General features: G+C 40.4%; 7 protein-coding genes and 1 pseudogene across 12 annotated transcripts in view; 5 read left to right on the top strand and 3 right to left on the bottom strand.

The window, feature by feature from the left end:
* Window positions 1–469: 469 nt before the first annotated feature.
* On the top strand, window positions 470–24,644 carry SUN1 (Sad1 and UNC84 domain containing 1). Of its 5 annotated transcripts, XM_053470969.1 has the most exons (23): window positions 470–645; window positions 3,464–3,559; window positions 6,798–7,013; window positions 7,467–7,663; window positions 8,426–8,449; window positions 8,533–8,748; window positions 9,894–10,016; window positions 10,780–10,863; window positions 11,174–11,284; window positions 11,674–11,772; window positions 12,271–12,364; window positions 12,798–12,856; window positions 13,258–13,403; window positions 19,477–19,707; window positions 20,174–20,251; window positions 20,353–20,387; window positions 20,541–20,685; window positions 20,990–21,235; window positions 21,610–21,694; window positions 21,876–21,991; window positions 22,735–22,902; window positions 23,023–23,115; window positions 23,853–24,642. In XM_053470969.1, the coding sequence occupies exons 2-23, from the start codon at window positions 3,483–3,485 to the stop codon at window positions 23,964–23,966; spliced, it is 2,757 nt and encodes a 918-aa protein (XP_053326944.1). In that variant the 5' UTR covers window positions 470–645; window positions 3,464–3,482; the 3' UTR covers window positions 23,967–24,642. The 5 variants fall into 5 exon arrangements, with proteins under 5 accessions (XP_053326944.1, XP_053326948.1, XP_053326946.1 ...); XM_053470973.1 differs by lacking the exon at window positions 3,464–3,559 and having other exon boundaries at window positions 23,853–24,644; XM_053470971.1 differs by lacking the exon at window positions 10,780–10,863.
* A 7,355-nt stretch (window positions 24,645–31,999) lies between these two features.
* Window positions 32,000–39,504, top strand: GET4 (guided entry of tail-anchored proteins factor 4). The gene is made up of 9 exons (XM_053471499.1): window positions 32,000–32,190; window positions 34,411–34,489; window positions 34,661–34,742; window positions 35,419–35,568; window positions 35,880–36,018; window positions 36,427–36,567; window positions 37,156–37,231; window positions 37,950–38,022; window positions 38,666–39,504. Exons 1-9 carry the CDS (start codon window positions 32,039–32,041, stop codon window positions 38,752–38,754), a joined length of 981 nt encoding a protein of 326 aa, XP_053327474.1. The 5' UTR covers window positions 32,000–32,038; the 3' UTR covers window positions 38,755–39,504.
* A 5,400-nt stretch (window positions 39,505–44,904) lies between these two features.
* On the bottom strand, window positions 44,905–82,011 carry ADAP1 (ArfGAP with dual PH domains 1). The gene is made up of 11 exons (XM_053471764.1): window positions 81,693–82,011; window positions 71,232–71,362; window positions 69,821–69,912; window positions 67,399–67,481; window positions 51,142–51,254; window positions 49,255–49,401; window positions 47,385–47,468; window positions 47,086–47,148; window positions 46,668–46,739; window positions 45,752–45,980; window positions 44,905–44,998 (listed from the first exon to the last, which is right to left on the bottom strand). Exons 1-11 carry the CDS (start codon window positions 81,775–81,777, stop codon window positions 44,970–44,972), a joined length of 1,128 nt encoding a protein of 375 aa, XP_053327739.1. The 5' UTR covers window positions 81,778–82,011; the 3' UTR covers window positions 44,905–44,969.
* Window positions 82,012–84,293: 2,282 nt separating this feature from the next.
* On the bottom strand, window positions 84,294–86,959 carry LOC128501509 (cytochrome c oxidase assembly protein COX19). Its single transcript, XM_053471013.1, has 3 exons — window positions 86,820–86,959; window positions 85,764–85,875; window positions 84,294–84,654 (listed from the first exon to the last, which is right to left on the bottom strand). The coding sequence occupies exons 1-3, from the start codon at window positions 86,956–86,958 to the stop codon at window positions 84,570–84,572; spliced, it is 336 nt and encodes a 111-aa protein (XP_053326988.1). The 5' UTR covers window position 86,959; the 3' UTR covers window positions 84,294–84,569.
* Window positions 86,960–87,421: 462 nt separating this feature from the next.
* LOC128502249 (uncharacterized) lies at window positions 87,422–106,903 on the top strand (annotated as a pseudogene).
* A 9,441-nt stretch (window positions 106,904–116,344) lies between these two features.
* LOC128502250 (cytochrome P450 2W1-like) lies at window positions 116,345–119,823 on the top strand. Its single transcript, XM_053472007.1, has 8 exons — window positions 116,345–116,429; window positions 116,724–116,873; window positions 117,184–117,341; window positions 117,642–117,815; window positions 118,157–118,304; window positions 118,563–118,747; window positions 118,895–119,036; window positions 119,620–119,823. The coding sequence occupies exons 1-8, from the start codon at window positions 116,345–116,347 to the stop codon at window positions 119,805–119,807; spliced, it is 1,230 nt and encodes a 409-aa protein (XP_053327982.1). The 3' UTR covers window positions 119,808–119,823.
* A 3,191-nt stretch (window positions 119,824–123,014) lies between these two features.
* On the top strand, window positions 123,015–131,086 carry LOC128502251 (cytochrome P450 2W1-like). Its single transcript, XM_053472008.1, has 9 exons — window positions 123,015–123,200; window positions 125,007–125,169; window positions 125,395–125,544; window positions 125,865–126,022; window positions 126,379–126,552; window positions 128,622–128,769; window positions 129,026–129,210; window positions 130,170–130,311; window positions 130,899–131,086. The coding sequence occupies exons 1-9, from the start codon at window positions 123,015–123,017 to the stop codon at window positions 131,084–131,086; spliced, it is 1,494 nt and encodes a 497-aa protein (XP_053327983.1).
* A 7,705-nt stretch (window positions 131,087–138,791) lies between these two features.
* The window catches only part of C7H7orf50 (chromosome 7 C7orf50 homolog), a 71,955-nt gene continuing 66,567 nt past the window's right edge, over window positions 138,792–144,179 (bottom strand). For both annotated transcript variants that reach the window (XM_053470628.1, XM_053470629.1), the window contains exons 5-6: window positions 140,342–140,423; window positions 138,792–139,168 (exon numbers count right to left, since the gene is read on the bottom strand). In XM_053470628.1, the coding sequence (XP_053326603.1) occupies window positions 138,986–139,168; window positions 140,342–140,423 (265 nt within the window). In that variant the 3' untranslated portion in view covers window positions 138,792–138,985. The remainder of the gene's footprint in view (window positions 139,169–140,341; window positions 140,424–144,179) is intronic.

The raw sequence follows: 144,179 nt of genomic DNA on the forward strand, positions 1-144,179 counted from the left end.
GATGTCATGTATGTGTAAATATACATATGTGCAGAAGAATGCACATAAAAGCATTCCTCCCCCAAAATGCACGCGTGTTAATTACACCCGATATAGAACATCGCTGCCTGATGCAGGAAGGAAAATAGAACGAGAATCCATTAGTCAATGTACCTTATTGTACATATTGCAGATAAATACACGATGCCAGGTGCGTGGGACGTCACCGATAAGCCCTGTCGGCTTTCGCGTCATTAACACGGCAGTTCTGTGCGCACCGGCGGCTCCGGCTAAAGTGTAACTAAACTGCTATTAATAAAGTAAACGGTTCCAAAACTGTTTGAAGTGCGTGTGTGTTTGAGAAGGTGCCTCGGGGGTTAATGGTCTGGGCCGGCTTGTACTCCCATCGACCAATCGGTTTGAAGTGTGTCTCAGACAGACAGCGGAGGCTGTGGAGGGGGTGGGTCACGTTAGTCTGATCCATCAGGCTTTGTTGAGGCTGGGAAGCCATTTTGGGATTTTGCAACCGTGTGGAATAGGAAATTACTGTCAACTTGCAACTTGTGGGCAGCCTGAGCTGCAGGATGGAAGGGCCTGGGATATAGAGCGACCCCCGCAGCCACTCTGGAGATGCCCCTTAGCGGATACTGCCTTTCGGAGAGCTAGGTTTGCTTGTGTACTTGGTCCTTTCCATTCAGATCTGTTCTTGACAAGCTGCTCGGATTGATGTAGCGAGTTATTAATAGTTCCGTGTTGTCTTGTTGTTGCTATGCTGTTCTCTTAGAATTTACAAGGCTGTTTCTATTTAAAAGCACCAGTGCAGCTCCTATTTATTTTCTTCGCAAGGAATAGATTCAGTGTCTGCCGTGTAGTGGCTGGCGTCTCGCTTGTGACAGCGTCGTGTGTGTGATGTTACTGTGTACGCGTCAAACGTGTTCTCTGCACGATGCTTGTAATTATTGGTCAGGATCATTTCGCACTGTAATGTTATATAGATATTGCGCATGTTGACCGCTGTGAAACTTTTCTTTTTATCTAGAGGCAGGGGGGTGAGCGCACAAGCTACTTTATTTGTTTTTCCTTCAGAATTTGTGATTATGTGATGTGACCAAACTCATCCTATTCCCTCGCTTTGATTGTTTTCCTTTAACCCTTTCAGAGCCTGAGGGGCAGTAAAACATCGGTGCAAAAGTATTGCCCAGGCACTGAAAGAGTTAACATAAACAGATTGGGTTGAGAGCTTTAAAAAGTGCTGCATGTTTACCATTTATAATCGGCCGCTGCTCAGCCCTGGTATACACATGGACATGTATCTCTGCTTTACACGTGCTGGGAGCTGTGGTAGCAACTTCTGACATTCCAGCTGTCAATGGACTGCAACCAGTGCCAGCTGTGCATGATGAGAGTTGTAGTTCGGCAGAAGCTGTCCTTTTTGTATATAGCATTTCTGCACTCAAGGCATTTGGCTGCAGCTCTGGAAGCTTTGGTCACAGGCTCCCTGCCCCGAGGCGTTACTTTTCCTGACTGTCTCCTTGTGGATTTTGCCGCTAAGGTGCAAGTCTTAATGATCTTTCAATTAACCCATTTGTTGCCTGCCTGGCCGCTGTTCTGCCTAGCTGTTACCAGAAACCGCATTAAAGGGAGTTATTGGTAGATACTTTGCCTCACAGTGGAAGTCTGCAGTGGAAAGATTGAATAGCGTCGTCCTGTTGTGGCACTCCCTGTATCGTCATTAAGCCTGCCGCGGTTTGTAGGAATCTCGTGCATTCATACACGGTTATGATGGACGTTTAGTTGTAGGCATGGTTCTTGTGATGTGCTTATTCACGCCTAGTATAATAGTGGCTCTCACTATACACAGTACAGTGTCTAATACCTAGTCAAGCACTACGTGCTAGAGGTGGATTTACATGTTACACATGGGTTGTTTAGTGGGAACACTAATACATAATTATTTAGTGGATAGAGCCTGCTTTCATTCTATTGGCCAGTCTGTATGTCTCTATATAAAGTTTTTGTTAATACATGTTAATTTTTATCTTGTTTTTACAACACAAGAGATATTTATTAGGTGTGCAATCGTACTTTATCACCACCCGCTGATATTGGGCAAGCTGTTAAATTAATTTGAGATGTGTTTCCGATTCAGGGGAATTGTATTGGTCGCAGCTTTTAGCATTGCTGGATTAACTAAAACTGCCTACAGCTTGGGGTGGGGGCTTAGTTTTTAAATGTTAATTACATGGAAGTTCAGATTAGTGGCAAACAGGCATAGAGCCAACATTATTTGAAATTGCTTGTCCTGAAATTCTCACCCTTCAACAGCAACAGTAAGGGAGATAATGTAACCGGTAGGATAAATGTGGATTCACAGAAAATATCTGTTTTGTTATTCTGTAAGTCGAGTTGCGGAGGTTAACCATTGCCATGCCTGCTCTGGTGACTGTTTCCATGCTAAATGGAGCCCCGGTGGTGCAGTCCTCAGGCAATTCGTTATGCTGGTTTCATTGTGTCAGAATCCCAGTTTGAATGGGGAATGGTTTTATATCGAAATAATAGTTTTATTTTGTGATCTTGTCTGAGTTTAGCCGCAGGTAATTTTGTTGGACAAGACGTTCTAACTATATAAACGTCATGTAAAGCACAGCGTATGATACTAGATACATTGCATTTGTATTGTATCTTAATGTTTAGCTGGTTTAAGACAAAACTGTAGCAAATGCACGGAGGATACTAGCTTAAGCCTTACACAGCGGATGGAGTTTATAGTTGAAAGAGACAGTCATGTGACTTTATAGCATAATGTCAGAACTCACCTGGACTATTGGAAGGAAGTGATTGGACTGAATGGTTGTATCATACAAATCCGTGTAACGGCCCCATCAGCTGGAACATTCCATTTGTTGCTATAGTAATGGAACCCTTTTCCCCCTAAATAATTAAGAATGTGTATATAGTAGAACTTTCCACCATATTGAGTCAGGCTTTATACATTGGTGTGTTTGCTATATTTCAGAGAGAGTTGTTTCTTTATTAATAATCACACTTTTCTCTAAACAGTGAGCCCCGAGGTATAAGGGTTTCTCTCAGGCTTTATACTGTCTTGTGGCTGTGTTATGGAAGCCACAAAACTAACCTTTGATGTATTGCTGGGTTACTTCTGGTCACGTTCAGGATTTTTAAGGATACCGCATGCTTGCACGTGTGTTGTAAAAGTTTCCCAGCATGCACCTGATAACCTTTCTTATTGGTTGTTTATGGCGCATGGTTTTAAATCGCTTTCTTGCTGTTACTCCTTGAAAGGCAGTTATTCTAAAGCATATAACTTTTGTGAAAGGTCTTCTTGAGAAGGGCGAGGTCTACTTGGAGCATGCACTGCTGGTTTAAATATTCAGCCTCTGAACGTTAGGACTGTCTCTTTACCCGCCTGTCTCCGGAATGCCTAAGTAACGTGTCTTGTCATTGCACTTTCCACTTGTTCCAGTATGATCTGATCGGTGAGAATGGATTATTCCCATCTCCACACGTATGCTCCCCCTCAGTGTCTGCCAGAGAACACTGGCTACACCTATGCGCTAAGGTGAGAAACAAGGCTTCTGGCTATACCGAATATTCATGAGGTCTGCTCCTAACGCCAGTAACTGAGTGTTGCCTGTTATTGCATGACTGGGGAAGGGATAAGCCAGATGAAGCTAGGATTCGTTAAGTCGGGCAATGCAGATAAACCGGTCTGTTCGCTGCGCTCAGTGAGAAATGATTTTGCTGCTGCTTGAAAAGACTTCAGCTGCCAGTCCTGTGAATAGAAATACTGGAACGGACCGCAGATAAGAACCATTCGGCCCGTCTAGTCTGCCTGTTCTTACTGTACTAAAGACTCAAATCATAATCCACTCTTGGTCTCAGATTCAGGAGCCGTATCCCATGCGTGTTTAAATTCCCTCACTGTATTAACATCTGCTGGGTGGCTGTTCCATTTATCTGCCATCCTCCCAGTGAAGTAAAACCTCGTAATGTTACATCTAAACATCTGATGCTTTAGTTTGACTGTGACATTTCTTCTTCGAAATAAAATTTCCCTCCTGTATTTTGATGGCTGTTCCGCCTACCTACCACCCTCGAAGTAAAACTTAAATGACATCTACGCCTCTGTCTATTTTTATAACTCTTCTCCTTTAAATGACCTGATGTTTGATCCCGACTATCTCTGTTTTCTGTTTGTTTACTTTTTGTCTATGAAGCATCACATCTATTCCCAGCGAGTCCCCACTTCGCCAGCCAGTGCCTCTCCAGCTGATGAGTCAGATGTTCAGAACTTCTGTACCGGAAACGTATCCCCACCCAGTCGTAGTATTTAAAGCATACATTATTTATTTAACGTAAGCAATTGTGTATGTGGGGCTTCGCTTCTGCTCCAGAGGCTGTCACGAGAGGATATATGAAATTCATATGAATTCATATGCATGAATCCATTTAGCATTCAGAGTAACCTGTTTTTGAAGCTCGTCGTGTCTGGGCTTGAAAGTTTTTTTTCCCAGGTACGTTTCTTCAGGGATTCCCTCTGGTTTGCGGAGCATGGGTTCTGACTCCAAGAAGTCCAAATCACCATGGAATATAGAGTAATGCTTATACCCGTACACGTGATACTTATCTCCGGTCCAATCCCCCTCTGGTGATGGCTGTTAGACCCCCCCCCCCCAATGCACCTGTGCAAACTCCTTTGTGATTTTCTATACCTCTTTCCTGCCACTGATTGACAGCTTTAAGCAGCCAATCAGTGGCAAGAAATGTCAGATCATGGAAGAAGAAAGTAGCTCTTGCTTCATCGCTGCAAGTTTTGTGTTGGGTAAATGCGTTTTTTTTTTTTTGTGCGTTTTGGAAGAATGCATATCAAGCACTAATCTTTCCGAGAGACGCAGTTTTTGGTTTATCTTTTTCTTTTAAGCAGACAACTTGAGAAAATTAAACTTTTTAAATGCCGGCAATGCTGTATGAATTAGCGTTGTGCTGCATTGAGTTCTGGTAGGGGGAATGTTTAAGAATGCACAGTCTTGTGTTTAATTAAAATTGTGAACCTGCAATAATTATGTTGGAAGGAAAAAAACAATTGTATTAATGGTTTCTAATGTGTCGACAGGGTTGTACCCTTCAAACATTAAACTCCAAGTCTTTCCTTTGGCCTAAAACCATTTGGAAGCAGCGAATAAAAAATGGCTTTTTGTTGGGAGGTACAGCTGTTGGCCGGTGTTGGCAGCTGCTCTCTTTTTGACGCACTACTTTTTTTTTTTATGGTAAATGGCAGCAGACATGCCTGGATACAGTAGAAGCATTGATCTGCAGCGGGTTTACACCTGGCACTAGACTTAGCGGCTTCATTCTTATGAGACATCTTATGAGTTTTGCAGTGCTGCACATAATGTAATTTAGGGCTGCAACTAAATATTATTTTCATAATCGATTAGTTGGCCGATTTATTTTTTCGATTAATCGGATAAAAAAATGAATATAAATTTTTCATTTATTTAAAATTTAATAAACAAACGATGTTAAATACAAACAGCAGAATAAAAATGCTTTTCTTGTCTTTATTTCCCAACCAGCCCCCTCCCCCAATTTATGCACATTTGAGCCCAGGCTTGCCACGCTGCCTCCCACGTATGCCACGCTGCCTCTGTCCACCCCAGACATGCCACGCTGTATGCCATGTGGCCTGCCATGTATGCCACGTGGCCAGCCTCCCACGTACGCCACGCTGCCTCTGTCCACCCCAGACATGCCACGTCTCTGCCTGCCACGTATGCCACGTGGCTGCCTGCCACGTGGCTGCCTGCCACGTATGCCACGTGGCTGCCTGCCACGTATGCCACGTGGCTGCCTGCCACGTATGCCACGTGGCTGCCTGCCACGTGGCTGCCTGCCACGTACGCCACGTGGCTGCCTGCCACGTACGCCACGTGGCTGCCTGCCACGTACGCCACGTGGCTGCCTGCCACGTACGCCACGTGGCTGCCTGCCACGTACGCCACGTGGCTGCCTGCCACGTACGCCACGTGGCTGCCTGCCACGTACGCCACGTGGCTGCCTGCCACGTACGCCACGTGGCTGCCTGCCACGTACGCCACGTGGCTGCCTGCCACGTACGCCACGTGGCTGCCTGCCACGTACGCCACGTGGCTGCCTGCCACGTGGCCTGCCTCCCACGTGGCCTGCCTCCCACGTGGCCTGCCTCCCACGTGGCCTGCCTCCCACGTATGCCACGTGGCCTGCCTCCCACGTATGCCACGTGGCCTGCCTCCCACGTATGCCACGTGGCCTGCCTCCCACGTATGCCACGTGGCCTGCCTCCCACGTATGCCACGTGGCCTGCCTCCCACGTATGCCACGTGGCCTGCCTCCCACGTATGCCACGTGGCCTGCCTCCCACGTATGCCACGTGGCCTGCCTCCCACGTATGCCACGCTGCCCCTTATACCCCAGATATGTCACTCCGTCGCCCTCAGATATGCCTTATACCCCCCCGATATCTCATATTGGCAACGATTTTCATTATCGATTAGTTGTTGCAGCCCTAATGTATTTAATGTGATTATAAAATTGTGTAGTTTTGTAAGAATTCCAGCTTTAACTCAAATGTTGGACCTCATACAAAAATCCTCACTGGTTACAGCCTGTTGCCTGCACTTATTTAAGGCATCTAATATTTCTTTTGGTTAATGAAGCAGTTCTGTAATTGACTTAACATTACAAATGCTGTTAACTTTGTCAGAGTTGAACTGGTTTGAGTGGTCATGTGAATTTTTTTTTTTTTATTTTTTTTTTAGCTCAAGTTATTCTTCCGAGGCCCTCAACTTTGAAACCTTGCATAAGTTGGATCCCGTTTTTGATTCACCAAGAATGTCGCGGCGGAGTCTGCGTTTGATTACTACAGGGAGCTATGCTGATGATCTGCATAACGACAGCATTATCTCCAGTGCGTCTTATTCCGGAAACGTGTCGTACACCGGCAGCGTGTCCTCAAAGGACAGATCCTTCAACAGGTAAGCTGGCTGCTACACTTGGCAGTTCCAAGTTAAATCATCTGACGGTGGCGATCAGTGAAGTTCAGAAGACAAGTTTAAAAAGTGTACAAAACGCTAAAGGGGCTGGTCTGCCTACTAAATGCAACATTAAAACAATGTTTAATGTGGAAAGCCCAAAGAAATGCCAAGTTCTTGACGTATGACATTAAAGCAGGCTCTGATAGTCTCGTTTTCTAGTCCCAGTAACTAAAGAATGAATACACCGCTTTTGGATGCAGAAAAGTAAACTGGTGTCCATGCAGAAGGAACAGCAACATGCATCAGTTTAGTGGTGTACGTGCTGGACCCTGGAAACTTCCATACGTCACTGTCTTAGACTGTAGATGTCATAGCTACCTTTGGAAATCTACTGGTGGGGAAAAAAATGGCTTTACAAGATTAAGCTAAAAAATTGCATTTCCTTTTGCCCAGATCTCTTCGGCAACAACATAACACTAGCAAGCAATCCTCATCCAGCTCTCATCAGTCTGCCACGAAGAAGTCTCTCATCAACTCGTCCTTCCTCAGCCAGAACAGTTACAGCAGTCATGCCGCCGATGCCTCTGTCTTGTCCTCTGTGCTGGATGAATCCTTGATCCGGGAACAGACTGAAGTGGATCACTTGTGGGGTGAGTGTGGTGCTTTATTCTCTGCTGTTCTGGCCAGAGACTGGGACTGTGTTCTGAATGCGCTGATGGGAGCATAGTGCAAGCTTGGCTTATAAGGTAGATGTTACACCTGTGGATTTGAGTCTCCTATATGTGTTCTATCCAGCAATTGTTCTTGCAAGAAATACGACGCAAGCGAAGGGAATAAAAAACAAGAAATGTGCTGGTACATAAGCACTTTTTCATTTTAGAATCTGTAGGCCGATATACTTCCATTTAGTGGATATACATGGCAAACTTCATAACCTCTTACATAGCAAGCGTCTGTTGAAAGACCCTGTGATCCAGTGGAATGCCCTCCGATGCTCGAGTAACGACAGTGCGCACACTTGAGATGGCATAGAGCTTCCCTTCTACATACTAAGTGCTCGTATTTTGTGGTAATAATTAACTGAAACACTATGCATTTTCTTGGAGAATGAATTAAGTCAACCCTGCCCCCACACACTCTTTATTGACTTGTATTTGGATCTCCAACTTAGAATAATATATTTTAGGTAAACGGAGATACTGTTTTTGGTAGAACAGCAAGGGCTAGAATTCCCTTTCTGTGTAATCACATGTTGCCTGGCAACACATTCACATATTTTAGGACTATAATTTAGTCTTTTGTATAACATTTCAGCACAATTTATGTCGACTTGTGCGCAGCTGGATAAAAAAATGGAATATGTGTTAAGAATGCAAAAAAATATTTAATTTTGTTCTCGCTCTTCATTTTAGGGCTAGATGACGATGACCCAAAAGGTAAGCGTATTTTCCATTTATAAATTGGTACTCCCGTTATTTCAAACACCGGCTTTGACCGTTTTCCTTCTCTTTCTCTCCAGGTGGGGATACAACAGTGATTCAAGCCAATGGAGAATTAAACTCTGCACAGACACAAACTACCATGATAAATGGATACACTTGCAATGACTGTAGTATGCTGTCTGAAAGAAGTGACGTCCTCACTGCATTTTCTGCATCTCGTGCAACACCTGCACACATACACACTGCCTCGACAAAAGTCTACACCAGGGACCGGGCCCAGAAGCACAAGTCAAGTAAGATTCCTCTTATGTGCTCCTGTTAGGGTAAAATCATCGTTTTTTTTTTTGTTGTGTTCAGCTGGATGGCTGCAGGTCGGATTGTTACAGTATCATTTTATAGCTGGCATTTTTAAGCATCTGGACCTTGAGGTATTGGTTAGGGAACCTCTGAGGATATCCTGGAGAGCAGGTGTTAAATAGGTGTGAAATGTGATGGTTCTGTTCATATTTTAGGCTGGTATTAGGTGTTTGGATGTTGGCAGAATCCTTTGGCTGCAGACTATGCAAACTATTTGTATGTCACACAGTTCTGTGATTTGCAATTGGTTAATTCATGTTCCTTAATTTCTGAAGACTTGCAGAATCGTGTCCCAGAAGGTCTCTTGGACACTTAATTTCTTCCACGGGTGCTTTAAGATCCCATGCGTTCCAGCCAGTGACCAAAAGCAGAGCGATGATGGCTTATTGTTAACTTTCATATGGAGCCCTGCAGTTATAAAAGTAAACTGACATATTATATTAAAAATCGAGTACATGGTCAGTTGTACAGTATACGTTGGTACCAAGGATATCGCCAAATAAGCCAATCCTTACTCCAGTCTCCTCCATTTATCAGTGGATGCTGAATAATTTTTTTGCCGGGAAGCAATGTGCGATGCTGAGCTATGCCGCGTTAAACCAACAATTGTGCTCCGTATACGGTTGTGGGAAAATGCAGTTTAAAAGATTGTTGTATATTTCGTTTAGTGTTATCAGTTTACTCAGTGCTATATATATAGTACGAGGTGTGAACATCCCATGTTGACAGTCAAGATAGTGAGCCCCTCGCAGAAATGTATCTGGATTGTTTGTAGCCCAAAACTGCAGCTGTAATTAAGTGTATTATCTCTATTTGCTTGGTTGTATCAAGAGCTAAGCAGTGGGCTATTTTTTTCCCCCATTATATTTTAATGAAACCCAACCTCCCTTAAGTTTGAGCTGCAAAGTACTCGTGTTTTAACCAAGGCTGTACAGTCCTCACCTACAGACTTTAATGCTTTAGTTTTCTTCCAATGCATTATTCTGCCCTGAGCCTGCCCAGAAAGTTTGTGTTTTTTCAGCATCATTTGCTTTGTTTTTCGATGTGGTAATTGAACATTCATTTTTTTTTCTCTTGATAGGAGAAATGCCTTATTACGTGAATAAGGCTTTGCTGCTGGTCAGAACGTCTGCTATGACTATAGCAGCTCTGTTATTGAACCTTTTTCATACGGCCATGTTGAAGCTTGGTTATGAGTTCAAAGGTACAGCTTGCCCAATAAGCCTCCGCACATTGATCCTCGCCCTCCAATCGGTGATACCTTACCTGTTCTTGTTGGGCAAGCGGACTTTCTAGCTTTATCACTTGTTTCAAGGGTGGCAAGCTTATTCTATCTCTAAAACCTAATTTTCTTCACTCTAGAAAATCACATTTTCATTCTATAATCTTTATCTTGCGCTTAACGTGAACCTGCAGTGCCATGTTCATGGGGTTCCTTCTGGCAGAGTGCAATTTTGGTGTAAACATTGCAGTAACCTACCTGCCGCCATGTTTATTGACCATGTTTCAGAGGTTTTCCTTTTATAATATTAGCAATGGTGACTAGGACGTGCGAACCGGTATTGTACACCTTCCCGAAATCCGCTGTTTGATCATATGCTGGACATAGGTGCACAAGCAGCGTTGCATGCAGTTACACATGTATGCAAACAAATGCTAGGGCGCATTAAATGTAATGCAACAGTTTTAGTGATCCCTGAACGTATCGCTGGCTCCTGCTTTTATCCACTTTTGAAATGTGTTTACTCCGTACATCTACTGCACGCGCTTTAACTTTCATAATGCAAAAGGTGCTCACAGTTTCCTCTGACGGCTCCCGTGACCACATATGTATTAAACTGCTTAATGATTACTGCACTGGGAATAAACAAACTGTAATCATAGCCTAGATCCTCGTTTCCCAGGTTTCATGCAAATCCCGACCCAGACACTCTATTTTATTTTTCCCCTGTGTGTGTGTGTTGCAGCTCATTCGAATTACTGTGGAAGTATGAATGTGAGAGACTATCTAAAAGAGGATGGACAGCTCCGTGTAAACGGGGAATCCTTGTGTAAGTATGGTACTCATGCATGCGCTTCATTTATTTTAACCCCTTTAATTTGAACTGTCTAGGTTTTTTCCACCCAATCTCTTGTTTGATATCAAGATAAATTATAAAAAGAATGTCACCTTAGGATTTCCATGTTGAGAAATGTCTGTCCGTTTTACCATTGAGACTTTTTCCTACTATACAGTATACTTTTTTACGATGGTCACTCTTGACTCAACTTTTGCAAAAATGTGGCACTTCTTCTATTTGTTTTTTCCTTCACCTTTGGTGTAAGAGTCGCGCATTAATCGCTTGTTACCGTAACCAACAGGTGATGACTGTAAAGGGACGAAACACCATGAAACTCACACAACTGTCCTCACGCAATCGTCACGGGCTAAGAGGGTGACGGGGTCCATATGGCACATCTTTTCTTATGCAGGTTTATTTGCACCTTTGTTTTTGTGACCTTTTTGATGTCTTAAACGACTTCCCTTCTTTCTGCACTGTCTCTCCCTGCTCATCATCACTTATAGATAAATACGCACAGCGATTAAATAGTCTGAAAATTGCATAAATGTATCCTGAGCAGAAAAAGAAAATGTGGTGCCCATATATTGTTTTCCTACTCGTAACAATTTTTGGTGGGATTACTTTTGGCACCGCTGTACGTGAGAAGTCATCAGGAAAGTGTCTGCTGTTGCGAGCATCCCGTGCTTGCCCTAAGGCTCTTGTCCTGTATCTGCTATGTCGCTAATGCGTTTTTGGCTTCCCGCGAATCGCCGGTCACTTGGTGTCTTTGGTAAACAAACCTTTCCTCTGTGTTTTTAGGCTACTTTTTGCAACAAGCCGTGCGAAGCGTTGCAGCTGCTGGATGGTTTGTATCCAGGAAGGCGTTGTCGTTTCTTTGGTTGGCCATTGTATCACCAGGTTATTATTTTTGATTTTGCACATTGGCATGAAGTCTTGACCTTTTTGAGCGCTGAGATGAGATACTCTCCTTGATGCTCAAACTGGCAAGAGGTTATTGATTCACCTTTCTGTGTTAACATGGATTATGTTGCGTCTGTCATTGTACGTGTTGGATGCATGCCTCTTTGTCTTCTGCCTTTCCACTGTGGATTTAATTCTGCGAAATCTAAAATCACGGTCACCAACCTTTGACTGTCGTAGAAAGGCTTTCTCTGCTCACTGCTGTATTTCTCTGATCTAACAGTCATACTACTAGGTAAAAGGATATCTCCTCACCGCTTGGCGTCGGGGAAATTATCGATATCACGTCACATGCTTTCATTCCTGGCTTCATACATGTTAATCCTCGGTTGTGTGTCGTAACTGTCTACACACGAAATCCATGTGTATTTGGGTCCCGGCCTCTATTTGCACAGCATGAAATCTGTGTCTAATCCGCTCTTTTGTCTCTTGCAGGAAAAGCAGCGTCTGGAATGTTTTGGTGGCTGGGCACGGGATGGTACCAGCTTGCCACGCTGGTCTCTTTGTTAAATGTTTTTTTTCTAACCAGGTCAGTAGCCGGTGGCTTTTGTTTTATTAAAAGCAGTTTCTGCGAGGAAACATTTCTCAAGAAAAGCAGTGTCGCCATAAAAAATGGAAATCTATCTATACAAACCAGCCGAGCAGAAGTGCTTCAAGGAAATGCATACATTGGAAACCTTTTCTCAGCACCTACTGCGTTCATACGAATAATAGCATCCATGTCATTGTTATACGTATTCCGATTTTCAATTTAAACGCTCATTTTGTGAGATTGATTAACCCAGATAATAGGATTTTCCTTATCACAGGATGTATTTTTTTTTTTTCTCGATTCTATTTTTTACTCCCCCCCCTCCCACACACACGCACACACACTAGAACAATGGTTTTGTAAAATGTTAAATGCGGATTTGAAGCTTCACAGTTAATGATGGGTTTGTCTTCCTGTATTTTAACACTAGATGCCTTCCAAAAGTACTCAGATTGCTGCCTCTGCTGATTCCTTTACTACTATTATTGGGTAAGTCTTCACATAAAGTTGATTCCAAAGTAAAGTTAAAATATTGAAAAAAGAAGTACAGTGCCCCTAAAAAAAAAGTCCCAGTCTTGGTTTGCTTCTTATTGCGTTGAGACACAATTCATTTTTTATAGATCAATATTATATTGGAGTTCATTATTTAAAGGGATAGCTAGGGTTTCCCTTTCCTCACTGTTTATTATGAAGGGTAAGCGTCAGCGGGTTCCTCCAGCTAGGGCTGAATTGATTGAACTGTGCACCTATTGGGGATGTGCATTTTGTAATATAGTCAAGTTCCTGAAACACAATTCTCCCTTTAGTGAATAAGTCCCCATTGTGGCTTTTTAAACCAGAGGCTTCAGTCTCCTTAAAGTGTGTGTAAAATATGAGCTTACTTTGCAAAGGTCTGTGGTTCATGGGCTTCGGCGGTTTGTGGTCATTGCTTCCGGCATTTGGTGGGTTAAGAATGGATGCTGTGCAGACTGCAGAAGATACAGTTCCGATCCTCAAGCCCACAGCAGATATCCCTGTGCCCAGCCAGGACACACAGGTAAAATTCCACAAACATGGTTTGATGTGTGTGCTCCAACAAATTAATTTTATTATTGTACTACTTTATTGTTATTATTGTAAGTCAGATTCTAATTTCAATATTCCATTTTGGTGCCTATAGTTTTTTTGGATGTTAATATAGTGTTATAAATATAAAAACGTGTCTGTATTTTATGAATCTTACTATAATTATTGAATAACATTTACTGTATGAATATATATATATTTACGCTGTTATGCTATCAATAACCACTATCGAGTGTAAAGTCAGAGTCCACACTCCTTGTTTTCTGCAATTAACAATATTTATTAAGAGAGGCTAAACAAATTAACAATACATATACAAATTACTATAAGTTAGTATATGCTGTTACCAAACTAACTATTCATTGATTAAATGGAAATAACAAAGAAACAGCAGGATAAGCCTGTAAACACGTGATACAATTACCACTCCCTTGTGATCATCTCCACGCAGACTCAGAGAGAGAGAGAGAGAGAGTTGGCAGGACTTTATAAACACAATAAGTCCTCCTTCTGCTGGACACTCCCCTGGTAACCTATCTTCTCCAGTGACCCTTAGAGACCAAGGTGATAGAAAAGGGAAAGGACATTGCACTGGGGGAGGGAGTGGAAGGTGACCAAATGTCCTAACTGATTTGCCATGTGCTCTGCAGAGAAGAATCTCCATTTTATGTTTGAGACCACCTTAAGGTCTTGTATAGAGAGGCTTTGCCCATTGGATCTCTGCATCATAACACCATTTCACTTCATTGGCATACAGTTGGTTGTCAATCATGCCTTCCTTTTTACATCCCTCCTTTTGACAATGAAGTGGATGAGACCCCTGGACTCTATAAAACCCACTGGAGACAAGAGGGAGAGCGTACCTGGCAGTGTATCTACTATGTATGCATGCCCAGCCCGCTATTCACAGAGTTCTTACCATTTGCATTCCATAATGGAGGTGATATACTCTGGCAATCAATGACTTCAGGTAACAACACATACAAACTTGAATAACAATACATACGACAGAAACACACAATACAATAATAAATGGATGTATGAATAGGTTCCCCAGAGCAGTACCCCATGTTGATTAGAGAAAGTATTAGCTAACTTTTGCCACCAAGTTGTACTAGGAGTGTCAGTTAACAACTGTAGTGCTGCTGTCATACTGGCTATGTCTACTGCATTCACTAACCCAACCCAGTTCCTACACCTCCCAGAACTGTGTCCACAACCCCTCTTCTATATCTACTTTTACCCCTTTCTGCCCACCTTATTGAAGCTCTTTCCATAGTACAGGTAATTCTGGAACAATTTTGAAAAGGTGTAGAAATTTTAAATGTGTAGACACTAACCAGTCAGTTTTACATCCCTACCACATAAAAGTACAGTAGATTTTCCCCAATCTGACCATTTACATTCCCAATCATCTTAATTGCCCTGGTTATCTACCCAAAATCCCAGAATATAATTCTTTCCCCAAAAGTTTCCCCATCAATTTTTAACAACACCCCCACCCCCACTGAGTATTACATATAAACACATATCATATACATTGTCACCACTCCATATTTTAGTCCATTCGTAATTCCCTCTGCGGTCTCGAGAGGGCGGAGTGATGCCTAGGTCAGTCCAAGAGCTGTTTCTAGTATAATTGCCTTCAGGATGTTGGTCAAATGAGTTTGTGTTAAGTTCAAGTATTGGAAGATTCATTTTTGGTATCTGTATAACTTCCATTATGTTGCTGAGTGGATGGAGTTGCATTCAGTTCCAATAGGGAATTATTATCGGATTCACATGTCCTGAATTGTTTAAGGAAATGCAACATGACCGGAAAGATGTTGAGCTTCATTCTTCTTAGAATATTATTTCACGTTGTCATACTTCGGGCACCTAAAAAGATCAAGCAGAAGCATCAATCCTTAGCAGTTAACTCTGTATCTGGAGCACAAGTCCCTTTATATAATTTACACTGATCTACATGCACCCACTTATATCCAGGCTGCCTTCTGGCCTTTTTGGGGTTAGACCTCTGTACATGTAGAACTGTTGTGCCCAGTGTATCTCGAATTACATAGGGCCCTTCCCAATTTGCATCCCAGGGAGAATTTTTCTGAAAATTTTTAATCATTACCAATCCCCCCTTCTCAAACAGAGTTTGAGGTGTGGATAAAATTTTACAATCTGTTGGGGCCATATTGGAGGCAGCAAAGTGAAGCAATGAGTTTAATTGCTCTTGAATTTGGGAGAGATACTGGTCTCTAGTCACAGATTCTCTCAGTGGAGTTGAAAGTTGTGGTTCACCTGGATGGCCTAGTGCCATTTTTCTCCCTGTCATTAATTCATATGGAGAACACCTAGTGGCATTAGAGGGTGTAGCTCTGATAGCCATGAGTACTGCTGGGAGATGGTTAACCCATGATTTGCCATATTGTACCAGCATTTTAGATAACCTGGACAGAGTATGATTCATTCTTTCCACTATACCGGATGACTGGGGATAATAAGGTATATGAAAGCTCTGCTGTATTCCTAATAGAGAACACAGTTTTGCATATCTCTCCACAAAACATTTTGCAAAGGTCTACCAGCATTCCTTCTGTTCGCATTACATCTGCACCCAGTATAGTACCTTCAGTGTTTTTACTTTGCCAGATCAGTATTTTCTTACTCCACTGAGCACTTAAAGTCAAGGTCACTTGTGGAATAAGAAATGCCTGAGACTGGGAGCCACCAAGTCCTACAAGAAATGTCCTTTTAGCCTCAGAAGGAGGACTTAATGGTAGATCGGTTAATGTCACTGAAGCTCCTGTATCAATCAGAATCTTAGTGTAATGTCCTGCCATAATACCATGCACATATGGACGTCCAGAATGGTCCCTAAATGTTTTACAAATAGGAACTATATCATCCAGTGCTAGTCAATCTGAAAATAAAATTAGAGGAGCTTCATCCCCTGGTTTCAGTTTGTGGTCGTTAGTAACCGCTCCCTGTACTGTCATCATTCTCAGAGCCTCCCGCGCCGGACCATACAGATTGGTCCTAGGCAGAGGGTTAGAATGATGTTCCTGACCTGCCTTTTCAGGACTGTTATTTCTTTTCATCTTTACAGATCCTCTTTGATCACTTTCTTTGACAGACCAAGAGGGGGATGGACTAACATGCCATCCCTCAGTCACCCTTTGGTCTCTATTGGCCTTCCTACATTTCTTCTGTCTATGACCATGTTTATTGCAATAATAACAAATCCCTCTAAAGGGAATCTCAGGTAGAGATTGCTTCCCTTCATTGGTAGTTACAATCGCAACCTTGCTCTGTCCTATGACTCCTTTCCTCATTAAATTCTGCCTGGCCTTCCCTATGATGGTCAATACCCCTTCCAAAGTATCTTTTTCCTCTGCCATCATCTGCACTCCAGGGTCTAAGTAAGTGAATTTTTTTACTAGGTATTGTAGTAGATCAGGAGGAGTTTGATCTGGTGGAATGCGGTGGGTTAGCCGATAGACTTGCTCAAATTTGGAAGCAAAAACCCACGGATCATCTTGTAAATGCACCTTCATCTCAGCAAGTGAATGACTATCTAAATCTCTGTCTCCTGTTACAAATTTGGAGACAGCTCTAAGTCTGTCTCCCTCTGTAGCCCATTTATCATCTTTAAACCAATCTCGGTCTCGATTAATAGGGCCATTTATGGGTGGATTAAATCTACATGCAATGCTGCTTGGGGCCCACATTTTAAGCATCATACATGCCTCTTTCGGAGAGAGCATATATTGTTTAACTGCTGATTCGAAATAAGACATGTTTGAAAGGACATCTGTTTTACAGTCATATGGGGGAAAGAGGGGCTTTAACTTCATCAGCTGTTTCATCACCTTCTCTCTATCCTGCTGCTGTAGAATTTTAGCAGTTTGTAGGGTGGCAGATGTCCTGCTTTTAACACTAGGTGAAACAGATAAAGGGTCCATAAACTGTGGTATTGCTGGCTTTGTTACAAGAGGGGTTAATACAGGAATACCACCATTATCTAGCTCATCCAGTATACGGTTTCCTATGTTTGTTCCTGGGTTCTCATTCTCTACAATACTTTGTGCCTCTACTTCTTCTGCACATGTTTCCCCCTGGCTGCATACAGCAACTGGGGTTTGCGTGGCCAAACATGTCCTAAGGGATGATATCAACTCTCCTCTTGCTTCGTAATTGTCCTCTAATGTGCTTACATAATCTCCATTTAATCCACAAGTTGGACAATCACTATATTTACTTGTGTTGTTTATTATGGAGGCCACAGGAGTGTGCCCCACAAGTATACGGTTCAACTGATTCCTCAATAACTTCAGCAACTTCATACAGTTCTGGATTTTCAGTCTATCTTTATTCAGGCACCACTTCTTATTGTCTACTCTGCAATTCTCTTTCTCACATTGCAACCACAAGCTATGCATTTGTTTAAATTCATTTTCATTTTCCATCATTAATGGGTCAAAAGTGCTAGCTTCTGCATACTGTGCTACAATTTCCATTCTTATATATCAAAAAATAAATTATAATTTACTCACACGACTTGTGTCTTCAGACTGCAGGCAATCAAATGGTGTGCACCCCACTTTGAATCCTCGGTCTGGATAAAACGCGATCCTCCAGAAATGATGTCTGGCTTACTAATTGCGTCTCACTCTGGTTGCCTCTTAGGATCTCTCACGTCTTGGCCCGAGACGTATTGCAGAAAACGCTTCCAGCAAATAAAACAAAATCGGTTCAGTTATTTTGTCCCTTTTAGCTCACTTGTATCTGGAGAAAACTGGATTGTCCCCCCTTGCAAGTGAGCAAAAAGTGGTAAAAAATAATTACCTGGCTCGCCAAATGTAAGAAATTATGCACTTAGAAATATACTCACACTAAATCGCTAAATCACTAAATCACTCCTACCTGGCTCGCCAAATGTTATAAATATAAAAAACGTGTCTGTATTTTATGAATCTTACTATAATTATTGAATAACATTTACTGTATGAATATATATATATTTACGCTGTTATGCTATCAATAACCACTATCGAGTGTAAAGTCAGAGTCCACACTCCTTGTTTTCTGCAATTAACAATATTTATTAAGAGAGGCTAAACAAATTAACAATACATATACAAATTACTATAAGTTAGTATATGCTGTTACCAAACTAACTATTCATTGATTAAATGGAAATAACAAAGAAACAGCAGGATAAGCCTGTAAACACGTGATACAATTACCACTCCCTTGTGATCATCTCCACGCAGACTCAGAGAGAGAGAGAGAGAGAGAGTTGGCAGGACTTTATAAACACAATAAGTCCTCCTTCTGCTGGACACTCCCCTGGTAACCTATCTTCTCCAGTGACCCTTAGAGACCAAGGTGATAGAAAAGGGAAAGGACATTGCACTGGGGGAGGGAGTGGAAGGTGACCAAATGTCCTAACTGATTTGCCATGTGCTCTGCAGAGAAGAATCTCCATTTTATGTTTGAGACCACCTTAAGGTCTTGTATAGAGAGGCTTTGCCCATTGGATCTCTGCATCATAACACCATTTCACTTCATTGGCATACAGTTGGTTGTCAATCATGCCTTCCTTTTTACATATAGTATAGACGCATGAATAGGTTAATCCAAGACAGGAATGCCCAGAAACCAAGTAGCCTTGAAAAATAATTAACTAAATCAAAGTCCCTATCAATTCTTCCTATATCATAAGCAGGGTCCTCTTGTAAGTAAAGATTTGTTATGCACCACTTATGCCCTGGTTCGCCATTGAGCACTGGTTGCTATATAAAACAAATATATCAGTTCGACTTGGTTTTGTGGTGCCATTCAAATATTTGTATTGGATGAAGTGCTGTGTAAATAGTGGGCACTGTATAAAATATAGCTTATACTAGACAAGTGTATCCTACCCCAAATTCACTAAATAGAGAATGTTGTAGCAACGCCTGTTAAAGTGCCACTTTTTTCCCCCTTGCCCCAGAACTATAGGTCACACGCTGAACACTGAAAGGGTTTTTTTGTTTTGTTATTTTATAAAGGAGACAGATCTTCACATGGCCGGTACAATCAAAGAGCTGGAATATAAGCTGAGGCTTATGGCCATGAATCACAGCCATCATGTAAAGGACCACGACAAACTGGCACTCTTGGTGCAGAACATTCAAGAACGGGTTGGGCAGATGAGCGACCAGGACCTGATATCCGGACTAATCACCAAGATGCTAAATGAGCGTTTTGCAACACTAACGGATAAAAAGGAACACGCCACGGTAAATATTGTTACGGGGATGAGGTAGACCATTGACAAAGATGTATGACTAAGTTGCTGATATTCACTATAGGATTTCATTTCAACTTTTTGTAAGCAGAGATGCATCTTGCCTAATTTTACACACTAGATATAGATGCTCTGCCGATCTTATTAAATTACCAAAAGGAACAATCCATGGTAAATATTATTAAATTATCAGTGCATGTGGTGCTCAAAATAATCAGAATAAGAGATGGACCAATAGTTTTACCAAACATAGCTATATATATATATATATATATAATATATTATATTTCAGAAATGGGGCTACATGAGGTTTGCAGGCCAGGGAAAGCCAACTGCATGGGTTACTCGTAACACTGCTGCTTGTGCCATGATTAACAGGACCTTGTTTGGAGGAAATATTCTTGTGAAGATGAAATGGCAAACGTCTGACTACAAACTCTGGTTTCCTCTTATTTTAGGATGGATTCCACTCCACTAGCTCAGATCATGAAGCTCGTATCTTGCGTTTGGAGACACTCCTGGGAAAACTTTCAGAGGTATGACTGCTGCTGTTAGTCTTGCAGGAATGTAGGATGTGCTTGCAGCGAGTTTTTTGTTCATAGACTTTTCTCCCTCCTAACACAAATATGTCTTGCAGGCAATAGAAGAAGACCGGAAACTGTTAAGGACAGGGTAATTTCTTTTTTTAATTTTATTTAAGTCACTTAAGAAAGTTTTCTATAAATAATAGCGTTGCCATTCAGACACTATATATAAAGGTTTGAAATGTAGTACTGATTAGCATTATATCCTAAATCTTGTTTAATGTGTGTCCTTTATTTTAAGAAGTGGAGCAGACACTGAAGATCAGGGCTTTCTTAGGCAAAAGATTCAAAACCTGGAGCAAGAGTTTGCTGCGTATAAAGCTGAATTTGTAAAAGAGAAGGCGGCAAAGACCAGCTGTGCCCTACCAGATTGTGTTCTTCAGAAGGTGAGACCAACTGATTAACCCAAGAGGGGCACAAGTGACTGCTGAACAATATTTTCAGCAGTTTTCTAGGTTTTTTGTTTTTATAGCTGATAAGATTTGTTCATATTGCAACCTTCTACAATCTGTTTTTGTATGGATTTGTAGATTTGCCTTTCCAGGACTTGCCTTTGGTCCATGGGTGTGCTAGAAAAATGCCCTTAATGTAACTTCAAACACCATTGTCTTTGTGTCTTGTAAATAATGGTTGCTGCTATTGCGTCTAACTTTGATATTGCTTAATTGGGCATGTTTTGGGTTTTATCAGGTGGATGCAAGAGTCAGAGAGTCCGTTGAAATGATGTTTAGTAGCCAGGAGAACCTGCCAGAATCTTTCCTGCATTGGCTATCTGCAAACTACTTAAGCAAGGCTGACTTTAATACCAGACTCCAGGAACTTGAGCTCCAAATCCTTAAGAACATTTCACACCATGTATCGATCACCAAACAAGTGCCGTCTGCAGTAGTGATGGAGAGAGCAGTGTCTGGAGGCATATCAGGCATAACGGAAGAGGTACGTTTTAGACGTGTGAGAGGACTCTCTTACTGAGTTTAAAAGCATTTGGTAAGTCTAAAGTTTAAAGCTACTGGTACATAGTTGCCATAGCCCCTTAAACCTGTAAGCAGATATGTATTAGAGTAGGGGTGACTTAATATTTTATTTCCTTCTGACATTTAAATGGATCTCTGAAGACAGGTTGTTGACAGTCTGCCTTTTTCTCTCTGCCTCTCACTAAACAAAAAAACAACCATTTAAACCCAGTAAAGATAATTTTAAAGGTAACTATAAGATGAAATATGGCTTGCATGTTGTCGTCTCCCCTTTCTGTGGTGTCTTTCTGCTTAACACTTAAACTCCATTCTAACGCTTTTTTTGTATATTAATAGGAAGCCCATGTGATTGTCAAAAATGCTTTGAAACTATACTCTCAAGACCGAACTGGCATGGTCGATTTTGCATTGGAGTCAGGAGGTAGGTGACACGATATGGTATCCAGGTTTGGTGCTTGGCTGTTTTTCCGTTTACTTGCATATATTTTAATTTTGAGAACTAAAACTGGTTTACTATAAAACAGTGAGGGGGTATGTATAATATAATAACATTTACTACTCTATCACATAAACACTTTCCATATTCCACTGCCTTTTTACAGGAGGAAGCGTCCTGGGCACTCGTTGTTCTGAGACCTATGAAACGAAAACGGCACTTATGAGTCTGTTTGGGGTTCCGTTATGGTATTTCACACAGTCCCCCAGAGTGGTAATACAGGCAAGTATTCATGTAGTAGCCCATGGCTCCTCTGCCGTTAGTCCTTGTCTTCTGGTCCGCCTTACGTGAGGACAGGTAACTCTTTCTTTAGCCCAAGACAGAAATGCACTGGCCCACCTGTGCTCCTCAGAACTCTGAAAACCCAAACTGTTGGGGGTTCTTGGACAGATACTTAAAAAAATATTTGCAAAACATTTAGAAACTCTCTGACCTTTACAACTATGCTGAAATCCACTGCAATAACACTTCATAGTTATAAAGGTCAGTGCAAAGATTCTAAATGTTTGAATGTTTTGCAGATTTGTAGGCTTTTATATAACTGCAGAGATCTGGACAGGAGCTGGATGTGTCAGAAAGCTAAGAGTGCGACTAAATGACTAGGTTTCATTTCAATTTGGTCAAACGCTGTATGCTTGCTGATACATTAATGCTCAGTTGCTGGCTAATTTTGCACATTAGATATAGGCTGTATGGCGATACTATTAAAATGTGACACTGCTCAATTAAAAATGATTGGCTAATTTTAGCTGTTCATGTCCTCTACATTTTGGAATACAATGTAGAACAAGCACTTCTTACATGTTTGTATGTTTTCCCTATGTGAGAGCCTGAAAAGCATGCGCAGACTAAAAAATGTATCGGCTTGTCACTTGACAGCCCAAAACTGCCAGAGGTTTGCAACCTTTAATTCCCTTTAATACTCCACAACGAAAATGATTGGTACTCTTGTATTCCTGTTTCAGCCGGATATGTATCCTGGAAATTGCTGGGCATTTAGAGGCGCTCAAGGTTACCTTGTTGTTAGACTTTCAATGATGATTTACCCAACATCTTTCTCATTGGAGCACATACCAAAGTCCCTCTCCCCAACGGGCAACATCACAAGTGCACCTAAAGACTTCGCTGTATTCGTAAGTGCCCCACAAACGTAACATCATTAACTGTGTCTGAGACGTGCAATACTGTAGAATCTACATGACTTTGTTTACAGTAGTGGCTGGGATTTGATCTTAATTTTTTTTATATTGTAGGGACTTGAAGACGAGTATCAAGAAAACGGCACTCTGCTGGTTCACTCACTATATGACCATGAAGGAGAACCACTGCAGATATTCCCGGCGATGGTAAATATTTAGTTTGTGTTTAATAACTTGTGCTTGTTAAAGAGCCAACGTAAGGGCACGTGATGCTAGGGCTGTGCTCGCCACACTTAAGAGCTATACGTCTATACTGCTTACCCACTTCTGGTTAAGTAAGATAATAGAGTGCTAATGAACAAGCAACATTTCATATCCTCAGCCCGTCATAAGTCTGAGCAGCTACAAAAAATGTCGCTAAAATTCTGACTCAGCTTGAACAAAAACGTGTGCGTTTTGTACCAAATTCGCAAGTATTTGCAAAGAAGAAGAATTTCTCCAGGTTAAGTATGTGCTTCTCGGGGTATGCACTGGGGCATCTGACTTTTATGATGTGGGGGTTGTTAGTAGATATTTTATTTTGTAGTAGCTTTAGTCTTTATTTCAAAGACAAATATAATTGGGTTTAGAAAAAAATTCAAAATATACTAGTGTCTTTTTGGAATTCTCCCACATAATATGAAATGTGGACGGACGTAAGTATTCAGAAAACGGATTGTCTGATGGGACAAAGTCTGGGCAGTTACTGTGTAACTTGATGCTGATGGTCCTGAGTGTCCTCTCCAGAGAGGTTGAGGTGAGGTTCAGTTTAGGTATCGGGAAGAATAGCTCTTATTTTATTCAAATGTAACTTCTTTTAAGCAAAGTTGAAGTAAATCTTTCTTTAGTGGAAGCATAATAAACTTGAAATGGATCAAGACATTTCTGTGTTTTTGCTCTTTCAGGAAGGGAATGAGAAGCCTTTCCAGATTGTGGAACTTCGCATCTACTCCAATTGGGGCCATACAGATTATACATGTCTTTATCGCTTCAGGGCTCATGGAACGCCTGTCCAATAAATACAGGTGTTGCTCGGATGTATGTATCTATGTAAATACAAACCTGGAACACTGGAATAAATCTGGAATTTGGATCAGAGGTATATGCTGTAATAAAGTTTCCAGCTAAAAAAAAATGCCCAGTAAAGGGATTAATAGAGCAAAAACGGATTACTAAACCAATTTGATTTGCACTTATCTGTTGCCAGCTCATTTTAGTTTGTCTCCACGTTCGGTTAAATGCTGCATGTAATCCACTAAGGATGGAAAGGCCAGTTAGTGGGAGATCTTTAAAAGACCCCTGTGCTGTAGTGAGCTCTTTAAGGTGCATCTTGTCTTGCTCATTGGAGCTGTAGTTTGGGGGTTCTTCCCAGTGCAGGGTTTATTGTTGAAATCGGTATTTTAGATGTACCTTTTCATTCTCTAGGGCTGCGCTTCGGTGTCTAGACATTTGTATTCGCCATGGGAAAAGTGTAAGAAATGGTGGCCTATATAACGCTGTACATGGCATTCGTTCTGTAATTGAGAATATGCAGCTTCCATTGCTTGGAGGGCCCCATAAGATATTAATAAAGATATTAATGTCCATATGTAATGATATTCCCTACTTCCCTAAAAACATTTTTAAACGGAAGCAGGTGAATTCTGACAAGTTAATCCTTCATATGCAGTTAATATCCTTATTTATCCAGTGGCGGTACCATAACTTTAATTACTAAAGGATACTCGAAGGACTGAAATAATATACCCATAAAACTGTAGAAAAATAACCAAAGTGTCATAATTTTCAGTCTTTACTGTCGAGGCATTTTTCGTTGTATAATAAAGCACTTGCCGTGTCGTCCCTGGGCAAGGAAATCTAGCGGGCATAAAATATTTTGCAAATGAAATGCTGCCAATGCAAGCCACGTATCGGGTTTCCTGATGTCTGCTCTGACTGATCTGAACACGTAATTCTCTTATGGTACTTTGCGGTACTAGCGCAGGAATGAGCATTACTTGTATTAACCTGATACCCCTAATATGTTTGTTTTTTTCCTTTCGATTCCATTAAAATAGTTGTGTGTTCTATAGTTTGTTTTTTACATGTAACAAGATATTTTAAATTATTTTGAAAGCTAGCCAAAAAATGTCATTTTTATGTATATAGTAAACTCTATCCATGTGCGCCCCCCCCCCCCCTATTGAACTCCCAGATACTGATCTAGGGTAAATTATTTAAATATTCTGGGTTTTTGTTCCATTTGCGGATGGTGTAAATCGCACGAGACATGATGGGCCAGGCATAGGAAACCGGATGTACAGAAACTGCACAAGTCGTATACATGCAAATGTAAATTTAAAGTGGGGATGGGATAGAAAGGGATTATTCCAAAATACTAATTTATTTTTTAAAATGCAAAAAAAAATAGGACAATGCAATGTATTTTTGTAAAGGCTTTTTCAAGTGACTTTTGTTCAAGTTTTGGGGGTTTATTTTTTTTCTGCTTGCTCTATATTGGGGAAAAGATATTGATATGTTTTAAATAAAGTTTAAATTGAGTGCATGTAATATTTAAAAATGGTAATAAACATATTTCTTTTCTGTATGCGGTCTGCAGTGTTTTATGTATCCATTGAGGAGTGCCCTGGTAAAATGTCTGACTCCACAGATTCCGCAGCGCTGTACAATTTAATAGGGGCAGTTTACACACACATCAGAAATATACACTAATACATAGATGCATCAGGAAAAGAGAACCCGGCCCGTGAGCCGCCATCTAGCCTGATGGTACCAAATAAAGTTCCTGGCAGGAATGGTGGGAGTTTCAGGGCTCCGCTCGATAAAAATGTATAGTATGGGTAATTGTAAGAAGAGGTAGTAGTAACTAGGGCCAGAGGGGGAGCGAATCAGGACAAACTAATGTGCAAAAAGGTAAAAGCCAACATTTGGCTGAAAAAGAAACAATCTCCCCAAAATACATGTTTGGCGCATATGCAGGAAAACATGCCTATTTATACAAAATATGAATTAAGAAACTTGCAGAGCTCATAGTGGTCCAAATGAATTTGAATACCTTTTCTATCTCGTAAGAGCTTGGCTCGATTGTAGTTATGATGCAGGAAAGCCACATCTATTCACTGAAGGGAGAGAGCTGATGAGCGCTGGCAGGAGTTGTATTTCAGTTTCTATTCATTATGAAGTTCCAGCCCCCATTAAGCTTCTGCTTGCAGGCTTTCAACGCGTTATGTCGGTAAGACTTCTTCAGTCTCCTCAAACTTTGAATTCTATATTATACGTTATAAATTATTTAATGACAAATCTCATGATTTATGTTTTAATTTCCTCCCCTGGTTGGAGACAATTGACTTAATGAAGCCTCGACAGAGCTGTTTTGGCTCCTTGATCTCACAATACATTAAGAAGGTCCAAACCCAGCGACCTTCTCCTGCAGGAAAAGCTTGCCTGGCCCTGTATAATGTATAGTTAAACTGGCAAGTTCATCACACGTTGAAATTATACGTTATACAGGTAGCCAGCGCCACTCCAGCCTGAGAAAGCTGCTGATGCGGTGCCGACTGTCTCTTTAGAGAATGGCACACACCGAGCGTTAACGAAAGGAATTGTATGGGTAAAAAGAATCGTGCCTTAAACTAGAAATACCGCTAGAGGGGCCTTTTTGTGTCGTCATCCCCCCCCCCGGGAAAACTTTGTAGAAAGCTGGGGCTGCAGCTGTTTGACGTCCTTGATTCACAATCTACAGCTTGGCCTTGAAAATATAGCTTTTTCCATACTTGCTGACTGGCTGTCATACATATGGCTTGTACCAGCTTCTGTCCGTCCTCCGATCTGCGACACATGGAGTGATCCGAAGCCAATGTCTGCGATTACTCTGCAGAGAAAATAAGTAAAAAACAAACTTCACTTTTTATAGCTAAAGCTGCAAAGGCTTTTTTAAAAACTTTGCCTTATTCTATTTTAACCCCTTCAGCACCGGGACGTACCTGGTACTTCCTGGTTACTGGTCACCGGTAGACCGGGACGTACCAGGTACGTCTCCTCCAAAAAACGCCCCCACATCACCACGATCGCGGTGATCGTGGAGGCGCTGCTGCTACTGTCTGCCCAGGACTCCTGGGCAGACAGCACAGACTGTCTAAGCCCGCCCCCATGCCTACGATCACTCCCACGGAGTGATTTTGTAGGCAGAAACAGCGATTGCAGAAAGATCTGCAATCGCGGTTTCAGCTGCCACAGGCAGCTTCAGGGAAGGGGTGGGGGTGTTGAATGGGTCCCCACACAAGTGTGGGGACCTGACCCAACACCCCCCTGCTGCCTGATCGCTCCATGAGAGCGTCAGTGCAGCGTTAACCCCTTCAATGCCGCAATCGCGGCATTGAAGGGGTTAATTCCCGTTTTGTAGGGGGCTCTGCTGCTGGTGGTCTGCCTGGAAACCCAGGCAGACCAGCAACAGCAAAAACGAGCCCCCAGAAGTCCTCTGATCAGTCCTGTAGGACTGATCAGAGAGACTCCTCCCCTACAATCTCCAGTCTGTTGGAGATTGTGTCCCAGCTGCCAGAGGCAGCTTCAGGGACAGGGAGACAGGGTTCTTTGGTCTCCACATGAGTGTGGAGACCAGCCCCCCCACCCTCACCCTTCCTCAGTTAACCCCTACCCTCCTCTTCCTCAATTAACCCCTTCAATGCTGCGATTGTGTATGACCCCCATCGCAGCATTGCAAGGGTTAATATTAGTCCCCACAAGCTTGTGGGGACTAAATACCAGTCAATGCTGTGCTTCAATGGAGCATCAGCATTGAAAGAGTTAAAAAAAAATATAAAAAATAATAATAAAAAAATTTTAAAAAATAAATTAATTTAAAAAAAATAATAAAATAATAATAATAATAAAAAAAATAACAGCACTGACCTGAAAGTCCAGGGTGCTTCCAGGTCAAATGCTGGGCTGATCAGATCGCTCCTGGCCAATAGGAGTGATCGGATCATTATGGCAGCCCACGGATGACCCTGCTCTACAAAGAGAGAGGGGTCATCTAGGGTAATTATGAAAAAACAAATTATTAATAAATGAAAAAATCATAATTATTACCTGATCACTTGTCGGTGACATTTTAAGTCGCTGATTATTGATCGGTCTCCCTGATTGATGTCAGCGGCCTAAACCTGTCACTTACAAGTAATCTGATAAAAAAAAATATTTTAAAAAATGTAAATGCACATGTTCCAGTTTTGCCCTCATAGCTTCCTCAAATAATGCATGAACCATGCATGTGAGGCCTTGTTGGACTCATGGGATGTTGGTGAACAAAATGTGGTGCTTTCTTCCACTGTTGCACTTATGGTGTGCAAGAAATTCAGTGCAACATTGAAATGTATGCGTTAAAAACGCAATAAAATAATTTCCCTGTGAAGTTTGGCAGACATCAGTGAAGAAATGGCTAACTGAAAACTGTCAAAACTACCCTAGTTGAACACCTTGACTTGTCTACTGTTCATAAATGTATACTTTTATGGGGTAATTTACATTGGGGGGCTTCCAAAATCTCCCAAATGGGATATGGGCCCAGGAAACCAATTTCTGAAAAATCCAAATGTGAAAACGAAAATGCGCATGTTCCAGTTTTGCCCTCATAGCTTCCTCAAAAATTGCATGAACCATGCATGTGAGGCCTTGTTGGAACCGGGGGATGTTGGTGAACACAATTTGGTGTTTTTTTTCTGCAGTTGCACATATTCTATACAAAATATAATATAAAATCTAAAGCAACATTGCAACATATGCAAAAAAAAAAAAAAATATATAAAAATACCTCAAAATTTGGCAGCAATTGGCGATAAAATCCCTGTTTGAAAAGTGTCAAAATGACCCTAGTTGTACACCTTGATTTATCTACTGTTCATAAACATATAATTTTGGGGGGATAATCAGTATCTGTGACAACTATTGCAGTTATTAGACTACCATGCCAAATTTGAAAAAAATTACATTTCAAAAACGTAATGCATGCCTTGCAATATTTTCCCCTATACTGGTCAAAATAGATAAAAATCCTGGCCATGTTGGGTGGTTTCCAAATCAGGACAACTTAATGAATATATTTGGGATAATTTTTTCCCATTGGTTCAATGTGTGTACAATTTGTATGTATACAAAACTGTAAAAAAATGCATTTTTTTCATTTTTTCCCCACTTTTTCCAGTTTATTTCAAATAAAACAATGTACTACCCAGCTTAATATGGTTTCAAATGAAAGCCCTACTTGTGCTGAAAAAAACAATATATGATTTGTGTGGGTGCACCACTTGATAAGAGAAAAATTACAGTTGAAGAAAGACATTGCAAAAACACAAAAACGGCTCCGGTCCTTTAGCGACACCCTAGCTTAAAAATCCCGGTCCTGAAGGGGTTAAGGAACGTAGAGAGATTTTCCTCTCGCTACAGTTGTCCTTTTGAGACTTGTTTCCTTAGCATACAGGGTGAAGGGAGAGTAACGTTTTGTCTGAGTGGAACAGCACCTTTAGACTGACATTCACACTCGTTCTATATGTCAAGATTTGCTAATCTAACAATTTCATGATAAAACGTAAAGTGGTAAAAGCTGGTTTGTTTGCAGCGGTCGTTTCCCTCATCACGTTAGCGAAGGGATTGAGAGACGTGTGACGGCGGAGCTCCGTGTGAGATAATGAACCTGCGCAGATCGTTGTGACTGTGTATCCTAAACGCAGCCGGGGACTCCGGAGACGTCACATAACTGTTTGGGAAGCTGTTACCCGTTAACAAGTGTAATACTGAGGAAGGTGGGGCTTAATTGTAGCCACACCCATCTTTCCCATTTTCACCCTCCTCTACACCTTCGCTGTTACTTTCAGCCCATTTTTTCCCCTCGTACTCCCTTGTGATTTGTCGGCAGATAAGACCAATTCAACTGCTCCAGTCTGCCCATTTATCCTGCTTTGAAGACCTTAATCAGTCCTCCGTCTTCTTATTTGTTGATGCGGTTCTATTTATCAGCCACCCTCTAGTTCTAGATTGGGACCTCCTTGTTCTAACATTTCTCCTCCTGTACTTTATTAGGCGCCTTTTAAGCTTTCTGTATTTACTTCGTAGAAAGGCTCCATGGTTTTTTGTGGAAGCACGGTGTGTGTTGGGTGGGTAGTGGTTACCCGCTGAAGATTGGGGGTTGCTGGGCAGCCAATGTCTCTGGACAGTGGGTGAATCCAGCGGTAACATCATTTTTACCTTTACAATCTCGGGCAAGGGACTAATGATGTACCGGCCCGATCACGCAAAAGGCCACCTTTGGTCACAGGAGAATTTCTTGGTCTAAATTTATCACTGTAAATAGGTGGTAAGCTGGCACAACCGAACTGGAAACAAAGACACCCAAAACCGTGCAGCTTCTTCTGTATTATCATCAATCGGTGTAACGGTGAGCGGCTGCTGTATACCTGCCGGGGAGAGAAAAATACAGCTTTACATTAACATACCGTATATTCCGGCGTATAAGACGACTTTTTAACCCCAAAAAATCTTCTTAAAAGTGGGGGGTCGTCTTATACGCCGGGTACTTACCAAGCCGGAGGTTCCCACGAAGCCACCAATCTCTCTAATCACTACGCGCCGGATATTGATGCCGAGCGCAGGGATGCCGTCATGTCCCGGCGCCCGGCATCAATTGCCGGCGCGTAGTGATGAGGGAGCAGGGAAGCCCGAGGTCTGGCACTTCAGACCTCGGCTTCCCTGCTCTCTAATCACTACGCGCCGGCTATTGATGCCGAGCGCAGGGATGACGTCATGTCCCGGCGCCCGGCATCAATAGCCGGCGCGTAGTGATTAGAGAGCAGGGAAGCCGAGGTCTGAAGTGCCAGACCTCGGGCTCCCACAACTGGATGGAAGAAAGAAGACAGAAGATAAGGTAAGAGATGGGGAGAAAGGGACAAAGGGGGGAGAAATATATATATATATATATATATATATATATACACACACACACACTGGTGTGTATGTATATATATATATATATATATACTGGTGTGTGTATATATATATATATACACACACACACACACACACACACACACACACACACACACACGTGTGTGTGTGTATATATATATATATATACATACGTGTGTGTGTGTGTATATATACATATACATGTGTGTGTAAAGGCAGGGGTGTGTGGTGAGGGCAGTGTATAAATGTGTATGTATGGACAGGCATATGTGTAGATATATATATAGATATATATATTATATATGTGTGTGTGTGTGTGTGTAAGGGCAGTGCATGTATGTATATGTCAGCAAATCAACCAGCAAATCACCGGTAAGGTACATCGCTTGCCGTGATTGGCTGGTTGTTGTTTGCTGGGTAGAGGGGTAGTCTTATACGGCGAGTATAGTCCAAACTCTATATTTGGACTGTAAAAGTTGGGGGTCGTCTTATACGCCCAGTCGTCTTATACGCGGGAATATACGGTAACTCCCAACGCCCCCTCTTTAGGAGGCACAGTCCCTATTTTAGTTTCAACTCCCCCTTTCCTGCCCCTCTTTTCTAGAAGCTCTGAATAATTGCTGGGTATTAGGGTATCACAGAGTTCGGCAGCCCCAAAAATGTGTATAAAACTGCAGGAAATCGTATAAATAAAATATAATCATTTTCTCAGTGACTGATCTGATTACATGAACGTCCCGTTAAAGCCTCGTCATTTAGCCACACCCCCTAAAAGTGTCCCTCTGGCCATTTGAAATGAAGGGGGGGTATGCATGAAGAGGACTAATACTCTATGGCAATTAAAGGGTTACGGAGAGCAATACGCTTCATGTAACGCATGATGTGCTCATTTATCATCAAATGTCTATTTAGTTTCCGTTGTGGCTCTAAAAGACGAGCATAAGAATACGTTATACACCCGTAGAACGGCCGAGGGGCTTAGCATGACAGCTCTGAGGAAGCCAACCATTTACTAGAATTCACGTCACGTGACATGTCTACGCATTCGCCTTCTTGACCCTATGCAGCTTCCGTACGCACAGCAGAGGACGCGTATTGAGCTGCGTAGCAAAGCTGACGTCTCTGCGCCCTCCCCATGATGGCTGCTACAATGGCGGAGCAGGAGAGCTCCAAAGGCAGCGCCCGGAACCGGGGTGGGGTACAGCGGGTGGAAGGAAAGCTGCGGGCCAGCGTTGAAAAGGGAGACTATTACGAGGCCCACCAGATGTACCGGACCCTGTTTTTCAGGTACTGGAAAGGCTCCCCGCTACCCCTCACTACTAACCACCCGTTCAGTTAGACGTTCCAGAGCTTTCCGAGGCCCTTAGCCGAAACTCCTCTGCTGCTGATTGGCTGTTGGCTTTGCTGGTTGCTATGGAAGGGCGGGGCTTGTATTTTCCCTTGGTTTCATTTGCTTTGGTAAGCGTCAATCTGTCGTGTGCCTGCTGTTAACCCTTTCGCTGCCAGAAATAGGGACCCTGCTGTGCCACTGATTGGCTCACAGGGCCTGGTTGCCTTTGGGCAGAGCTTGTTGAGTGCTGTGTGGCTTGGCTGATGCCCGGCTCACCATGTCTTGACTTAAGTACTAAGCCTCACGATTTAAAGGTTATTGGGACTGGAAGCAGGGCTACCTGGCTGCAATTACATGCGATCAGTTAAATGACTCCAACTCTCATCACTTCTGACTGGTGGAGCGGGGGGTTGTATTCTGAGAACAGCTGGAGGAGCAGTGATGCCCGGGGCAAGTTCTATAGGTGTCATCTCCTGGCAGCTGTTAGGGAATGCTGTTATATATAGTGTGCTGTTATATATAGTGTGTGTGTGTATATATATATGTGCCGTACAGTGATTTATATTACACGTTGGCTCTCTTGTCTCCAGCAGCCAAGTGACAGAAATCACCTTTTGATCACATTAATTCTCTCGTGTAATGAGGATATAAAAGCTGCAGCGGAGTGAAGCTCCTTATGGTAGGAAAGGAGTTAAAGGGCTTGTGTATCAGTATACCTGGGAACGCTCTAGTTTCTGCCCCAAACTCCAGGTGACACTGCACCGATCATATCTAACGCTACCAATTGGTGCTATGTTATGGCTGGTGTCGCTGCTTGAATACAGGTGACTCCTTTGAGTGTATCTTTAAATAATGGAAAGTCAAGGTTTCCATGAGAACCGGTATTCGAGTCGCTGCATAGAATCTTCATGATGGGCTGTTAAGGGGTTAATATAGCTAGAGTATGTTCATTTAGAGGGTCCCCAGGTATGCTTATATTAACTCCTTATCTGGCCCTGCTGTGTTAACCTGATTTACACAGAGTGGCGTTATGCACTTAAAGTAACATAAAATTCATCTTTGTTTTGTTTGGCCATATTTACTTAAAGTTCAGTAATTCACAACGTTCATCGTGGATCTGAAATACATTATAAATAAATAAAAAAACGCAACAGTGACAATTCCAGGTCTGGAATTATCCTTGGCGGAATTACAAGTCTCATTACTCTCAGGATAGTAAAGCTATAATCCTGACATAGAAAAGTATGTTTTACGGATGTCTGGGAAACTGAACATTTATGTGTAACGATCCACAAATAGTTCTGTTAACAGCTTTGGGGTTAGGTAAAAGTTTATCGCGACCCGCTTCGTCTTTCCCAAGCACAAGCAAGCAGGCTGAGTCAAGCTTTCCATCAGCAACAGAACCACCGTGGTCTGCGGCCAAGCATTTGAGAATCACTGCTGAAATGGATACAAAATGCTGATTATTTCTCATCAGGAATATCTTTACTACATTTGGTAGGGAGGTGGGATCCAGCTGCCAGCCCACAGAAAAAAATGTGGCCCTCAAAGGGTCTTTGTATGCTCTCTAAGAACCTGAAACTCCCAAAGGTTCTTTTGTAGAACTCCCGCTATATCCTGCTGAGTCGGACAACTGAGAAGTCCTTTTCTGTCACAGCAGGAACTTACGCTGGTGGGTTTCTTGATCATTCGGCAGCCATCAATGATCAACCCCACTTCTGATAGCAGGAGTCAAGGCCAACAGGGCCAGATTAATTCAATGACTGCTTATGATAAAAAGCAACTAAGAGTCACGGTGCTCAAACTGTAGTCAGTTGACCACCAGTGGTGACCCTGTTTATCCTTCTGATTGTAGACAGGTTTGTAATTATGGTTCTATACAATCCTCATAATTATACAATATTCGGAATGTGTATGTATAAATACCGTATCCACCCAATGTTGGATCAATTCTGGATTCTCTAGCTCAAGGCTTAACGAAGCCACCGATCCCTGACTCCTAAATGCTCTCTGCTGGCTCCTGACTTCTCCTGCTCTTTTATGCGGATCTCGCGCTGGGATCTCCCCCAGGTCATAAAATTGTCTATCAACTAATTTCTATGTCAACACACATCCTCTAGTATTTTCCAGTACCTTGAGGTGATCGTATGTCATGCCATCAACTTGTTTGTTTGTAGGTACATGTCACAGAGCAAACACGCAGAAGCACAAGAATTAATGTATTCCGGGGCCCTTCTGTTCTTCAGCCATGGTCAGGTGAGAACTTGTTCCAGTTTCTGGGGTTGATTTGGCTTTTTTTTCTTTAACCCAAAAAATAAAATTTAACAATGGTTTCTTGTGAAGTTTGTACTTTGTTTCAATGCAAAACTGGGTATTATGACTTCTTTAAACATTCATGTATCCGCTCATTCCTGTTTTTTCTTTTAGCAAAACAGTGCAGCTGATTTATCTATGCTTGTTTTGGAGTCTCTAGAAAAGTCAGAGGCTAAAGTAACCGATGAGTTATTAGGTAAGTGTCCCCAGGTGTGGCCTTCTGGCCAGGGTGAGACTTGACACAAAATGAATATTGTCTTATTTAAGCCAGACAACATGTCTTAAGTTGGAATCCGTTTTCACTTGGAAAACCAAATGTTTCCCCCCAAGGTGGGTCAGGCACGGTCTAGCGGATCAGTTTGGTTCAGAGTTGAGACTTTGACCCGTTCTCCCTCTTTCTGAGAAGCGGAGTTGATATTGTTGACTGCTTGACTCAACTGTTTGTCAATGTCCGATTCCCACAGGAGTTGAGGCAGCTCGAAATGTCTAGTTGGTAGCTATATTCACTTTAGTGAGTACAGAATGTTCCTGTTGAGTGGAACCTCCGCAACTCAATTCAACCATCACCTTGATGCACCAAAAAATTATTGAATAGACCTCGATGTCATTGGAAGTTTGTGATGCATTTAAGAGGGTCAGCGTACACGTTAGGACATATACAAAGACGTGTCATCTACGTTTAGTGTTCTGAAATGTTGCAGACTTCCAGAGATGCCCGAGGCCAATTCGTCTCTTTAATCCTGGACCCTGAAGCACGTTCTGCTTGGTACTGTTGACTGGCGTTGAATGCTTGTGACACGGCCGTATGTAGAATTGTTACTTTCTATGTTACCTGACAATTGTCTTTTTTGTTGTTTTTTTTTTTCCTTTAGAAAACCTGGCCAAATTATTTAGCTTGATGGATCAAAATTCCCCTGAAAGAGTGGCTTTTGTATCCAGGGCACTTAAGTGGTCGACTGGTGGTTCTGGCAAATTAGGTCATCCAAAATTGCACCAGTTATTGGCTATAACACTATGGAAAGGTAAACGGACATGTCTGTTTCTGGTTATGATGGTGTTTTGAATGGGTAACTGTATTAGGTATTGTGAAAGCGTTTCCCCCCTGTTTACCCCTGTTTTGGATCGCCTCTGCGTTTTGGATAATGTGTATATAGCCATGAAATAAACGTGGCTTAAGGCTGTACGTGGCACGCTCCAGCTCTCTTACTATGGCTAGAATGGTGAAAAGTGGAAAGCCAAGGTTGCCTTCTGTTGACCGTAAGGATAGCCCGTTATGGCTTGCAGATCTTTGTCACCCTGGGATGTAACTTTACAGATTGCCTTTCTCTTCCAGAGCAAAACTACTATGAATCGCGTTACCACTTCCTGCACTCCTCAGACGGAGAAGGCTGTGCGAATATGTTGGTAGAATATTCGTCCACCAGGGGATACTGCGGCGAGGTGGACATGTTTGTGGCTCAGGCAGTCTTACAGTAAGTCCAGTGGCAAATAACCATGAATTGCACCTACGCCGTACTGCTAACCTGTTTAATTATCCACAGGATCTGCCACCAAAGAACTAACGGTATTTAGAATTCTATGTGATAAGTTTCAGCCGGCTGGGATTGTTCATTTCTTGTAGACCACCCTTTGCTCTTAAAGCGAATGGCTGACATTTTCAGCTTTGGCTGTTCATACAAAGCGGTCAAACCAACTCTCTATAGGATACGTCTCCTTTGTATACAGTGTTTCCGTTGTTCTCGCTTGAGTATCTTTGTGACCGAGTGGAATCTGAACCATGTTTAAACGGCGTATTTATTTATTGTGATCTGCTTTTTATTCTATAAATAAAATATTTTCTTGTGCTATTAATATAATTTTTTTTTTTTTTTTGCTTCCAGATTTCTATGTTTAAAAAACAAAATTAGCGCTTCCGTGGTTTTTACAACCTACACCGAGAAGCATCCTTCGATAGAAAGGGGACCTCCGTTTGTACAGCCCCTCTTGAACTTCATCTGGTTCCTCCTGCTGGCTGTAGAGGGGTATGATCACACTGTTAAAATCTCACGCTCCTCTTTTTACTATTTGAAAAGAAAAAGTCTTCCCCGTCCTTTGGTTCACGTTATAGCCTCAGGGGCTGCATTGACCTGTTGTTTACGTGCATAGAATATACAGTAAACGGGGCAGAAAGCCCCGACTCTGTAATTCATGACATGTCAGGGCTAAATGTGATGGGGCTGAACCAATTTTTCCACATCCAAGTTACTATTAAAAGTCGGTTTACAGTCATTAAAGCCACAAGAGGCTGCTTTACAATTATCTTCGTGAACCATCGAAGGTTTATTAGATACTCACAACGCGCCTTAACGCAGCGTGCAAACCACCACCAAACACTTAAGAAGATCAAAGCATCTCTAAGCATTAAACAGTAACTGTTCGCATGCGTTATTAACCTGTTGAATGCCAGAGTCCTGAACACGGCATCACACGCTCTAAACGTGTTCTCTGCCATCTCAGATGTTTTTATGCAATCTGATTCCTGGCCTGTCTGAGGATCATGAGTGTTGCTTTATAGTAACAACTACTAAGTTATCTGATGTTTTTTTTTTGTTTTTTTATGTTCTTTCTAGTGGGAAATTAACCGTATTTACAGTATTGTGTGAACAGTATCAGCCCTCTCTAAGGAGAGATCCCATGTATAATGAGGTAGGTTACAAGATGCTTGTTTTTCTTAAAATAGTCTGTAAAGTGGGGGAGATGTTATCACGTGAATCATCGTAAAACTATCCAAGCTGTAAATGCCACCGCTCCACAAAACACAGGCATTTAGGACTTTGACATCTTACAGAATCCAATCTAACCGAAGCCGAGTCATGGACAGTGTTACGATGGCTGGTTGGAGGTCCACCTGGCTCTGGCACGTTTCTCTTGCTAGAAGGTAGACACTCAGGATTTAGTTTACAGACCCCATTGTGATAGACGTGACTCGCCTCCAGTTAACTTTGGCTGTAAACATTTTAATGAAGCGTGCATCTTAGAGCATGTATTTACCTTACGCGCTTTTACGTTGGCTTTAACACGTGAAACTCCATCATTGAGGTCTACAAACCCAACCAGCGTTTTCATAAGAAAAAGATGGGTATAACCATATTAGCCCAAGAGAATCTAAAGTCTTTAGTTGAAGTTGATGCCTTTTATTAAGCCAACGTGGGAAAAGATGTAGAGTCACATGGTTTTCCAGGACCTCAGAGACTTCTGATGGAATTATTCAAATGTTACATCTTTTCTATATTGGCCCAACACATGGTATCAACTTTATCCTTCTGATAAATGTAATTATCAGCCTGGGAACACTTTCGACTCTGGATCTTAAGTGTTTAATTTGTTGTTTTTTTTTGTTTTTTTGTGCTTTCTTGTCTTCCAGTACCTGGACAGAATAGGACAGCTTTTCTTTGGTGTCCCACCTAAGCAGTCCTCTTCATACGGAGGTTTACTGGGTAAGAGCACACAAAATGCTTGTAACCACATGCCGTTCCTTTCCTTCCTTCTATATATTTAGGGAAAACACAAGAAAAGAAAACACACACCACTAGTGTAAATGAATAAATAATACTTTCCCTAATTAGGCAGCAGCACCCAAATAAGCGTTCCTCCAACACTTAATAATCTATACAATTCTTCCAAATGGGGCGCACATCCACATAGGGGAAAAGATTTTTGAAAAAAATAGTGTGACTCTGTATGCAAATGAGTCTCATTTGCATACAGTCACACTATTTTTTTCAAAAATCTTTTTTCCCCTATGTGGATGTGCGCCCCATTTGGAAGAATTGTAAATATTTAGTGAGACTGTTACCCCCCCCCCCATTATGCTGATACTGTGATTGGCTGTTCATACTTTGTTTCCAGACCTGGCAGTTTAGTTAAAATAACCTGTGTGACTCTGCGCATACTCCTAATCCTTAGGTAGCTTGTTGTATGGTTGTAGAGTCTCAATTGAAGTTCCTTCAGGTCACATTTGGAAAATAGGTTTGATTTGTGGTTAAAGACACGTATTCATGGTGACTCCAAAGAGGTAGGAGGCAGGTTAAATTATTCTCTACACTGATGCCCTTTTTAATGGTGACTTTCCTCTTCAAGGCAACCTACTGAACAGCCTCATGGGAGCCGGCGAAGATGAGGACCTAGAGGACGGCCAAGATGATAGCAGTCCCATCGAGCTAGACTGAAAAGTGGCACCCAATACTTTATAACTCGGAGCTGCATGATTCTGAATTAAAAGCGGGACTGGAGCAACAAATTCCTGATTCCAACCTTCAAGGGGTTATTTGTAAACGGCTATAAAGAGCTGTCTGCGTCCCTTCGAATGTTTGGTCTATACAAATTAAAACACATGGGTAGCAGGAGGAAATAGTTTGAGTGAATATTGACATTTGTCCGCATTTTTTTTTTCTTTTGTTAATTCTGATCATGAATTGAAAATACATTTTGCAATGAAGTGCATAGATCCCTACGCGTTTTGCAAGAATGCAGGCGGCTTCTTTGTCAAAGCCAAACCGATCAATATTGACAAATTCCCTCAATATTATTCATTTTGAATTTTATTAAATCCTTCTTCTTTTTCAACATTAACCCATAGCTTGATTTAAAAAGTGAATTTTCCTTGCCTCATCCTTTGACCACAGCTGCAAGAATTCGCAGTCGAACCTAAGGTCCAGTATGCGTGATAGTCTTGTTTGTGAAATGCACAGCCAATATAAACCACACGTGTTAAGGTTATTTAAATACAAATGGACTTTCTTTTAATATGCAATATTTATTACAGATAACGGATTTGTACATTTACCCCTTCAGTTTCCGGTACCATGCCAGACGGTCACACTGGTAGTGAAATTTTATGTAATCAAGAGCAGTAGTACTGGTACCAGCGAGGCCGACCAACTGCCAGTGCTACAAAATAAACCATGCAATTTATCTTATATACTGTGGGGTGTCCTCTTTTATTCTGCTTGAGTTATCGTAGCAGGGCTGGGGGTGGGAAGCTATCCTTCCTTTTGGTGTAAAATAAGAATAAATTATCTTTTATTTATATAGCGCCAACAATTTACGCAGCGCTATAGGCTTTAGTACGGTCTGAATAAATGGACAGGCTTTTTATTTGTAACGCCAATAACTGAATAATATCTGCACGTGCAAAATGGAATCCCTTATGCATTGATACAAAGTGGGGGCTAGACTGTTCACAAAAAACGGTAATGATGATGATGTTTTTAACACATTTACCATATACAAAATAAAACATGTTTATTGACTGGACAAGATTAGGTGTAGTTGTTAGGAATAGCAGTGCTGTAACTGCAAGATGCCGTGAGGATCTATAACCTCGCAAACTACTGTCCCTAAAATTAACTAGTTAGGTACAAAGGAGAAGTGAGGTCAATGTGAATGGGGTATTTTATTGTTGTGGGGGTGTAGGGTACATATCTGTCTACACAAGCATGCTGCCACCTAGTGGAACATGAGAGCACTACAGCCTTACTAATACTCCTATTTGAGCTTTAATGGAACGGTGTTGGGCTAAAGATGTTTTAACTTAAAGGGACAGTGTTGGCTAAAATGAAGCACTCTGTTCATTTAAATACCGTTCAAGAACTATTGGTGATTGTGCATCGCTACGGAATATGACGGTCCTATATAAAACAATAATAATGGCGTGATTTCTGCGTTTATCGTACAGTTTGGAATTGTAGTGTAATATAAAAAGTGTGTCAGCTCCCGTTTAAGGCACAAATGGCAGATTATAAATCTTGAAACATACGGTAGAATGTTTGTGATCCAGAATACGAACAACGGGGGTTATATATATACAGACTTTGTACCAGAGTATGCAATGAACAAAACGAACCATTTTCTTAAATTCATGTAATAATTTATTGATCCAAATTACATTAAGTACCATGGTTATTGGTGACAATCCAAATGTTTACAACCATTTTTAATTGTAATTTACAAACACAGACCCATAATGTACATATTGTATAGCGGAGTGTTATTCTGAACGCTACCCCCGAGATAAAACATGCGGCATAGAACACAGAGGTGTAACGAGACGAAACGCGTCACTCACAGAAAAAAATAAGTTTAATAACCCCTTACTGACAAACAGTGTACAGGATCAGGTTTTAGGTAATTTTAGCTAAGAAAGGGTTAAGAAAGCGAAGCTGAGCTACCTTTTAATATCCTACCTTTCCACAGCGATCATTTCTTTTGTACAGCGCAGTGACTAATGTCGGCTTTGTTCTAAAAGTCAAGCATATAATTCTCCGAATAGCCATCAAAGTAAAGTGCCTTTCATCCTTGGCTCATGAGGTTCAGCAGAGGGACGGACGTGCCTCGTTCGGCTAGGATGCCAGTAAAACAAAAAAAATTGGACTGTTAAAGGTGCTGTTCCACTTCATCTTCTGAATGTCACACTTTATTACTCGATTCAGCATTAGAAATTGATTTCTAGCACATCTGCATGCACACATTCTTCGCAGAATCGATTCTTTAATGGTTCATTCATTTTTTTGTTGCTGGGAATGCTTAATGGTCATGTGACACAAAAGCAGGCACTGATAGGTTGTTGCCATAGAAGCTGCAAGGGCTTCTACTAAGTTCTTGTGTGTTTTTTATGGGATTAAACAATAAACTAATAATAAAATGACAGATCTGCTAAAGTTAACGTTCTAAGCATGCTACATAGCACGAGTAATGGAACAGCACCTTTAATCACCGACGATAATCTTGGGCGACCTACAATTGGGGGGGAGTTAACTATTACTTCCCCAGCTGCTTTAGAAGCAGGCCTGACCTGGCCAAAGGGCACACAGAGCTACTACATGATGGGCCTATTTTTATATATAAGTGCTTAAAATGCCCAGGACTGTTTTTCATCCCAGTATAGTCCTGTTTGAACTATAACTCCCATGATACTCAGCCAGCTACCGCTCAGTCAGATGCTCCCTGAGGGTTGACGTTATTCTGAGCATACAGTAGCTCCCTATTGGATATCCCTGTTTTTAAACATTCTGTATAAGAACGTGAAAATCTGGGTAAATTAACAAAAAAAAAACGTATCACAAAAATATATACAAAATAGAATCTGAGGTACTTCGTATCAAATTAACGGCAACAAAATGAGCTACAAAGGAATATTGTACATTATATCATTCCGCGAGGTGGCAACAGAACCATAACTGAGTCGCTTTCCCCATAAACTCGCGTACTTGCACCATAGCCATAAAAATCACCATTTCTCACAATTATTTCAATGATTAAACATTTTCTTCACCCAAAATGTATTTGTTAGATTTTATATTATCAGAATGACTTGTTTCATTAAATTTAATAATATCCAATAATATCGAATAAAAAATGAAAAAAAAAAAATGACAAACCTCTCCCAATGTGTCTTAGCAGAATTAACCATTTCCGTTCGCTGCAGAAACGTCTCATCCGGCATTTTTAGGAATCAGTCACCAAAAATAAGCACCATCTGTGTGAGATGAGCGTCTAGTTCTGTGTCCCGCAGCGTTCTAAATTCAGGAAACTCAATTGCATCTGGGCTTCCAAAAGTCTTACTTCACTGAGAGGGTGGTGGATAAGTGGAACAGCCCCCCAGCTGAAGTAGTAGAGAGTAATAAAGTGAGGGAATTTAAATATACATGAGGTCGGTATAAAGCTATGTTTCTATGGCGATATCATTCAATGCGCAAATCTGTGCTGCACAACAGCGCCACCACATGGCAGCTTCAATCGGTGTTACATATATTAGAATATTTTTTTTTAATTAAATATTATAATTTATTGACATAACACATATAATTTCACCCCAATCTCATCCCATCCGCGCCAGAAAGAATTCGTATTACATTTTAATATTTGTTGATTTTCTTATTCCACGCATTCTCTGTTACGGGTTTAGCATTTTTTTTACACCACACCAAACAAAATTAACAAGAGAAGTTAATGCCCTTTATGCAAAACCCACAGTTTTTGATTTCACAAATTTCCTAATCCCACCTTAAAATGTAGGCCCCTTCAAGCACTAGAATTACAAATATTTTTTAGCACTAAATATGTTTATTTTGCATTCTATCTCAGCTTTTAAAGTAACCCCCCCTTACTGTTTCTACAGCAATGTATGTTTGACTTGTTTTAAAGGGCCAGTCATGCCCATTGTTTAACGGATCATAATGCCAACTATATTCACTCGATTCCAGTCTCCTTGCCATTTAACACTTTAGGGTTTATGTGGACACAACATTGTATGGCATTTAACCCTTCTGGGATCTTTTGGGGTTCACCCCTGCTGTAAAGGTGAGTCCAGAAATGGACCTCCTTGCTCTCTTGTGCCTAGAGGGATACCGACTGTACCCCATCTGGGGTCGTTGGTTTTGCCTCTCATTCCGGTTCTGGACTGCCCTTTTGGGTGGGATCAGACAGATAGGGGATTTTTCTTCCAAGCGGGACGCACTGTAGGGTAGGCTAAGAAGTGGCCGTCTGTTTTTTGGTGAGAATCTCATATTCTTTTTGTATGGCAAGGAAATATACAGAAAATAACGCCTGTTTCCCCCAAGCTTGTTCTTTTGCTCTCGGTTGATCATTGGCATGGATTTGTATTTACTCAGTAATACCCAACTGGGCCGATTGCACAGAAATAATGGAGAAATAGTTAATTTCCGCTGTTACCCACAGACTAAAAGAGGCAACGAGCTACACAAAGGTGGGCAACATATACGGCCCATCCATGCATAGCTAGATCTCTCAGTGGGTTTTTGTGTGTATGGTATCCCACCGCTGCCACCAAAGGTGAGGTTTCTATGTCTCTGGTGGGTATTTTGAGGGTTGTAGGCCCTGGCACAGACCTCTTTAAGCAGGTTGGAATACATAGTTACATAGTTATATAGGCTGAAAAAAGACATGCGTCCATCAAGTTCAGCCTTTCCTATATCTGTTAATTTGTTGCTGTTGATCCAAAAGAAGGCAAAAAAATGCTTCTCTGATTAACTGATTCCAGGTGTACCTTGTTGCCTCTCTCAGTCTGTCTAACAAAGTGAGGATGAATGATTTCTCCACTATTTCTATGCAATCATGCGCTATATTAGAGGTAATAGAGACTATGATAAGCCTTGAGCTTCCCACCCAGGAACAAAGTGAGCCTGTGAAGCGTATTAGGCTGCTATGGCGGAGGTAATGAATCCAGCTGTATACGCTTTTGAATAATCCAGATTATATTCTTAATTTTATGTTTACAGGACAAGCTGAGATTGCATTTCATCAATTAGTTAATAGATTAATTAAGAAATGTCTTAAAAATCTGGATAGGTTCTACTCTTTCACATACGCAATTTGAATGTAAAGAACGGTCATATGAAAAGAAAAAAAAACAGCAATTTGAGTATTTGTTGGTTTTCCAAATATTCATTCCAGTGGTGATTTACGTGGGGACCAGACTACGCAGGGCCGGCCCAAGGCAAAATGCCGCCTGGGGCGAATTTTAAAATGCTGCCCCCCCATCTACCCTTCCTCTCCCTCCGTCCCTGCCGTGCCCCCCCCCCATTATCTACCCTTCCTCCCCCTTGTACTTACCTTTCAGCAGTCCTGCGGCGAGTCTCCTTGTTCGGTCTCGGTGCCGGCTTGTAATGCTGAGCGCCGGAAATCTTCTGGCACTCAGCATTACAAGCCGGCACCGAGACCGAACAGGGAGACTCGCCGCAGAGGAGAGAGAGAGGGGCGCCGAGCGGGTACTGACATCTTGGTAAGCGAAAACCACTCGGCGCCCCTTTCTCTCTCTTTCGCTTTAAAAAAAAAAAAAAAAAAAAAAGCGGTTGTCCCACTTGGCTCCATTGTCGGGCCGGCCCTAAGACTACGATCCACATCCTGGGACCCATCATTGAAAGGGCCGTTGAGATCAAGCTTGGGACTCCGAAAGGGGCTCCTTACACTTTGTGTGGTCAAAAAAATAACTTAATTTCATATCGGAAACATATCGTCCATACAGGAGGTTCTTGGTAAAGGAGAACCATTGAGTTCCGAAGCAGACAAAACTCAGTTTATAATTTAAACATGTAGATATTAATGACAATGTGCAGCTTAGCTGCGTGAATTGGATCAAAGTCTTCTAGAGGTCACCCCGTAACGTCTGCTGTCAACACAAATGTCCATAGAATGTCTGGAGATGGAAAAAAATACATGCCCAGTCTTTCTTCTCGAGCAAAGTGTAGTGAAAATTGGAGATCTGGTAGCCAGAGCCTTTCCCAGCTCTGTTATTTGCAGCGGCCAACAGGATCGCACGTCCGATTAATCTTAATAATTTCCCCTTCCTTAGAAGTTTCTTTTTTTTTTAGGATTGTCCCTTGTTCTCCTGTCATTTGTAAAATGTTGTGTTGTACGATCCCTTCTATGGTTTATGTTTGAAGTAAGCTTCCACTAAAATAAAGCAGAGAGATCAATAGTTGGATGGTATTTGAAGTGGAATTGAAAGGACAAAGTTAGTTAATTCAACCCGGCGGAAATTAAATGACCTTTAGAAGCAGTAGAATATTTCCGGAGGTATGTTATTTTTTGTGCTGCTTCAATACACATATATATTTATATCAAAAGTTATGGTGGGTAAAGGTGATGGAAAACCCTTCCACTAAAATTAAGGGGTAGTAGAAGTATTATTAAACACTCATCTACAGACACCAGACAAGCCAGAAGGCCTGTTGTTCCCTCAGAAATCTCATGGCGCTGCCACAACCACAAGGGATTCTGGGTAGGCGCATGCAAATAAGGTTAACAATGATCACCTTTTGCCTCTATATCCACTTTATACATGGATCCATTGAAAAGGTGACCATTGTATATATATATATAAGGTTTATGTATTATGTGTTTATGGTCAGCATCTCACTGGCAGTATCTATTCATTATTTGCTCTAAGGGGCCAACACCACGTCTAAAATATATGTCCATCTAATATTTTTTGAGCTATTTTTATGGAAAGTTTTTGTATGCAGTTGCTTTTTTTTTTTTTTTTTTGCTTTATTTAAGTTCTTTTTTCACTTAGATTTAGTCCCTACAGCTATAGATCCAACTACGTGAGTGGTGGAAGTGATCTGTGGCTTCAGAAGAAACCGAGGCCGATATATTGATATTCATAGGTTATATGACTACTAAAAAAAAGTAGGTCAATCTCACCTGCATATTCCTGAGGAAGCATGGGTTTGCTGAGAACTTTCCGGAAGGCTGAAATCCACTCCGAACGATCCACGTCATTCTCACACGCGAAGAGGAACTTTCGGTCTGGAGTAACAATGGTGATCCCGTGTTGCCAGTGGTTCCCTTGAGTTGAGGGCGGAAGTCCTTCTAGCACCTCATACTTATTCTCTTTGCTTCCGATAAAAACCTCCCCTCTGGCAAAGGCATCCTGAAGAGCGAAAGCAAACCCATCATCATCATATATATTCGCACCATATAAACCGAGGCCTTATTACTTCTCAGCCCAGAAGTAGAACGATGTGGAATCACCCACATGATTCAGATGGGTCAAAGTGATTTAGTGGTCAAAACATCAATGAGTTCTTTTACAAAGTAACAGCAAAGTCACGTCTCCTGTATCTAATCTTTCTGAGACAGGCAGGCTCCGGAAATTGCCGAAACATAGATATAGATTTCATTCTTGCCCAAAATCGGCAGAGTTTGTAGAAAGCTAATTCCCAAAGAAAATAGACGCAGGATAAGGCAAGCGTTACAATGAGGACATCACCCACAATACATAAATGACTAAAGAATGTCTGCGTTTTTAGGCATTTTGAGATGTTTTGACGTTAACATTCTGAAGGCATCTGCAGAAGATCTCATGAGAGAACCATACGAGATTCCAAGGACATTAAATTTAATCATTGTGATTTGAAAAATATTTTTATATAATAAAATATGGGAGAAAAAGGGGTTTATCTTTTATTACAAATTATTTCAAAGGTCTACTAAGCCAGGATAAAAACTAAATTAAAATAAAATGAAAGGCCTTGCAGATCTTAATAATTATAGCTTATGAACGATGTAGACACTACATTATTTTAGTTTTTATTCTTTGTAGATAACGAATTCTCACCAAAGGATCTTTGAAGTACATTAACCTTCTGTCATCCAGAGTGAACCATCGTTTTTTAAAGCCTTCTGTGTGCTAAAAAATATTAAAACAAAAAAAGACGGAGAAAGTTTTATAAACATGTCCTAGAAATAAACATATTAAAATAAAAAAAATAAAAAATCACCTTCAAATATTTGACTTTTTTGGGAAGGAAGCCTTTAAATATAAGTCTATCGAGTACCAACAAAGTTTGGACTAAGAACTTCAAAAGAAAAAACATTTAAAAAGAAAAATTTAAATAAACGTCGGACCTCCTGGAGGGGAAATGCTTGGGAGATATATAATCACTGGCATTTGCTGTTTCAGTAGCGTTTGAATACATTAAAACATTTCCTTAAATTACACGAATTACATTAATTTAGAGGCATTGACACTTTACCTTTGGTCCTGTTTTTTCCATAAATCCTTCTTTGAGAAAGTTTCTGGTCAACTTTGGAACTAGCTGTAGGAATGAAGAAAAAAGTAACGGATTGTTAAACAAATTTGACCTGAAGAAGCCGTGGAAACATCTTTACCCTTCACGTCTGCCGTACTACTTAAGATGTTCATAAATCTATTTAAGTTTTGGCCCTATAGGTTCGGCCATATAGGACTGGCATAAATAACGAGGATGCAAACTGCCTCTTAAGTTCTAGATTTTTTTTTAGATAATGTAATATCATCCCCTAATTCACTCACTTCGATGTTTCCGGCTACAGGATAGGCCACCTGTAAGTAGTGAAACCGTGCGGCGCGGATGGCATTGAACCAGTCAACAATTTCCTGGATCAAAAATAAAGAAAACATTTTCAATTGACTTTTATTTATTATTTTTCACTCTTCAATGCACAATTTCCTGAATTATTAAAGGTTGTAATTTTTTTTATGTTTCTGTAGCATACCTACATTGCCTTGAAATGATACCGGTTTCTTAACCATTAAAGGAGACCTGCAGGATTATTTTCCTGTTGAATGAATATTGGAGTCCGTGTTGTATGGATTCCAGCGCATTTTACTGCATGAATTATCAACCTGTATTCAAGACCTTGACAAATCTGGGGACCTCAAAACATTGAATTGGAAAACACTTCCCTAAAATATAAGTTAAGACGTAACTCCTGTTCTGACTGTATGCGTTAATGTATATTTTTTATATGTGTGTTAACCACCCTATTTAACTTGTACAGCGCCGCGTAGTATTTTGGCGTTTAATTAATAAAGGGTAATAATAAGAACATAAAAATGTAATTCTTCCAGAGTCCAGAAGGTGGCGATCCGCTATACATATTACTGTTCTTCACCTGCCTTGTGCCAATGACATATAACCTTTGTTATTTATGCAGTTGCTATAGCAATAAGCCGACTCCCCACGGCTACACCTTAAAGCAGGTGTCAGGTGTCTTTGATTTATGGTTATAATATAACCCGATCCGAACGCGTGACCTGTACTGGAACCCAGCAAACACTTCTGCTTTCCCCGACACCGACTACATTCATTCCGCTTCCTCCATGTAGGTTACAAATTAAAAGCTCACGTCTGCGATAACGTCTCAGGATAACGATTAACCCTTTCTATAGATGCCAGAAGTTTTCCATTGTGAAAGCAGATAAGGGCAATCTCACCCTAATTTCCCTATTTCGGCGTTGATTTACATTTTTGTATTATTTATTATTTTATTTATTGATGTTATGCCCATAACAGTAACTATACAGCCAAGAATAGCAATGTTCTAACAGATTTGACAGCAATGCAAACTCTCATTCCAAAATCCTTTGTTTTCTACGGCTTTGTGTATGAGGATGGTCGGTATCCGGTCTGTCTGGGCGCTGTTTATCTCTAGTTGGGTATGAGGCAGCCCAAAAGCTCACGATAACTAAGAAAAAAAACCTTTAAATGGGGATGTTTCAAACAGGGCCGGCCAAAGACAAAATGCCGCCTGGGGCGAAGTTTAAAATGCCCCCCCCCATTACCTACCCTTCCTCTCCCTGCCGCCCCCCCATTACCTACCCTTCCTCTCCCCCATTACCTACCCTTCCTCTCCCTGCCGCCCCCTTTATCTACACTTCCTCTTCCCCCTCCGTACGTACCTTTCAGCAGTCCCGCGGTGAGTCTCCCTGCTCGCTCTCGGTGCTGGCTTGTAATGCTGAGCACCGGAAATGACGTCATCTTCTGGCGCTCAACATTACAAGCCGGCGCCGAGACCGAGCTAGAGGGCTCGCAGAGGAGAGAGAGAGGCGCCAAGCGGGTACTGACAACTTGGTAAGATAAAACCACTCGGCGCCCTCTCTCTCTCTCTCTCTTCTCGGCTTTAAAAAAAAAAAAGGGCTTGGGACGGCAAAGTGCCGCCTGGTGCGGTTGCCCCACATCAGTGGGCAGTCCTGGCCGCGTCCGGCATGGGTAGGCTCCTGGTAGCCGGAGGCCACAAGTTCCCAGGTATGCCTATGATACGCTCCTGATATTTCATTTACGAGGCTCACATTATAGGCTACAAGAAAAACATTGTTAACATACAGTGGCGATATATTCAGTATAATATCGAAGAGAAACGCTGGTCCCCGGGGCCCTTACCTTTCCATCATCATGATATACAAAGATATTCCTAGTGCTGTTATCCTTCAAATACGTGATCTGCAAACCATTTGGGTTTCCGATTTTGGCAGGCTGGAAAGTGGCATTTAAATGTTCAATTTTCATAATTGCTTTGGGTTCTCTTGCCTGAAAAAAAATAAAAAGATAAAATCTGAGCAAGACAATAACTTTGTGATCAAACTATCGCGGAAAGCAGAGAAAAAAATTACTTCTGTGATCACTGAACTTAATGAGGCGTATAATATGCCACAATTACAATGAATGCTTCAAAAGTGGGGGGGGGGAGTCAAATACTACTTGTCAATCGATGAGAATAATGAATATTTTTGTTATTTTGCAATTTTCATGAGAAGTATTTTGAGAATGATGGAAAGAATGAGGAAAGAAGAGAGAGGGGATACAATAGAAACACTTAAATGCATAAGGGGATTATGTACAGGAATGAAGGAGGAGCGATGTTAGAATGAGAGGTTTGTGTCACGTGACGATCGAGTGATCCCAGTAAAAGTGATGAATAAATATGATTTAACAATTATTTCTGGAACAGCACGTTTAAGTAGAATAAATGTGAAAAGTGCGTAGGAATGTAAGAACAGTTTGTATAGCAGTTGACTTGAGACAATATGGAAATCACTAAATTCTGTTATTTCTACAAAAAGAGAATTAACCCCAAGCTGCCTACCCACTGTCGGATAAATCAGCGGATCACTTTAATTGAATTAAGCCGAATTTTAAAATGTCATCCTGCTTACTCCGGCCATCACTTGTTTTTCAGATATTCCAATTTTTTATTTTATTGCAATCAATTAATTTACATAAATCAGGTTTTTTTTTAGACGAAATGTCATTATTTTACGGACTTTTACTGCTTCATAATGTGTTATTGTTGCTGAGAACTCCCGCCGCCCTAGAATCCCTTTAGAATAATCCGTCCTTCACAGAAAATCAAAACTGTCACAGCGGGGTTATTTGATGCTTTCATCTTTTATTGATTACAGTTTAATCTGTAAACTGCTGCTCCATAATATTACACCGGCATAGGTGCCAATGGTCCCAAATTTAACAAGGCAGTCCCAAACACCATACACACACCGCCACTTTACACATTACAGATTCCGTATTATGATGTCATCTGCACTGTACCGCACCTCATTCCAATCGAGACAAAAAGACAATCTGGAAATTGTAAAATATCATACATTTTCTAAAATTTCAAATACATCCAAACAGCTGGCAAATCATTCTTCTTCCATATTTGTGTTTAAAAGTCTAGTGAGCCTTACAGCCTGGAAAACAGGGTATTTATCAGCTGTGAGCTAACTTGTCTCCTAAGTACCGCAGCCATGTGGATCAGCGTGATCAGTGTGATCAGCGTGATCAGTGTGATCAGCGTGATCAGTGTGATCAGCGTGATCAGTGTGATCAGCGTGGGGCTGCCATCTTGCCTCAGAAGTGTGTGCATGAGCATGAATGCCTCCGTGGCTGGTGCGCAGATTTGGGTTGCAAAGTGCATCAGCCTTTTAATGCGTTTAAAGGGGAAGTCCAATGGGAAAAAAAAAACATATTTCCCTCCTTAAGCATAAACCCAAGTGCTGTATACGGTAATGAGAAAGTGTCAGCGAGGGAGCGTGATTGCTGCACCTCGAGGGACCCGACGCAGGACAGGTGAGAAGTATCAACCTATCTATATAATATGCATCATCATCTAACAATAACCATAAGGGAAAATCTGCCAATAGTAAAAAAGAAATGCAGAATCACAAAGAGGAGGAAATGGAAGATATATATATATATATATATATATATATATATATATATATATATATATATATATATATATATATGCGCGATTTTTGTATTACTCACATCATTTTTGTTGAAATATTTCAAAACCCCTTCTCGTTCTGAAAGTACAAATTTGCGGCTTAAAAACTGCCCGTTGTCGCGGCCTCTCTTCCACAGGAGTCCTTCCCTGTAACCTGCAGGAGAAAGGGTCGCCATTAGTGTTTTCGGGATTTCAGGACGGCGTGGGTAAAAGCAACAGAACCGGATTTTTTTCTGGCATCTAACGGGTTAACATATAATACATGTTGCAGAATCCTGGAACCCCGGGCATCTGTGGGATTTGGCAGAGATACGGTTACTCTCCGCATGAACCGGATCGAATGGAGTCATTCCCAGCACCATTTGCCTCGGACAAATGTTGCCAAATTCTCCCAGTTTACGGCATTCAGCCAGGAGCCAGCGGCGCAGAATGGACCCGCAGAACATCGCGGCACAATTACTGTTACAGTGCTAGCCGGCGGCTTTAGTGCAAAGTAATGACATATAATGTGATGACAATTTACCAGTTAGTTCGTTTTTTTATTTGAATTTCCTTTGAACTGGGAAATTCATTTGGAAAGGTAAAGATTTTTTGGGGGAAAAAAATCAATTATTATAAACGCACCCCAAAAAAGTAGCAGATTAGTCAAATTACTATTCTTAAAGAGACACTCCAGCCATCATATGATAGCTGCGCGGCCCCTTTAAATATTTGTGTTTTGCAAATGCATGGTATTCTGAAGAATCCCCCCATATGCGTTTACCCCTTTCCTTGCCCCCCGAGCTATTCGTCGGACACATTACCTGCACGCCGTAGGCAGGGGTTTCTGCAGACCCTGTGCGAAGCCGCAGAAAGCTCGCCCAATGATAAGCAGCCAATCAGTGGCAAGAATCATCAGATCATTGATTTTTGTTTTGGAAGAATGCATATTAAAGTACTCACAGAGGTTTGGGATTACTCACTGGGGGGTGCCCCATGCCTCCCCCCTCGGTAACTAACATACACACTCGCACACATTAACACACACACTAACACACATGTAAACACTCAAACACACACGTACTTACACTAACATACACTAATACACACTCTTACATTCATACACTTTCTGAAAAACCACATACACACTCATTCTAACACATACACACTCATGCTAACACATACACACTCATGCTAACACATACACACTCATGCTAACACATACAGACTCACGCACTCCATCCCTCCCTTTCGGAAAAAAACTGGAGGATTCGAGTGTCGACCCGGAGAAGTGGAGCAACTTGGAGAGTTCCCAGGAATGACTGTGATAACTTGCGTATGGCCTGCAATATATGAATATGCAGCTAGAATTTCAGGAAAGAGACCTTAACATTAGAAATCCTAACATTCATGTGAAAACTGCTTACCATGACATAACGGGTGAAGAGAACGCGATTAATATTCATTCATGTTAATTAAAGCAAGTACATGATTTATGCTGCATTGTAAATGGTACAAGAAGCCTCGGCCTTAAAGAGCTTTAAATCCCAGAGGTGTTAAGAGGAACAACGGGATTAGATGTAGGTGTAGCCAGCGGAGCAAAGTAATTAGACCCAGTGAAGCCAAGAGTGACTGCGCTAGAGCAATTAAAGGCAGGGAAGGAATGACAAGTGGGGGAGAAATACGTTACAACGATCACTATGGTTATTTCCGAGCCGGGCAACCAATTTCTTCCAGCTGCTGTGAAACTACAACTCCAATCAAGCTCAGCCAATGTGATTACATTTCCTCTAATGCTCAGACATGGATGAATTACACTAATTCCAAATCTCAAAATGGAGATTGCAAGGCGAGTGTCCCTCTTTAGGACCCAAGTCCCTTTTTCCTCCCCTGATGTCTGCAGGGTATCACAGGGCTCTACAGACCTGTGAAGGTCCCCTTATGCTCAGAGCACTCCACAAAACAAATTATCAATGGCTTTGGGTCATGGGCATCAAAGACGGCAGATAATGGGTTGGGAGGGACTGAGCAATATCAGTTTGGCTATAGGCTTTAATTTTTATTAAACTGTTACGGACAGTCTCAGCCAACGTCCTGAAAGTGACTGACTGGTCTGGGGTGGAAGTCAGTGAAATGTAATGTGGGAATGACATCACAGCACTTGACATCATTCATCATCACTGCTACTTTAGGTGTCATCATCACAGGTGGAAATGTTGGAACTAAGTGAACAAGGGATAAACCAGGCCTATCCCCCCCCCCCCAAATACAGACTTCCCATCGGACACATTATCCGACAGCCCTAATTATGAAGAGCTCATTAGGAACTGGTTATTTTCCTGAAGTGTTTGTGAACCGTGTCCTTTTTATTTTAATGCTTCATTCCCTCGCCTCGCTTACTGTGAATTAAGGAGAAATGGGTACGTTGTTTGTGACACCGCATGAACTCACAGCAAACAAACTGCTATCATTAACACCATCATTAATTTTATCACCGAAGCCTTTCTTACATTGCAGCTGTGTCTCCGGCTTACTGGTCTCTGCATACAGTCTATTTAATGATTTCTCAGATGGGTCATATAGAAAAAGACATATATTACAGCAATTTTATGTCAAAGAGAGAATCCAGGGGTTGTTTATCAGACCTGTCGCCGAAGCCATATTTCTGAAAGGGAAGCTGGAGCGATTTTCAAGCAACGTGATATTTATGGAGCTATTGGTTTCTTTGGACTGCATCGTCCTACATCTTTGTGAAGATACAAAAACCCAATAATGGGTCCCATTTCAGAGACTGAGGTCTTAGATGATGACTTGAGCCGGTTGGATAACGGGTCATGTCTCAGTACGGCTGTCTGAATCTACGGGACATATCTAAGTGATGACGGATCACACGAGTCCTCGATCTGTGGATAACACGTGAGACGGGACATCCAGACCATGGGTCCTACAGGAGGCCTGGGTCAAACCCAAGGAAGGACACCTCAACCATGAAAATTGAGTATGATGTGTAGCTCATGGATCATAATTGAGACAGAACACCTTGATCATGGTCATGCTTCATCACAAATGCTTAGTTAGCTCATCCTCCATCAAACACGTATATTCTGGCCTTTAGTGGGGTTACAGAGGCTGAAGGAGATACCAACCTTCTGACTGCTGTGAGATCCAATAAATTAGCAAACTAAAGTAACAAACTCCAACAAAAGCCAACAAATACATAAAATATACATTTTGGAGTGAGGGGGAATAAAGAGCTCCTTTCATCTCGCTTGAGCGCTTTGTTTTGTTGTCGGTGGAACCGAGAGATTAATTGAGAGACGGCCTGTTGGCTAATCGCTGCCAATGATTAATGCCGGTTTTAAAAGCAATGACTCAGCCTAGCGACTTTCAGGAGTGATTTACAGTATCAGACGCAGGAGTATAAATAATGAATAATTCATAAACAGATGACCTCACTGATCGATACCCCAGACAAGGAATTAAACGATCAATTCAACCCAAACAGCAAATACACCATAGCAACTAAATCTGCTCTAACCGCCGCATTCATACAATAATTAACCCTGTTATATTTTATATATAGGACTCCGTCCGTCTGTCTGTCTGACCGGGAAAAGCACCAAAAGAAAAGTCCTTTTAAACCAAAAAGGTAGCAAAACCAGAGGTCTACACGATGAGGGTGAAGGAAACCCTGATGAGAAATGCAAAGTAATTAATGAGCCTAAAGAATTCCATGACATAAAATATAGAATAAATAATTAAATTTTCTCTTCATGGTTAAGTTAATTGGCTCTCTTGATACGTCCCCAAACAATAAAACATTAAATCTGAACCACTCGGCCCGTCTAGTCTGCCCGTTTTTTCCTGATGTAAAGACTCGAAACGTAATCAGTCGTTGGTCTCGTGTTAGATTTGAAAGTTAAATTTCCTGGATACATAGGAATAACCTGAGATCATCACTCCGAGTACCCTCAGGCAAACCCTCACTTGCACAAGCAGAGCTGTATACACCAGGTCTGATTGCGTAGGCTGCGCATGGGGATCCATCACTGAATGGTCTGCGGTGATTTAAGTAATGGCCCATTTTGCGTCCCCTGCCGTTCCACATACCCCAGATATACCCCGGTTTACACGCACCATCCCCCAATACAGTCCCTTCCTCTGCTCTCTGTAGGGTTTCTATAGAATACTTCAGTAAGCCAGAACGGGTGCTTTTGGGCTACTAGCTCCGGCCTTCAAGTTGCCAGCTTCCCCCAAACATTATATGCAAGAAGATATTTTACCGTACAGCCTTAGAGATGTTCTCCGGTGCATTTGAATTATTAAAGCCCGATACTTAGAATAGCCGTGGGGGATGGGGATTGCGAAGCGTAATTCAGGACTCTCCTTCTTTAACTCCTTTCCTGCCTTCTACAGCTGGAGTCCGTGGGAACGAAATGCCTATTCAATTCATAAAAACAATACCTTGGGGTCATTCCAGATCTGCCCCCCCCCCACTGTCCTCATTAGCCCCCTGCATTGTTCGGCTGGAAGGCCAACTCCGTTTTACGCCCTGAAACATCAATATTTTAAAGTTCTAAGCCCAAGCTCCTCGTTCATGTCTGACATCCCCTTTACTTTTATTTGCCGACACAGATGACAACTGACCTACTTTATGCGGAGTTCCGTTAACCCATCAAACCCGTCTAACACACAATGCTAAAGTGATCAACGTGAAACTAATATTCTAAAAGAGGGGAAAAAAGGTCAACAAAAAATGTCCACTATTTCAAATACAGATGGGATTTTTATCATTGTGCTGTAGCATCTTCATACCGGGGGTACCTGATTTATATATATAGCTGGATTTAAGAATGTTCATTTTTTGGCTTGATATTAATGCTTAATTTTGATAACTGATAATGGGTACGCTGGGTACTTTCCATCAGTAAAGTTGGTTGACAAACTGTGAGAACGTTTCTTCTTGACCCCAAAGGCAATCAATAGTTTTACTTCAATCAATATTGCCTTTTATAGAGTTAAGTAATAAACATGCACTTAACCAAGGCATCAAACCGCAAAAAAACGTATTCCACATGTTAACTGCCCTGACTTTTACTTTGCTTAACGTGAAGTCTCTTTTCCCGTAACCTAAGAGGATGTCCCTCTGTTGTCTATTATTTTCTACAAATGGAGAGTATTATAGATTGTAAGCTCCATTGAGCAGGGTCCCCCTGACCTCTTTGACATACAGAAACAATTGTTATGTTATGCACTACTTGTTGAGAGGGTAAAAAGACGTAACAAGATCTTTTAAAGAATAAAACGGTATTGGGTAATCGGTGGGGGTCTATGAAACACTGGATACTCCATACTTCTCTACTATATGGTGTTGAGGGGCTCAGATCTTAGGGACACTCCAACCATCATAAGCACTTTAATGTATATGATGAGAGTATATTTACGGGGAGCCCAGAAAATCCTCCATATTGATTTGCGCCCCCCTCCCCAGCCCAACGCTGGTTGCCGCACTTTCACGCGATATGCTTACCGCCAGTCAGCTCCAGTGGTGGCTTGGCAAACGTTGCTGGGAGGGACCCCCATTGTACGCAAGCACGGAAAGCACTTCCATTGATTTCAACAGGAGTGTTTCATCGGCACCGATTGGCTGCTTGAACTGCCGCGAGAATCGTCAAACCCAGCAGAAGGAGGGGAGCTGCAGTTTCTACTGGAAGGTGTTTTTATTTTAAATAATGTGTATTAAGGTACTCACAAAGTACCTTGCCTAGGACGTTAAACTGCCTTTGTAGAGATGAAAGGAATTGGTTACCCAGAAACATTGTAACCGAATCACCCACTTAGTGCACTTGGAGGAAAACATAAATGACACCACAGCTTTATCTATCGGCGGCCTGAGTTTTGTTCTTTTGTTTTGGCAAATAAACAGAAAGTGTGAAGCCTTAGAGGACGTCGGGGGAGATCGTATCGGCGGCAAGTAAATTCTCTGCAAATCTCCCAGATGAATGCCTCTCTTTGAGTCCTGATTGACACGGCGTCTTTCTTGGCGGTAATTAGAGTGCACTAAAGGGGTCCGACATCTAATAAGTGATTGGGAACGTCTGTCTCCACTTGACTTGTGGCACAAATAACTTCAGAAAACTAACCGCAGGTTAGACTTACTCTCCGATCAGGCCTGCGGTAAATGAGACAATTATTTAGCAGGTTTAGAGATGGAGCGAGGTCTCCGGGGGGGGGGGCTGACCAACCAAATCCTCCATGAGTCAAGCCGAAGAGATCATTTAGTCCTATCGACAGAGCGCTAAGCATCTTTTTTAGTACAAGGTGCACTTTTAGCCACTTTTTTTGTACATACTAGCAATAAGAGCTTCTATGAGTACAAATGCCCAAATTATAGCTGCCAATAGTTCCAAAATCATTAAGACAGTCTCAACGTGCGAGCCAAAATAGCGGGAGTATCCTTTTACCCATACCCCTGACATTTCAGGTGTCCAAACAGATCATGAAGGAGCTGGAAGCAGGGCCATGGTGGATCTCCTCCGCCGGCTCATGATCACTTAGCTCTGTGGGACAGCAAGACAGTGCCTGACAACCAGGACTGTCCTGTGGAAGCTGGGATGGTTGGGAGGTATGCTTTAACATATTATTTTATGCCGGTTTGCTCTCAAGGTCACCCGTATGAGCGAATATGAACACAGAGGAATGCGGGGAAACCACATTTTACTAGGAATAAATCTGTAGCCATTTGATCAGATTACAATGTATCATTTGCCGCTGGCACAGATCTGAGTTTTGGTTTATTTTTCCTATGTGAGCAACGGGGCTGGCAGCCGGCAATGAAGCATAAACAATACGGCGATAATGGATGACTCTGTGCAGCATTTACTTTGGATGAAAGGGCTGCAGTTAAATACATGTTGCAGTTGGCACTACTTTACAGCAATCCATCATCCATTTGTAGTCTTTTGTCTCTTAGGACGTGCCGGGGAGAAAGCAACACATAGTGTGTTTATATGTGAAATTGTCTAAGAAAAATACATTATTCTTAGAAACGTCTTCAAATGATAAGTCACAACGGCAAAAATGTGCCTATTTGGCTTTTTAAAATGTTAAGAGGTATGGGAAGGGTTAACTGTCCAGGAACTAGGTGGAGGGCATGGGGACCAGGGAGGAGGTGGTAATTATGGCTGCATTTACTTTCCAGGTTCTTCAAAGTACAAACACAGCTTCCAATCTGCAGGGCTTCAGAGAAATGGAAGGAGAGTTGGTGAATCCCAGTCAAAACCGATGAAACACAAAAGAGGATAGTAGCGATACATTGAAGCCATGTCTATTTTGGCTCTCATGGTGCTCCTAGAAAATTGTCCTGCCCCATGGAAAATCCACCCCTGGGGGTTTTGGAAAAACTGACTAGGACAGGTGGACAATGTCATGGACAAGTGCTCAAGGAGGAACCTGACGCATCATGGAGAGGGAACCTTTCATGGCGAGTGAGGGTAAAATGAAAGAAAAAAGGGGAGTTTAAGGGTATAGAATCAGCAGTAAGTTTGATTTAGGCATGTATTAATTTATTTTTCAAAATTTAAAATAAAAAAAGGGTCACGGATCTTTTGGGTTGTGGATCCTGGTTGACGTCAGTCTGCCCCTTCTCTAGGTGCTTTATAAATAAATCATAATTATAATACACGATGACTTGTACTCGCTAGTAACTCTGCTCGGAAATGTACTCCAGGATGCCTTGTTATTCAGTGTTAGAGGGGAAAGAGCTCAGATGAGTCATCTGCTTATGACAACATAATGATGTAATTTACTAAAAAAAAGCATGAGCATAGTCTTCAGTGACACACATGGAGGAAATATCATTAATTATTATTATTATTATTAAGTTTTATTTATATATTGCCAACAATTTACCCAGTTTTAACTTAAAATCTTTCATTACATATGTAGAAGTACAACAATCATCCGTTGCTGCGGTGTGAGCTAAGCCATGATACAAGCATAAAGGAAAGGGTAAAAATAAGGCTCCAACGCATACTCCACCACTGATCAGCTGTGTCAAGCCAGGCAACGGGCTGGAGCTTAATTATCCTACATCGATCTACTCAACAATAAAATATTCCGATAAATAAACCTCCCACAAAATTATGAATTAACCTCAAATGGGAAATGTATATTTGTATTTATTTATTATTTATTAAAAAAAAGTCCTAAATTTGATGGTACCCTGGGACTCAATTTTGTTTACTTCTTTTTATTCAACTCAGTCTTTGATGGCTGACACCTGTCAGAGACAAATTATACACAACAGAATCATACTCCGTAGCTAAATGTCTGAAGACCAGGGGGATTTAACAGTTTTGTTTTTGTCCCGACGGTCTCCGGAGGAAAGGTCATTTCTGACACAACCTCACTGCAGTTTTCACACATTTAGTCTTCGGATGTTGAAAGACGAGGCGTGAAAGGTCCGTAGTTCGCAACCATTTTCAAACAGCGTCTTCGGAATAAGACAAAACACCCAGAGCGATCAACCTTTGTCAGATCTTGAAACCAGCCTCTGAAGTCCACGTGTTGGACAAGGCATCAAGAACAGTTACAGCGAAGGAATAACACCCATTAGCGATTCACAGCGTGTAGACTTGTTTCTAGAAGATGCCAAGTATGCGTTTGAGGACAAAAAACCCAAATTCTTTTTCCTTCAAACCTCCCTCCATCAAACGGTCTAAATTTCGCAGCAAGAGGCTTTCAAATCCCCTGCATTTTAAAGCCGCCATTTTGAATAATTGTGTCCTTGGCCAAAGACTTGCTTACTGTTATTTACGCTACATTTTCCTACCTGGTAATGAAGGCAGCGTCTCTGCCCTTACAATAAAAGTGGAGAATTTTAAAGCACAGCAGGAATAAAATCGCTGGGATTCCAGCTACTTCAAACCCATTACAGTTGGCGTTCTTCATAGGCCAGCGGCTCATCGCCCCAATTAATGTTCTGTGAAGAGTCTTGCCGGGAGTTCCAGCACAGAGACGCGTATGAGTATGTGAGTGCTTACACTTAAAGTATTTTAAATTGCAGATCCGTTACTGAATTTATTCATGACTTCCATCAGCTAAATAAAAAATAAGATTTACAGCCCTGATGACAAGAGATCAAACTGTCTCATGTTCATCCTCTTTCAACGTCTAATCCACTCTTCCCTGTCTAGCTTGTCTTTGCGTCTATATTTTTCCACTTGACTTCATACAGCTCTCCCTCTCCATTCTAAATATATATTTTTGCTCAGTGTCATTACATGGGCTTTTTAGAACAGATTTACAGAAATAAACATGTGCTACCGTATGGATATAGCAGCCATGCCAGCATGATCTGGGTTCCAAGGGCTACTCATTATCAATACAGAGTGACATAAAACAGCAAATGTAATCTAAGGACAGTCAATGATCCCCAACAGACTAGTAGACCTTTTATTTAACATAAGGATGGGGCTGCTGAATGACTTTGATCATTATCAACTTCCCTCTAGAAACCTCGTATTCCTGATTGTGTCCATATAATAACCATTTCTTAATAAAATATATATTTTTTATATGTTGCTACAAACAAAAAAAAAAGTGGTTCTGGGAAGAAATGTCCCCTTTCTGAATAATGAACTATTACATCTCCAGACTGTGCCGTCAGTACATCAGCAAGTTCTGCTTATCAAGACATTTCGTAATTAACACATTCTCACTGTGACGACCACATAGTCGGCTCGGAAAAAAAAATACATTTTCGTTCGGTCTGACTTCCTTTGTGGCAAACGCACTTTTCTGTAGACTGGTAACACTGTAAATCTTAAATACACGTATATTCGGTTTCCCGAAAACCAGTTTCAACTGGTAGTAAAAGCCATTATGGTGACTGATATATCATACATATACACACATGTTCCCTAGATCTATTAAACCCCCCCCCGCCATTGAAAACTCTCATTCACTTTTCCAACTCTCATTCACTTGACTCTGCTGCAGGCGAGTGCATGAGAGGTGTGACTTTTCTCTGGTGAGTGCTTTAGTGAATTAGCGAGTTGGACTTTTATCAAACTCAAATTTTTGGGGAGGAACAATGTTTAGGGAAACAGAAGGGAAGTACAAGGTTTCGTCTACAAACCTTCCAGATTGTATCTGCCGGCATTCGTGTTGACTGCCGGTTACTATGACAACATCCAATCAATCAGAATTTTTTGGTTCATGGCAGCATCAAAAATACGTAACTGATACCCTTTTGTATTCGTTACCAGGTTGAAAAAAAGGTGATTAACACTGTCTTTGGGTGGTAATGGCCAATCCTTGACACTGTAGATATTGTGGACTACCGTTTGAGTATCATGGGAGTCACAACAGTTGAACAAGAAAACAAAACTTAAGAATAGCTTATTTAACTTTAAGCTGAACAATGAGCTTAAAATACCATTTCCAAAGCAGAACATGATAATGATATGCCGGTTAGCTGAAGGTCAGGTAACGCTATCTCAGCACATAATAGCTCAGTTACAATAATTACCAAAAAACAGAAGAGCAAATCTTCTTATCCTATCGAGCCTTATTACCGACGCACGGCCGCGCCTGACGGATTTACCTACATAAATATTTAGCATAAACAGTGAAACCAAGGGGTTGTCTCGATCTCCCACTGAAACAGACGATACGAGTGACAATAAGAATGAGCTCCTTGAGCTGTTCTTGCAGGGCTTGTGTCAGCGCACAGAGATTTCCTTTGTGACTTTGGAACAAGATGTCACTGTTTACCAAGACAATACCGTCCTTGCAAATATTAGTCATGTGAGTGCAAGGGAAAAAAAGATAGCTATTCTTCGTCCCTAAATGGAATTTTTACATCCAAGAAGGTTGGATCGTTAACCTCTTGGGGATCAGGGCTGTGCGTACAATGCATTATGTCCTTCCCACTGATTTTGTCCTATTCTAGTACATTAGAACTGAAAAGCTTCCTATGAAGGTTTGATCACATAGACCTTTTCAGTTTATATGCCCGCTTTGGTGTCAGAAGCATATTAACGAGAGGGGACAAAATGTTATATGATTAAATAATTATTATTCGGTAGAGTAGGTGGAACAGCACCTTTAATAAGCATGGAAATTAGGGTAAAATGGCATTATTGATTTCCAAAATGAATATAAATCTTCAATGACGATTGGCGATCTAGGGTCTGGTGCTGGCAGCGAGCATCCAGCGCATGTACATTGCTATATATACATATACATATATATTACAAAGGCCATTATAAGCATTATTTGCACACGATGGCTGAAGCGTCCCTTTAAATTTCCGATTGGGATCCAGATTGATGGTAAGTCTTTCTCTTTTATAACACTTGGTAGTTTTAACCAGCAGGAAAGCTGGATTCTTCGTGACAAATGAAAGCCCAGAGCCGTTCGGATGAAAAGAACGGATGCATTATCGTATTACGCTAAATGAAATGTGTTACATTGTGGCAGCTAAACTTTTGACTCAATGACATTTATACAGGATAGAAAGGTTCACGCACCAAAATGTGGGATTTACACTTTCTAAGAAGACAAAAAAAAAAGAAGAAATTTAGCATTTCTGGAAGATGCACAAAAATAGAGCTTTAAGAGCCAGTAAAAAAGGAAAGTTTGCACAATTGTTAACGGGTTCATTCTTCTACCTTCTCCCGCGTGTCTACTCACGGACAATGAGATGACACCTGAAGTGTTGATGACCATCTCGGCTGACTGGGAAGTGAGAAGACAGGCAGAAGAAGGTAAGATAAGGTAATGGGGAGGAAAAACCTTGCAGAAACTTAGAAAAGGACACTAAGATGGAAGCTCTCATGTTATAGGCAGTTATGGCATATTGAGGACATGGAGCGCGGGGTAACTTCCACACACGGAGCAGTGGCCCCCAGTTTTGTGGGAGACTCGCTGCTGCCCCCCTAACTGTCAACTAACTAACAGAATATGCCACTGTGAATAAGGAGAGATCATAATACATATATTCCTTTTTGTAATCCATGAACAGCATTACAGCCGTTTACGTACAGAACTGTGCAATGTTCTATTTGGGAGAAGTGGCAGATTTATTTTAACACGCCATACGGAGTCCTAAATATATTTGTAATTAAAATATTTCCATTTTAATTTTCCCTGCATTCCAAGCTAAAGCCGTATAATACAGCAGTGTTAAAACACATATCATGTATTAACACATAGGCAATGTCCGATTAGATTGCTTTAAGAAAAGATTCTTTTAGGAGCTTATTATACATCATATATATATTGCTATTAAAATATATGACATACCCGAAGTAAAAGGTTTTTATATATATGTTTGTGTATAAATATGTATATATATATATATATATATATATATATATAATGGGGACTGGTCTGTATTTATTGAAATGTAACCTTAATGCAATGAAACCTAACCATTTTTTTGCATAATTAAATGTAATTATTGTCATTGTATCTGAAATAAATGCTGGAGATATTTAAGGGGATTCTTTTACAGGGATCTGATTTCTGGGGTAAAAGCCCCGCTGTCAGGCGCTCTGCCGATGCCTTTTACCCAATGCTCTTCTGAATTCAATTGTTCAACTCTCCCCTGAGTCTTGGCCATTGCCATCAATGAGCAGATCTGGGCTTACAATAAGAATTTTGAGCATTGTAATGCAAAGAATGCACAATTCCTTCAAAACCTTAGGGTAACAACATCACAAATTTAGAAAAAAAACACTTAAAGGATAGTTGGCTGGGTGCGTAAGCATAAAACATGAAAGACAAATAATAAGATAACAGAGATTATAATAAAGTATGACATGGTAAAAAATTTTTTGCTTCACTAGCCTTAAAAGGTAATCTCCAAAAATACGAATTAAGTCTGGCTGGAGAGACAGAATTCCCTAAACTCCATAACTTTTAAATAAAATCAATAAAATACGACATTTTATGAATATTATAAAAAAAAGGTACTTTGGGAAAACTACATAACTAACAAACTATCAAACTATACTAAAAATAACCTAATTTTTCTGGAATGTCTGTAATAACTACGACTTCTAATGGCTAACCGTCCCCAAGGTCACGCACTACAACTATAATAATTGAAAAAGAAATGTACGCTGTGTCAGCACTGTGGAACAAAAATGCGGTTTTTAATAAAAAAAAGGGCTTTCATATTGCCATCCTATGAGCACTTAAATTAATTATCGTGCAGGAGACGAGTACGTAATTATTAAATATAAAATAAAACAAATAGAGGTCTAAGTGATGTTAAAGAGCACCTGCCAAGTGCCAAAGATAATTATTATTTTTTTTAAATATATTATTAATATATCAGCCAAGGGGATTTGAAACGTGTTTTGTTACGGGTAGACGGCACATAAGACCCATCTCGTGCCCCATTTTTCTTGGTGTATAGACTCAGACCTTAACCAGTCCTTGGTCTTGTCTTAGATTCAGGATAACCATATGCCACGAGCTCCCTCACTGTATTAACATAGAAAATATAAACGCTCAGCAGCAAGCACAGTGAGCGCGTCTTTTATTGCAATCTCTAAAAAAATATGCCATATGGTGCGCTAAAATATTTTAACAGAACGTATAAGCAGCTTATTGTTGACTAAGGAGAAGTTTATTTTTGGCGACAGGTCTACTATTCAATGTCCTTATACGTAGATAGAAGTAAGTAAGTAGTTATGGAGAGAGACAGACAGAGGGACATTAACACACCTTGCAATGGTTGGCCTTTAAGGTGAAGGCTCAACGTGTTAGGCGTTTAAGAGTGTAAGCAGACAATGGGCATATCCACTACACAAAGCCCCACCTCTTCTGGGGTGTGGTTTAATTCAGGGGTGGGGCTAGCCCCAGATGGACTTCACTAGACTGGCTGTGGATGAGAAGTAGGTGGGGAATGGGTTGAACCTAGGTGAGGAGTGGGCGTGGCCCAGCGCTGCTCTCCTGCCGAAGATTAAAGAAACTGGCCCGGGGTGTCCCAGAAGCAACATTTCACCGGAGACTCCAGGTCAATTCCATTAAGTTTCCAGGTAGGTTAATGAGTTACCAAAAGTCTGGCTTGGCTCTGGCTTGGCTCCTGGGGCTGCAGTGGGCGAGTCGCATGGCTCTTGGTTGGCCAAAGGATAGACTACGATCTACTGCATGTATCAATGAATTTACATGCTCGTTCTTCAAAACCAGTCCAAAGAGTGCGAGCCGCGGAACTCTACAATTGTCTCTTTTATTCATTGGTAAAAGAGTTTATCACAGGTGCTGGCTCTATACTGTTTACAGAAGTTACGATAAAACAATTTTCATGTAACTTTGACAGGATAATTGAACTCCTTTACAACACAGCTCTTCTGAGCAAAAAAATGAATTTTAAAATGTTTTCCGTGAGACGTTCCAGTGCCAAATCAGCAAAGTCAGCTTTTTTAAGATTTCCTTTTTCGTGTTTTAACCTTGAGCCCTGCGATCGCCCGATACGATGCGCTTCACCGGCTTTATATGTCAAGGTGAACAATCTCTCTTTGCATCATTGAACTGTTAAAGCAGCGTCCAAAGATCACATTGTCCTATAATAATTTTATTTTTTTAATTTAAATACTGTGCTTATAATGAGACAATTTTTGACACACGCATTTTACAGCTGTAAATATAACTTAAATTCTAAATGCATTCTTGATGAAAACAAAAATCAATAACGGTTCTCTAGAGACAACACTTTTCTTTCGGCACTATGTACGGGTCAAATTGCTTGTAAATGTATAGATCAATTTGAATGATGGGCACAAATGCAGCCAACAGTGAAAGAAGAAATATAGATTACTGCATTGTAGAAACAATTTTTTAATATATATTTTTAGATTAGATTATACATTTCTAGATTTTATATTCTAAAATATGTCCAATCAATCCTTATTTCATGAACAGTAAAGGGCTGATTTGCTAACAGCCGGGGGAGTTATTTCATGGACTGGTTTAGCTTCTAGGTAGGAAACAGTAATAAAGTACTTAGAAATTGTTTAACAGTTTATGTCAACCACAGGATTATGCAATTATGTTACACAAAAAAAGCCGGTATCGCGCATGTATAGTGTTTCTGAATTTTAAAGGAAACAGTCATTGTTACAACTTTAAAAATGACGCAATTCATTTTGAGATCCATATCTAGTGTTTCTAAAATTGCTTGGTATCTCCATGGATTTATTTGAAAACGCTCTTTTCTTATGAAATATAATTCCGAGAGGCCTGGCGTAGGCAGTAGGCAAGCACAATGCTGTATTGCGAATTTAGGGTTTCTATGGCAACAAGTAACATTTGGTTACCAAAGCTGGTGCGTTTCTACATAGAACCTTTGTTATGGGCTGTAACATGTAAATATTTTTGAAAGGTCTCCGGGTCAGCTCATTAAGCAGGGAACTCTGTAGTTAGCATCTTATCTGGTTTCCCGGCACTACGCCAAATGCATGCTGTGCCAGAATAGAGAAATATAAATAAACAGAAAAAACCTAATAAACATGAATTATTAAATTCCCCAAATTTCTGCAAATTCAGGAATTGATTGTGCATGGCATGCATACATAAAGTGCTCTGTAACACTGATTTACAGGCTGCATACAACAAATAATAAAAGTCAGATCAATTAGCATTTTACATTTTAAAATCACATAGTAAAATTCTAAAAAGTCTATGGATCCTTACTGCTCGCCATTCTATCATTCTAATGGGTTTCACAGCCCGGAATTTAATGAATTTAATTTAACAAATTCAGTAGCTAGTCCTATTAATTCAGTCCGTTGTCTTCCTCCTGATGTAAGGCCACATGGTACATCACCTGGCCACACTGCCATGGTGAAATAAACAGTGATTTGTTTCATGATGCATAACCTTACATTTTTCAATGTTGAACTACGCCTTTTATTTTGCTCCCCAACTAAGCCCTCTTTCTTCCTAAACCCGTGCAGAGAAAAACAAGGTAGCCAAATCCACTCCCAAGACATCAACAGCTATATTTTCTCAGAAAACGCAGACACACAGCAAATTAGCATAGCCGTATTGTCTTTTTAGTGCAGCTAAAACAATGAATAATTAACACAGTACATGGTGATGTAAAAGGGAAATAATAGTGGTAGAATTTATTGTTCAAAGAAATGCAATTCTCTCTCTTAGTAATAATATATGAGACGCATGATCCTAGAATATCTGTTTTAGGTTTCAGTGATTTACTGAAAATCAATACTAGCTATTTTCTTTTACCCTGAATATCTACGAGTTACGAAAAGCGGTTCGGTTGAAACACAATTCCCTACCTGCTGAATAAGGTTCCTGCTTTTCAATGTAAATAAACTCCTTCCTTTCGTACTTGGCTCTGATCCACTGCTCGCGGAGAACTCTGAAAATGAACACATAGGACACACAATTCAGCAAACCGCATGCTCCCAACGACACAAACAATTAAAGAGCAGTTGTATACCAGAGTCATTAAACTGCAAGTCCCATCGTGGTCAGCAAGCGTTTCAGGAAAACAGAAATTCTATATACAAGATACCGTTAGAATTCTAGTTGTTGTGGACTAGAACTCCCATCATGCCTTTTTGATGTATTTTTAAGGTGGCTCATCCAAGATTAGCTAAACCAGGCTAAGTGTATTAGAATTTAATCAGTGCGTTGATTTTCAAAAGTGAAGTAAGATGTGCGAATTCATCCAAAAACAAGATGCCAAAAATGATTATTTCGAAGTCAAGTATATAAGAAATATAACAAGGTTTTTAGGTTAAGTTTCTCAAGCTAATAAAAATATATCTAATATGTGCTTGATAGGGATCAAAATTTTTAATTTGTTATCCAAGCCTATTCTACCAGAAATAATAAGCATTTTGCACAACTAACTCTATTCATATGTTACAGAAAGGCATGGGAATCCTTACAAATAGTAATATAGTAATTCAGATTGAAAAAAAGACACCTCAAGGTCAAAGAAGTCCATCAAGGTCAACCTTACTATTAATGTTTTGAAGTCACCTGTAAAATTAAAACAATCATACTGTGAGGGCATTATAATAACTACACTCTATTTTACTATAATCATAGTTATACATTAATATAATAATTACAATAATATAATAAATGCCATTACTGTACTTATTCGCTCCATCTAGTGTGTCTGTTTTTCCTGATGTAAAGACTCAGACCTATCCCATGCATGGTAATATTCCCTTACTGTATTAACCTCTACCACTTCTGCAGGAAGGCTGCTCCACTTATATACCATGATGGTTATATCAGCTATACACAGCAGCAAAAAGGGAATATCTTCTCTAGGTTGTCTTAAGTTCATGGGAACTTCAGCTGGAGAATTACAGGTTGCTTAAGCCAGTTCCCTTAAAAGCTTTAAACTAAAGAACCATTTCAGGATAATCATGTCTATAAAAAATAATTTGTCTACAAACCAATACCCGTTTTAACACATATTTCTCATTGTTTGTACTTCCTCATTTACTTATAGAATTGCTGAATAATCTCGGTGTTACAACACTCAGTAATAACGTCACAATACAGTCCAATATACCGGGACGAGAACCGGTTATGTTGTGAATAATTCTGCGTATCAAGGTGACGGCTGCTGACCCGAGGCACCGTGTGAAACCCAAGCCACCCGAATACGTGTCGTGACACGAGACAGCTTCGCACGAGTGCGCTCTATGGCATTAACTACTCTATACAGAATACATTATGACACCTCGCCTGCTTCACGATACAAATGTGTTACCAAAACCACACGCTGGAGACATTTCCACCAGAACATTTCCAACTTAACACAAAATCCTCTCTGTCGTATTCACTACATTCTTATAAACCTATTTTATTAGAGCTGCTTATTCGATGGAAGCCTTTATAATAACTTATTGCGGTGTATTACCTGCTAAGTAAACCTAGCAATGCTTTATCTTACTGCAGTTATGCACATAATAAATTACGGCTTGATGAATGTCAAATAACTAAACAAATATTGACATAAAAAGACACAATGCTGTTTGTGGCCGTAATGGGGCATGTACAAGTAACCTTTAATTGCTAAACTTCATACAACATATTCAATACAGATTTGGGGCCTTGTTACGTCTAGTAAGCATTCCTGATAGTTCACTGCTACAGTTTAGCAGGTAAAACCCCTGCGGTGCGGCTACTTCCTGCATCCACAAAAAACGCTAAGATTTAGCATAAAAAACACATAAAAAAGGTATAAAATTCACATTATACCTCTGGTTATTCTCTCGTGTGTTTTGGGGCCACAAGGACGTTAAGTGCTTCATGTATCTGCTATATTGTATATATTTTTGTATCTGCTATATTGTATATATCTTTGTATCTGCTATATTGTATCATGAATTCAGGGTAAACACACAACGGCACCCCCTGTAATTTGCATGAAACCATGGGGTGCTCTGGGAAGGAGTCCCCATAACTCGTATTAAACTTAAATAACCTAGATATGAAGAGGGCACCCGACTAATAATTATATTGCTTAACCTAATAGCGTGAGAATCCAGCGATGACAATGTCATCTAAGTTGTGATTCATTGTGGCAACACCCAATGGAGAATATTTAAAATGTTGGGCCGCACTCCAGAAAATCCTGTGCATCCCAATTAAACAATTATTAAAACAAAATTGACATAAAACTGCATTATATATAGTTTGTTCAAGATAAGGTTTTCTCGGACAACTTACTGGCAATCCGATGCAGTAGGCTTATAATAAAATGCTGGCACTTTAGATTCAAACTTTTGTTGCGCTACCTTATTTCCCAGGCAGGACATATACTACAAAAAAAAGAACAGGCATTTAGTATTAGTTTTCAATCCATTATGAAAATGTTAGGACGTTGAGAAATAACACGTTTTGGTTTTCAATATGGCGGGGGAGGACATTTTTATTTACACTCTTTGCTTCTTCCCCGACAGGAAGTTCCCATGAAAGTAAGCGTAACGGAAAATTTCCTCCTCCTGTCATATGAAAACAATGCAGTGCGTGCAATTTTAAATGCATATCAGTAAAGCTATGATAACATTTATAAATAAATAAGGGAAAGCACGCGGGGCCGTGTGTCCTGTAACTGGTTGAGCTGACATTTTCTTTGTTCACCTGTGGCATGGAAACCAGACAAACTGGTTTTCCTGTTTTATAATGGTGGTAACCTCATCTTCAAACACTTACATGAATCGCAGTAGCTGAGACGCTTTTAGCGAGACCGGTTTTCAGTAACCAAACAAATCATTCTCGGATTTACAAGACATGTTTTGGTGTTTTCGTTACAGAAGAGAAGATGGTTGTTTATTATTAATTATTGTTGATTAATTAAAAAATAGGATAAATCTGTCCTAAATTGAACAGGCAAGGGTGGTCTTTTAGAAATCATGAAAACTCACGACTGCCCAACAGGAACACTTCTAAAATACCACCATTTCAGGGGTTCTCTTCCATCTATAATAAAGACTTATTCTTGGGAATTAAATTAGGCCAAAACCGTTTAAGATTTAAGACTAAGGCTTATATTTAATGCATAGTTAATTTCAACATCTACCCCAAATCAAAAAAATGTACAATAGCACATGGTAAAATTCACATACAGTACACTCGGCCCTCAATACATTAAAGTTTTATGTAAAACTGAGGAAAACGGGAAAACATTTTGATAATTGTGATTTTTGTTTTACTTGAAAAAATAGAAATTTATACATTTAATTTGTGCTTAGCGATTATGTTCACCTTTGTATCTTTAAATAAATGTTTCTACTTTATGTAACATTGTCTTACAAAATTAGCAGTAAAAATAAGACAACTTTTTTGGTTAACTCTTTTTTGCATATGTTGACTTAAAAGGAAAGCCTACGCCAAGTTTTCCTGCAGGATGGCATAACTTACAAAAAACGCGTATAATTTCTTTATAATCACATATATCATATTCCTGTTGTACAGGAACTCAGTAGAATTCTACTTTTGCCAGGATAATGATGGCAGACTCTGTGTGACTCCGATACAACACTTTTGTACATCACACATCAAGGTCTATCCCACCACGGGAGCTGACAGCGCAAACACAAGGTTATAATCATCAGATAAAAGATAATTACTTCCATACCTCAATCTGCACATCATCCCAAGGGTCTAAACGAACAGACTTCACCCGGCTGATCTGTGGGATGTTGCGATGAATTCCTGAACAGTTTAGGCAAATGAACACCCCTAGTGTGTATGAAGCCCAGTCGGGATCTGCAAGGCAAGTATTGAGAGAAACAGTTAATTGCCCTGGCTGGATCAATACGAATGTGTTACAGCGTATAGCGAGACCCCCGGGATACAGACAGGGGCAAGCTGGGAATCCATACGGACCTGGGTCTGCTTATATACCCAACAGGACAGTAAGTCGTCCTATACATATACTGGTGTGGACTACATGGGACACCTGGATGTCCTTAAATGCCAAACAGCGTAGGGTGATTAAGACTTCTGTCCCCAGTTACTATTTTGTCCCCCAAATTCTCAACCAAAAAGTTAAGGTAAAAAAGGTTATTTTGCTTTAAATGCAAACAAAATTGTATAAACCATGCTCAACTATAAAAAATCCTATCCAACAAACATTTTAATGACTACTATCCTTCAATAATACAGCAAAGATGTTGAAATTACAAATAATTTGTTATTTATTGATATTTATTGATTAAATAAACAACTTCTGTACAGTTATATAATTGTTTAATTGTTTTTTATTACACAGAAAAGTATACATTTCCTCTACATATGAACTTATCATAGATATTGTTGTTGGAATCATAGATAAAGAAAATGTTTTTTAACTTTTACCAGTTTACCATTTCCATTTTCCTTCTTTCTAATGGACGCCCCTTCTTTTTATTTCTAAAGAGCCCCAGAATATAATTTATGAATAGTTATGGTACAGGTAAAGCGTTGCTATTGCTCACCCTGCCCCCAATGCCATCTTTCCGCTGACACAAAGAAGAAGTATCAGTTGTGGTTCAGTCTAACCCTAAAGGGCCTGCTTTGTCAACCTCGTGAAAATAGACAAATTCAGGCTGGCAACTTTAAGTCTTAAGCCGTAATAGCTTTGAAACGCAGTGAAAACGCATTTAGAACACACAGATTTCCTGCAATCCTCAGCCTTTACTGGAACATGCTAAACGGACTGTATATAAAACCTGTAGAAGGAACACAACCCATGTTCTGGTCTCCAGACACGGAGAGGTCACAATACAAGGACATTTCAAATAAATGGCGGATACGCCCTGGTAACAATGTACAAATTATATAATCCAAAGTAAAAGTTAAATCTAATAAATCCAGGAAAAGACCCGGCTGGCAGCGAGCTGACGTTATATATGACCACTGCCAATTCTGTGCCAATTCTTATATAAACCAACCAAAAAAAGAAGCAGGAAAATCCTGCAAGCAGGACGTTGCTGTACAATCAATGAGAAGATCGATGTGCCACGATCTGTCACAATCAATACCTAGGATTGCCAGAAGAGGGATGATGGATTTTTGGACATTACGACTATAAAATACAGCCATTCATCGCCAGTAAACACATGGAATTGCGGTGCGGACATAAAAGTCAATAATGTTTGGGAAATAAAACGGATACAGCGATATTCTGAACTTGGGAGCAATTTGCTTGCACTCGCATTGCAATACAACAGTTGGCAGGCACTGGGATGATTAGTGCCTTAGACAGAGAAATTACCGTATTAGACAAGCAACTGGCTGCACTCTGAGAATAAACCAACTGCAAAGGTGGAGAGATAAATGGAGATCAGTACAAGCTACGCATTCAGCGATCCAATATGTTGTGACGAACTGTGGCGTCCAGCCACATAATATACAATATCATGAAGTCATCACCTTGCAATGCACATATGCAAAGCGGTACTGGTGTGTGTAAAACCTTCTGTTGTCTTCACCTGTAAATAGGTGCCTTCTTATCTTTTTGTACCTGCCGGTTCTTCAGAACTCCCAATATGACCCAGCTATGCCTTTTCCTTGCTGTGTTTGACACCAGGAGGGCAGTTTTTGCTGCTGCACACACTCACTCCTCACCTACGCCTGGTGTCTACCCATCCCCATACTGTATACATGCATCCTTTGCCACCACGTATGTAATGATTTATCTCTACAATCAGTGTGTTACTTATTTCCATGTACAGTATTTGCCATGAAAGTGGACTTTTCTTTGCAGTATGAGTATTTTTTAGAAAAAAAGCTGTTGGGGTCTATTGTTCACCCATCTTACAAGTTGGGAAACTTGTAGCTCATGGAATTTATTGCCAATAACGGTTAACAGAAGAACAATAACAGCTGGTCCCTAGCCACTTGTGTCGTTTTGACATATGAGATTCTATGTAAAGCAACCGTTGGAATGGTAGGTCCATGTGCTATGCTGAATGAAGTAAAAAAAACAAAGTGTTTTCACTACTGGGAAAACATCCACAAAGAGAGAAAGAGATAAGAACGGTCACGAGGGAATGTGAGAATCAGATGAACTCAACCTCTGATAAATGATAATTGCAAAGTGTGACTTAAGAGGTTGGATGATGATGCGATAGTAGGATGGATGTCACATTTAGTAAAACAGGAGGATTTGACTGCCGGGGAGTGTTCATAATAAAACAAGTTCTGGTTTTCATTGTGAATAAAAAAGTGTGATTACTCTAGCACAACGCCCATCTCATCATGAGAAAATTAGAAAGGAGGACAGGAGATTGTTGCATTCCATCCATCATATAGCCACGTGACCTGGTCACCACTTATTGGATGACCAGTGTTCTATTTTAGAATGGTTAAGACTGGATAGAGGCAGCGATACATGACTAGCTTAACTACACAATGTAGGTAATGGATAATAGTTTTGAAGCTGCAAACGATTCAGTTTATGATTGCAGGTTTTGGGAACATTTTCCAGTTAGTGTTCAATTCTCTTGATGAGCACTTCCGGTAGCTCTGCATTGCATTGATAGGGCCCAAGGGAACGTGGAAAAGCAGCTGTGATACAACTGGCGCATCCCCCACTCATGTGAACGGACACATGAAAATTAAAGTGAGATACATCAGGTGGAATAGTGGCTACATCTTTGTTAACGACCCCCTCAGAAACAGTAACAGTCAAATGGGAGACAGGGGGAACAAGACTTTAATGGCTACAATAAAGACATATGATGGCCAATAACCTGTATTTCAAAGAGGCAGTGAACATTGTTTCTATGAGTAAGCCACGAGAATGGACCACAAGTTCTTCTTACAAACCAACAACAGACTTCTGAATTTATTATGCATAACCTCACAAACGCAACAGCTTTCTTATTTTTACAAAGCAAAATAAATGGTCAAGGTCACATTTCTGGAAAGCAAAAATGATCATCCTGTCCATTTTATTAACCACAACAACTGGTTACGGTTTCAAATCCTGAGACATTAAATACAAGCAACCCCGATACATTTTTCTCACAGACCGTACAATGCAACCATCTCCATCATGGAATTACCGTTCCACCACTCTCTACATCAAGGAACCACTTGCACTGTCAACTTTCTCCATCAGGTATCCACTCATAGAGTGGCCATCACCAAAGAAACACTCACAGGTCTATCCATTCCTTCACAAAACCATGCATAATACCTCAACATACCAAAGCCACCCAAACGGCCAAAGTCTCCATCATGGAACCAACCATATGGTTACCCTCTACTTTATGGAACTCCAAATAAGCCAGGTGGTCAATCAAAATGAATTCAGTGACCTGTGGAACTTTAAAGCACAATCGGTGACAGTTTTTAGAACTTTCTACCCAAAAACCTCATACTTCCTCTGCTGTAACATTATCATGTTGGGTTTCTTGCCCTCCTCCTTAGACTTCACACAATCCGTGCATACAAATGACTTACAAGTTCACACCTCTGTGTTCCTGGAAGGTTAAACCAAAGACAAATGAAAATTGCTTTTTAATTAACCGATCCCAATGTGCCAAGATTAAAAGGCAAACAGTTTTTAAGACATTTATATTATTTAAGAAACAAATATGTAGCAAAAATCGATTTAGGTGTTCTACTAACACATATAGAAGTGTGAAATTACTCTTCATTTGTCTATGGAAGGATCTTCATATGATTGTCACTTTATATGGCTCAATGTTTCTAATAATTTGTCCTAAACTAGCACTGTAAATTATTTGTGACAAATAAAAGCGTTTACATTAATTCACCCTAGAGCTAAACAAAATTGATTCAGACACCCCCAATGGCGGGTCCATTTCTTCTCTTGCATTGGTAATCATAAATCACTTTATAGCCATAAACCTCTTTTATTCAGTTTATTGAGTGTTTGATGTTGTTTACCACCATGTACTACCCATCCAATGCACTTCCTGTTTACTGCCTAAGCCCCGCCCAGCTTACTTCCTGTATAAACCACTTCGCGTATTCCAGTTCCCTCGTCTCATTCTACTTTAAATGAACAGAGATGCCGTATCGTATCCCATAGGGAGATATCACGCTAAATCTGTAGAGCGGATGCGTTCAGGGGAACTCCTACGATAGATTATTGCGAGTCTCACTTTCAGACTTGCTTTTAAAAATGTTCAGTAGTTTTCCGATTTTTTTTTAAAAAAACCATAGTTTTCACATAGAAAAACATAGTATATCTTCATCACTCCTTCTTGTGGCATATAATAAGAATGTATCATTTCTAATAATACAGAGGATGGATTTGGGGTCCAAGTAGGCTGTCCCTCCTAAGGAAGGGGGCTGAGAGGTATAAGAATAGGTACCATTCCACAATAGATCCAATGCATGCGTCCCAACTTCTACCAGGACACCGGGGGCAAAGCTTGGGGGGGTAGAGTGTCACTCAAATCCCACATACTGCTGTCTTGTGAGCTCTACCTCTGTCCCAAAAAAAGAGAGTTGGGAGGCATGAGAGTGGGTCACCGACATTCACCATACGCTGTACAGGTCAGGACAAAGGACTGGGAATGGATAATTAGGAATGTGGATGTAATCAGACACTGGACGCCCACCGTTTAAGAAGCTTAATTCTCCATGTCATGTAATAAACGTGACCAGTCAGGGTATAATTCTGTTATAGCTGGCTCTGCTTAGTCCCAGTGGTTTGGAACCCGAAAGGCAGCCATTTCACTGATAATTAAATCCTTTTGTCTTGAAATTGCATTGCTCTGACCTCTGCTACAGAGCAGCAGCCGGGCCCCACTTTAATTACGCTACCGGCTGTAACACAATTCAGTTAGCGGCCCACACACACTGCGCTGTATACATGAGGGTCTTTGGGCCACTTGGAGGTCAATACCGAGCTGATGTGTATGAATGATGAATCAGAGCTGGAGGCATAATTTATAGAAGGCCAATAAAGACTCAATATTTGGATTTCCCTGAGACACCGTCGCCTTTCCTCTCTCTCTCCCTATCCAAATGTTAAAGGTGCTGTTCCACTTAGAAAAAAAACACCATTTTCATTCTCTAGTATGCTAGGCAACAACATATCAGTGCCTTGTTTTGTGTCAAATAGGGATTAAAGTGTTCCCAGTGAAAAAATAATAGGAAAAAGGCAAAATCAGCCATGATTAAAGAATTGTTCCTAGAAAAGGGGATTTAAGAGTACTAGGACATGTCTAATTTTGCATTTGACGTAAAAATTATTAAAACAGCACATTTACAGACAAGAAATGTTCGTCATAACAAAGACATCTGCATGAACTGTACAGGTTCAAGCTCTAGAACATTGGTTCTAATGGTGTGGTTAATGCATAGTTCTAGGTATCGTTCTAGAGCCTCGTTCTGTACACTATTTTTTGCCTACATTGTTTTAGCCCAGATTCCATAAAACTGTTTTAGTGAAATAATGTTTCAATTAACATCCCCCCCCCCGTGCCTTCACCCTTCCATGTCTTCCTCTGTTGGTCCTCAGCAGAAATCACTAAATGATGCATGTAAAAGCAGGGACCTGAACGCAGTAGGACGACGGGGTGGACGTTGTCTAAATGCAGGTCCGTATTAAAGGCGCCTTTAAATAAAGGTCATGTTATAACACATTTAAACAGGAAACTGCGATCAAAGATAATGAGGGAAGTCCCAGTGAACTATGAGTGAACTACATATCCTCAATAAACATAATATATCAGATATCCTTTCCTATACTATGATAACAAGCAGTACATTGCTTTCCGATTCTGGGAAATAAACTCCCCTTTTAAGCATAAGATGTTGCAGTGGGACCACAGCGATCACAAACGTGTACTTAATGTATTGCATAATAATGCAGAGGTTCAGCATCTACGGCCCTTAATGTCCCCATTACACCATCTACAAGACTCGTGTTCACCTCACGGAAGCTGAGATCAGTGGCAGCCTGTGGCAGAGCCAGTATTATCTGATCAGTTTATTGTTCTGAGGTTTTCTCTATTCTCCTCCTCTGTCCTTACAAAGGCTGCCTGAACCAACCAACATTAATCAACAGCTTAACAGGAAGAATAATGATACAGATATCGAGGACACGGCTGCTCCCTTGGTATACGCATCATGTGGGTTACAGGCATAGGCAGTGACATGGTTCATGGCAGACATTTTTAAAGTTACTGGACAGAATGGATAGAATTGATGCACACCTACCCATACACACCGATCCCCCCACACACACACACATTCACACTTCCCCTTACACACAAACACCCTAGCAGGCATCTCTTCATTCTCTTCCTTCCCCAAATTCATCCTCTTCCTTTTCTTTTTCATTCTCTTCTTTTTCCCTCCATTTTCTTGCTTTTTTCCTTTTGTCCATTGTTCAATGTATGTTACGCTGTTAATTTTGTAAGTCTTTTACCTTTCACTCTCTCTGTTCCTCTTCTCTCTCTCTCTCTCTTTATTTTATCTTGCTGTTTAATGTCTTACCCTGTTCCTTTTCTCTGTCACACTCTTCCTTCTCTCTTTCTATCTCTGTCTCTTCTTTTTCTATCTCATGCCCTCCCTTTTTTCCCATTATGTTCCTTTCTATCTCTCTGTTCATTTATTGTCACTCTGTCCCCTTTCTACCATTTCTTACCTTTTGACTCTCTATATTCCCCTTCTTTTTTACCCTCTTACCATTTTTCTCTCTCACTCTTTCCCTTTTCTCTATCTTTTCATTTTCTCTTTCTTTCCATCATTCTGTTTCTTCCATCTGACTCTGTTCCTTTTCCCCTCATATTCTTTCTTTAACCACTTAGTTATAACGTTCATTAGCTATCTGAGAAGTCACAGCCACCAAACATATTATCCATGCATTCGATTTACTGCAAGTTACGTACAAATTGATTTAAAATCAGAGGCTACATTCGTTATAATCTACTTAATCCTAGTAAACATAAATTAAAATGAACGCACAGTCTTATTTAAGGGGATGATTTTTTTTACCTTGAAGATTTGCCTTTATTTCTGGTCATTCTTTTTTCACTAAATGGGTAAACTAATGAACCCTTGAGAACTAAAGGTTATTGTACAATTTTAATCTGTTGCAATAAAATATAGGGAATGTTGAATCTGACTTAATTAATATTAATTTTGGGCCGGGAAAACTTAATTGTCAAGTGACACAAAAGCAGGCACTGATAGGATGTTGATCCAACAAACATCCACAGAGTTATATTCAATAAACTGAGAGTTTCTAGGAAAACGGAACATTTTGATTCTTTGATATCACTGCGCTATGATGGGCCAACCTGTCACTGTGTACATTTAAACTGGGAAGCATAAATTCCAAATTATCTTGGAAACTCCAGAATTAGTGAATACAGCCCATATTACAGTGCTGGGGGACTGATGTTTATATTCTGCACACCCCACCGCACGTAGCCATTTATAAGGTGAGGTAGCCCAATCACAGATGGACAGAGAGCGTCTGTTTTTCTTTACTGCTCTCATTTCAAATGCAGGAGGGAATAAAGTCCAAACAGTACAGATAAAGGTCACCTTATTTAGAGGAAGTTATACAGCCGGATCATGAAAAGACTGCCGGGTCACAAGAGGAGAACTAATGAATCCAGCGCTCATCAACACCCTTAACAGATCCTCAATGTCACCAAGTCCAACCCAGAAAGTTATCATGGGGCAATTAAGGGAGAGCGTATGGTTAATACAGGGACACTCTATCCGTCACAGGCACTTTAATGCATGTGATAGCTGATTGATTTGCATCTGCCCCCCACCCAGCTCCAAAGCTTGCCTCTTATTACCCACAACATTAACATCCATTTACACATACTAACACTGAAGGCAAAGGGCATCCTACTCTTGTGAGCTTACAATCTATTAGAAAGTTGAGCAGGAATGAGACAGAAAGAAACAAGATCAATAATAATAATAAAGCTTGTTTTATTGTGTTTAGTCTTTAATCCGGATCAATAACATCTAGTGCAGCCTCATGTCTTTAAGGTTATGTGAATGGAGTAATTATGATGAAAATGAATGTATATTCTGTGTTTATAGCATGACAGACACTAAATAATCCATATAACTCAGGGGCCGAGATAATTGATATTTACACAACACTAAGTTATGGCCAACCTGCAACTATATGACTGGACAACAACTTCCAAGATCCTCCGAGAATTGTGGGAATTGCAGTCCTATAGATTTCAACACATGAACGCGGAGAAGAGAATCCCCCGTGGCTTTTTATTCCCTTGAAAGCCTCTCTTATCTCATGGGCAGGTAGAGCTTTCACAATAATATCTGCTATCAGAGGACAAAGGTTGGGAAATTAAGGATAAGTCCCAGCGGGAAGAACGATGTCTTAATGGCTTCCAAAGCTTCCTGGCACAAGCAGTTTTTTCGCTCCCCCTCCCTGCGCATGAATCAGCACCAAGCATTCACCGTATTCTTCATCAGAATATGAAAGAAGTCTGTGCTGATGGAAACATAGAATTCGACAGCAGATAAGAACCATTCGGCCCATCTAGTCTACCCATATTTCCCCTTTGCAGAAGCCTCAAACTTTATATGACCCTTGGTCTTCTATTCATAGCCTTACGCCTACCCCGTGCATGTTTTAATCCCATCACAACATTGACATCTACCACATCTACTGGAAGACCGTTCCACTTATTTACTACGCTCACAGTGGCATGAAATAATAAGGTTGTCATGATACCGGCCACGTGTTTAGAATTCTAAAGCACTCAATAGTAAGACTTTCTCTTCCTTATTTATACAAGCTCACATGCAAGGTGCATTGTGTGACTGCTTTAGACCTGGATTTCCTCTTTCATTCAAACCAGACAGGGCTGAGCGTACCTTAAAAAAATGTATAGAGGAATGAATTAACCTCTTGCATGCCATTTTGATGAAGCGTATTGACTTAGTACATTAAGACTTTTAACTGTCAAGAAAGATAAATCCCCATCGTCAGCAGGTGCAACAGCAGACGAAAATTCGCATTCCCCAGGTAGAGCAAATGTGGCTTAACTGGTTTCTACGTACACGACAAACATGGATTTCCAGGATACTTCAAATGTTTGTGAAGCGCCAACATAATAGGGAGGGTATTAAAATAACCATACGTGAATTCATATATATATATATATAGCACCACATCCAACATACTATCATAGACCACAGCAGGACGGCAGCTGCCCTCACCCAATCCAAATACAACAACCGGCACAAAGGCAATTAGGGGAAATTTCCATGGGTTTTAATAAAATCCTAGCACTGATTGCGATTTCCACATCTGGCTTCTAAAGGGTTAATAACCATTTAGCTGCACAGTTTCAGTGTAACAAATAGTGTCAGAATCTACAAAAGAACCATTTGAACTGCCCCATGAAGTTACCCCCCAGATCAAAAATCACTGTGACAATAAGGAGGCTGATTTATAGGGAAGTCTCAGATCACAACTTTAGAGCTGTTAGGGCTAGAAAACCACTGGATGGGCGGACCTGGGCACATATAGAAAAACATACGTACACTAAGACATGTATAGAGCTCTGCCAGGCACTGTATCTCTGTCTGTACACCATTCTGGAATGTGTTGGTGCTTTTTAAATATGCAATGCTAGTATTTAAATATATATATATATATATATATACACACACACACAATTTAATATTTAAGCAAGATTTATAACTTGCTAATGCACACACACACACATTATATATATATATATATATACACACATATACATATATATATATATATATATATCTACACACACAGAAATATATATATATATATATATACATATTTATATACACACATATACATAAACCAGCAAAGACACCAACCAGGAACTGTGCCAAAAACAAGCCAATGTCATGACAGCGAGTCCAAGTTGTTAAGGTGGACACTCCCTAGATATTATTTACTAAATAAAATAATAAAAACAACAATAATAATAATAATAGATTTCTCCAGTAACTAAAATTTCAGCTGCATGATAGTAATACCAGTGAAAGCACATGTCCACCCAAAGCACTGTCCCCACATCCATCTCTGCTGGGTGGCAGATCTGACAGTCCCCAAATCCCTGACCCAATCTCTGCTCACCAGGGGCTCCACAGTCAGAGCAAGAAGTGTTGCCAGGTCTCTGTGCTTGTTCAAGAATGCTCCTTCTGTTCCTCTCTTCCGCCATGGTGCCCAGCCAGACCAGATATCCCTTTATCCTTCTGCTGTCTGTATTCTCTTCTTCCCCTCCCTATCACCCCCAGTGAGACACAGACAAGGGCTAGAGCAGGGAGGGATTCATGTGGCCCTCATTGCTGCAGGCAGACTCCAGCCCTGTCTGGTGCTAGCAGTGTGTGTCTGGCCATCACACCTCTCCTCCCATCTCCATTCAAACTGGACTCTGGTTTCCAGCAGACTCTGACTTCTTCTGGTTCCGCATTCCTCAAAATCTCACAAAAACTCATGATTTCAGCTGCTGCTCGGAGCTGCCCCCTGCTGGACACGAGCAGGCATCACAACAATAGTTTCTCATCGGATTTGCAATTGATATACTTGAAATGTTTTATTTAATTGATCATATACAAAGGGGGCTACATAGAATAGGGATCACATAGAAGGAGCATGGAGAGGATCCAGACATGATGTAAATGCTGCATGAAAGCAACATGAAAGCATGTTAAGCTACAAGGAAAATACAAAAACAAGGATTCTTGTAGTAGAACAGAGTTTTCAAATGACAGCGGCCCAGGAGTAAGGGGTAAGCCTTAGGTTAGTGGCATCTGGGTGCAGCATGACACCCCCTCTAATTAAAGCACACACATACTAAACATGCAAACTCTCTCTAACACTCACTATCTATCACCATGCATACACACACACAATCTCCTTTCCATCACTTACCCTCGGCTCATCCCCAACACTCTATCACCAAATGCTGACACACAATCCATTCACTAAGCACACACACACACTGACATTAAATACCAACACACACACACACTCACTCATGCTAACACCTTTGCCAGCCTGATTAAAAGACTGAAGCAAACTGAGCTTACAAGGGCAGTACTTAAAATTTTATTATCTGAGAAATTCTAAACCATATGAAGAAAATGAAGCACAATGTTTGATTTCTGGGTCTAATTTGAATGTACCTATAGTGTAAAGATTAGCCCGCATTAACTGTTGCCATTCTGAACTCCTCCTTTCACTCATGGCCTACAGTGGTCATTCCTGAACTACATTTGAATAATTCTGGATCACATAAGCCTCTCCTTGCATCCCAGATACAATTCTCCTCCACAATACCTTGATTTATATATATATATTATATGCAGAGTGAGAGAGTGAGTGAGAGTGCGAGCCATTGTTACCTAGTTATGAGAAGAAGAGGCGATTAGCGCAATAAGATACAACCCTGGTGTCCAATTCTTCACAAGCTCCACAGGATCTCCATATTTCTATATTATTGTGTGCATGGACCACCAAAAGCAAACAAGGGCACTTTACATTACTTTGGTATGACAATGTTTACTTCTACGACTAACATGTATGTTTAAATATTGTTAACATGTGTACTTAACACTTTACAGTTTATATTTTATAACAGAGGGAAGGTAGAAGAAGTACAGGAGTCATACAGACATTATGACTTGTGTATGCACATATTATGAAGGAATGCCCCTGCCCTATAGAGCTTACTATCTACTATACCTATTTGCAAATTAACTGGCGTTGTAAGTCACGCTAATGTATCAACATATATGCCTTGTTGCTTATTGTAGATTACTTTGTTGCAATGTATTTAAGATAAAAAAAAACAGTTCAAAGGGGTACAAAAAATGCAGAAGAAAAATTCCGTTACATTATTCAAGACATTTCCATGAATTTAAAAATGAATGTTTATAGAACGTTCTCAGGCTTTTCCCATCGGTAAATGCAGCCGCATAGATGGTCAGTCATTTATTATAAATACTTCACCAAACGTATTTCTGAAAATTGAAAATCCAATGTTGATAGTATACAAGATAAAAAAAACAGAAAGGTTTACAAAACTTGGAACTGCTCCTTTAAATAATCTTCACAAACAGATTGCCCAAACAAGTTTACCCAAGAGTCTCGAAAGCTTGCAATCTATTAAACATTCTTTTTTTTTTTTAAATCAAAAATATTCTGAAGCTAAAGAAGCAATTATTGCTCAGGGAAAACTCTACATACAAACTTCTTCCTGACTTGTTTGTTCAAATACCTGCCATGTTTAAACTAGCAGGGTCCCTACTAACATCAGATCTTCTCCTTACCATGACTTACCTGGACGCAAACTATAATACTAGAAACTATACTAGCTTTATTTTTCTTCTTATTGGACATCTTATTACGTTTCAGGCTTTCCGCACTTCTTAGGGTTACCGCATAGCGGCTGACATTCAGGGCCGAACATGTCCTTGAGTGGTTTCTTCACTGGCACAAGTTCAGATATGTGGAGTCAATGGGGGACACGTGCGCCACATGTGCGCTGAACCGATAAATTCCGCACATGTCATCTAACAGCAAGCCAAGAATTTTTGGGATCCTGTTAATTCTGTCGGTCCAGCATCCATTCTCTTCAGATTTGCATATAGAATTGATCAAACATTGGCCGGATTTTTGCAACAGTTACTTGGATTTGTTTCACTAAGCTGGCAATAAATACACTTAAAAGGGTTTATGATTTTTTTTTTTTGTTTGTACTGAAAAATAATAAATAGCTTGCTTAATCACATACATCTCTGAACATTTCAACAACTTCACCAAAACAATGCTTTTTTGTGGCGTTGTTTTAGTGCAACCAGCTGTTACATACAAAGTACATTTTATAAACTGTATGATAAAAACATATAATCTTATTATATTTGCATTTAACGACGCTGGGCAAAGTCCATACTTATGTATTAAGTATTCCAAAAAAAAAAGAGAGTCCAAGGTAGAGTATGAACAGTATCATATCTTTTGTTCTTCGGCTGTCTGATCTTTGGTGAGGTCCTTAAAACCCAACTTTTTTAGAGGCTCCTTGGCCATTAGCTGTCTAAAAGAAAAAAGAAACCCATGTAGTATGAAAAAAATATATATATGAAAAAAACAAACTATAGTACAAGCACAACCAAGGATACAATATACCATACACTTACACATACAAACCTAAAAACACACACACTCAGACACCATACACATACATGCACACACTCTAACACCACTCCAACGCCTTACATATAAATATATACACGTTGATGGACACTGGGGGAACCTGCCTTGATGTTTTATTTAATGGAACAACAAACTTCAAAGTATAGAATGAAATCTCTTCAAATGAATCACTTAATATAATTCATTTATATTTGTATTATATTCAAACACAGCAATACAGTTTTATTAGCCAGAGAAAGACTGAGCCAAAAATTCCAGGTTTAAATTCCCGCAAGCATTCATCGCACACATACTTTTGTAAAAGGAAATAAGTAGAGGACACGTAGCTCCTGTGTGCCAAATGGCTGAGGTGGGGGGGAAATGCATATAGTGGATTCTGCAGAATCTATTGTGGCTGCCACAACCACAAGGGATTCTGGGTAGGCGCATGCAAATAAGGTCGACATTAAGGACGAAACAGCTGTCCATGAGCGGTGATCTGGCTATTGCACCTCTTCCCGAGTTTTGTCCAAAGGCTGCCTTGTACAGCGGGCAATTACTTTCAAGGGATCCATGTATAAAGTGGATATAGAGGCAAAAGGTGATTATTGTTGACCTTATTTGCATGCACCTACCCAGAATCCCTTGTGGTTGTGGCAGCACCATGAGACTTCTGAGGGGAAAACAGCCTTCTGGCTTGTCTGGTGTCTGTAGATGAGTGTTTAATAATGCTTCTACAACCCCCTTAATTTCAAGTGGAAGGGTTTACCATCACCTTTACCCACCATAACTTATGTAATGTTACAGGAGAAATGTGAAATCCTCTCCTTTTATACTATAATACAAATGGCTAAAAAAAAGCATGAAGGTCGCCAATTGTTTGAAGCCATGTTTATGAGATACATCCTATAACGGTGAATGAAGGTGGGAGGATGCCGCTGTACTGAATAGTTATTATATTCTTCCTCAATTTAAGAAAGATCTGAATTGAGGATACCATTATGTACTAACCTGTCCATCCTACATTCCAAATACTCCTTTGATGCCTCCCGGCACAGACCGGCTTGAAATGTGTTCTCTCTCAAACACTTCATGAACTTTTCCTTGAACGGTTTGCATTCTCCTGGAAAAAAGGGGAATAAAACAATGTTATGCATCTACTTACTAAAGTTGTCTTAAACCTCAGGGATCTACAGAGTTTGGCAGCACGTGGCTCTGTTCTAAATATTTAAAAAAGTTACACTGGTAGGTTTGGCCACTTTTTTTAGAAACTGCAGACCTGCTGCTGCAACTGCCCTCCTCCTGGTCTGGGTGCAGCTTATCAGCGGCACCTATTGAAATCAGTGCAATCACGTGTATGTATATGCGCACAGGTGTCTGGACAGACCTCCGCTCGCAGCATTCACTGACCCGGCTGACTGGGGGTAAGTATATCACATGCAAGAATCCCCCCCGTACATATGAGAAAGGGATTCCGCAAAAAGGGGCCACACAGATTAAAGTATGACGGCTGGAGCGTCTCTTTAAACACCAGTCACATGTTTGAAAAGTGGGAAAGAACACGCAAAAGTGACCGTGCCAACGGTTACACAGTCTTGCTCTAAAATTGTACAAAATGTGTCGGCCACACCAAAATGTTTATTTGTGAATAATATGTCATTCTATAAAGTGCGGTGCTTCTAAGTATAACTATTTGTCTGCCACAAGTGCCATATTAAGCATAACGTATCGCTTTATATTATATTCTGACTCATAATCATTGGATCTCTGCTTTACTGGAGTATCTAATAAATAGGTTTATAAAGCTTCTGTCAAAACCATTTAAAACCAGAATTACAAAATACTTCAGGAGCATAGAGTGAGTGAGTGAGTGAGTGTGTGAGTGAGTACAGGTACAGAGAGTTATCTCAGGCTTTGTAAGCAAAGATTGACTTCCTTGCTGAGCATGATAGGAGTCACAACCCAGAGCAGCTGACATGCCAGCGCGACTCAATTAACCCATCATGCTTGTGGCCCTCGATGACATTTTAGGACGTTTTCCCCCATATGCTTTATATATACATTTACCATAATGATCCAGGGGGAAAGAACCCTTCTCGGGAGGACGAGGCTTAAAAGTTTTGCTCCCGAAGTTCATTGCAGTCGACATGTTTGTATCGAGCTTCCTGTAACCTCGTCCTCGGCAAGATTCTACTCTTTCGCGCATGCGCTGCGGACCGATGGCCTCAAAACATCACCTGCGCATGTACAGTACACTACACTCACCGCTCAGTGGCTAGCGCTGCCGAGCTTATGTGCGCATGCGCGTGCATGTTCCTATTAAACTTACAGAAGATGAAATAAAATGACAGATCTGCTAATGTGTAACTTTCTAGAGCGTGCAAGTAATGTTTATTTCAATGGAAGAGCGCCTTGCAGTTCTAATCCTGGCCCAATTACTAAACATCATAAGAAATCCCACAATTCTTCACTGCCTCACAGTCTCAATTTTAAATTTCAATGAAATAATAAGCAGACAAAATGAATGAGCTGATGTTCTTATGTGCTGGCAAATTCTAGATCTCTATGTTTCTATTTTTCTTTTGTCTTCTCCATGTTAATCACTCAGCAGCCTTTACTGACAACATTTTTTCACCCAAGAACATATTTTTGGAAATATATTTTTCAAGATGTGTTTTGATTCATATAGGGTTTTGATCTACTGGTACAATGGATCCAGGAGGTCCTCCTGAGCCGCCACCTCACTGGAAATCTACACATTATAGACCTACCAGTCTCTGATGGAGGTAGGGTTACACTCTATTCTATATAGTAATTTGCCAAATGTGTTAACCAAATGGCACACCTTGACTATTATGTAAAGATACATTTAATGGAGTCACCTGCATTCAAGCAGGGATAGCAACCATAACATACTGACAGCAAAAGCACCAACTGAGAGTCTTATATGTGACCACATCAGTTTAGAATAGGAAGGAGTCAATTCTCTAAAATCCATGGAGTTCACGCGTAGTCCACTCGCCCTCTGTTCTTCAGGTGTAGCCTTATATTATGTCGTCTGTGACTCCCACCTACTAATGGGCTTACATTTGTAGACCTGATTAGGTCTTTCACCTAAAAGCAAATTCTCGTTTAGGTTATTTGGTTAGCCTCCTCTGTTACGCAGTTCTTTTGATCTCCTCACATTGTCCTCGTACTACCTGACGTTGGATAAACCGCCTGGACTTTGCTACTTTGTTTTCCGTTGATCACTGCCTGTGCTTGATTTATAATTTCTGCCAGAACTCTGTCTATGTCAACTGCAGTGTTTTTTTCCTTCTTATTGGGACTATTTGCATTAGACTATGGTCTAGAGTTGGTTATCAGTAATGACCAGAGAGCCACAACTTATGGCTCAAATCTCTCCTTTTATTTCTGGTCTATGGTGGCAGAGTCAGGGTGAAGGCACAACATGGGGAGGGGGTTTGAGACTTAACAGCAAAGTGAGAGTGGTTCTTTTAAAGTATTGATCTCACAGTTTCATTAAGGAAATGCCATAGGAGATAGAAAGAATCAGACCTGAGAATAAATGCAAGGGCAAACATCTTTAAATTTTAAGTCTATGTCTTACATTTTCCTCTTTGTAAAAAACAGCTAGTTTGAGTCATCTTTCAATATAAATGTTGTAGGTAGCTCTTGAATTCCGGGGTCACAAAGTGAAAAGATGAAGGATGGAGAGACGCATCTAACACTAGTGGTTAATTGATGTTTCACAAGGAAATGATTTCATATTCTATTAAGTCATAATCCTTGAGGTATTTAGCCTTATACGTGTTTGCTGCTGCCTTTTAGAAAAAGTTCAGGACGTGATTTAAAAGTTCATTAAGCCAGGACAGTTGCCCAATGTGGATGAGCATGCCATTCACCAATACATTTAATACAGAGGTTTTCTAATAATGTTCCACTGAATGTGTCCCGTGCAACATTAATGGGGGTTTATTTCTGTGGATTCTGCATCCCACAGGTGAGTTTTCACATGATATAAATGCGTGTTCTGCTATATTGGTTGGGATGTTTTACTGTTTTGAAGTTCAAATGACCCGACATAAGATTTAGCCTCCAAAAAACTGCATTATACACAAATAATTCCATTGCAAATTGTTACTCAGAGTTAAAATCATACTTGTGGGTCAGTTCATGTCAAGACTGGCCCCTCCTTGGCAGCAGAAATGAATGACTGATAAGAGAGACTCTCCCGCAGGATTAATCTTTATTCAAGAGGTTCAATGTATTTGTAACCTTTAATCAACAATGCAAATCCTTTCAAAATTCTTGCCAATTTGCTCTCACAACACCATGTTGTTTAATTCGCCAACAAGGAATGAGTTTACCTGCGAATAAACATAGGGCGATAGCATTAGGTAGAAACAGTATTTTTAATGATATGCAAAAAGGTGAACCGACTTGGAGAACTTCAGCAACTTTGGTAAATTAGGCGGTGTTGTGAAAATCATGAATTCACCTAGAACTCAATGCCAGTTTTTCTATAAATTACCCGACTCCTCTCCACACATTCTGTACGTCCGACCTGCAAGAAAATGGCACTTATAGCAACTCTAGGATCCTGTAAGGTTGTGCTTCCTGTTGGATCTGTACGTGGATCCATCACCAAAGGAAATATCTACACCATATCAGTTCCTACACGTTCATGAGACAGAAAGACCTGTAGTACAGCTCTCAAAATGCTTTAGAATGCGTGCAAAACAAAAATCTGTTATTGATGTTGTTTTGTCATAGGCCACTGAAGCCATTCCAATGCTCACCTCTGTTGAGCATTGACAAGGATTTCCTTGTCATTGATTACGATAGCTGCATTTTTATACAAAAAAATAACATACACGCTGGCCCGTCCCCAGCAGGTACCGTGCGGTCTGCTCCTCTGCAACGCTGTTGGGCCCTCGCTCCTCTTCTGCTCCTGATCAGATTCCTTCCAACCACAGCAGCCTCACACACAGCAGCCGCCACACACAAGATGGCCGCAGCTGAATGTCCTCAACGGAGCTTGGGGCTTTTTCCCCTCCTGTGCCCTATAAAAGCCTATAAAAACCCTATAAAAGCCTCAGAGACTCACAACGCCTTGGCTTCTGATGGTAATACCTACGCTTGTCATCCTAGTGTGTCCTTTATCATTGATCCTGTGTTTGACGAGTCTGTTCTCTGGCTTCCTGACCTTGGCTTTCTTACAAAACTAACCTGAACTCTGGCTACCTGACCACGGCTCTGATACTGATTACACTGAACTCTGGCCTATGACTATAGCTTGTCTCGGATGTCCTACGCGCGCGCCCTGTCTTGGAGGATCATCAGAAGGTCCCACAGCCGCTTGCACCCTAAAGGTTGGAGGGCCAAGAACTCTTTAATGGCCGACAGGCTTTCTCTTGTGGGGACGCAGTGTCCTGCACCAGTGTCTCCTCTGATACGCGGAGCGTGACATTAGGGTTACCTTTTCTTTAGTTGCTACTGGATGGATTTGTTGCCATGTTTTAAAATAAATATTAACTATGAGCATGTTCTCAAACGATGTGCGGTTCTCTTCAGTTCAAAAGATTATGCAACAATTTGTAAATAAAAGGAATGCCACAACTTTTAATGCAAACCACATTTCATCTGATATCAATTAATTTCTACGGTATTGAGTTACACTTTGGCAAAAAAATAGACACATGGACTGTTGTGTAACAGTACGCATGCCAAAAGCTTTGAGTCTTTAATTGAAGCATGTTGTACTATTTGATATTGCATAACACATTATGGAGCGCCTTTAACCCTTTGTGTAACCATTAGCCAGCAAACAACTCATATAATGATACATAAATTCAAGACCTGTAAGAAAATCAACATACTTGTTTACGAAGGGCTGAAAAGCATGGCTGTGATTCCAGGAGGATCCAAACAGACCCTTGCCCAACCTGTATACATTCACAGAATGTGCTCTAATTCACAGAATGTGTTCTCATCTAATTAGTGGCATTAAAACAGGACCACAATGGTTTGGTTGGTGCGCTGTAGCTCCAGAGCTGCAGCTTCTCCTAAAGGTGATTGTATTTTATTTGCTCACAGGCTCAAGATAAACCCCTCCAAATGTGGTTCTGCTTTGCTGATAACAGGAATCATTAGACCTGAAGGATTAGAATTTTAAAATAATTTAGAATAATTAGATATATTATATGAGGCCCCCCCCAGTTTAATGTTTCTGATCTGATCACATAATCTTTTTTCAAAATAGTATGGCCTAAGTCTCTTCTACCACATGGAGATTCCAGGAAATGAATGACCCCTGTAGATAATCAGTATGCGGTGCTGCATATGATACTTTCTTCTCATGTATTGGCCAAAAAAATGTCTGTGTTCATTTTGTGAGAGTGGGACTAATATTACATTACATTAAATATAATCCCTAGATTTCATGAATCAGATTTGACGAGGTGAGTCAGCCACTAATCCAGACGTTACGGTACTTTACAGAGAGTAAAGACCAATAAATTCTGTAAATACATCAGGGGCTTTCGAAAAATCAAAAATCAAAGTTAAATATTGCTCAATCAGGTCTTTTAAATCTCGACCGTCCTTAAGTACCTCCCAACGTTTCCTCATCGTATATACTTTATGATGTTGCATAAAATGTTTTATTTTATTTCAATTTTCATTTAATGCGGCTTTATCTGTATGAACCTTCACGGTTGCATTCCTTTCCAGAGTTCTTGCTGCATTCCGAGCATTTTAGACAAGCAATACGAAGATCACTAGCCTGTGTCTCAAATGCATTGATCTCCACAATATCTCCTAAATTGTCCAAATGGAATGGGTTTTTTTTTTTAACTAAATTTGATTATATGATTATTGAAGGGGAAATAGCTGTTACAGTCCATAGTCTTTTTTTTACGTTTTAGTTAATTTGGTTATCCTAACTCTATACTTCCGAATCTAAAAATGCTGTTTTTGAAAACTTGCTCCATAACTGATGCAAACAGGCGATATCCAGGGGCAGACTGGCCTGGGGGACAAAAACTGGGCTGGTCAAAAATCCCCCCCAAAAAAGGCCATGTCCAACTTGGACTGACCCACCTGTGGAAATGGAAACACAACTGGGTTGCTGTGACCATGTGCTACTCTCCCCTCAGTAGTAAAACATTCTAATCTATACCTTATGCTCTCCTATAGGCACAAATGGCTAAATGGCATTTGTAGGAAATAATTAGTGGGAATCGTTTTAATTATGCACCACTCCTAAACTTGTTGGCAAGACTTAGTAGGTGCAATAGTGATAAATCATATTCCTCTCAGGCTTCAGAGAAACCTTCCTGCCAGCTCATTTCTCGCTTAGTCATTATTCTCCAAATTTCAGTAGAAACATTAACGTATTTTGCTTGTAGTTATATATAGTGGTTAATCATCATGTGTGGCTCTTGTAAAAATGTGCAGGCCTCATGAAAACATAACAAATGTTGATTAAGTAATTCATTCTTTTAGGAGTTTGCTTATTTATGCGTATAACTTGGGTGATTATTTATCTAGCGTTCTATCTATCCACGGGTGTCCTAAGGCCGATGCACAGTACCCAGGCTCCCCTTAGTTAAGGTGCTCAGTAATAGTAGAGCAGCTGCTCTGAAGACATGACTCTACATAATACAAGAGTGTGAGTGAATGTGTTAGTGTCTGTGTTAGTGTATGTGGTTAGCAAGTCTGTTTCTCGGTGTATTGTCTTAGAGTATGTTTGTGTGTTAGTGTATGGTGTTAGTGTGTGTTTCTTGGTATATAGTGTTAGAGAGACTGCGTGTTAGTGTATGATGTCAGTGTGCATGTGTGTTATCATATGGTGTAGAGAGGGTGTGTTTGTTGTTACTGTATCTTTGCATGTGTGTTAATTAATTAAATTCTTGATTTCCATGATAGACAATCATTAACAAGGAAGCCTAACTACATCTGAATATTTTAAGGGGTGAAAGCTTAGGATCTATAACACCACCAGCAGATCGGTGATTGGAAATCAAAAACCACTCATAAGTATCTCTCCAGAACTTGCAAGACTTATCAATAGACTCTGCTGTAGAACTTCTCGTTGATCATACCTAGGGTTGCCACCTGTCCAGGTTTCAGATGGAGATGCAATCTCTAAAAGAGTGTCCAGGGAACAGCTTGGCAAAAGGTGGCAACCTTTTTATTCCTTTTTATTATTGTTTATGAATTTCATAAGAAAATGTAATAAAAGAATATTATTTATTTTGTATTTACTGTGAGTCTTGCCCAACTGAAAAATGCCGAAACACCCTAACCTACGGTGAGTGTTCACTCAAGAAAGTCTCAGACTGAGGTGCTGATATCTCCAGCATCTCAGTCCAATCAGAGCCAAAGGGGTGCTCTAGAATTCTGCATAAGAGAACCGATTCCAGACATATGTTTTAGCCATTTGAGGGACAATTGGCGTACATCTAGGTGCTGTGAGCAAGGATGTCCCCATTTGGACTCACCTCTTTCTTTCTCTTAGAGGTAGTTCCTCACTGAAAACTACACCTCACGTCTTGTTTGGTGGCTCCCACTTGGGGAGATTTGTCTTGAATTTCCGTTTTGGACTGTCTGTACGGGAGAGATATGCTGTTTTCGAATTTTCTTCTGTAATGAGACAAGGGAGGTAAAATTAAACCAGGTATTCACTGCAGACAGTGGTGCAATTGGGGATTGTACTCTGCCCCGGTTGATTCCAATCTATTTCTCAACAACAAGCTTGGTAAGCAGTTTTTAGTTATCACCTTAATGTTTGTTCAATAAATCCTCTTAAGAGAGAATTCCCTATGTATTATAGGAGGAGTCTTCTGTTTCTCTTGGATAGTTACACCCACACCGGCTATAAATTGGGTTCACTTCGTCCAAATTCCCCCAAATACTTGGCTGCCACAGAGCGGATTAAACATGGCTTTCTATTCCGAAACAGTGACTCTCTTCCTTTTGTTCACCCTGATTACGATTTTTCTGAAGTTTTTGTCTAGTCTCCCTAAAAAGATTTTTTACAAGTTCCCCCCGGGACCAACACCGCTTCCTCTGATTGGAAATTTACACATTTTGGATATAAAAAGGCAAGATTACACCTTCATGGAGGTAACGCTTTAAATGTTAGACTTTTACTGAATATGTCTCCTGGGGGTATTTATAAACAGATGGATTTAAGCTTTCTCCAGAAAGATTTTGGGAACTAAAGCAATTTATTTATGTGCACCAAATTACACACATTGTTGGCAGTATACACACGTGATTTTGCTGTGCTGCACTTGTACAGAAAAACTAAATACATCTTAGATCAAAAAGAAAGAGGGACAACCAGAGGTATCCAGGTCCAACAGAGCGGAGACGAGAGGTACTTGAGAGCATTTGATTCTCAGTATGCACCACTAGATCTTTTAAGATTTAAAGATGGCAGTATCTAGAATTAGAAGTTAATATCTAACTTACATTTGCCTTAAACCTACCCTGGTGTATCTGTTTGTGTTCCATAGCAGAGCGAAACTATTACAGAACTACATGTTCGTGTACACAATATAGATCAAAATAAAGTAGTTTCCTTCGGTTCCAAATGATTTAATTTACGCAAATGGCTTGAAGTTGTTCACAAGAGCCACTTCAGAATGGTGAGTAAGACTCTCAATCCACAGCGCTCCCTGAAATGACCTTATTTTCTCAACTGAAATGGTGGATAGGTAAATGTCTGAAGGTGTTTTTTGTAGAATGGAAATCCCAAAATCATTAAAACCACTCAATATAACGGGAAACCATGTTGGTCTTGAATAAAATATGAGTTACCTTTTTCTTCTAGCTTGCAAAGACATACGGCTCATTCTTCACATTCCACTTCGGTAGGACGAAAGTTGTGGTTCTCGTTGGATATGATGCCGTCAAAGAAGCCCTCGTGAACTCAAGCTATGAATTTGGGAACAGGGGTGCAATACCAGTTGCTGACAATTTCCAGCATGGACAAGGTAATGTGAGAATGAATAGTGTGGAACAAATTTAGAAAATTTGGAGTGGACAAAGGGTCGGTAGGAACAAGCTTCACTGCGTCACATACTTGCTGATGAGGCTGGGGTATAAACTCAGCAACAGGGGTCTTCCTAGCGTTCTTTTCAGAGGTCAGTGACAAGGGGTGGCAAATAATTCTGGCAACATTTAGAAAAGTCAGAGCACATAAAGACGGAACAGGTATGAATATAGTCATCATGTGGCAGCAAGTAAAGTCATAAGATCTTATATCAAGTCCCGATTTCTGGCCAGTGACCAACACTCCACCCTAAAAACCAAGAATGAAATCTCAAATAGTAAACTTCTGGAGCAGCTTAGGAAAGTTGCACTCGACATTTTTCTTTCACCTAACTGTGATGAAGTACACAAATCACTAACATGGCACCAAAGGGTGGAAGCCTCCAAACAGGGGCAGGGAGGCAGCTCCTAAAAATTCTACCTGTAGTGCCGAGGCAGCAGCTGCACAGGAGGATCGGAGGAACTAATCAGTTGGGTTTAAAATTGCTTTGGTTTTGAACCTAAGCCAGAGGCCAATGTGAGAAGAAGAGAGAGATCCTTACAGAGTTGTACACCCCCTATGCGTGAATTGTTTTCCTTTTCTCTGTAGAGTAAAGGGATTTTATTTTGAAACTTCAGTGTCTTGTCCTGAAGAGCCACGCGCTAACACTTTGGTTAGAGATATTTTTTTATTACAATTTGTTCATAAATGACATATTATAAACCTTGATTTCTGGCACAGGTGTAATCTTTTCCAACGGGGAAACCTGGAAGGTGACGCGAAGATTCACTCTGTCTATTCTGCGGGACCTCGGAATGGGAAAGAGATCCATTGAGGGAAAGATTATCGAGGAACTTCAACATCTAAATAATCTGATCCAGTCTTTTCAGGGTGAGTAACAAACCTGCATTTAAAGTTTAAAAGATTATGTAAAATAGGATTATGATCAAAAGTTCTTAAAATGTAACTTAACATGACTTTAAACTCATCACTATCTGCTTCAAGGTAAACCTTTTGAAAAACGAGTATTTACTAACGCTCCTCCCAATATCACCTTCGGAATGTTATTTGGAAGACGCTTTGAATACAGTAACCCGACATTCAAGACGATGTTAGATCTGCTGAACGATCTGGTTATCCTCACCGCTTCTCCTCCCGCACAGGTAAAAAACATTTAAAACCTGACATGGTCCAGATGTGGAGAGTTTGGAACCACTGACAGGTAGACCTCAACTCGCATAGTGATGTGAAGTACAGCAACCACTTGCAGGATGCAGAGCAGGGGGCAGATATCACTGGGGAGCAGCAAGGCCGTGGCGGGCAACAAGAGCAAACAGACATGGAGGCAAACACACAGGAGATGGGTAAAGGCAAACATTATATAAAGGCAAATATGATATTGCTTGCCGCACTGCTTGCCGGACAGGTGTTGTTTTATCCCTGTTTCTTCTGCTATGTTTTTTGTAGGTTGGCAACATACAGTCATCAAATTACGGTTTAATGAATTATCTCCTCTTCTGACAAATGTTATCTTTCTTTGTCTCTAGTTCACTAACGCCTACCCGATACTGAAGCACGTCCTGAAAACACCAAAAATCATTGTACAGAAAGTCGACGAGTTGAATGTAATTTTGAAGGAACTGTTCATAGAAGCTAAAAGCAATATAAACGAAAGCAGCTGGACAACATACACAGAGGCCTTCCTTCAGAAAGACATGGAGGTAATGGGTCATCTTGCTCTTGAGGACAATGCTTCTTACGTTGCAAAGGCTTGAAATGGCACTAATACGAGTTTTATCCAAATGGGGAGACATGTTAATAAGTGAGATAAATGAGTATGACTTTCAAAATTCTGATGTCATATGTCACTTCTCCATATGTGAAAATCGTTCAATGAATTTTGTGTGTCATTTAAGGAGATGGTCATGGAAAATGGAAAAGTGGGAGATGGAAATGGAAAAATCTTTCATGAGAAGAATATGTTGGCGTCTATGTTCGATCTCATGCTTGGTGGCACAGAGACAACATCATCGACACTACAATGGGCCATCCTTCTCATGATGAAATATCCTGATATACAAAGTAAGAGATAACTGTGTGGTTGCCGTCCTATCTTGAGCAAATTTTTCAGTGTCTGTACGTTTTGGTTAAATTGTAGGAGAAAATACCCGGTAGGCAAAAAAGCTACAAGGAACATGAGGTAGATCGGTGAGGCTTGGTGAAAACGTCAGGGCACAGACGCGAGACACTGATTGATTGAGTGAATGTTGACTTGTTAGTCACCTCCATCCAGTTTTTATTCTGGGGTTTTTTTACAGAAAAGGTTCATGAAGAAATTGAAACGGTTATTGGACTTGAGCGCCACCCAACGTGGGATGACCAGAAGTACTTACCATACTGTCTGGCAGTGGTACATGAAATACAACGGTTTGGCAACATCCTTCAGTACTTACCCCATTCTACTCTAACAGACACCCACTTCAGGGGTTATTTTATCCCTAAGGTATGTAATGGAATTATTCTCAATTCTGATTTCAACCAGGGGTTTTCACACTCAAATATTTTTTTTTTGCGCGGACTTCAATATAATCTACTGCACTCATTATTTTTCAGAGCTAGAATGTGAGACTCTGCTCATACTCTTGTCTTTCTCTATTAAAAGCAGGAAGCATAATTAAGTACACCTTGCGTTGGTGGATCCAGGGTGGACAATGGCGCAATTGCCCCCCACCCATAGATAGATGCTCCGAAAGTAGGGGTAAAGAGGTATGTCCCAACAACTGGACTTACCTCTTTACCCCCCTAACTTCTAGATGGAGGAGGGGTCATGTTATGTTGTTTTGCGTAACCCCTTGGGGGTAGCACGGCAGCTTGCGGGGCGAGCTGCATCAAAGACAGCCTGAGGCTTCGCGTGGTAAGTGAGGTGTGCATATGTGTGTATCTTTCTAGGTGTGTTAGTGTCTGCCTGAGTACGCATGTTAGTGTCTGCCTGAGTATGCATGTTAGTGTCTGCCTGGGTGTGTTAATGTGTGCGTCTGCGTGAGTTTGTTAATGTTTGTGTCTGTCTGGGTATGTTAGGCTCTGGATCTGCCCCTGGTCCCTTGCACATCTGTCCTAAAAGCAGAGCCCTAGGGGATCCAATCAATAAAACAATTGAAAAAAAAATGCTCTGTATTCTGAAAATATACTTTAATTGGACTCAATAATTTTTTCAGGGAACACAAGTATTCCCTTTATTTACGTCGGTCCTTTATGATGAGACCCAGTGGGAGACTCCGTACAGATTTAACCCCAATCATTTCCTGGATGCTGACGGGAAGTTTCTGAAGAAAGATGCATTCTTCCCATTTTCTAAAGGTAATGGATGAGTGACTCTATGTTTTAATGAAAGGGACACTCTTGTGAGAAGCAGACGTAAAGGCCGCCATTGATATTTTGAGTGACTTTTCCTACACTGAGCTGATTCTTTATGGCAACGCTAATGACGTCCTCATAGTGCTAGGCTGGGTGGTTAAAACTGAACACACAATCTCACCAGATAGGCTTCCTTCTGGAAACCCTGACAGGAACATTCCAAGAGTATCCAAAAAAAGTGTCACAGAAACGCGCTGAGTGATATTTTTGGTTTTGGTTGAAACTGAACCATCTATCACTTATCACAAGGCAGTATAATAAGGATTTGCGGTTATTGCCTATTGGATTAGGCTCAGATAACAACAATATCTGAGATACAACAATATAAATGGTTAACAGCCAGCTGCCTGAAAACATTATGTAATCACTAGAGCAATATTTTTGAAAGCTGATTTCAATCTTATAATAGGAATAAAAATTGATAAGACTTTCTCCCTTCCTTGGGTAGGACTCAAAATTTTATATAAGCTCAAAATCAGTGGTCTTCAAGACCCCCTACCAATCACGTTCTTTGAGCCCCCTGGAAAGACCCAGGTCACTCTTTAATTAGCACAGATAGATCTGTTAAAAGAATCGAGTCTGAACTGTGAGATGATAGAGCCGAGTACGTTATGTGACTGGTCTTCCTATGAATGTAACCTCTTTCTATCATTTATCTATCAGGACGCAGGGTTTGTGCCGGAGAAACCCTGGCCAGAATGGAACTCTTCCTCTTCTTCACGGGGATGCTCCAGAAGTTCACATTCTCTCCCCCACCGGGCGTAGACAAGGCAGACCTGGATCTCACCGCAGATCCATTTTTTATTATGAGGCCAAAGCCTTACAAAGTTTGTGCCACTCCACGGCAATAGAGGGGACATCTCAGGGAATTGTCTCAAGCATATCTCCTAATTTTGGGTGTTTATACGCGCAGAGCATCCTGCTTTACTTGTAAAACTCTTTGTGAAACCCTTCTATAAGAAGCACCATCATAGAGAGATCCTGACAAGAAGCTGCATGTTCCTGAGCCGTATATCCAGAAATGTAACATTTGCTCGCTGTTTGTTAATACCCAGAAAATCTCTCATTAGAAAGAACTGTATGAATAAATACAAGGTTTCAAATCACTCTGTAAATGTAGGCCGCCAGATCTTTTTCATCAGAACTTTTGAGCACAGTGTTTCCTATAAAGGATGGAATTCTGTGGGGTCAAACATAAAATCAGCAATTCATCTTGGCCTTTCCCACAGTAGACCCTGGAGTATTTTACGTTTTTACCAACTAGTCCAAATTTGCTTAAGCAACTACAATATTCTGAAAATAATTTGGACACAGAGCTTAATTATTTCATATATATTTTCATATATGAAGAAAATGGACATGTAATTTAACATTGATAAATGTATAGTAATGCATTTGGAAAAGCAAAACATTACTTTACATCAACAGCTAAGCCCTGACCCTCTCGTTTTTGATGACAACTTCTTATTCTACCATTTCTCCTTTACAGACATAGACATTGTATCGATCGTAGGCTATTCTTTGTCAATTTATGTAGCTAAAACATGTGTAGGGAGGTGTTCAGCTGTCAACTAGACTTTATTATAAGATAAATGTATATACCATCCTAGTGATTGCTGCACCACCAAAAATAGCATGATTATGTTTTTATTATATTTTTTTAAAACGATATCATATTGTGCTAAAGTAAAGTGTGAAAGAGAAAAATATCCCATGCAACTATTTGTTTTTTGTAAGAACAATGTCATTTGTAAATTGGTAACAAATGCAATAAAATATATCACAGAATGATAATTGCTTCAATAAATTATATCCGACATTTAATCCGTTTAAACTATCAAATTCTGTGTGATTTCTTGTAAATAGCTTTCTATACTTGTGTATAATATTAGATCAAATCATCTCCTAGAGAACATAACAAGGAACATTTATTGTATCCATAAATTATTATGCTTCCAATCACTTAATAATTACTTTTATCTAGAATGTAACTCTGTCCTCAAACCTTTTACAAAAAAAACAAAACAAAAAATCATATTTGCCTTAAACAGTGTTAATCACCATTTCTTCACCACGTGTCCCATAAATATTATTTTTATTATTATTTATTATTTTCTGATCACCAGAACAAGACTATTCTACTCATCTTAAATAGCTGTGATTTATGAAGTAGAAACATTCCTGTATTTAACAAACTAAACTTTAGATGTATCTAACATTTAAACCTTGAGACCCACTATCATATTCTGTGATATAAACAAACAGTTTGCTGTACTGTATGATATGACATTATCTCTTAAAAATAGTTTGGTACATTTATTGTATCCAATCCAGAGAAGATACATACAGTCCCAAAATATTTTTTTCTTAAATAGAATATAGCTCTATCCCCAAACTAACCCTCTTACCATGAAAAAGGGGGCACTCCTTCACTTTCCACCCCCACCATATGAACTACTTCTGAATATTATATATTCCTGATAATCTGGGATTAATACTTTTTATTAAGACATTCAGTTGCTTTCTGTGGGGAATCAAACACTACTTTGGGACCAATAATGTTTGTAAGAAGACTTTCAGGACAAGCAACAACTGGATGGACCCAATATTGTGAAAGAAACCCAAAATATCACATGACTGACAGAAATGGCAGCCTCCAGGTTCACTGTAACAAAATAAGATAAAACCAGGTTTGGTCAATGCTAACCTAATGTATAAAGCACTGGGGTTTATGCTCAAGGCTCAAATCCATGGGACTTTCCCTTTAAATATGAAGAATTTATTTGTGTAAAGTTGGAGTGCACTAGTAGGATGCATGGGCATCCGAAAGCGGGGCGAGAGGGGTCACTTGCATCCCCTGGGAAAATAGGCCCACTGGAGCAGCAGCAGGGCAAGAAGAAACATTAGGCTGTTTAGAGTAGATAACTAGACATAGCGGCAGAAAAAAAACACCTGGCACCCTGCAAAAATAGCAATAGAGTGGTTTGGTCTGCTCTCTTCCTGTCCCCCCAGGCTGCTCTCCTCCCCTTCACTCTAGCAGTTGCTCCTTACAGGCACAGAGTTCCCACCTGGGCAGAGAGTTTACAGACATAAGGTAGTTTTTTTCAAACATGTATTGCAGCTAGGGTTAGTTCACTACCCTATTTTTTGTAATACATTTCATTACACATCATCACTTTTATTGACTGCAATTTCCATGATGATAAGTCTTCAGTACAAATGATATATTTTGTTGGCTGTATCTACACTAATATTCAGCAGCCATATCGCTGGCTGAACTTCACTGGAATTGTAGTTATAGACTGGGGTTGTGGTGGCCCACACTACACAACTTTTCAAAAACTAATAATACAAAAACATGTACATTCAAAGGAAAATGTTTTGTTTTTGTCATTGGTAAAAAAAAATAAAAAAATAAATAGCTATGACGGCAGAAAGTATGAGTAAAATGACAGGAGTACGGAGCTTCTGTGAAGACCAAGTATCCCTTAAAATAAACCTTGTCTGCCGTATGAGAGTCATAATATGAAATCATTCTAAAGCAGTATTTGTGCCAAAACACGTTTCTTTTGTTGGAAGTCCTGCAAAAATTTAATCTGTAATCCAAATAACATAATCTCAGCAATCCATATCACTTTCACCCCACAAACACTTGCCTCAAATAACTTTGAGATACCCAGATTTTCTGGAACAAAATGTTATGTGACCATGTGGAGCACAAACATACTATACCTATATGTGTACATTAAAACAACGATTGCGCAATCAAAACAATTCAGTCCGGTACAAGACAATCAGTGTATTAGTGAATAAGCAGCTTACTGTTCTAATGAAGATTGACGTGGCTGGGAACAATTAAATCCACATGTATATAACAAAAAGCATGACTAATAAAGTCAGAACCGCTTTCTTGCTTTTCACATAAAATTATGGCCATCGTCCCACAGTTTTTGGGTGCAGACCTGCTACTGTATCTCACAACCTTTATTGCGTTTTTGATCTACTGGTTCAATGGATCCAAGAAGACTACGGCGAAAATGCCTCCTGGACCGCCACCACTGCCTCTCATTGGAAATCTGCACCTTATAGACCTAAAAAAGCCCTACCAGTCTCTGATGGAGGTAGGGTAACACCCTGATAAGTTAAGTATTATTTGTGCATGCACAGCTTGTTAGGCGTATTCCAAAAGTTTTTGGGGGGCAGACATTTGGGATCCACTCTGAGAATCTTTCCTTCAGCCTAACATTCTGAGATTGGGGCAGAAATCCTGAGACTCAGGGTCAAACCTTTAGAGATCCCAGGTATGGTCAGGCATCATTCACTCGCCCTCTGTTCTTTAGGTGTATCCTCATTCTTGCACTATCCAATCTGTCGTCCATGACTCCCACTTGCTAATGGGCTTACATTTGAGACCTAATTAGGTCCTTCACCTAAATGCAAGTTCAGGTTTAGGTTATTTGGTTAGCCTCCTCTGTTACGCAGTTCTTTTGAAATCCTCACATTGTCCTCGTACTACCTGACGTTGGATAAACCGCTTGGACTTTGCTACTTTGTTTCCCTTTGATCACTGCCTGTGCTTGATTCATAATGTGTGCCAGAACTCCATCTATATAAACACCGGTGTCTGATTAACCTTTTTTCCTTCTTTGGGAACTATTTGCATTAGACTATATTGTGATAATATACCTCTGTCCACTAACTACCTAATCCACTGATCCTGGGTTCCAGTTCTAAACCTCAATAACATGGATATACAATTAGCCAGACATTTTAGTGACCAGGAGGTACAAAGAGCCCTTGACTGGTCATGGGACACCTACAGTTACCGGGGTGGCTCTGGGTGTATGAGTGGCAATTAGATAAAGGGTGCCACTGTTAGTTGAACCTCACATAGCAGATCGAAAATGAGTGCAAAGAGTTCCTTCTCAAATCTCCTTGGAGTCCTTTGAATAAAGCCTAACCTGTTACCCCAAGGGAGTGGGATGGGTAGATATTTGGGAAACTAGGCTTAATGATCAAAACACTGCCCCCATTTTGGCCAACATTAGAAGTCAACCTTCCTGACCAGTCTCCCATGCAAATATATGAGTTTAATCTGCAAAGCATAACAAAAACATTTTACATTTCTTTTAAAAGCATAAAATTTTTTCATACTTGAAACGGAGCCATAATTTTTTTTAATATGAATATCGAACAGATCCTTCTTGCTTGATTAAGCCTGTTATATGTTCCAGCTGTCAGAGAAGTATGGAGACGTATTTACGGTGCATTTTGGGCCAAAGAAGATGGTGGTGCTTGCTGGATATAACGCGGTGAAAGACGCTCTTGTTTCCCAAGCGGATGACTTTGGAGAAAGGGCAGATATGCCAATATTTACAAAAATGACCAAAGGAAATGGTAAATTAAAGCGTCACGTTGGGATGAGCCTTATATGATTGTCATGTCACACAGGTGATCTTGCGATAGGATTTCATAGGCAATCTGAAGCAGATTAGGATTCCATAGCAGAAACCTCCATATTGTTGGTTGGACCAGGTGTTATGCATCTGATATATTAATGGTTGCTATAGAATAAACAATATAATTATTAAATAGTCTGTAGAAAACAGAGGACGTGAAAGATAACAGGAATCAATATTTCAGGTATCGTGTTCAGCCACGGGGAGTCCTGGAAAGTCATGAGAAGGTTTACGTTGTCAACTCTAAGAGACTTTGGAATGGGGAAGAAGACAGTGGAGGGCAGAATTCAAGATGAATTATATCCTCTTCTAAAATATTTCCAATCTCAAAACAGTAAGTTTTCCACACAGGGCCAGTGAGGGGGCCACAGCTACGCAGGAACATATGGGGCAGGGTGAAAAGAGGAAGAATTAATTGGGGTTCGCATGGTACTTAAAGCCAATCCCTGATTTGGAGGCCAAGTGATCAGTTGTGATGCCAAACTCTAGGGCAAACGATGAGGGTTCCTGAGTGTGTTTTAGACATTAACCTTCTACGTGCTTCTACGTGATCTTTGGTGATGAGAGAAAATTCTAAGAATCGCAGAGTGGTATCACAGATAAAGACTTCATGTTCATCTCTATGGTCCTTTAGGAGACATGAAAATAGGGACATCGAGCAGGAAGAAGAAGAAGCCGGTTGCAAGCTGTGTAACTTACTTTTACTTTTCTTCACAGCTAAACCATTTAATGTGAAGGTTATTCTGAACAGCGCTGTGTCCAATGTCATCTGCTCCATTATTTTTGGAAAAAGGTTTGAATATGACGACCCCACATTTCTAACCCTTATCCAAGTGCTCAGTGAAAATGCCAGACTGGTTGGCACCCCTCCTCTCCTGGTAGGTATTACCCTCTGAGCGTCCCTTCATAGCAAATCCTGAATGAGTGCATTTAATAAATGTATAATAATAATTACACCAAATTATATTCATTAGAAAGTAAATTTACATGTAGCATCCCCTTTTGCAGGATCTGTAGTTATTTTGTTACTACTTGATTTGGGTGAAGGCTAAAAGTTACGGTGCTTAATAAAAGTTATTTTTGTAATTACTATAGGAAATATGGCAATAAATAAAATATCTCTCTACTAGCATTATAAATATTACAGTCAAGATTCTAAATTATAATTCTTTTTTTTAAAAACAGCTGTATAATTTCTACCCTATCCTTGGAACCGTTCTTGGCGCGCATAGAGGAGTAATCCGGAACATCACGCTGCTAAACCATTTCCTTTCAAAGTACATCACCCAACATCGAGCAGAATTCAATGCAAATAATATATGCGGGTTTATCGACGCCTTTCTCATGAAGCAGGAACAGGTAAAATATTTTTTCATATTTTTTTTGCCTTAAGTTTACATTTGAATGTGTGTGTTTAACATTTCCTTAAATATCAAAAATAATTTCCCCTATTTATATGAGACTTTTAAAAAAAATGTAATTAAGAACATGACATTAAGTAGAAAACAAATCCATTTAAAGTGAATCTGATCTCCTTGGATACGATCTAGCTTATTATCCAGGTCCGATTCAGGCTTTTGGTTAAAACTTCCCGTTTCTGTCTTTTTTTTTTTTTTTGAGGAATCTGAAAACCAAGACACCTTCTTTCACAATGAAAATTTGATATATTCCGTATTGGACCTTTTTGCAGCTGGGACAGAAACAACATCTACCACCCTACGCTGGGGATTATTACTGATGATCAAATATCCTGAAATACAAAGTAATTATTATTATTATACAAAGTTATTATGCTGCTCAATTTTTTCCCATTTTCTCATATTCCCTTTTCCATACATATTATGCAAGTGAAGGGACGTCCCATGAATGTCACTTGGTTATCAGTAAGGACTCTCGTATGACCCAAATCTCAGTTCTTTTATATTTGGTCTATGGTGGTCTATGGTGGCAGAGTCGGGGAGAAGCCATGGGGAGGCGTCTCTCAGTATCTAAAAAGAGCTAGTTTGAGTAATCTTTCTATATAAATGTTGTAGGTAGCTCCTGAATTCCAGGGTCACAATGTGAAAAGATGTAGGTTGGAGAGACACATCTAACACTAGTGGTTGATTGGCTTTACACAAGGAAATGTTTCCTATTCTATTAAGTCATAATCCTTGAGGTATTTAGCCTTGTTTGCTTCTGTCTTTTAGAGAAAGTTCAGGAGGAGATTCGAAAGTTCATTAAGCCAGGACAGTTGCCCAATGTGGAGGACCGGAAGAACATGCCATTCACCGATGCCGTTATACATGAAATACAGAGGTTTTCTAATATCATTCCCCTTAATGTGTCCCGAGCAACATTAAAGGATGTATATTTCCGTGGGTTCTGCATCCCACAGGTGAGTTTTTATAGGATATGAATAAGTGTTCTGCTATATGAGGTTCTAGGCCTCCTGTATTGGTTGGGATGTGTTACTGTTTTGAAGTTCATATGAGCCAACTCAAGATTCCGCCTCTAAAAAGCTCGGTTATGTACATATAATTCCATGCCAGATTGTTTACTTGGAATTAAAATCATACTTATGGCTCAGTTCATGTCAAGACTTGCCCTTCCTTGGCAGCAAAAATGAATACCGCCACGTTACGCTAGGATCCTGTCAGGTTGTGCTTCCTGATGGATCCGTACTTAGCTCAATACAAAAGGAATCATCTACACCATATCAGTTCCGTATGTTCATGAGACAGTAAACCCTGTGTAGTACAGCTCTCGAAATGCTTTCGAATGCCACATATCTGTTATCGATGTTGTTTTGTCACAGGGCACTGAAGTCATTCCAATGCTCACCTCTGTTCTTTATGACAAGACACAGTGGGACACCCCATACGAGTTTAACCCAAGTCACTTCCTGGACAAACATGGGAAATTTCTTCGAAAAGACGCATTCATGCCTTTCTCTGCAGGTATGTGATTTCCGCTAAATTACAGTGTCACGTTCTGTACACGTCCTTTCCTTTTTTCTTCTGGAATCCATGTAGTCTTACTTGACTGATAGCATTTTTTTTGCAGGGAGAAGAGCTTGTGTTGGTGAAAGCTTGGCCAAGATGGAGCTCTTTCTGTTTTTCACGGGTCTTCTCCAAAGGTTTACCTTCCATCCACCAACAGGCGTTTCTCCAGCAGATCTAGATCTCAAGCCAGAAGTTGGCTTCACGTTAACGCCAAAGCCATATTTGATATGCGCAGTTCCCAATTACTAAATTAGAACCATCAACCACGAGGTGGCCACAGTCTTAGAATATGAGTCTCTTCTGACTTTCCTATTTATCGTGCTGCAAATATCGTGATGCACATGACCTCACGGGTGATGGAAACTCTGGGCAGAAATACCTGTTTTTAGAGAAAGATTCCACATTTTCCTCCATGTGTAAAATGTGGGGACAACCTTGCTACAGCCCCTGCTCTGGTTTTCTAACCTTTAATTAATGAGAACGACACATATATTAATCGTGATTCTGATCGGGAAGCTGCAGTGGATCTATAGGACACAGTGACGTAGCACCAAAGGCAATTTTGCAGTTGTGTTTATTCAGTCATTCATGCTTTGTTCTTAACCATGGCTGGATATGTGCCCTGGGGCTCTTGGTGATGGGGGACTTAAGCATTTTATTTTAATGTTGATTTTAAAAATGCTTCTTCTACAAATAAAATTTGAAAAACTGTTATAGGGATTTTTGTTTTTTACTCTTTTTGTAGGTTTTGTGTTGTGGGACGAATAGCTATTGATTTATGAGCTAGAGGCGTGAAAGCAAATAGTGATGGTACTGGTCTGATTTACCAAACTGTCAAACATTTGGCTGCATTTGGAACACAGTAGCGATAAATGCCAGGGAGAAGTGGACAAAGAAAGAAGAATGAGTGAGCCTGTGAGAGAGTGAGACTGAGTGAGCATGAGTAAGAGTGAGTGAGAGTGTGAGAGAGGGTAAGTAAGAGTGAGTGTTATACTATTATTCAAGGTTCACATAATTTTCATTCATTTTCTCCTATGTCTGTTGTAACGCTTGTACTGTGGGGGTTCCCTCCCTGTTCTGGATGCACTTCTTCCATTATTGCTTTCTATTCCGAAACAGTGACTCTCTTCCTTTTGTTCACCCTGATTATGATTTTTCTGAAGTTTTTGTCTAGTCTCCCTAAAAAGATCTCTTACAAGTTCCCCCCGGGACCAACACCGCTTCCTCTGTATAAAGCAAGTAACAAAACTCACTGAGCGTGATCACAGTAAGAGCTTGCATTTCTCCCAGCCACTGGCTTTTTAGTAAGTGACCACTTTGTGTATAATATTGAGGCCTCTTGCAACCACGAAGCGCACATCAGGGACCGCCTCTTCCTCATACCTCCAATCAGGAGAGACGGTGTGGACAGAGGCTGATACCAGGGATAGAAGAGGACAAAGAAAGAAGAACAAGAAGAGGAAAGAGAAGAAGCAAAGCAAAAGAGAGTGAATGAGAGGGTGAGAGAGCATGAGCATGTGAGACAGTATGAGAGAACAAGACTCTCTAGGCTTAGTATGCTGTGCGGTAATGCCAGAGATCTGCTGTCTGAATAAAAGATGACCTCGATTATAAGACAAAGTCGCTTTTTCAGATGATTTTTTTCTGGGGGAAAAAATCTTGTTTTCTAATCAAACAAATACAGTAGCTGCTTCTGTGCCACAAGGATGCCAGAACCGGCTGAAGTGACAGATTCACCATACATCACTTTAATAATTAAAGGGATGGTTTACGGCCCATGATGCCCACTCTACGTATTAATATACTATGTGAGTACCTTAATACTAATAAATCATCCAAAACAAAATAAAAAAAAACATTTTAAAAAACAATTAACAAAAATCAATGGCAGAAAAGCCCTCCTATTGAAATCAATGCAATCATTTGTATGGACAGACCTCCGCTCGCAGCATTCACCGACCCGGCTGACTGGGGGAAAATATATCACATGCCGGGAGAGATGTTCTCAAAAATATTAAAGCAACAAAAAATTGTAAAAAATGTGACAGTCACACCAAAATGTTTACCCGTGAACAAAAAGTCATTCTATTCTGTTCTAGTGCAGCGCTTCTCATGCGCCTTTAGTTAGCACTGCTGCGGCTTCCCTCTGGTGGCTACACACATACTAACACAAAAGTGGGTTGCGCACTTAATAAAATAGGCCTAATGCTTAATGCACCTTAGGTGTATTCAAAATTCAAAAGGAGCATTTAGTAATAAGATCCTTTCTTACAATAAGATCCAAAGTTCGGGGGCCATTACATAATCAGGGTACGAGAACGCTTACTGGAGAAAAAGATTCTAGTTACATTCGGTGGCACAGTCTGGCCTAGGTCAACTACAAACTACAATAGTATTCAGCAGCCATATCGCTGGTGGAACTTCATGGGAATTGTGGTTCTAGACTGGGGTTGTGGTGGCTGACACTTCACACTAACTCGTTTGTTGTTGACTGCAAGTCTCATGGTATACAGTCAGCCATTACTGGCGGAACACCCTAGGAAATATAGAATGGGGTAGTTGTGGCTAATCTTTACCACTCCAGCAAAAGTTCTCATGTGGCACAGGTCTCATAGCTACAACTACCATGGTGGAATATTTTTTTTCTATTAATGGGTATGAAATATTTGCGTCCCACCAGGAAACCCCTATCCTGAGCCAACAATGGGGAGGAGGTAAGGAGGTATTGGGGTGGGAGAAGGGAAAGGTGGGGAGGACAGAAATCACTGCCCCACCCCGTAAACAAGTTTACTTCTATAATGTGTGGCTGGGTCCCAGCATACATCGCTGATTGAAAATCTTATTAGATATCGTCTAGAGATGGTCCGCTATCTTCTGTCTACCAAAACATTGGTTTGCTTTGTTGTTTTTTTTTTATTTGATCCGGAACTTACACTAAATGTTACCCGTACCACCGCAGTGTTCATCCAAGGGTGGCAAATACTTTTTTATTGTATGATGTAATATGTTTGGCTTGCCTATCCTGTGAATTGCTATTGATTTATGAGCTAGAGGCGTGAAGGCAAATAAATAGTGATTGCACATAGTGGTGTAGTTTAACATAGAAAGTGACAGCAGATAAGAACCCTTCTGCAGCCTCAGAATACTGTGTTTTATACCTGGCCTTATATTAAATCTAGCTCAGCCAAATGCCTATCCCATGCTTGCTTAAATGCCCTCACTGTATCGATCGCTACCACTTCTACTGGAAAGATATTACATACATACACTACCCTTTCAGTAAAGTAATATTTCCTGATACTACTTTTAATCCTTTTGCCCTCTTGTTGTGGGTGGTAGCATTTCGTTTTTTTAAATAAGCTTTTTATATACTGATTATTTGCCATGGTGCAGTACTGTTGGAAGATCACATCTGGGCCCTTTTGAGACAAATTATATGGAAATTCCTGCTCTGTAGAGCTTACAATCAAACCCGCCTGCAAGAACATAGACGCCCAACGCGTGCTTCTAAATTTCCTGTTGGGTTCTGTAGGATCACCATGAATTCTCTCGCCACTTCTAGTGACAGATGCTTGTTTCGTCACACCACTGACCACTACATACACCCACACTAGCACCATACACTAACACACACTCTGACACCATACACTAACATGTACACACTCTACCTCCATATACTAAAACACACACTTTAACCCATATGCTAATAAACACTCACGCTAACACCACACACTCACATGCTAGCACCATATGCTAACACATACACACACTCTAACACCATGTGCTAAGACTATACCCTAACACATAGACTGACTCTAACACCATGCCCTAACACATACTGTAATACTATACAGTACACTAACACATAGACACTGGAATACAATACACTAACATGCACACACTGACTCTAACACCATACATTAACACACATGAACACTCTCTCACATGCACCTTAAATGGAGCAACAAGGTCCTTCCTAACTCATGCATTCTCATTCTTTTTTATTTTTTTATGAATAGTCAAATTTGCATGACAATTTTTCTTTTCTTTTTTAAATGTATTAAAATAGTTTTATTTTCTCATTGTCTAGTCTTAGGGTTACTTTTTATTGTCTGATAGAACACGTGCGATGTGAAGTTCTCACGTTAGGTTTAACTGGATGGATTTTCCGCTGTGTTCTAGAATAAATAATAACTATGAGCATGTTCTGAACCGATGTGAAGTTCTCTTTAGTTCAAAAAATTATGCAACAATTTGTAAATAAAAGGAGTGCCACAACTTTTAATACAAACCACATTTCATCTGATATCAATTAATTTCTCCAGTGTTGAGTTAGCATCAAAGATTACACATTCAAAAAAATAGACAAATGTACTGTTGTGTAACTGTACCCGACCAAAAACTCCTCGATTAAATCCAAAAGGAGAAACAGTGTTTTAGCCTTTGATTTTTTTTCTGGGAGTCAACTAACAGTTACTCAAACATCTTATATGATAAGAAAATCAATATACTTGTTTACGTAGGGCTGGAAAGAATCAAGAAAGAGAACAAAAGTATAAAGCTAAGCAGAAATAAAAATGAAAGAGCATTAAAAAATATAACTGTGTGGTCCCTGTTGCAAATGGATGGGGGGGGTTCGCCTACTCTACTTTGTGAAGTGGTTGTCTTTTACTGTGTGCGTTCTAACACTCCTGCGTCCTGGACTCCAACATCCAATAAGGGTTGAGATCTGATGAGCCTGACAGTGAGTGAACGCGTGTTTTAGTGTATGGCGTTAGAGATAGAGCGTGTGTTGAAGTGTGTAGTTTTAGTGTATAGTGTTAACTTGTGTGTGCCTTAGTGTATTATCTTAGAATGTGCTTGTGTGTTAGTGTACGCCATTAGTGTGTGTCTGTTAGTGTTAGAGAGTATGATGTTAGCATGCATGTGAGTTATCATATGGTGTTAGAGCTGGAGTGTTTGTGTGTGAATTTAAACGAGCGTTTGATGTCAGTGTGTGTTAACAAATGGCATTAGAGAGTGTGTTTGAGTGTATGGTGTTAGAATGTATGTGTGCGTGTGAGTGTATGGTGTTAGAATGTATGAGTGCGTGTGAGTGTATGGTGTTAGAATGTATGAGTGCGTGTGAGTGTATGGTGTTAGAATGTATGAGTGCGTGTGAGTGTATGGTGTTAGAATGTATGTGTGCGTGTGTTAGTGGGTGTGTATTATCATATGATGTGGGTTAGTATAAGCGTGTGTGAATGTAAGGCGTTAGAATGTGTTGGTGTTATGAGTTTGTGTGTTAGTGTGTGTATATGTGTTAGGGCATGGGGGCAGAAGCCAGGTGGCACCAATTAAATCTTGCCCCCATCCAGTAACTTTGGGGATGTTGCAAATTGCAATTTTGCTTAGTGCTTATGGCAAGGCTCATCACCAGAAACAGAATACTGCGCAAGCCGTAACTGAACTACAGAATAAGATTCAGTGCCAAAATACGCCGCTGCTAGATAAGACATATTTCAGGGCGTAGCAAGCAAACAAACGGGGGCCCCGTGCCAGAAGTAGGTGGGACAAGAAGCTGCAGTAGCAGGGTGGGCCGGGGTATACCCCACGTCAATTTAGAAACTTATTGAAAACCCAATTCACACAGAATTAAATTTAAGGGATGAATATGATTGCCGGGAGCAAAACATCTTTCTATTCCATCATTTCTCTATTCCTTCTCTCTCGCATTTTTCCTCTCCCTTTCTTCTCTATCCTTTCTCTGCTCCCCTCCCTCTCCTTTTCCTTTTTATTTCTATACTGTACTATCTTCTTTTGGATCTTCTCTCCTTTCTCTGGTTTCTCTCCACTCTATTACTTACCTTTTCTTTCCCCTCTTTTCCCTTACACCTTCCCCTTCCTCTCATTTCTCTTCCCTCCTTTTTTCTTTCCCCTCCTCTGTAACTCTCTCATCTCCCATCTCTCCTCACATTTTAGCCCAGCCGCACCCTAGCCCCACAGAAAAACCGCACCTCGTGTCTGGGTTTCCAAACATAGAGGACATTTGTCCCGCATTTCGGTTTTGGGCAGCCTGCTTCCCCAAGCAGGGGTTCAGTGTTGGGTAGAATAATCATCTTGTCACAATGTTATCATTCCCTGACATACGTCACCGAGCTTTGTCGTATCAATGGGAGAAGTCAATGTCTCCGCAGGGATCAGTCAGGACAGATGTAAACCAAGGGTTAATAAAGGTGAAACGGGGAGTAAATGTTATGTTTCATTCTGTTATTTAAGTTTTACATCACTTTCATTACAAGATGTCTCCTATGCCGGTTGTAACGTTTGTTCTAGTGGGGGTAACCTCCCTGGTTTGGATGCCCCCCCCTTACTGTTATGTATAGAAGTCAGGTGATTCTGATTTATTTCTCAAAAACAAGTTGGTAAATGCATCGCTTTAATGTTTGCTCAATATATTCTGTTACGCGAGAATTCCTAATGTATTATAGGAGGAGTCTTCTGTTTCTCTTGGATAGTTACACCCACACCGGCTATAAATTGGGTTTACTTCGTCCAAATTCCCCGAAACACTTGGCTGCCACAGAGCGGATTAAACATGGCTTTCTATTCCGAAACAGTGACTCTCTTCCTTTTGTTCACCCTGATTACGATTCTTCTGAAGTTTTTGTCTAGTCTCCCTAAAAAGATTTCTTACAAGTTCCCCCCGGGACCAACACCGCTTCCTCTGATTGGAAATTTACTCATTTTGGATTTAAAAAGACCAGATTCCACCTTCATGGAGGTAACGCTTTAGATTTTAGACATTAACTTCTTTGTAAATGTACTAAATATGCAGATCTGGTAACAAATTGGACGCTTTGAGTCCCCTGGATAAAGCCCAGTAGACGGGTGACCATGACTTCTAACTTGATTAATCTAACTTGTTGATTGACTCAGATCTCTGTGTATCAGTTCATGGCCAGAGAATATTTTCCTCTGGCCTCGAATCCTAGACTTTTGGCAGTCCACACGCGTTATTTCGCTGTGATGTACTTTTACACAAAATAAACCTTTAGGTCAAAGAAAAGAGGGACACCAAAGCACCAGGGGCATCCAGGTCCACCAGAGTAAAAATGTGATATAGGCAAACTTGTTTCATTTATTATCTCTCACACGCGTTTATTTCTCAATAAAATTTATTATAGATATGTTTTTCAGTCCGTGAATTTATAATTTCTGCTCCTTTGTGCTTTAGCTTGCATGAATCATACAACAAATAAAAAGCATGAGGGCTTCATTTTAAAAATCAGATCAGATTACTCAAAAACAATACTTTCCAAAAACAATTTTATAAATAAAATAAAAGCGATAGCCCCATTTTTTTTTTTTTAAGTATAAATATTTTTTGCGGAGATAAATATTCCGGGGATGCGCTGGCACCGTGTGGCCACTTTTGGCACTTCTGTAAATTAAAGTAAATTCTAAACGCAGCACAATGTAAGAGTGGTTGAGAAATAGAAGTCTCAATTCAGATTTCATGTGTGGAAGCACATAAAAATATCACGCTGTTTATTTTATTACACGGGGATCTTTCCAAGCCGTAAAGAAATTGAAACAGTGCAGTTTTACAGGCAAATCCATGAACACACGGAATAATAATAAAGGAGCTAGACCAGCTCCAAATTGCAGGATTCCATTTAAAGTAATCTTACCAATTTTAAAGAGATACCATGATATTCACAAAAATAATAATCAATACATAAAAATTAATCATCTATTCACAATTAAATACAAAATCTGAATTGATTCTGAATAATAAATGTACCACATGTGTATATAATTTATATATATATATATATATATATATATATCTATGCATCTTCAGTATCCATCAATCTCAAAGTGATTTGATACCCCGGTATGATAGGAGCTCTGCGCATGCTTTGAGCATAGAGGCTGCAGTTACTGATTGTAGATATTCTGTAAAAGAGGAGAACTGAGAAAAAATTAATGATCCACCAGAGTTCATGCTTTTTTAGCATTTTCTCCCGTCGCCCCCCCCCAAAGTTTCTAACTCAACGTATGTCCATGTTCTATAAAATGTTGGGTCACGGGATCTACTTAAGATCTGCTTAATATTATAGCACATTGTAAAAGATGCATTTTTTTTTATTTGTTTTCATTTATTTTTCTATGTATTATTTGTGAATTTCATGATATCACTTTAAGATTTTCAATATTATTTTAAATGGAATTCTGCGATTTGGCGATGGTCTCGCCCTTTATTATCATGTGTGCAAATGTATTTGCCAAGAAAACTTCTTGATCCTCGTGATGTGTCGAAACTTGGCAAAAAAAAGGAAAAGAGATTTTTTTTGTTATGCAACCTTTCAGCAGCATATAGAGCTTTTTCAGTAGATATGTAAAAAAATAAATAATTAAAAAAAACAAGGAAAAGAGGGGAGAAAAAAAGACCAGTACAATATTGTAGTAATCTTATAAATCTTGGTTTAGTAATTTATTATACTACATGCACTTATATTTTTAAATCGTTCGGTAGCGCTTCAAATTAGATTACTGGACCATTTCAACATTTCAACTCTCAAAAAAATGGAGAAATGTGGATGTCAACAAGCAGTAATGCAGATACAAATTTTAATTAATAAATTTACATTAGGTATATAAAGGGTTAAGTCCCGGACTTCAGGAGGAACATTCACAGTAATAAAACCAGCAGAAAGATTTTTTTAAACGGAAAAAAAATAAAAACAAAATAAAGTAAGTTGGGATCGTCTCCACGCTACGCATGAGCTTCTAAAGGTTGCGATATTTTCCCATGCGGATTTCTTTGGCCTCACCGTCTTCCACGGGAACCTCACGTCATTCCCTCATGGCGTTGCAGAGCAGTCTATACAAAGTCAATGCAAAATGTGTTTAATGATATACATTTTTATTACTTATATTTATTAATTAAGAGGATTATTATATCAATTTTTATTAGTTATATTAACTAATTAAAAGGGTTAATATAACCCTCTATTTTTACTTTTTCAATAGCATAACAAATGATCTCTTTGGGTTCGATAAACGTTACGATAATGGGTGTTGAGTTACTCCTTTTATTATATTTCTTACATGTTCCGCCACCCTTTTTTTTTTTTTTTTTTTTAGCATAAGAGTAGTTTTTCCCACATACCGGAGGCTACAATGGCACTCAATAACATATACCCCATTGGGGGAGGAACATGTGAGTCATTTCTTTATTTTATAACTTTTCTTTTATGTCAAAGAGGCGAATTCGGTGACAGAATTAAAGAATGTTAAAAACAAAATTGCACCCTCTACAACTTCTGCACCCATTTTACTTTACTATACTGAGTGCTGAGGGGCTCTCCATCCACAGCGCTCCCTAAAATAACCTTATTTCCTCAACTGAAATGATGGATAGGTAAACATCTGAAGGGTTTTTTCTGCTGTATAAATGTCAGTTACCAATGGAAACCATGTTGGTCTTGAATAAAATATGAATTGCAGGCATTTACCTTTTTCTTCTAGCTTGCAAAGACATACGGCTCGTTCTTCACATTCCACTTCGGTAGCCAGAAAGTCGTGGTTCTGGTTGGATATAATGCCGTTAAAGAAGCCCTCGTGAACTCAAGCTATGAATTTGGGAACAGGGGCGAAGTACCAGTTGTCGACAATTCCCAGCATGGACAAGGTAATGTGAGAATGAATCCTCTAGTGTGGAACAAATTTAGAAGATTTGGAGCGGACAAAGGGTCGGTAGGAATAAGCATCACTGCGTCAGGCTGGGGTATAAATTCAGCAACTGATTCAGGTGTTAGCTACCAAAGCCGGGGTCTTCGTAGGATTCTTTTCAGGGGTCACCGACAACCAGAGAGGTCAGGGCTAGATGAAGATCCGATTCCTGTGGTCGGCGACCAACATTCTGTCTTAAAAACAAAGAATGAGATCTCAAATGATAAGCTCCTGGGGCAATTTACCTAACAGTGTGCTGAGTGGTACTTTTGGACAGCATGTTGGTTAAGAGAAATCCTAAAAGTTCTAATTGTAAATTATGTAATGTAAACCCTGATTTCTGGGACAGGTGTTTTCTTTTCCAACGGGGAAAACTGGAAGGTGACGCGAAGATTCACTCTGTCTATTCTGCGGGATCTCGGGATGGGAAAGAGACCCATCGAGGGAAAGATTATCGAGGAAACTGAACATCTAAATAATCTGATCCAGTCGTTTGAGGGTGAGTGACAAACCTGCAATTAAAGTAAAAAATTAGGCAAAGAATTGAAGCTGAAGTATATCCCTATAAAACATGATTTGGACAGTCTGTAGGCCTCGTGTATTCATCAAATTGTAGCATAGTTTTACATTAGGTGTCTATAATAATTACTGTAAATAATGTACTTCATGAGATTTTTTTATCAATCACTTCTACAGTTTTTACCAAAAGATTTGTGTTTAGACTAATGGCCCTTCTGATATTTGTAAAAATAAGATTATAATCAAAGGTTCTTAACATGACTTTAAACTCATCCCTCATCTGCTTCAAGGTAAACCTTTTGAAAAACGAGTATTTACTAACGCTCCTCCCAACATCACCTTCGGACTGTTATTTGGAAGACGCTTTGAATACAGTAACCCGACATTCAAGACGATGTTAGATCTGCTGAACGATCTGGTTATCCTCACCGTTTCTCCTCCTGCACAGGTAAAATACCATGAATAACATTTAAAACCTGACATGGTCCAGATGTGTAGAGTTTGGACCCCAACTCATAGCGATGTGAAGTACAGCAACCACTTGCAGTATGCAGAGCAGGGGGCAGATATCATTAATCACTAATGCCTGAGGAAGAGACCTAACAACTTGGTCTCGAAAGCTCGCAAATAAACTCTCAGTCATCAAAGTACGATTTAATGGATCTCATAATTTAAAGAAAACAACAGGGTGAGGATTTATAAAGAATTCTCTCGTCTTCTGCCAAATATTATCTTCCTTTGTCTCTAGTTCACTAACGTCTACCCGATTCTGAAGCACGTCCTGAAAACACCAAAAATTATTGTACAGAAAATCGACCAGTTAAAGGCAATTTATAAAGAGCTGCTGATGGAAGCTAAAAGCAATATAAATGAAAGCAGCTGGACAACATACACAGAGGCCTTCCTTCAGAAAGACATGGAGGTACTGGGTCATCTTACTCTTGGGGACTATGCTTCTAAGTTCTTACGTTGCATAGGCTTGAGGTGGCACTGCTGCCCTACCATCTCCTCCAATGACTACCTTAACCGTAGCAAATCTGATCTTTTTTAAAGGTTATGCCATATAACTAATAAGTATAAACAATGTTAATTCAGACAAGGGTAAAGTTCAAATGAGACTAAATAATAAGGGAGGTAATAATAATCCAATTAGGGAGACATGTTAAGTGATATAAATGAGGATGACTTTCACAATCGGTTCTGATCTCTGTCACTTCTGCATATGTGAAAAACACTAATTTTTTGTGTCATTTGACTCTTAAGGAAAAAGAGGGAGATGGTAATGGAAAAATCTTTCATGAGAAGAATATGTTGGCGTCTATGTTCGATCTCATGCTTGGTGGCACAGAGACAACATCATCGACACTACAATGGGCCATCCTTCTCATGATGAAATATCCTGATATACAAAGTAAGAGATGACTCTGTGGTTGCCGTCTTATATTGAGCACATTTTTTCAGTATCTGTACGTTTTGGGGAAATAGTAGGGGGAAAATGTCCGGTAGGCAAAAAAGCTACTAGGAACATGAGGTAGATGGGTGAGAGAAGTCGGTGAGGCTTGGTGAAAAAGAGTATAGACACTGTGAGACACTGTTCTGATTGATACAAAGTGAATGTTGACTTGTTAGTCACCTCCATCCAGTTATTATTCTGTTTTTTTTTTTACAGAAAAGGTTCATGAAGAAATTGAAACGGTTATTGGACTTGAGCGCCACCCAACGTGGGATGACCAGAAGTACTTACCATACTGTCTGGCAGTGGTACACGAAATACAACGGTTTGGCAACATCCTTCCACTCTTCCCCCATTCTACTCTAACAGACACCCACTTCAGGGGTTATTTTATCCCTAAGGTAATGTTTTGTATGTTTTTGTGCCTTAGAAGTCTTCTGGGGTTCTCTCCTAAAGGCAGAACCCTGGTATACGGCTTGATTATAACATTAAAATTGGATGTTTCTAAAGTTATTACAGTAATTTGACTCAATAATTATATCTTTTAGGGAACACAAGTGATGCCAATATTTACGTCGGTCCTTTATGATGAGACCCAGTGGGAGACGCCGTACAGATTTAACCCCAATCATTTCCTGGATGCTGACGGGAAGTTTCTGAAGAAAGATGCATTCTTCCCATTTTCTAAAGGTAATGGATGAGAGTGACTCTATGTTATAATCCCAAAGCAATACAAATCTTTATGTTATTTGCACACTTGGTACTATGTGGCTTGATGTGCAACACGGGAATAATGTATGGTCCGTTTATCACAAAATAAAATACACTTTCGTAATACTAGTCATATAGATCCACAGAGACAAAAACATTTTGTTTCATAAAAATATATATTTTTTTTATTTCATTTTGTTCTAATAAGCTTCTTTATCTGCAGACATAAAGGCCGCCATTGACTAATGGCTAACAGCCAGCTGCTTGAAAACAAATTATGTAAAAAGCTAGAACAGTACTTTTGAAAGGTGATTTTAATCTGATACTAGTAATACAAATTAGTGAGAGTTATAAGACTTAAATCAGTGGCCTTCAACCCTGGTCACCAAGACCCCTACCAATCACGTTCTTTGGGACCCCTGGAAAGACCCAGGTCACTCTTTGATTAGCACAGATAGATCTGTTAAAAGAATCGAGTCTGAACTGTGAGATGATAGAGCCGAGTACGTTATGTGATTGGTCTTCCTATGAATGTAACCTCTTACTATCATTTATCTATCAGGGCGCAGGGTTTGTGCCGGAGAATCCCTGGCCAGAATGGAACTCTTCCTCTTCTTCACGGGGATGCTCCAGAAGTTCACGTTCTCTCCCCCACCGGGCGTAGACAAAGCAGACCTGGATCTCACCGCAGATCCATTTTTCACCTTGAGGCCAAAGCCGTTCAAAGTTTGTGCCACTCCGCGTCAATAGAGGGGAAATCTCAGGAAAATGCTTCAAGAGTATCTCTCTCTATAATTTGAGAGAGGTGTTTATACGTTTTATCCTGTTTTACTTGTAAAACTCTTTGTGAAACCCTTCTATAAGAAGCACCATCATAGAGAGATCCTGACAAGAAGCTGGTACCAGTCATGAATAAGCTGCGTGTTTCTGAGCCGTACTCAATTTATTTGTGCTACACAAACATCTCTTATTACCGTAAATACAGAAATGTAACAAGCCAGTGTTTGCTTGCTGTTTGTTCATACCCAGAAAATCTGCCATTAGAAAGAATCGTATGAAATAACACAAGGTTCAATTGCTTTTTGCATCAGAACTTTTGAGCAGCTATAACAATGCGGTGTTTCTAATGAGGAATTTGATTCTTGGGGTTTAAACATGGACATAAAATCAGCAATTCGTCTTAGCCTTTCCTGCAGTAAAGCTCAGATTATTTTAAAAACTAGCCTCCATTTGCTAAAGCAACTACATTATTTTGTAAATAGAGCTTAATTATTATTTCATATATTTTAGTGAAGTTGGAAAATGTCTCAAATGCAATGTATTAATATGTGCCGCAAACATAAGGATGCGTAAAGTGATAATTTTAGCGGTAGATAAATACTTTGGTAGAATGAAAAGAATAGAGAAGTAATTTAACGTTGATAAATGTAAAGTAACGCAATTGAAACCTCTAATTAAAGTAAAACATCCTTACATTAACAACAACTAAGCCTCTAACCTTTTAGTTTTTGATAATTCTAGCATTTCTCCTTCACAGACATAGACACGTCGGGTGGTTGGAGCATTAGTGATGGAGATTTCTTACAACTCCCTATTTAACAATTTAAATAAACTTTAAAAAAAAAAAAATAAGGCTTTCTCCTTTTATACCTAGGTGGGAACCTTTAAAAGTGGGCTAAATATACAATGCAAATGTTTGGGTTTTTTGTAAGAATAATGTCATCTGTAAAATATTGTAACAAATACAATAAAAATTTATCACAGAATGATAATTGTTTTGAAAAAAATGTATCTGACATTTAATCCGCGTCAACTGATATTACATTCAGTGTGATTGTTTTTATAGCCTACTATACATTTATTGTATCCAATCCATAGAGTATTATGCTAATTCATGCTCTGAAATACATAGTAAGTGCAATACGTGCTTCCAATCACTAAATAATTCATCTTATCTAGAACATAGCTCTATCCCCAAACTAACCCTCACACCACAAAAGAGAGAGCGCTCCTTCGTTTTCCCCTCCTCAATATCAATCACTCTTGAGTATTATCTATTCCCTTAGATTATAAATCCACCAGAGAGAGGCAATTTTGGTTCTTTTTCTTGTTTTCTTTTTCCTCTGCTTTCTGCCTCTTGTGATCGTTTTTCTTTCTGCTCTATTTTTTCCTCCTTGTCTCCTTTCCCTTTTTTCTTCTATCTTGTCTGCTTTTCCTTTTTTTCATCCTCTTTCTAATTTCTATACACGCACACACACATCCACACACACACACATGCACACACACACACACATCCACACACACACACATGCACACACATGCACACACACACATATGCACACATATACATAAAACCTTTTAGACAGGTGTGAAAAAAATGCTGTGACGTAAAAATGCTTTAAAAAAATACATTGTTCATTTATTTTTATCATTTAGCAAAGTGAGTGAACAGAAGAAAAATCTAAATCAAATGAATATTTAGTGTGATCCCCTTTGCCTTTAAAACAGCATCAATTTTTGGTTCTGGCAGAGGCACAGAATGTCTGCCAGGAGGAAGAGACGAGCCTTGGATTAGTGACACTTGGGTGTCATCCCCGTAATTTAAACGCACCTCCATACAACATGGTAGCTTGGGTTCTTAATCCGCGTACTCCCACAGGGGAATTTTCGCATGATGTAACAGGCTTTTTGATACATACGGTTTTAGACCTCCTGTATTGGTTAGGACCTGCTACTGTGTTGGAGTTCTAATGACCCGAGCCAAGATTCGGACGAGTGGGACACCAAATATGAGTTTAACCCGAGTCACTTGCGGGACAAACCCAAGTGAGCCCAACCGAAAATGAAAAACTCTTAAAAGCCTACCCTACGGCGAGTTCCGACTCAAGTCTCATATATTTTCCCACAAAATGTTTTTTTATTGAAAGAGATTTCTATATTCAGGAGGAAGAAAGACCTCAGAGGGTTGTGCTTTACCATATTATAATCACAATACTGCCGACGACATTAATACACCGCTCAAATCATAAAACTGAGAAATGTTCAACATCAGATGACATTGAATTGAAATTTTCTCTGCATGAGAGAGCCAACATTGGGCTGTCTATATAGGAGGGACAAATCTGATACGCTAATGGAGATATTTCTTCTGTAATACGGAGATATTTCTTCTGTAATATGGAGATGGGGATATTTCTTCTGTAATACGGAGATGGAGATATTTCTTCAGTAATATGGAGATATTTCTTCTGTAATACGGAGATGGAGGTATTTCTTCTGTAATACGGAGATGGAGGTATTTCTTCTGTAATATGGAGATGGGGATATTTTTTTCTTCTGTAATGCCACAAATGAGCTAACAGTCTTGTCATAATATTAATGACTATCCCTGACTATCCCTGACTATCTTAACTCATATGTTACCCAGCTTTGTCTTAACAGTAAGCATATCCAGTAATGGAAACATGATCTGTGTCTGAGAAGTCTGGCCCATGGGTGTCTACGAGGTAGGTCACCTTGAACTTTGCCAGCAACATCAGTGTCCCTGCAGGGATGAGGCAGGAGAGAAGTAAACCTGAGATGCGGAGTAAACGTTACGTTTCCTACATAATTTCGTACACAGCTTTAGATAATTTCCATTAGCGGGTGTCTCCGATGCCTGTTGTAACATTTGTACTATGGGAGCTAGTTCTCCGTATTTTTAGAAATATATCAGAATTGAAATCACTGGATTCTGACGTATTTCTAAAAACAACAAATTTGGTAAGCTGCTTTCAATCATTGCCTTTATGTTTGTCCATATTGAACAAACATAAAATCAATGATAAGAGAGAATTCCAAATCCATTTAGGAGGAGTCTTCTGTTTCTCTTGGATAGTTACACCCACACCGGCTATAAATTGGGTTCACTTCGTCCAAATTCCCCGAAACACTTGGCTGCCACAGAGCGGATTAAACATGGCTTTCTATTCCGAAACAGTGACTCTCTTCCTTTTGTTCACCCTGATTACGGTTCTTCTGAAGTTTTTGTCTAGTCTCCGTAAAAAGATTTCTTACAAGTTCCCCCCGGGACCAACACCGCTTCCTCTGATTGGAAATTTACACATTTTGGATCTAAAAAGACCAGATTCCACCTTCATGAAGGTAACGCTTTAAATGTTAGACTTTTACTATTTTGTAAAATGAGTACTGAATAAGCAGAGCTGTTCACAAAGTCCCAGAGATAAAGCCCATGACTTCTAAGATTCTACCTGTTAATTAATACAGATGTCTGTGTATCAGTTCGTGTCTTCTAATATTTTTCTCTGGCTCCCGAATCCTCTCCATCCAGATATATAAATAGATACATACATATATTTATTTATATGTGTAGCATAGGTTTATTGAATATGTTGCTGTAGCTGCTAATTGTTTTCCCCAGCTTCATGTCCACATTCTTGGCAGTATACACACTTAAGTTTGCTCTGATGCACTTGTACAGAAATAAAGTTCTTAGGTCAATGAAAAGAGGGACAACCAGAGGAATCCAGGTCCACCAGAGTGGTAACGAGAGGTACTTGAGAGCATTTGTTGCTATCATAGATAATTAGGAAACTCGTAGTTGTTGACACTTTTAGTTTTAGATAGAATTCTCAGTATGCACCACTCGAGAATTTCATTGACCTCTTAAGATGTATATTCTGGTGGCAATTAATCGTTAATATCTGATTTAAGATTCCACAAAGACCTAGGTGAAGGAACGCTTCAGATCCTCAGTAATGAACGGGACAAGTGTGTTCTAAATTGGGTTGGATGAACTAAACCTGGAGTTTGCAGCTAAGAGAATATTAGTTTCTTAACGTCAGAAATACCAAACAGGCGATGACCAAGTGTCCTCATTTTCAGCAGCCAGATTGGCATTTTTGTCCCTTATTGTACCCAAAACCTTCCTAAACCCGTATTTAAAAATACCACCACCCTTAAAATACCGTTAGTCGTACTAAATGCGATATACGCTAGCCTGTTTCCTTTATTTTTATCTCTTACACAGAACAAGTTTATTTCTGATTACACTTTAACATGGATCATATAAATAGAATATAACAAGACATGCGGATTTCGTTTAAAAAATTAGGTCAGATTAGTCAAAAACAATACTTTCCAGAGGCAGATTTAAAAGAAACAAAAAAAAGCCCAATTTTTTTAAATTATAATTATTTTCTACAGAAGTTGGACGAGTGCAGACACTCTCAGTCGAACATTCTGTGTCAATATCAGAAGCCTTATGTTGTGTATTTTATTTGTAGTTCAACACAAAAGTGTCTGTATGAACAATGATTTTATGCAGTAGTTGCACCATGACTGGATCATTTTCTTATATTCCTATTATAGGATCCCTGTTCTATGTAGCCCACTTTTCATGGGTTTATATTACATCCCAAATATATTCCAATCTGCTGTCTTTCCAAGGCCAGATGATGGCTACCTTCTACTGGAGTGTCTTGTAAGTGGTACCATCATCTATTATATATTTCTAGATTCATTGCATAATGGTCTTAAGAACGTACGTATATGAGATAGATAATAAGAAGACTTTAAATCATTAGCCCCTTTTACCTGCCCTGGTGTCTCTAATGTGCTCTACAGTAGTATTTTAAACAGCAATACATGTTCGTGTACAGAACACGGACCACAATAAAGTTCTTTACTTCGGTTCCAAATGACTTAATGAAATTGAAATTGTTCACAAGAGCCACTTCAGAATGGTGAGTAAGACTCTCAATCCACAGCGCTCCCTAAAATGACCTTATTTTCCCAACTGAAATGGTGGATAGGTAAATGTCTGAAGGTTTTCTGCAGATTGGAAATCAATGCCGCACATCTGTCACTTACCAAAAACATTAAAACCACTCAATATCATGGGAAACCATGTTGGTCTTGAATAAAGTATGAGTTACCTTTTTCTTCCAGCTTGCAAAGACATACGGCTCGTTCTTCACGATCCACTTTGGCAGGAAGAAAGTCGTGGTTCTGGTTGGATATGATGCCCTGAAAGAAGCCCTCGTGAACTCAAGCTATGAATTTGGAAACCGGGGGGCACTACCAGTCGTTGATAATTTCCAGCATGGAGAAGGTAATGTGAGAATGAAACCTCTTGTGTGGAAGAAGGACTTAGATCAAGACCTGATCACTGTGGCCAGTGACTAACAATTCTAGGCTCCTGGGACGATTTAGGAAAGTTGCACTCAACATGTTTTGTTTACCTAACCCTTTGCTTAGTAATGCCTTTTTTTTTGATAGCATGTTAGAGAAGTTCTGGTTGTAAATTACGTGATATAGACATCGATTTCTGGCACAGGTGTAATCTTTTCCAACGGGGAAAACTGGAAGGTGACGCGAAGATTCACTCTGTCTATTCTGCGGGATCTCGGAATGGGAAAGAGACCCATCGAGGGAAAGATTATCGAGGAAACTGAACATCTAAATAATCTGATCCAGTCGTTTGAAGGTCAGTTGGTAACATCCATTTAAAGTTACTGTCGTGCAATGCTCGAGAATCTTGGTGAGCCGTACCCATCTATAAAACAACATATAGCCTGTAGGCCCTGTGTATTCAGCAAATTGCAGTATAATTATTACATTAGGTGCCGATAATAAAAATAATGAATTTTATGAGCGTTTTATAAATAAAAAAATAATAACAGCTTCAACATAAGGTTTGTATTAAGATTTTTGGGTTTTGTGATTTATGTTAAAAATAAGATTATAATCAAAGGTATTTTAAAGATAACTTTACATGACTTCAAATTCTTCATTATCCGCTCCAAGGTAAACCTTTTGAAAAACGAGTATTTACTAACGCTCCTCCCAACATCACCTTCGGACTGTTATTTGGAAGACGCTTTGAATACAGTAACCCGACATTCATGACGATGTTAGATCTGCTGAACGATCTGGTTATCCTCACTACTACCACTCCTGCACAGGTAAAATACCATGAATTACTGTTAAAACCTGACATGGTCATAATAATCAGAATACCGGTCCAAGTTCATAGCTGGAGAGTCAGTAATAAAGACCGTGCTAAGGTTTTTTGGAACCACATGGTTCCATGCTGATGTTTTTGCGGCGGGTACGTGGCTTCCTTATATAAGCTTAGTGTCTAATATTAAATATTTGAGCTCTATTGTTGAATCTAGAACAGAATCTTTTAAGTTAAGGTTGGGAACATACAGTCATCAAAGTACGATTTAATGGATCTCATAATTTAAAGAACAACAGGGTGAGGATTTATAATGAATTCTCTCGTCTTCTGACTAATATTATCTTTCTTTGTCTCTAGTTCACTAACGTCTACCCGATTCTGAAGCACGTCCTGAAAACACCAAAAATCATTGTACAGAAAATCGACCAGTTAAATGTAATTTATAAAGAGCTGCTGATGGAAGCTAAAAGCAATACAAACGAAAGCAGCTGGACAACATACACAGAGGCCTTCCTTCAGAAAGACATGGAGGTAATGGGCCATCTTACTCTTGGGGACAATGCTTCTTACGTTGCATAGGCTTGAGGTGGCACTGCTGCCCTACCATCTCCTCCAATGACTACCTAAACCGTAGCAAATTTGGTTTATCTTCTTTAAAAAGTCTGCAATTTAACTAATATAAAGTTTCCAAGGCCACAGATTAGAATATTTGGCCCTCCATCTGTTAGTAGATAGATTGAATCTCAGCCACATGTAGCCCATCGGCAGCTGGAGGGCCGCACTCCTCATCATCACTCTGTACATGGATCACTGCACTCTTTCCACAACCTGCACCATGTTCTTGTATTTCCCAACTACCCATGCTCTTTTACTGCCAATATTTTTGGGGGGTAAGGTATGGCAAAGTCTCTTCAGTATTTACAAGAAGGACACTGTCACAAACCGGAGACCTGCTACTGGCAGACAGGCTGCAGCTAGCCGGAGCGAGCTCTCCATCTATCAAAATGTTCTCCACGGTCTCCATGAAACAAGAGGCTGGCACAAGGGGCAACAAGGGGCAGGTCAAGCTTGGCACAGGATTTACAAACTCCTCACCCTAGTGTGGTCCTGCAAAGTTCTGCTTTAACTCCTGGCTTGTCTGACTATCCTCTGCCTTTGCGTTTTTCTACCTTGTTGACATGATCTGTGTACGATACCTGACTATCCTGACCACCCCCTCTATGTACCGACCTTGGCTTCATCTGACTTCCCATTTAGTGTACTGAACCCAGCCTTGGCTGTCTACCTGCACACCTGACCTGACCTGACCTGGTTCCTGTCCTGGCATCTACCTGTAGCACTACAGCAGCAAATCCCGCTGTGCTTTGCTACCTATACTCTGTGCCTTTATCTATATCTGCCTATACCCGAACCTCCACAATGTATAGATCATCAAGGTCCCCATCCGCTTATCTTGGGGCTCAACCTTTTGCTAGGTGTATCAGGGTGAAGAAGCCTCGCGGTGTGTGCTCCTGTGTCACAGCCAGGGGCGTACCTAGAGTATTTGGCACTCGGGGAGGATCCTGTATGTGGCACCCCTCCCCCCACACACACACACAAAAAAAAATTTATGTTGGCAGGAATATTTATTTCACACATTTTTAACTGTACGTCAAATAGAAATCTAGAAAAATAAATGAATTAAATTATGAATTTAAATAAATTTATTGAACAGATATGGTACAGCGTAATTCCCACCACTATACACTGAGCTAGACATTGACGGTAGTGCAGCATAATCCCTATTACTATATACTAAGCCATACATTGACGTGGTAGGCCTCTGCCCCTAAAACAGCCTGTCTGTGCCACTGCTGCCCATTTAGCAGCCTAATTGTGCCACCGCTGCCCCTGAAACAGCCTGTCTGTGTCAACTTTGTCCCTGAAACAGCCTGTCTATGCCAACTCTGCCCCTTTAGCAGCCTGCCTGTGCCACCTCTGCCCCATAATCAGCCTGACTGTGCCATTTCTACCTTTAAACAATAATTTTATTCTTTCAGTCACCCACTAACATTCATTCACCCATTCACTCTCCCACACCCCTTTACCTCTCTTACAGATTTCACTGCTCCAGGGGCCAGCCCAGCATCACCGGGGGGCCTGTACAGACGTCTCTGCGTCCCGACAGCCACCTCATGCGAGCCTGCAGCTTACTGCTTTGGTGCCCGCGCACTGTATGAGGAAACTCCATTAGCGCCCACGTTCCTGCTCCCCCTGTACGGGAAAAGAGTTTCCTCATACAGGGCAGCACAGCAGGGGCTGTGTTAGGCAGCCGTCAGGCCACCAGGCACCCCCCTGATGAGTGGCACCCGAGGCGGCCCACCTTTAGGCACGCTACTAGTCACAGCAGTCGTGACAGATGCCTTATGTGTAAATACAGTCATGTTAACAACAACACTTGTTTGTACAATGGTAAAGTTAAAACCAACATTTGGTTTAAATAATAAGAGCTTAGGAAGGCATGGTCATAAGTGATATAAATGAGGATCGGTTCTGATCTCTGTCGCTTCTGCATATGTGAAAAACACTCAATGCGTTTTGTGTGTCGTTTGATTCTTAAGGAAAAAGTGGGAGATGGTAATGAAAAAATCTTTCATGAGAAGAATATGTTGGCGTCTATGTTCGATCTCATGCTTGGTGGCACAGAGACAACATCATCGACACTGCAATGGGCCATCCTTCTCATGATGAAATATCCTGATATACAAAGTAAGAGATGATTCTGTGGTTGTGGATGATTCTTACACACTTTTTTTTTGTCAGTATCTGTACGTTTTGGGTAAAAAGTCAGGGAAATGCAAAAAGCGACTAGGAACATGAGGTAGATGGGTAAGGCAAGTAGGTGAGGCTTGGTGAAAACGTCAGGGTATGGAATAAGGAGTGAGACACTGTTTTGACTGATACAAAGTGAATGTTGACTTGTTAGTCGCCTCCATCCAGTTATTATTCTGTTTTTTTTTTCTAGAAAAGGTTCATGAAGAAATTGAAACGGTTATTGGACTTGAACGCCACCCAACGTGGGATGACCAGAAGTACTTACCATACTGTCTGGCAGTGGTACATGAAATACAACGGTTTGGCAACATCCTTCCATCCTTCCCCCATTCTACTCTAGTAGACACCCACTTCAGGGGTTATTTTATCCCTAAGGTATGTAATAGAATTAATTTCAAGTCTGATTTTAACCAAGGGTTCTCACACTCAAATGCCGTTCTTGGGTGGACTTCAATATATTTTGCTGCACCAATTTTTTGAGACTCTACTCATACTCTTGTTTGTCTGTATTAAAATCAGAAAGCATATATAAGTACCATACATAAGCAGGGCCGGCCTTAGGGGTGTGCGACCTGTGCGGCCGCACAGGGCGCCATGGCAACTGGGACGCCTGCCCGGGACTTAAAGCATCGTTTTTTTGTTGTTTTTTTACTTTATTTAACATCCTCCATGTTAAATAAAGTTTTTTTAACTTTATTTAACATGGAGGATGTTAAATAAAGTTAAAACAAAAAAAAAATGATGCTTCAATTTATGTCCCGGGCAGGGGCGCCGAGCGGCCGCTCGTGAAGTTTTCAGCAACCGCTCGGTGCCCCTCACTCTCCGTGACTCCGTCGCTCAGCTGTGAAGTGCGCACCACGATCGGGAAGACGGACGCCTCCCGCTCCCACCGCAGGACTCCGGCAACGAGGCAAGTAAGGATAGGGAGGAGGGGGCAGTGAGAAGGGGCAGAGGAGGGGGCAGGGGGGCAGTGAGAAGGGGCAGTGAGAAGGGGTGGGGGGGCGCCAGAGGAGTAGTCCGCACAGGGCACCAGAATACTTAAGGCCGGCTCTGTACATAAGTACAGCATCTTCTATGTTTCGGTTCCTTGGAAACCTGCTGGGGTTCTAACATGAAGTCAGAACTCTGATATAGGGGATCCAATAAATAAAAACAACTGAAAAAATGCTCTGTATTCTGAAAGTATGGAAAAATGAGCAAAAAAAGAGCTTTTAAAAGGGTACTGACACCAAAGGGGTTAAGCAACATTGTATGTCTCATGGCTCCTTTACAAAATTAAAATTGTATATTTCTTAATTTATCAAAAATGTACAACAATTTGATATTTTCTTTAGGGAACGCAAGTGATCCCTTTATTTGCGTCGGCCCTTTATGATGAGACCCAGTGGGAGACTCCGTACAGATTTAACCCCAATCATTTCCTGGATGCTGACGGGAAGTTTCTGAAGAAAGATGCATTCTTCCCATTTTCTAAAGGTAATGGATGAGAGTGACTTAATGTTCATGGTCACTTTACCACAGAATACAAAAACAAGTTTGTGTTATTAGTTTGTGATATAAGTAACTAAGGTTAGCAGGGAAAAAAAAACTTGGTGTTTCATTGTGTTCCACAAAGCTATTGTCTTCTTTATTTGTCCACATCTCCGTGAACAAAACCCGACGGCAACTTCTACCAATATGGTGATGCTTGCGCTGGGAGGACGTCACTGCTGTGCTGCCATTTTGGTGGAAGTTGCCACCAGGTTTGGGCCACAGAGATTCAGGCGATGAAAGAAAAAATTAGAGATTGAAGATGAGGAAACAGAAGTGTTCTCCAGAGAAGGCAATAAAGACAGAGTGAATGAGAATGAGGGTGTGAGAAAGGGAGAGTGAACGTGGACCCACTAATCTCGGATGGAAATTCATGTTTTTTTGGGACCCCTGGAAAGACACAGGTCACTCTTTGATTAGCACAGATAAATCTGTTAAAAGAATCGAGTCTGAACTGTGAGATGATAGAGCCGAGTACGTTTTGTGATTGGTCTTCCTATGAATGTAACCTCTTACTATCATTTATCTATCAGGACGCAGGGTTTGTGTCGGAGAATCCCTGGCCAGAATGGAACTCTTCCTCTTCTTCACGGGGATGCTCCAGAAGTTCACATTCTCTCCCCCACCGGGCGTAGACAAGGCAGACCTGGATCTCACTCCAGATCCATTTTTCACCTTCAGGCCAAAGCCTTACAAAGTTTGTGCCACTCCGCGGCAATAGAGGGGAAATCTCAGGAAAATGTGTCAAGAATAACCCCTAAATGTGAAACCCTTCTATACGAAGCTCCATCATAGAAGGTTCTTAAAATAAGCTGCTACATGTCAAACATAAGCTGCATGTTTCTAAGCCATACTCAATGTATCTTTGCTACACAACATGCCTAATTATATCATTTTCAGAAATATAACAAGCACATCCACACAACAGTAACACGCACGCTAATATTTTATGCTCATGTACACCATACACTCATACACACACTCTAACACTATATGCTGACATTAATGCTTATATGCTGTCTTAATGCTTTTGAGATTGGGAAAAATATCCAATGGAAATTAATGTATTTTGTAAGGACAATGTGGTGACACATTCAATAAAATGTATCACAGAATGATAATTGTTTTAAAGAATATATATTATATATATAATTACAGAAAAGTGGAAGAAAAATGAATATTTCCCTAATTTCACCACGCACCAAGAAGGCCAAACGGTCTCTAAAAGTCTTCGATTTACAAGAATTCGAGAATTAGATTTGTAATGAGCCTACATTGTTTAATACAGAGAAAATAATGTTGACATCATTTTCCTGAAATTTATAACACTTATCAGTAAATACATTCTCCCCCTTATTGGTTGAATCATTAAAACACCTCTGTAGAGACACAATGTAGCAGACGTGTAAATATCCCAGAAATGGTTCTGACACATTTTTTGGTTCGTTTTGGGTCCATTCAGACAATAAAATCCTTTTCCTGTCCATTTGTTTTGGGTGAAAATCGAGGGACATTTTAAGACAAATATTTTTTGGAGTTACTCATCAGCTTTTTATACAGTATTCCACAGCTGCCTGCTGTAAGACATCATCTGGTCCACGACCTTGCCTTGTTGGGGATCGGTTTATGAATCTACCATGCATGTTAAAATCACCGCCACTGTTTCTTCCTAAAGGTTACTTTAATTATTTGTCGGCCTTTTTAATTAAAGAAATAATTTTATCAAGTCTAAGAATCTGACTGTTTTATTTAATACTGTTTCGTGTGTAATAAGGGTTAAGTGGAGCTTCATGGAGAAAGGTAAGAGATGTTTAAAAGTTCAGGTTCTTCTCTGTTGATCTTATAAAAGGTACAACCTGAGACAAATCACTTCTAGAACTGATGCTGGTCCAGGAGATGCTATCATGGGACATGGCGATATGACAAGTTCCTTCTCTTTATCTCCATTTAGCTCCAACTGAAGAGGAAATCTCTGGAGCCACAAATATTATGTGATTTTACATCTTTTCTGTATTGGAGCAATAAAGCTTATTGCTTACAACCAGACTCTTTATGTTCCCGTGGACCCGTTCGGCTATATCCGTTTTCTTTATCATTCTGTGAACAGTTAGCCGGAGCATTTAAAACCATCAGGTTGAGTATTTGTTTTGTAAAGCCCTGAAAATGTCAGGTAAATCCTCCTGTAGCTGTGAAATAACCAGATTCAATGTCTGTTTAAGAGTAAGTAACAAAAAAGGTGAGCCAAGCGCACGTGGATAAATAGTAAGTGTAAAGCGACGCTACATTTAATTCAATGGAAATTCTTATAGTAAAAGTCTGTTAAACCGAAACATTATTTCTGTGATATCCTCAACTGGCCCCGCCCCTTCCTGCGCCGGGTGGTCTCCTGATGGAGGCGCTCCAGACGGCTTCCTTGTACTAACCCCAGCCCTGATACAGCATAGTATATATCACAATTTACAATCACCTGAACACTTTCCCATTTTAAAATGTCATAGTGAATAATACATAAAAGAAAACACGATTTTATAAGATGATTTTACACTCTCTATATAAATCTATATGTGATTTCTGTTTATTTTTTGCCACACAGGCCACTTGATTTTAGGAACGGCATTTTGATATTTCACCATCAGATTTTCCACCAGATTTAGGATTATTTTTCTGAAGATCTTCTTCATTTTGACAGTATGTGATCAATTACTCTGAATGAATAATTAATAACAATTTTAATAAACAGCCAATATCAGATATTACCAAACCTAAGGGTGTTTGTGCTTCTAGTGAAATAAATAAAATAATAAATTAACGCTAATAATAGATTGTAATATACACATGAAACTGAATTCTTGGTTATTTATTGTCACTTATTTATTGTTGGATATCTAGCAAACCAGCAGCACAGCACTCTCACAGTTCCATGACCTGTCAGTGCATTGTGACATCATAAGTGCCTGTGACATCACGAGTCATTGTGACATCATACGTGTCACCTATAAAGCTGCAAGCCGCTCCACTTTTCCTTTGGTGAAGTTGGGCACTCGACACTGAAGCAGTTATTCTATAGCGAGCTGAAAGTGTTACTACCAACTACATACAACGATGGAGGAGAAAAGTGAATTGAGCAATGTGGAGGATTGTTGCCTCCTTTCTGGACTTAGGTGGAGTTTAAAGAGATGCTGCCCCAGAAAACTAAGAAAATTTTGTAAAAGAGTAAGATCGGCTTTCATAAACGCTGTAAGGCGGACAAAGAGGAGAGATGAAAGCCCAGAGCACTTGGCCAGAAGAGTACTCAAAAGAAAGAGAGAGAGTACCGGTTCCGAGGAAGAAGGATGTAGAGACAGGAAGAGGAGAAGATGTACTGCTGATGAGAGAGAGGATATCAGCCAGGATCTGGGGCAGCAGGGGGAGCAGAAAGCACCTGAACACCTGGAGCAGCGCATGTGCAGCAGGGGAAAGGTTGCAATAAAAAGATGCAGGAGTCAGATGGAAAGTGATGTTCCTGCTAAAAGATTTAGAAGCCTTCTCCCCATGTCAGTACCATCCTTTACTTTTCATGCACTGCTGGGAAAAGGCAGCTTTGGAAAGGTCCTGTTGGCTTCTGTCCCTACCAGAGAATCCCTGGTAGCGGTTAAGATCATTCACAAGAAAGCCATGAAACCTGTGGAAATTATGAAAGAGAGGAGGGTCCTGGAGGTGGCTCGGAACAGCCCATTCCTGTGCCATGGGTACGCGGCCTTCCAAACAGAGACCTGCGTACTATTAATCATGGAGTATTTAGCCGGAGGAAGACTAATCACATATCTGAACAGGGTGGGCTCCTTCTCTGAGGCCACCGCTGCCTTTTATTCGGCAGAAATAGTGTGCGCCGTCCAGTTCCTCCACTCTCAGGGAATTATACATCGCGACCTGAAGCCGGACAACATTTTGCTTGATGGAGAGGGCCATGTAAAGATCTGTGATTTTGGTCTTGTTGCCGATGGTATTTTTGGAACCGAACAAATCACAGAATATTGCGGCACATTTTTGTACATGGCCCCGGAAATACATCTGAAGCAAGCATACGGTGCTGCCGTGGACTGGTGGTCCTTCGGAGTGGTGCTGTTCCGTATGCTGAATGGAGCTTTCCCTTTTTATGCTAGCAATAGCATCATGTCAGAGATTGATCAAATTGTGTACGGCAGCCCTCAGTACAGCAAAAACCTCAGCAAAAAAGCTGTGGACATCTTGAAACAACTGCTGAAGAAGGATCCTCGGCGTCGCCTCGGCGTGAAAGGAAATATCAGACGGCATCCGTTCTTTCAAACCATCAACTGGGATGACGTAGAGAGCCGACGTTTAACTCCCCCGTACAAGATGGATTTGAGATCAGATCTCCACCTGAACAAACTGCGCAGGATACCATCGGTTCTGCGGACCGCAGAGGACACGTCCTCTCCATCCAGCAGCCGGCATATGTCTGGCTTTACCTTTATAACACCAGACTGGATGAATTGAGGGATGGACTGCGCCCTGGCCAAGCGACTCAAGATCTCTTGTTTCCAATAACAATAAACCAAGGAAACAAAACATCATTTTGGTTATTGCTTCTTTAACTCTACGTAACTGTAGATGACAATTTCACAAGGAGCTGTAAGTGGGTGCGACCTCACAATACAGCTTCTGCCTTTGTGACATCATACACCGTGACACATTTCATGTAAACAAAAATGTGTGGACAAGAATGTGATAAATACACCTAATTTTTTTTTAAAAGTCTACCTTATTCTCCTGTAACAGAATCCATGCGATACAGTATGCAATAACTGGATGTTTAGCAACATAATTTATCATTAACTAGCATTGGTACTTGTAAAATGACATCAATGTGTCATATCTTTAATAACGTTGTTCTCAGGTACTAATCTATCACATTGCTCCCCAATAACACCTCCTTCTAGAGATTACATTTTCAATCCACTTCCCCCGAATTTAAGAATTGATGCCTCCCAGGTGTTTATAGATGGTAAGAGTATTTTTTTTTTGGGGGGGGGGTCTTTGGTCTTACTGTGGTGTCTCAGGGTTCTGCTGTGCTTGAGTATATTTCATGGAGCTCCAAAGTCTTAATTCACTGTAGTTATTTAAAGAAAATTACATATTTTCCAAATGTATTTTCAGAGATGATGTATTCTCCGATATTATTCTACCTTTCTTGATAATAAAAATAGCTAAAGCAGCTCTTGAAGACACGTAGGAATGATTTAAAAATCAAGTCCCCAGCAGCGCCATCTTAAAAATAGCCATTCGTCTGCCCTACTCTGGATCAAATGCCTGAATGTCCTGAAAGCCCAATGATCAAAATGATTCAATGAATTCATAACGTAAATATCAGACGACTCGGCCCATCTAGAGTGCTTATTTCTACGTGAAGACTCCGACCTTGATCGGTCTGGCACACACACTGATTCCGTGTCATGTTTAACCGCTGGAAGAGGCTCCTACCTGGGCATTGTGCCCACCACACCGGACTACATCAAACATTTTGGAAGATCTAAGGGGTACCAACCTTTTGTAATCTTTTAGACATTTGTTGTGCAATTTCTGGCACATTTTCCTTGCAAAATAAACACTATGCGACAGTTTGTTGTGTAACCTTTTGATAGCAATGAAATCTTCACATTGATTACTTGTGGTAGTCTTTAACTATAGCCACGATGACAGGTTTTTTTAGGTCACCTGGAAACGCTGGATCACTTACCGCAGACCTGTCACAAATTATTATTTATGGTTTTATATAGCGCCATCATATTCCATAGCGCTGTACAATGGGTGGACAGGACATAACAAGTAATGCATAACATAACAATTTAACTTACAGAAACAACAGGTGAGGATGGCCCGGCTGGAATGAGCTTACAATCTAGAGATCCTGCTGTGTACAGAACCATACACTATGTCAGCCAACATAACGATATTTACACATTAAATACAGCAATATAGAAACCCACCTCACGTGTATATATATATATTATATATGACGTCTGGTTCCAGGACTGCCTATTATTTCTCCCCATTTAAGGAATACTCCAGTACTCCCCCAGGTATAAAAAACCAAGCCGGTCCTTCTCATTCACACCTCATCTTTTTGCGCAGAGGTCCTGGATATGATTTAATTATAAGCAGCAAAATGTACAGTGAAAAAAAATCGGGGCAGCTTTAATGTTGATTTCCAACAATTGCTCAACAACGTAGATGGCAAGAGCACAAGTTGAAGGTCATCATTGTGTTTCCAAGCGAACATTGTCCAATGACGCAGCGTTACTCTGCCCTCGGGGACAGTCCATGTTGAGGTCACCGAGTGCCTTTTCTTTAGAAAGGCAACATCTCACCGGCCCTGGTGATATCAGAAGGCCTGGTGCCATCTTCACCAGCATTATAGAAAACTTGAAAACGAGCCGACGCTGAGAAATATTTACCTTTAATATCTCATCGTAAAGATTCTATATAGTGACTCGCCAACTGTTACCAAATGGCTCTGATACCTTCCCTCGAGGAAACCTTGACTTGTCATGATTTAAAGATACAACTAATTAAGTCACCTGCATTCAAGCAGGGATATAAGCCATAACAATGTCGAATAGTAAGACACCAGTAAGGCTACGAATCTGCCCCTTCACCCCGAGTCCCCAGGCATGCTCATTGTGCTACGTATGCGTCTTTTACTCTTAAAAAGACAATAGGTGACTATTACAATGCAACCGACTTCTCCAGCAATAAGCGTTTATAGGCAATAACGTATACGTTAATTACCATCCATAAACAGCAACACGTGTACATTAGAAAAACATGTTCCACTCAACACACTAAGCTCAAAATGTTTAACATCTTCATAATTACATTTAATAAAAGTTTAACACGTGCCTGCGGGCTAACAAGCTATGGAACAAGCTCATCCGCCAAGAGTCGTAAACCAATATGGAACTCATTATAAACGATACAAATAACGGTAGATCATTTTCAAGCGGAGTCAATCGGGTTTGTGTGGTGGCAGCGAACAGAATTCCGGCGTCTCTTCTACTGGATCTGCTGCGGGAGGTTCGTGAACCGCAGGGAAATGTATCCAACGAGCCTTTCTTGGGGCTGGCGGTTGGTGGCCCCTGCCTCGTAAAACAGATTAAGTTGCATTGCTGCATTAATAGGTTTTGGACCTCTAGCCGACGCGGTTTAAAAACCCAAAGTGGTTTAAAATGAAAGAAAATAATATTTTGTGCCAGGCCAGTATATCGGAGAAACAGGCTGAGACACTTACCTGTTCCTGGGTGCAAAAATTAGGCTATTTTAAATTGGTTTGCAGATAAGATGAATTATTCCAACTAACCAACTTCACGAGGCAGATGAACCCATGTGATTTTCTCTGAAGAGCTAAGCCAGGCATACATAACGTACAATTAAATCTGTGAGAAGCCCCGGACTGTGATTTAACAATACATTATGTAGGGCCCATCTAACGGGAGAAGCGGCCAGGGTTAGGTCTTTATAAAGTAGAGTAAAGCTTTTTTTCCACTGTTCACAAATTGTGTTAAAAGGTTTTATTGATTTATTGATAAAAACATTGACAGATCTACGTATGACACAATATTTCAAATATTTTTAAAATATGCGTGAAATGCGCTAAAATGCATTTTTAAGGGACTATATGTTGGGCAAAAATATATTTTTCAATAACCAGCTATGCGATCTGCACAATGTATAGTTAGAAAAATAATAGTCTATGAGATGGAGTGCGGAGAACATCCCTGGGGCAGCATAGGTAATCGTGGTCTGTACATTTGCTAGCCTTTGGCCGGTATCTGTCAGAACACAATAATAAACTAAGAAGTCAGGAAGGAAACGTCTTCTCTTACAGACCTCCAGCGAGGCGGATTCCATTATGTGATGGACAATCTAGAAAGATCACAGTCATCAATTGATTGAGATGACATTAAGAACCTTTCGCAGGGGTAGTAGCCATACCGCGAGTGTTTTACAGAATGAGTAGTGGTTTATTCTGAGAGCTGAAAGCTGCATTATACAAAGAACACAAGGCTGTAACTGCAAAACGCAGCCAGCACAATAGCGTACCACAAAGCTGGACTTTTCACCGGGCATTTTTTTGTTTCACGTCTATCCCTTCAAGAATAAAGAACCTGGTTCCTTTAACCTGATGTTGTAGCTCCTAAAAGATGTATGCCAAGCATGGTAGGCGTTCATCGGGAGGCTTGATCACGATAGGGATCCCAGTGGTTGTTGAAACTCTTTGTTCAAAGGTAAACTTGTTTGGACCCCTTTTTTTCCTGTCATACAATAACAGTAACAACTCTGCTTTCCGGTAGTGAATTGTGGCTACCGATCCATACTTTGTTGCTAAATCCTTCAGGCACATCTGGCAGACACTTTCAATACACACATTTGTTGTTTCCTTTTTAACTTTATATAAATGATAAGATTACAATTCAAGGTCAGAAGAAGCTGATGGACTCAACTCCAACCATCTTTACCCAAACCAAAGACGATGGAATCTGTCATCCAACAGCAGCGGGGTGACTGCTTGCTGCCCAAGATCTATATAGTTCATTGTAGAGTCTGCAGAATGTTGACGTTTCTACGACAGAAGCTGTAGGACCTCTCGGATCCTTTCCATCTTGTGCAGGTCAGACTCCTCAGGTGTCTCGCTCTTGTCGCACTCCTTTATCAACGCTTCAGCTTTTTTTACGGTGGTGTCCCGTGCACCGCCTTTCAGACCTCCGAGGTAATCTAGCAGAATTGTGAAGTATTTGTCAGGAACCTGCAGGACAAAAAAAAAAAATCTTATTCCAGTCAACAAAATTAAACAATATTAAAGTTGTTATTAAAGCAATATGATGTCATATCCCCCAATTCTGCCTAATTGCAGCACAAGGTGGCTGGAGGGATAAGGCGGGTGGATGGCCCCGGCTCTGTCTCTCACCGTGTCCCACAAACAGCGTCCAGCTTTGGGCACCTAAAACGTTGGGGGTTTGACAATGCAATCCTTCCAATGCACCACGGATGTACTTTCTGGTACTTTGCGGGGGCTTAAGATGACTATTGCAGGATCCAACTTTTTTACTCCACTTTGAAGATAAACTAAGTGCCGTCACTAAACCTCCTGCGCGCGTCTCCCAATTTTGTGTTCTCAGCGTTACGTGAAATTATTATATTAATCACATTGAGGACTGCGTTTAGCGACGTGCGAGGAGGAAGTATATTATTTTTACTGCAGCATTGTTCCATGTGCCGATTTCTCTCCAGGGGAATGAAGAAGCTGGATCGCTACGCCCCAGTGTTTTACAATGTGCTGTAAACACGACAATAAATGTTACTGTGGCAGTTTAATGAGAGATGAACACGCCGCGGGGTTACGGCACAAGTGCCAAATAACCTCCGCAAGCACAACACAAACAAATTATCGTAACGTTTTGAAGCAAATGGTATTTCTAGGCTAACTGGGATAACATCAGTACTGCCTCGCTATCTAAGACTGTGTGTGTGTGTGTGTGTGTGTGTGTGTGTGTGTGTGTGTGTTTGTGTGTAGTGCTATACGGCTGATATAACATCTAGGAACTCAAGGGGTTAATTACAGGAGAGCAGACCAATTCTGTATCAATTCACAGTAACCTCTACTGCCACCAGCCGGATGATAAACCCCTGCACGGTCAACAACAGAAGATACCCTCAGATTCCCGGTTATAAGAACCAGGTGTGGGGAATTAGATTATTTTTGGCTCGAGACTAATTCCTAGACAGCTGCACAGAACATCTGTTGTATTGTGTGGGATGTTACAGTAGCTTCTGCTAATGAAAAACAAAACTACCAGAAGTAACAGGCCATCCCATGACATTAACTTCCAAACAGAGACGCATTTATAGGTAGGCAATGATGGAAGAAAGGACACCCGGCAACTGCAAAGAGTTGAAGTCAGAGTGAGCCATGACGAACCTTCTCCCGGTCATACATGTTCAAGAGGAGCCAGGTCTGCCTCGTCTTCTGAAACTTCCATTCGCTCCGTTTTTTAGACCAACTGCAATCAGAGACAGAGAAAAGGTTAATTTTCTAAAATATTCCATGCTATGACTAAACAAATGAAGACACGTTTGGTTCACAACTACCTAGAAACAAATTTGGTGGGTTGCCAGTCTGACGGTCTATTTTTCAGGTTAGGGCATAGCTTAGAGTCAGGGCTGAGTTTACATCCAAGGTATAGAACATGAAAAAAAATATTTACTACAGAAAAATGAGTGGTGTAAACAGAGACATGTGGAGTGCTGCCATTTTGGAGGAAGTTCCCATTGCGAAGGTGCAAGACTGAGTATAGCAGATTGGAGAGAAGGGAGAAGATGGAGCGGATGCGGAATTGGTCGGTAGGGATCGTATTTCATTGTCCGAAACAGACATACATGACTAGGATATTTCTTTTAGCATCTACTAAATGTTGCATTCATTTTACCACTTTAGAACAGTTGGCCTGTGGACCTTCAATGGCTCTTCGTGGAGGTCTTCAGGAGAAAACAGCGGTTCTTGGAAGTAAACCTTTTCAAAATGGACCACAAACTTAAAGCGCCACAGGCCAAAAGTCTATGAACGCTTACTAAACTGGATGTTGTTACATCTTGCAATATTTGAGTTAACATTCTAATGCTTTCTACACAATAAAAGGCTAACAATAGAAGTTACCGGTTAGAGTTACTGGTCCTCCCGAGTAAGAATGAACAGGATTATGAACATCAATGGCTTTTTACAAAGAACCCTTTCTGAGTTTCATTTTTCAAGCGCTCTGCCAAAGAAAGCTTTTAAACAGCGTCAAATGGTCTGGAAGAGATGTTCTACAAAGCCGACCTCTATCCTAAGGGTCAGACTCTTCACGTGTGTCTGCTTCATCCAGACCAGTTCTTTTAGAAATTGCAGCTTTTCGGTAAAAGCTATTAATTGCACCGTTGCAATAAAGCAAGTCTTTTGACACCATGTGGTTCATTCATACCAACAGGACAGGACAGAGATGGAACTGCGACAGAATCTTTCAAGAGTCCTAATCAAAGCCTCAGACCAAAGTTACAAAATACTCAGAACATACATTGAGACATTGAGATTAGGAAGCCCATCTCCTGAGATACATTATAAAGAGTTAAACGTTATCCTCTATTAACGGTCATGGCTGGTCAGCAACTTGATCCAAACAGGGACAATCTCACTAATGTCTTACCGTAACCCGGAAAATTCACATGAGTATCATTAGACGATGGCGCACTTGGCACATCGGGGTGTAAGTGGTGTGTAAGTGTAAGGAGCCTTCGCAGCAACACTTAAAACTTTTTATGTAATATTTAGAAATATTTTATGTACAATGGCCCCTTTAAAACAGGCTTAGATCCTGATGCTCAGAGATCTTCTTACAGCCTAGAGTTAGGAAGAGCGCAACTGTACTATTATTTCTGAACAGTAGGTGGCAGTATTTTCAGGCGCAACCGACTAAAAAAATCTAGAATGATAAAGAGATAGAAACAGACTGCAAAAAAACAGTGAGTGAACGAAGACATCCAAGCAAGCCTCGTAAAAACCTCATTTAGCGGGACATCAAATATATGCAATATAATGCAACGACATTATGAGGGCTGCAGAAAACTTCATGGGGTAATTAGGCATATTGAGAGCTGCCGCTCGGGGGGCCAGTCACCCAATGGGGCAATACGGTTCTAGCAGAGCAGCCCAGGGCTGCTGCACTCTTCAGATATACCCCCTATGCCTAGTCAGCCTATACACATACACGTGGATTTTTCAGAGCGTGTGCTACGTCTTACAGAGAATATATTTCTCCTAAATAGGTCCAAATGAAAATAAGATCTATCTATGGCAGCTGGGCTCCCAACACACACAATGTTCTATTGACAAGCGGGATCAGTAGGACATTTACTAAACTGACCTCACGGTGAAATTCTTTCCATGATCGGCACAGCGACCTCGAAACGCAACATGGCTCAAACCACTACTCAGAAGCTTTGCAAAGCTAAAATATTATATATCCATTCAAAAAAAAAATCCTTATGTTTTCATTTATTCTTACACGTTGTGCCCCAGGGCATTGGCTTCCCTTTAAATTTTAATTGAGATGGATTGTGTTCAGTTCATAACACAGCTGGGACAGATGTGGTCAGCCTGGATTTGCAGTCTGGCACTGGACCAAACGTGAAGGAAAAACTATAGTATTTGGGGTAAAAAGTGCAACGTGTATAAACTGTAGCTACGCTGAACCCTGGCCAAAATGTGACCCAGAAACGAATAAGTACAATTTAACCGTTCACATCCTAATTCCAATTTCACAATGGAAAATAGCAAAATTGGCAAAAAAAAAAAAAAAATGGGATTTCTGTTATATGAGAAGATGCACCTGCGGAATTCTAAAAAGAAAACAGCCTATTTGTTTTGATCGATGCAGCAGGAGTCCGGGATTACGTCTGAGTCCTGCTAGTCTCTCTCTTCGGGGCATTTTACTTCTACGCTGCTTGGAAGTCTCTTACGTCTCTTATAAAATCAGGGAAATCAGTCTGAACGGACAGCGGTTCCGGGAATTGCATTACAGGCCAAGAATGCACCCAGGAATTTCTGAGGACTCATCAGCCCTGCATTGCACAATATCTGGTGCAGACAAAAAAAAATCAAAACAAAACAGCATTGACGTCCAACAATCAGCAGTGCTGGTAATGCTATAAAATACAAAAGCCCTTATTACGTCTCTAGCAGGGCTATACGACGCCAGCCCTCGGGGGCTGCAAATGGAATTCTGCATATTCTTGCCAGAAAACAAGTAGTTAAAAAGATTTTAATATAGACGCCTGTGCTCAAGCTGGAATATCCAAAAATGATGGCCTGCTTGTGGCCCTTGAATTGTGCATCCTCTACTTGCCAGATCAATGTCCTATTATTTGCACATTTATGTTTTACTTTAATGACCCATCAGCACATCATACTGCAGCTTCAGTACTCCCATTCCACATCAGAGCCCAAATTAACTAGCGTTGTAATACTGGATTTAAGTCCCGATGTAGCGTGACTACACATCACTCTGTATTACTTGCAATGATCCATCAGGGCTCCCGGGCATCAGTCTTGGTGGGTCGTGGGGTAAATGATATCGGTTGTTGTTCTTCTGGTCTGTGGCATCTCCGGCATTTGTTTTATTGTACAGAACTTGACAGCCTAAGCTCCATTTCCGGCAAGAAGCCAAACAAAACACAGATGGCCCTCGGGCACCTTCAGGGCTAAAAACAACCGTGAGGAATTTGAACTGTGCCGATATCACAGACGGCTTCCTACCAGCCCACTGCGGCAGCTATGGATGCTGCCATATGCAATATGGGGCATATAATTTCCCCAGCACAGTAAGAAACTATTACATCAGTAGAGATACTTGAGTCATAACAACTGTGCCCAAATGCACCTCTCCATCTCTAAATGGTTAACTATTTTATAATTTGTTCCATAATTCATACAAATCTACCAGGTTCTTTTTTATCATTCTTCCTTGCAGAGTAAAATACAATTTGTTTCTCCAGGTGTTTTTCATCATCAGAAATTTCCTCTGTTATGAGGATACGGATAACTAGAACCATCCTTGGTCTCATCGGACCATACCCGTGATCTTAGCTGTATCAGCTGATAGACTTTGCTATTTGAGTGATGCTGTCTGCGATTAAAAGAAGAAAAACTAATGGGGTTATAAGAAGAGATTCCGGTGCAAAGCTTCAACGGATGGAGTGTCCTTTTAGTGTTTGTAAGACTAAAT

The sequence above is a fragment of the Spea bombifrons genome, chromosome 7 (assembly GCF_027358695.1).
Source record: "Spea bombifrons isolate aSpeBom1 chromosome 7, aSpeBom1.2.pri, whole genome shotgun sequence".
Classification (NCBI taxonomy): Eukaryota; Metazoa; Chordata; class Amphibia; order Anura; family Pelobatidae; genus Spea; species Spea bombifrons.

Coding starts and splice junctions, on each gene's coding strand:
- SUN1 (XM_053470969.1), top strand. CDS start 3,483: ATGGATTATTCCCATCTCCACACGTATGCTCCCCCTCAGTGTCTGCCA. Junction 8,749..9,893: donor GGCCCAGAAGCACAAGTCAA/GTAAGATTCCTC, acceptor TTCTCTTGATAG/GAGAAATGCCTTATTACGTG. Junction 20,252..20,352: donor TCCTGGGAAAACTTTCAGAG/GTATGACTGCTG, acceptor TATGTCTTGCAG/GCAATAGAAGAAGACCGGAA.
- GET4 (XM_053471499.1), top strand. CDS start 32,039: ATGATGGCTGCTACAATGGCGGAGCAGGAGAGCTCCAAAGGCAGCGCC. Junction 37,232..37,949: donor GAGATCCCATGTATAATGAG/GTAGGTTACAAG, acceptor CTTGTCTTCCAG/TACCTGGACAGAATAGGACA. Junction 38,023..38,665: donor TTCATACGGAGGTTTACTGG/GTAAGAGCACAC, acceptor TTCCTCTTCAAG/GCAACCTACTGAACAGCCTC.
- ADAP1 (XM_053471764.1), bottom strand. CDS start 81,777: ATGGCGGAAGAGAGGAACAGAAGGAGCATTCTTGAACAAGCACAGAGA. Junction 69,913..71,231: donor GGGATGATGTGCAGATTGAG/GTATGGAAGTAA, acceptor TTTTTTTTGTAG/TATATGTCCTGCCTGGGAAA. Junction 51,255..67,398: donor GCAGGAACCTTATTCAGCAG/GTAGGGAATTGT, acceptor TTTCTCCTGCAG/GTTACAGGGAAGGACTCCTG.
- LOC128501509 (XM_053471013.1), bottom strand. CDS start 86,958: ATGCGCGAAAGAGTAGAATCTTGCCGAGGACGAGGTTACAGGAAGCTC. Junction 85,876..86,819: donor TTTCCCCCTGGATCATTATG/GTAAATGTATAT, acceptor CCTTTTTTCCAG/GAGAATGCAAACCGTTCAAG. Junction 84,655..85,763: donor TTGGAATGTAGGATGGACAG/GTTAGTACATAA, acceptor TTTTTCTTTTAG/ACAGCTAATGGCCAAGGAGC.
- LOC128502250 (XM_053472007.1), top strand. CDS start 116,345: ATGAATCCTCTAGTGTGGAACAAATTTAGAAGATTTGGAGCGGACAAA. Junction 117,342..117,641: donor CCGTTTCTCCTCCTGCACAG/GTAAAATACCAT, acceptor CTTTGTCTCTAG/TTCACTAACGTCTACCCGAT. Junction 119,037..119,619: donor ATTCTTCCCATTTTCTAAAG/GTAATGGATGAG, acceptor TTTATCTATCAG/GGCGCAGGGTTTGTGCCGGA.
- LOC128502251 (XM_053472008.1), top strand. CDS start 123,015: ATGGCTTTCTATTCCGAAACAGTGACTCTCTTCCTTTTGTTCACCCTG. Junction 123,201..125,006: donor CAGATTCCACCTTCATGAAG/GTAACGCTTTAA, acceptor TTTTTCTTCCAG/CTTGCAAAGACATACGGCTC. Junction 126,553..128,621: donor TCCTTCAGAAAGACATGGAG/GTAATGGGCCAT, acceptor TTGATTCTTAAG/GAAAAAGTGGGAGATGGTAA.